Below are 144,179 nucleotides of genomic sequence, written 5' to 3'. Positions count from 1 at the left end.
AACTAGGAGCTGTTGGGTCATACCAATATATCTTCTTGTATGCATGGTAGCCAAGCTCTTCAAACATTTTCTTTAAATCAAAATAATTCACTAGATCAAGATCCAACGGAGAAAATCTCTTTACATTCCCATTGATGTAAAGAAGTTCACCCTTGTTATCTTTGACAAAACTCCTCCCATGTTGAAAGACAGGGATAACCCAATCAGTCATTTGCAATTCATAAACATGGAATAAAATGTCAAAACCAGAATACAAACTTATACAGAGCAATTACATATTAAACACCAACTGTTCAAACTTTGATTTTCTATTTGTGATAACTAGATTAATCCATGCATAAAGTGTATTTACCACAAAATATTGAATCTTTTTAATGTTAAGCTCATATATGCATGCATTACATCATTTATCAGTAACTAATTTCTACTACCAGAAACAGATACACAAGGTAAACACATTCGAACAATTGCAACGATGATCAACTATACCATCCGCATCATACTAGATAAGAGATATACGAACCTCGACCAGTGAAGACCGATAGATCGGCAAAAATTTTTTCTACAATAACTCCGTCTCGTACAAAGTCTTGAGTCAACAATGTCAGCGGAGGTCGTGGAAGACTAACGGTTCACGTGGTGGGGGCTTTCTTCGTTAAACCTAGGGGAAGATAGGGTGTTGGTTGTAATTTCGTTTTGTGGGAGGAAGACAAAAATGGACCTTTACAGCCACTCAGCTAACGAAACGACAACACACCCTCGTGCCCTACTCCCAAAACGCGACATTTAGCATCATTCAGAATGGGGACCAATTTGTCTTTATTGAGCATGTGGCGCTTAACACCTGACTCATCACCTGAACGTGACACGTTGGACTCCACCGTTAGAGTTTCACGGAGTAAACTAACAGAAGGACTAAGGTGATGGACGTTTACTAAAGTTGGCGACTAATTATGTAATTAAATTTTATTGGGGACTAAAACGTCCACTCTAAAATTTTTTGGGAACCAATTTGGATAAATACTATATAAGAAAAATAATAGTAATTAATCAACTCATTTTGTATTGTCAAAGTTTATAATTTCAGCGGTACGAGTTTAATGAGTTTTTATAATATGTTGATTTTAAAATATCAGTCCATTTTTTTTTTCAGCAAGTCTTATAAGTTTTTTTTTTTCCAAAGAAAGAAGATACGCTTTATTCCTTTAAAAAAAAGAATATAAATGTCCAAATGTGACTAAAAGAGAATAGAAAGAGAGAGAGACAATGGACTCTCCAAAGCTCAGACAAAAGAGCATTATCCCAATAGTTGCAATAAAGAGAAAGACAAAGAAAAATTTCTAGCTAGATTTGGGGTTCATTGGTAGCTACTGAAGACATAATCATCCTTCTTGCTAAGGCATCCACTTCTTGGGGAGTCTTGGAAACCTATTCGAAGACGTGTTCATTGCAAGATCTCCATATGCTCTAGCAATAAACCCCCAATAATAGTAGACTTCTCTCTTCATTTGGATTAAGAAATAAATGTTATTTCTTCGCCGCCTAGCACTTAAAGAACAGGTCCTCATCTTCGCCAACAGCCATACCGCAGTAAGGGCTCCTATTCCACACTTCTCTAGCTTTTTCACAAGTAAATAGAAAATGTATAATTGTTTTTGTGGCTGCGTGACACCGCCGGCAGGTAGCTGGTCTCGAGGGCATTCTTCGGTGAAGCAGCTCTATAGTCGGAAGTCTTTCATGTTGAGCATGCCAGAGGAAAAGAAGAACTTTTGGTGGAGCTTTAATCTTCCAGAAATCTCGCCAAATTCCTTGTCTTTGCTGGAGGTGTGGATGAAGCTCAGACGGTTCATGGTTGAAGGAAAAGGCTATTCGGTACCCATAAGAGACTTCGTATCTGCCTTATTTGTGGAACAATCAGGTAAGTTTATCCCTCTGCTCACCAATTTTTGTTGCTAAAATTTGCTGAGTGATGGCTGGTGGAAATATTGAGGCAATGAGCTGTTGATTCCATTTATTATTTTCATTCATCAGGTGACTGACTCATGAGACTGGTTGGTTCATAGCAAAGGAGTTTAGACTGATTGGAGGAGTAAATTGTTGTAAAGACGGAACCCATGGATCAAAGAAAATGTTCACCTCGGAGCCAGGACGTATTTGCCAAATTAAGCCTTTCTCAGTGACTTTTCGCCCCTTCAGAATGCTCCTTCAACACCAGGAAGGTAAGTTCCCTGCCTCTGTTCTCAAAATATCTGTATAGCAAAAGTACTTGCCTTTGAGAATTCTAGCTAATTGCGAATTAGGTTGTGTTGCTATTCTCTAGCATTGTTTGCCTAGAAGTGCCAGATTTTGTGCCTTCAAATTCTTAAATCCCAGGCCCCCTTCCACTTTTGGCCTAGTTATCATATCTCAGCTGACCTAGCTAATTTTTCGTTCCTCTCCCTTTTGACCCCACCAAAATCGAGCTAAAATACGGTGAATTTGCTGTAGTAAGGAGTCAGGAAGTTTGAAGCATGACAGGGTGTAGATAGGGATAGCTTCTTCCACCGCCTTAATAAGGACATGTCGCCCTCCAACTGAGAGTAGTTTACATTTCCAACCTTTAACTCTTTTTTGAACTCTATCTTTAATAGCACCAAATGTAGTATTTTTTGATCTCTGAACCGTAGAAGGAATACCCAAATACTTATCTTGGGCCCCAATATGTTGGATATTTAAATTCTCAGCAATTTTGATATCTTGAGGAGTGTTTTTGCTGAAGAAAATAGCCGACTTATTTAGCTTGACTGTTTGTCCACTAAACCTTTCATAATCACCCAATAGGTCTAGGATACGATCACAACAGTTAGGAGAAGCTTTACAAAAGAGGATAGAGTCGTCAGCAAAGAGGAGGTGGTTTACAGTCGGGCACCTTCTAGTAATTTGAATCCCTTGTAAACTCCTGTTTTGCTGTGCTTTGTGTAGCAAGAAGGAGAGACCTTCCGCACAAAAAAAAAAAGATATGGGGAGAGAGAATCACCTTGCCGGATACCACTACTTGGTTTGAAATAGCCAAATGGTTAACCTTCCACAACAATAGAGTAAGAAACCGTCGTAACAACCTCTTGAATCCACCTAATCCATCTTGCATCAAGCCCTAATCTTTCCATCATAAACCAAAGAAAAGGCCATTCCACGCAATCATACACTTTACTCATATCAAGCTTAATGGCCATCTCAGCTACATCCTCGGATCTCTTCGTTTTTTGGTATTGCATAACCTCATGTGCAAAAAGAACATTCTCCGAAATCAATCAACCTTTCAAGAAGGCACTCTGGTTCGGACTAACTAAGAGATTCATAATGTTTTGCAGTCTATGGACAATGATTTTCGAAATAATCTTGTAGACTACTGTAGAGAGGCTAATGGGTCTCACCTGGGACATGTCTTTGGCTTCGAGAACCTTAGGAATAAGACATATCTGGGTATGATTAAAACTCCTGAGTAATCTGCCTCCTGTGAAAAAACTCTTCAACAGCCAAAAAAACATCTCCACCCACAATGCTCCAGAATGCGTGAAAAAATTTAGATGTAAACCCGTCATCCCACGGGGCGCTCTGTTGATGCACACTAAATGCTACTCGTTTAACCTCCTCCATAAAAATAGGCATAAGAAGTTTTTTATTCATACTTGGGGTAACCTTCAGTTCTAACTCTTCAAAGTCTTGGCTCGGATCAAGAGTGGGAGAGGCTGAGAAAATACTTTTGAAATATTCCTCAGCTACTCTCGCAATACCCTCGTTTGAGTTTGCCACCACCCCATTTTCACCAACCAAACTCCAAATCTTGTTGCTACGGCATCTGACTCAAGCAAATTAATGGAAGAACTTAGTGTTACGGTCCCTAATTTTTAACCACTTTATTCTTGACTTGTCTTTCCAGTAACTTTCCTCATTTAGGTAGGCCGCCTCTAGCTGCTTTTCAATCTCCAGAACCTGCTCACCCCCTTGAACTCCAGAGGCTCTCAATTCTTCCAATCGGTCTTTGAGTTCTCGGATTTGTTGCAGGGAATTAGACCGAGAGGTTTGCTGCCATTGCACAAGCGAATGTCTGCACCTCTTTAGTTTTTGAGCAAGAATGAACATAGGGGATCTCACAATTTTAGTTTTCTATGACTCCTCAACTATTGCTCTTACCTCAGCATTCCAACACCATCGCTCCTGGAATTTAAACCTGCATTTTGTTTTCTCCGTAGGGGATTAGAATCCAGCAGTAAAGGGGCGTGATCTGAGCCGTCTTCTTGGAGTTTGGTACTGTAGCTGTAGGATAAAAAGCATGCCAATTCAATGTTGCTAACACCCTGTCAAGCGGGTCTTGAATAAGCTCCTGACTTCTCCTTCTATTTGACCAAGTGAACAGTCTACCCACCATTCCCAGGTCCAATAAACTATTGTCATCTATAAAGCTATTGAATGTTGCCATAGAAGGGTCCGAAGTCAAACATCCTCCTTCCTTTTTCTGGGTATTCTTTATAGCATTATAGTCACTAAGAATGATGGTTTTACTTTGAAACTGTTGCAATATAGGTTTGATCTGTTCAAATTGCTGAAGTCGGATCTGTTCTATACTGCTAAAATGAACACCAATTAGTCCCCATTTCTCCTGCCTAGTAACATCATTGATTTTTGTAGCAATAAAAAATTCACCCGAGTTCGTTACCACCACATTAGTGCCCTTTTTCCATGTCAATGCAAGGCCACCTGCTGTACCGTTAGGATTACATAAAAACCAATCACCAAAACCACATGCCCTTAACTTGTTCTCCACTTGACGAAGCTAATTTTTTGTTTCACAGATAAAACCAACTTCGAGGGAGTGGGATCTACAAATTCCTTTGAAATTATGGAATGTCAGGGGCCTCCCCAAACCCCAACAATTCCTTAGACATCATGACGGAAGGATCATATTTTCTCATAGCAGAAAATTAAGTAGTGTTTGTTTTGGAGTATTGAACCGAGACTAGAGAATTGAGACTCAATATTATGTTTGTTGTCCTCAAATTAAAACTAAAATTTCAATTTAAAAAGTGTGAACACAAAAAACTGAAATTTTAATAATATTTTTTATTCTAAAAATATTCTTATTTAATCTTTCAAATTCTAATTATACCCTCCCACAACCACTATCTCTCCTTTTTCAAATAGCATCGTTCCCTTCTCCTCCAACCATCGCCGTCCTCATGTTTTTCAGCCGCCACCATCCTCTCTTCAGTAATTAATACAATAGCAAGTAAAAATAGATTTAACACAACACAACCTTAATAATCAACATAACACAACAGAAAAGAACAATGAAGCATATGCAAAATATAAAAGAATAACGAGCTTTTATCATTAATGACGACAAATAACAAAGTTTGCGGATAGTAAAGACAACGGTAATTACAAAACAAAAGAGAGAGAGAGAGAATGGGTGACTGAGTTTAGAGAATTTTTTATTTTTTAATTAATAATATTAATTTAATAATTTTAAATATTTTAGCCTCTATTTTTATTTCAAACTAAATAAAATACTAAAATTTATTTTAATTTTCGTCTTTTAGTTTTTATTTTTTTTTTAAAACACTACTTTATGGACCTTTCTTTTGATAGAGGTCACATTTTCCTTTGAAGAAACAAATAGGATCGAATTGGCTTTCACTCCACTATAAAAATAAAAATGAAAAAATAGAGTAAATGGTTAAATTAATACTTAAAATATTTTTTAATCAAATTTATTATTTAAAAATTTTAAATTTGTCATGTTAGTTTTTTTAGTGTCCAAATTTACTAATATGTGACGTTAAGTGATACCTCAATACATACTTAGAAGTCTTAATTGATTATTAACATGACTAGTTTATGAAATTAGATAAAATCAACTCTAAATTGAGAGATTTCAATGTTTCAAGTTTTTTCCACAATTAAATTTTAATTTGATTTAATTTCATAAATTTATTATATTAATAGTCAATTAAGACTTTTAGGTGTATGTTGGAATGTCACTTAATATATCATATTAATAAATTTTGACTCTATTAATAAACAAAATGATTAAAGGACTAATATGACTAATTTAAAATATTTAAAAAACAAATTTGATTAAAAAAATTTAAAGAACTAATTTAAAGAACGAATGATATTTTAAAGACTAATTTGATTATTTACTCAAAAAAATATATTAATAACTGAAAATTAAAACGACACGTGCGAAACTAGTTCTTCTCTTAAAACGCAAACAAAATCCATCGGTGACGGAAGAAACAAAAATGGGAAACGGAGACAAAATTCAGGGCAATGGTATTTTTGAAAAAAAATGGAAACGAAAAGCGATTAAGATTGTCCGTTAAGCGGAAACGGGAATCGAGAGGCGATTTTAGAGTATTCGCGATTCGAAACGAGGGAAGTGGATTGATCTGTATCTGAGAGTGACTTCATCTACAAATCATGTGTATGGTGCCACATACGAATTCATTTGCAGCTTCGAGTTGATCGTTGAGTTGTGATCTCCGAAAGAATGACAACACCATCGCCGTCGCCATCGCAATCGGGAGCTTCGAACGTGGATCTCTTCGATGCGTATTTCGGGCGCGCCGATTTGGACCGCGACGGCCGCATCAGTGGCGTCGAAGCCGTCTCGTTCTTCCAAGGCTCCGGTTTACCGAAGCCGGTCCTGGCTCAGGTAACACATCGAAACCCCAGCTTCATTTCTTAATATGTTAACCGCCATGATTCCCGCGCTTTTGAATTTCATCCTTAGTGAGTTCCGTTACGCCAATTGTGTAGATTTGGGCTTTTGCAAATCAAAGCCAAAGTGGGTTCCTCGATAGGGCAGAGTTTTACAACGCCCTTAAGCTTGTCACTGTGGCACAAAGCAAACGAGATCTTACTCCTGAAATAGTCAAAGCTGCATTATATGGTCCAGCTTCATCTAAAATACCTCCACCTCAAATCAACTTTACTGCCCCTGTTGCAGTTGCACCCCACCCACCTGCACCTGCACCTGCACCTGCACCTGCAACACAGAGTTCTCTACCGCATCAAAATGTTGGACCAAGGGGGCCAGTTCCAATTTTAGGTGGAAACCACCAAAATCTCCCTTCCCAGGGAAGTCAGTTAGTGAGGCCGCCTCCGCCGCAAAATGTCTCTGCTACTGCTTCTAATCTGGCACCTGGTACTGCCACTCAAGGTATCCGTGGAGTTCCGGCAGTAACATCCTCTTCAATGCCACCTAGAGGAAGTAGTCCAACATCTACTCAGGGGGTTTCTGGATCAAATGTTGCACTGGCAGCTGGACAATACCCTGCGTCTGGCACTAAGTCATCTGATCAAGCCGCTAAGGATTCTAAATTGGTGGTTACTTCGGGGAACGGTTTTGCTTCTGATGCGTTTTTTGGAGGGATGTGTTCTCTGCAAGCACATTTCAGCCCAGGAAAGATTCTCCTACACAAGGAAGTTCACCACTTTCACCAGCTACTGTTCCTGTTTCTGGAGGGAACCAACAGCCGGTTAGGACTAGCTCCACTGAGTCTTTGCAGACCCCACTCGCAGCTCAGCATGTTCGTGCACAGCTTCCGCAGGTCCGGCCACAGAATCAACATGCCTCGGTCCAAACACATAATATGGTGAATCCACCTGGACATCCAGTGAGGTTGCAGGATTCTGCTTCCCAGTCTCCTTGGCCAAGGATGACTCCCACTGATATTCAGAAATATACGAAAGTATTTGTGGCAGTAGACACTGATAGAGATGGGAAAATCACCGGGGAGCAAGCCCGAAATTTGTTCCTTAGCTGGAAATTACCACGAGGTATATCTTTCTTATACCTCTGTTCTTTCTTGGAAAGGAGAATTTAAGTGCTTTCTTTATCTTTTCTTCTCTATTCCATTTGCTGTCAGCTTAAGTGTGATTGATTTGCATTTGATAGCATTTGCCTTTAATTTTTGTTCTCGATTTGTTGCAAGCAATACCTTTTCTATTGTTCTAGTTTTAAAATCTATGTCAATGGCTTGCTAATTCCTGATTACGAGCTCTACAATGTGTTTATATTTTGCAGAGGTTTTAATGCAGGTTTGGGATTTATCCGATCAAGATAATGATAGCATGCTTTCCCTCAGGGAGTTTTGTGTTGCACTGTACCTAATGGAGCGGCATAGGGAAGGACGTGCTCTTCCAGGAGTACTGCCAAGCAACATTCTCCCTGATTTATCACCTCCTGGTCAACCTGCCCCTCAGCACAGTTCTGTAACTTGGGGAAATCCATCAGGTGAATGTCCAAGAATTACTATTTCTCCGTCTCTGTCTCCCTCTCTCTCTCTCTCACACACACACACATGGGTGTGCACAATTACATAATCATTTATATATTTGGGAAGTATTCACTAGTATTTTTCTCTATGCCATGTTTTGTATCTATGGAAGGTTTTCAACAACAGCAAGGGATGAGTGGCCCCGGTGCTCGACAAGTGAACCCAACTGCAGCCCGGCCACCAAGGTCGGCTCCTGTTCCGATGCCCGATGAAGCACCTCAGAAACAGCAGAAGCCCCGAGTTCCAGTGCTGGAGAAGCACCTCGTTAATCAGCTCAGTTCAGATGAGCAAAATAAAATTAATTTAAAGTTTCAAGAAGCATCAGAAGCTGATAAGAAGGTAACCACTCCATTTTTCTTTCTTGCATTGCCTAATATTGTTGTTTGATAAATTTCGCATTTGTTTGGACATATTAGAAAGTGCATGGTCCTGGACAGTGACATTGACAATTAGAACTACAGCTTATCGGCTGTATTTTTATATTTTGATGGTTCTACTTTTAAATTTTGGATTCCACTAATTTACTGCAGTTCTTTATTTTTCTTGATGGAAAAGTTTGCACAAGTTACATCTCTTTCATAGCTACCTGTATTTTGTGTATCTACTATCCAACTACCCTTCCTTATATATTAATTTAGTTTCATGAAAACTGAAAAGCAACTCTTTCTGTATTTTTCCATGGTCATATAAAACCAACTTATTGTGGGATGTGGTGAAATGACAATGTGAGTTATATTTTAATTTCAACATGATGTCATGAAGTATGCTTCTCCTCTTTATCTGTTATGCTAATGATGGTTGCAATATTAAAATTATTAGGTGTCAGTAGTATCTCTGAAGACAGAATGGAAAGTTTCTAAATAGTCTTTTGTGGCATGCATATCATTATGTCAGCCTCCGTGTACATGATTATACTCTATTGTGTTTCAAATTCAAGGCAGGTAATTATTATGTATTCCTTTGCTAACCACAGGTGGAAGCTCTTGAGAAAGAAATTGCAGAGTCCAGAGAGAAAATAGAATTCTGCCGTGCAAAAATGCAGGAACTTGTGAGTATTTTTCTTTCTTTTTTCCTTTATATCTTATTAAAACTCTAGTCTGTGCCTTTTAATATATACATAGTTTGTTGTGTCTTCTCTAGATTAAACGGTTCATTCCATTTGGGGCTGGGCTTTATACCATTAGCATATCGTTGAAGGCTTGAAGCTAGTAATTATAAAAATTAAACACTGAAGTGTAATTTGGTAGGAAATTCTTGTGACACCACAGTTTCTTGCTCACTTAAGGAAGAAGTGATGTTGCTAAGAAGCCAGAAACTTCACCATGCAAAGCTTTAAAAATACACAATATGCATCGGCTATATTATTATTTATTAATGGGATTCTAGAATGGTCCTCTAAGTGCTTGTTATGTTGCTTTTTGATATTTCTAATTAATAGATGGCAATCCCCCTTCTTTCAGCTTTTGGCTACTACTCCAGATACAATACTGACCAAAAAAAAAAAAAAGAAAATACTCCCTCCATCCTTTTTATCTGTAACTTTAGCCATATGCCTGGGGACAATCAATGTATAATTATGAAATATTCTTCCTAAAATATCCTTGTTCAATTTTCAGCATATTAATTGATTCTATTTATTTCTATCTACATGTCTTGATTGTAAGTGAGTTTGGAATGTTATGAATGGGGAAATTTACTTGCAAATGCTTCGTTGATATGTGGGAGATGACAGATATTATGGACCATTTGTGTCCTCAAAATGTCAGTTAAAAGTACTGAAGTGAATACTGAATACCTAGGAAATAGGCATGTTATATTGCTTGCACAGCTTGCACTTCTTTTTGTCTATATAAAAATTTCGGTTACTGAGAAGAGAATAATTTGTAGAAAACTTCCTTCTTCCAATTTCACATACTATTTGTGGTTTAATCTAGTGCCACCTTAATTTTCCTTTTTGCTTTTCATTTCTCTTTTTGAAAAGGTTTCTTGTTCTTTTTCTGTCTAAGGTTCTGTACAAGAGTAGATGTGACAATCGTCTTAATGAGGTCATAGAAAGAATATCAGCTGACAAGCGTGAGGTATCTTTCTTTAGAATTACCTGTGTTCTTTTTGTTTCCAAATCGTATTATCATTTTCTCAAATTTATCAATTCAGGTTGAGATTCTAGCAAAAAAGTATGAAGATAAGTATAAGCAAGTTGGAGATGTATCATCCAAGTTAACTACTGAGGAAGCCACATTTCGTGATATACAGGTGCAATGAGATACAGATTTCTCTTCAATTGATAGCATGTGTTAAAAGCTTGTTATTATTAGCCTATTTTATTAAATACTGTCAAACTATTTCTTTATTTGATTTGCAGGAGAAAAAATTTGAATTGTATCAAGCAATTGCCAAGATGGAACAAGATGGAAATGCTGATGGTTCATTACAGGTAGATTTTGATATTTACCAAGCATGAATATCAATCTTGAGAAATTATTTTCGTATCTCATTTAAGTCATAAAAAATTCAGGCCCATGCTGATCGTATCCAATCAGAGCTTGATGAACTGGTAAAATCTTTAAATGAGCGGTGTAAGAAGTATGGATTACGTGCAAAGGCAACAACACTAGTGGAACTACCCTTTGGTAATTTCTAATTTATGTATTATTATCCTTTTAGTAATTCTCTAGTATTTTGGATGTCTATAACTTTATTATTTCGAATTGCTGCTTTTATTTTGTTCTTTTGTTGTTGATATCAAGCTTAGAAGTAGTCTTTAGTTGTTGAATACTGTTTTTAAATCATGATGAATATCACATCAACCATTGCAACTAAAAGAGGTTGCTCAATTAGGTGGCATTTAACATATTTTTGCAGCTTTTCTTGTGTAACCTTCATCAATTTTCTTGTCATTGATATGCATGGACAGACTCTATAATCTCATAAACTCTCGCCTATTGTAAAAAAAAATATGTTTTCTCGTGTTTTTTATTATTATTATTAATCAATTTCCAATGAAATGTAATGATGCATTGACAATTGTGGTTCTTTGTCATAGTTGCTGATGTAGTTCTTGTCAAATGATGGATAAATGCTTTCATTCTATGAAAAGGAGGGCAAACTTGTAACCCACTAATATTCTGGGGACGTTATGCAATATAAGCTACACACCTTGTATATATTTCTCTTAAATCATCAAGAAGACACAAACTAAAAGCATAGTGACCCTTTTTGGTGTAAAGCATATGACCTTTTTTATATGGGGCTTCTTTAACAGATGCTGAGGGGGTTTGAAGCTTTGTTACACTGATTTTCTTGCTTGTTCGAATTGTTTTTAATGTTACACTGTGTGTGTGGAGTGCTATCCTGCTCTATGCATTTTTTTTCTTTTGACTATGTAGATTTCTTCTTTTATAAAAGGGCAATTAATTGTGGTTTTCTGTTTCTTGCAGTTGCATTTTTCTTCCACTATATCGAATAAGATTACAAAAACTGTTTCCATTCATGTAGAATGAAGTCACTTAGTGTTTGTTCTCTCGCTAAGTGTATAGTTTGCCTATTGATACATAGATAGTTATCATGTTATCCCCTTTTACTTGTTTTCTTTGTTATTTCTCCTTTCTTTGTGGTTGCCAGGAGTTCCATGTGTTCTCTTCAACTAGCTCTTTTATTTTGAAAAAGTAATTGCATTGCATTCATGTCATGTTAATCTTATATTCTCTGGTGTCACTCAATTTTTTCCTTTTAAGGTTGGCAACCTGGTATCCAGGAAGGAGCTGCTGACTGGGATGAAGATTGGGATAAGCTTGAAGATAAAGGTATATTTATTATATAAAATTTTGAGGTATCTTTACATAAGGTTATGGAAAGGTCATTGTTGATTATTATTCTTTCTGAGGGATAAATTTTGAGTTATATAGTTCAGGTGACTGCGAATAGATTATGGTTTAACTGCTATTACTTTATTTCTCCATTAGCAGAATTCGCTCTTGTCAAAGAACTCACACTTGATGTGCAGAACATCATTGCACCTCCAAAACAAAAATTGCCATCGTCTGTGAAACAGAAAGATTCAGAAATTGACAGTCCCAAAGTTACAGGTTCACCTAAGAGTGATAATGAGTCAGAAAAACCCCAGATCACAGATGAACAAGAAGTTGACAATGAATCCGTTCATAAGAAAAGTGAAGATAGGTCTGCAAAATCCGCTCCTAGTACACCGTTTGCTACGAGCTTTATTGGAAGCCCCCAGAGGGCCTTTTCTGACTCTGACATTGGAAAGACTGCTGCTGGTGAAGATCGCTCGCTCCGTGACCAAGATAGCATACAAGAAACCCAGAGGTATGGTTTCACATCTCATTTTTCTGTATGCTGGTCAGTTTCTGATTTTGCTGTAAAATTAGTGGATGTATCATTAATTTTGATGATCATGAAGGTTCTGTGCCTTTGGAAGGTCTTGGTATTTTGGCATTTAGTCGATTACTACCATCATCATCATCATTACAGCAAAAATGATATTTATTATTGTTAAAAACTCCCGGGACTCTGATTAACAACTTTGTAATGAATCTTATTCAATTGGCATAAAATCTTCATGGTTCAGCCTTGCAGGTTTTCAGGCTCTGCCGCACCAGTACTAATTCCTAATTGTAATATAGGTCTTACATGCCAAAGTATAGAAAACTAAGAAGTATAGGGTGAAATGGTTAGAGTGTACATTATCTTTAAGCCAATAGATGTAGGCTTGGTTTGGTAAAGCTTTTCGAAGAAGTGCTTGTGCTTTTTAAAAGTTCAAGCTCCTCATTTTGTGTTTGGTAAATAAAAAAGATCATGTGCTTGTGCTTGCAGCTTTTAAAAGATTGGGGTACTTTTGAAAGCACCTAAAATAGAGCTTTTCAAAGTTGGTTTATGCTTTTCAAAATTTAAAAGTCTAATATAACCTCATATGTTAACTAATTTTCAAATTTAATACTTGTATTTATGTCTATTATAGTATTTTTAAATTTTAAAAGCTATTTTACCAAATGCAATTGTTGTTGCTTGTGATTATTAAAAGCAATTTTTAATTTGATTTACCAAACATAAATGCTACAACTTTTAAAAAGTCATCTTTTAAAAGTTAGCTTTTATAAGTTACTTTTGAAAAGTAAAAGTTTTACCAAACTAAGCCGTAGTGGAAATCTTGCTTGGCTTGATGTGAATTTATTATGGTTTTGTGCATGATATGGACTTCAGATCCACCATATTATTTCTAAATGGATACTGATATGCCTCATTTCATATGTTTTGTTTCACCGGATATGATGTTATGATCTTGTGAAACAATTGCTTATATAATCTTGCATGCAGTGATCATGGTGGAGACAAGCCTCTCTTTTCCAGCGAGAAAATATTTGACGAACCAAATTGGGGAACCTTCGACACTAATGATGATATTGACTCAGTTTGGGGGTTCAATGCCAGTAGCACCACGAAGCAGGTATGCAGATTCTCGCCGCTTATATATTGTCATAGCAAAATTCTTTCCTTTCCTTTCTAAATTCCCATTAGCCGTGCAATGCGCCGGTTTCGGTCTAGTTTTATAATTACTATTTACATGTTATTCAAAGTTTCCTTAAATTTTAACATTTCCATTTGCTGGCACGTTTGAACAAATTCTAGCAGTCTGCTGATCACGTTAGGATGTTTGTTTCTACAGGGGAGAGATGTTGAGGGAGTCGGAGACGACTATTTCTTTGGTTCTGGCGATCTCGGCTTTGGCACAATTAAAACAGGTTCAGAACAGGGTGGTGATCCTTTCCCAAAGAGTGGCGCATTCAGTTTTGATGATTCTGTTCCAAACTCACCACTTTTCAGCTCCGGCAGCTCTCCACAAAGGCCCAAAGAGTGGTTGGAAAGTGGTTTTGACAGCGTGTCGAGATTCGATTCTTTCCGAGCACAGGATAGCAGCACTTTACCTGCACAATTTGATTCAGGCCGCAGCAGTATGGATTTTGATCATGTTCGAGGCTTTTCAGCATTTGATGACTCGGATGCCTTTGGTTCTGGCTCTGGCTTTGGCTCTGAGCCATTTAGGACTTCATCTGAAAAGCAAAATCCCAGAAGTTCTTTTTAGTTTTGTAGTTATTTTTCTATGTGCTTTGTTGCCTCTGTTGGAGTGGGTTTTTTGTCACCCTGTTGGGGAACCTCACATTTCTAATCATCATAATTTTGGCTTCTTGGTTGACTATTTTTCGAATAGGGTATGGGTATCAATGTATCATTGTGATTCTTTTGTTTTCGGCTTTTCTGGGTAGTAAATATTGTGTACTTTTATACTTAGATTTTGCACTCACGCATTTGAAGTAAATAAATCAATTTTTTATGTAGAATATTTTAATAGCTGAATAGATTTTTTTTAACCCTTTGCTTTGTGGTAATTTTATTGGGAAATAGTTAAAAAGTATAATTTTATGAGTAAAGTACCAATTCGATCTTTGTCCATTTCCCAAAATAATAAGACGACTCTTAACCAAAAACACATTCTATTACGGTCCCTGACCTTTTACTCTGTCTGCCAACCCGGTCCTTATGTCATTTTTCCGGTGAAAACTCAACGAAAATTGCTGACGTATCAGGTTAAAAAATGGACAGGGACCTAATTGTCTCTAAATTTAAATTGGTTAGGGGTTTATTTGTCCTTATTATTCTTTAAACAATATTTTTAATTATATTTTTATTCATTATATTAATATTTTTTTAATAAAGAAGTACAAACTAATTAATAAATTATTCAAATTTAAAAATATCATTTATTATGAAACCAAATAAATAATTTTTAAATATAATTTTTAAATATATAAATAATAAATATTAAAATTCAGTTAATACATTAATAATAATAACCCTATGATATACTATTAGTATTATAACTAATGAACACATTATTTGATATATAGTAAACTTTTTTTTACTAGTAACAAATTTAATTTTTTATCTATTTAAACTAAATTAATAATTCTATTATGTTTTATTTCATTTAGTATTAGTAGCCTACTCATAGTGTATTTTAGTGTAAAGATATCAAATAGAATTATTAATTTAGTTTAAAGGGATAAAAAATTAAATTTGTTATTAGTCAAAAAAATTTATTATATATTAAATAATGTGTTCATTAATTTTCACTTTATTGTAAAAATTAGCTAGATCATAATACTAATAGTATATCATAGGGTTATTATTATTAATGTATTAACTGAATTTTAATGTTTGTTATTTATATATTTAAAAATTATTTATTTGGTTTCATAATAAATGATATTTTTAAATTTGAATAATTTATTAATTAGTTTGTACTTATTTATTAAAAAAATATTAATATAATGAATAAAAAAATAATTAAAAAATATTGTTTAAAGAATAATACGGACAAATAAACTCCTAACTAATTTAAATTTAGAGACAACTAGGTCCCTGTCCATTTTTTAACCTGACACGTCAGCAATTTCCGTCGAGTTTTCGCCGGAAAATTGACAGAAGAACCGAGTTGGCAGACGAAGTACAAGATCAAGGACCGTAATAGAACGTGTTTTTGGTTAAGGATCGTCTTGTCATTTTAAAAAATGGACAGAGACCGAATTAGTACTTTACTCTAATTTTATGAACAAAGATTTGTATCATAATGAATCCTAAAATTAATTAGGATATCAAAATTTTGTATTATAAATGTATATTACAGTAAAATTACATTTTTATTATGTCCAGTGACTGTATGATATCATATAAAAAACAGAGACATGTTAAGCTCGTAGATTATTTTTATTTAAATGAAATAAATTTGTTATATTCGCTTATGTGTTAATTGCAGAATATTTATTAGAGAAAATGACAAACAGGTTTTTTTGATATTTTAATTCAAAGATAAATAAGTTTTTAACTAATTGAAAATATAAAAATATCTTACTTTTTAAAATTCGAAACATCTAAATCTCTTTGAGGGATTTATTTGTCTTCATATATTTTAGACTGATGATGAATCTAGATGTCTCATGTCTTAAAAAATGATAGACGTTTTTGTATTTTTAATTAATCAAAAAAATTTATGTCTTTAAATTAAAAAATCAGGACTTATTTATTTTTTTTCTCTAATTAATTAATATACACTATTGTATTTTATTGTATTTTGTTGGCCATGGAACTGAAAGCTAATCAGATCTGTTTTCAGTTTTCACCAATAATTAATAGAGCAAATACTAGCAGATATTTACAATTGACACATGCGAATATAACAATATTTTGTTTAAAAAGATATACAAAATATAAGGGAAAATTATATTTTTTTACTCTCTAAAGTTTATTAAAAGTTTTTTAAAATATTTATAAATTTTATTTTATTTTAATTTTGTTCTAAAAATTTTTAATTTACATTAAATATATCCTTGACAGCTAAATTTTTAAAAAATTTAGAACTAATCTAACAATAATGCATGATAACTATGTCTCATTTATTTGTATTAAAAGTTATTTTTGTGAAATTATTGTTGAGTTGATTCTAAATCTTTTAAAAAATTAACACACACTTAGTCGTTAGAGGTATATTTGATGTAAAACAAAAACTTTTAGAATAAAATTAAAACAAAATAGAAGTTAAGGATATTTTAAAAACTTTTAGCAAAATTCAATATATATATATATATATATATATATATTTATTCAATGTATTCTCTACCTCAACAGGTTAAACTAATTTATTGCATACCTGAACTTTATTTGCCACCTCAACAGTCGTGCAATTACATTCGTTCTTTTGGATGACCGCGATTAATGTGAAACGTAGTTATTTTTAGTGATATTGCATAATTGAATGTACGTATAAAACTACTTTACACTGACAATATATCAAAATTAAATTCTAATATTGTAAGGTCTAAATAATCACAAGATTGAATAAAAACTTTATTGTTTATTAAAAAATTGATAATTGAATAATTTAATTAAGTGAAACAAAAATATTTAGGTTTTGGTGGTAATTGAAATTATAGTGATCATTTGACATTAAAACAAACTTCCTTTTATTTTTAAAACTTCATTTCATTTATATAAATTGAAAAATATGCTCAACCGAAATTTTTTATCAAGCATTAGAAAAGAAAAGTAAAAGACAAGAATTAACGAAGCAATAAAAGTACTCTTATAGTAAGATTTCTTTTTATGAAAGATGAAAAAGATAAAAGACAATTTTACTTGTTGAAAATGGGTAGGATAATTACAATTTAATATAAAATCTTTGATTAAATTTAAAAATTTATCATTATGATAAATATCATAATATTAAAAGATAAACATTTTATAATTTAATCTAAAATCTTACTAATCATAAAGGAGGCCACTCAGATAAAGACGCCTAAAACGTCTTTTTTTAAAGATGTTTTCATGTTGTGTTTTAATTGGTTTCTGTATAATTTATTCGGTATTCCTCATCACATATTATTAAATTCCTCAAAAGATTTTCTTTCTAAAAATAATAAAAAACATTTAATTTGGACTAAACTAAAAAAGGTAATAAATTAACTATTAGATTTTTTTTAAAAGATTATTTACATAAAAAAATATATCACATTCATCAAATATATATATATATAACAAGCTCTTAAAATTTTTATAAATAAAAAAATAATTAATTTATATTCGTACAATATATAAAATAATTACTATATTATTATTATTATATTATATATTAAGATTCACTAATTTAAATTTTTTTTTATTTTTAATATAAGCATTAGAAATAAATAAAATTTTTATAACTAAATGTAGTGTAACAAAATATATATAATATTAATTAGTTCTTAAAAAATTCTAAAAAAAATAGTTGCTTTCATTTTAGTAAAATAACTATTTATTAAAGTAGACAAATTAATTATTTTCTCCTCATATACAGTTTTTTAAGATATAAAAATAATTAATTAGGACATTGGTTAAGATAATTAAAGTCACTATTTTATTAAATTTTTAATTTAAAGAAAAATCCTAGTTAATTTTGGTATAGAAATTTTGAATTTGAAAACATTGATAAAAATTATGTTAAATTTTGATTTATTTGATTCACATTTAAATTAATCACTACATAAGTTAAAGTTCTGTTTTGAAGTTATATTCGAGTTTTAATCTGATTTTTAAAGTTTTAATTTACTTAGTTTGATTTTTTAACTTAAGTATCCGTGACTCATATTAGGGTTTTAAGTGTTTAGTTGAAAAAAAATAAGGTAAAAAGAATTTCAGTTGTCACATCAAACAGTCGCTAGAATGTATAATGTAACAGTCGTTAGTCCATCTCAGCATGTCGTTAACGATTTTGTGAGACAGTGACAAAAATAAGATTAGAAAATGTGAGTCATAACTATTAAGTTGGGAGACTAAATTGAGTAAATCGAAATTTTTGAAATTAGATTGAAACAGTTGTTAGAACCGAACCAGTGATCGAACCGGTCAAACTATTGGTTTACTGGTTTATTGGTTCAATCGATAAATCACTTGTTGAACCGATAAAATTGGTCTCACGTAAATATAAAATATAAAATAGTTAAAAACTTAAAATTAAAATTTGAAATACATATCTTCACTAACATTTTATGAAGAATCAAATCTCAACTTCTAAAAATAACTAATATAAAAAAAATTATAAAATTTTAATACTATAATAGTATCTTATTTTGACACAATAAAAAAATAATTAATTCACAAAGCCTATCATCTAACTATAATATCAGTAGATTTTAACACTAACATCAAAACAAATAACCTTAATCACAATACTAGCAATAAAATAGATCAAGTAAATTAATAAATTTTTAGTGAAATTTATATTTATATTAATAATAGTATATAATTAAAATATAATTAATTTTAAAAATAGAAAAAATAAAAATTAAATTAAATTAGATATTTATGTATACTATATAATTAGTATTTGTCAAATATAATACTTAAAAGTGCAATGGCTAAATGGCAAGTAGAGGTTGCTTTTGAGGATATGATCTGATCTATAAGATGATCAGATTGGATCGAATCGGATCCACACTCTAATCAGATAGAAGTAAATATGTTTACAAAAGTAAACAAAAAAAATTATTGACTTTTTTTTATAAAAATAATTTTTTTTAATATTTTTTATTTTATGGATATATTTGATATCTGATCCAAATATAAAAAGTGCGAATATCGAATTTGATCTAACAAGTTTAGTGCGGATTGGATCGAATTTTCAGTCATAACCCATATTCCCATTTGTAAACACCCCTAGCAATAATAACTAAAAAATTATAATGATTATATTAAGAGGAAGTGCCAAAACAAAAGTACTAAATAGAAGAACATTTAGTCAAATATTAAAAGAAAATTTTACTTTAAAACAGTTGGACTTTTTTTGCTCATATATATATATATATAATGTAATAATAATAATAATATGATAATTGTTTTATATATCACACAAATATAAACGTTTTTTTTTCTATGATCTTAAGAAAGGTTTTGTAAGTCCCTAACCTTGTTATCGATTTTTGTAGTGTTAGCCCTCATATTATCAATTTGATTCAGATATAATTCGGATGATAAATTATTTGGTGATGTGCTTCCTTTTTTACTGTGATATACTTGTTTATTATTATTATTATTATTTTTATTATTATTATTATTATTATTATTATTATTATTATTATTATTATTTACATTAAAAAATAACAGGCCAAATTATTGCCATAACATAATAGAAGTATGGAAGTTTATCATTCTTCTCTAATAGAGAAAACAAAATTCTTTTCAATAGTTTATTCAACGTTTAGTAGAATAAAAATAAATTTTATTAGAATAAATTTTAGTACGAGTTTAATATTTTTATTCATCATAAAATATTTATAGAATTATTCGTAGATAAATTTTGGAAAAAAGAAAAAAAATATGATTTTTAATTTTATTTTTAAATAAACATTATTTTTAATTTTAAAATGAATTTTATTTTTATTTTTTAATAATATTAATTTTTTACCATATATAATTATTCAATTATTTTTTAATCATATATAAATAAATTACTCTTAATAAGACTTTTTTGTGTTATTCAATTATCTTTTTTAAAAAATAATTAATTATTAAAATAATTAAACTTTTCACAACAAAAATAATAAAAAATTATGAACGAGAAAAATTAAGTATTCTGATAATTTTTTGTATTTATTCATATTTTAATTATAAACATAAATATAATTTAATTATATTATTTGTGAAATGTGACTATAAATGTAGATAAAATTTAGTTATATTACTTATATATAGTTTCATTGTATTGTATTGCTTATAAAGTTAGATTATAATTATGACAATAGAATTGTTCTTGTATTTTTATATGTGTGACTAATTGGTGGTATTAAAACATTACTCTTAATTATAAATAAGGTTTATAATTTAAAAAATCAAAGACTCAATTAAAAAAATACGAAAAAATGATGTTAAAATATTCTAACTCTTTAAAATAAAAATATTCGAAATTCAATTAAAAATTATTTAAAATTTAAACTCAATAAAAATTTATATTCAATATGTTTTGTATTAAATATATTTAATAACCTATTATATTATATTGGTTGAAATTAATTTTTATAATGTTAATTTTTTAATAACATTTTATTAGAAAAAAATCACATTTTCGAAAATTTTTAAAAACTAATTAATATTATATATATTTTGTTACATTACATCTTGTTATAAAAAATTTATTTATTTCTAATGTTTATATTAAAAATAAAAACAAAATTTAAATTAGTAAATTTTAATCTATAATATAATAATAATATAATAATTATTTTATATATTATACGAATAAAAATTAATTATTTTTTTATTTATAAAAATTTTAAGAGCTTGTTTATATATATATATATATATATATATATATATATATATATATATATATATATATGAATGTGATATATTTTTTTATGTAAATAATCTTTTAAAAAAAATCTAATAGTTAATCTATTACCTTTTTTGTTTTAGTCTAAATTAAATATTTTTTATTATTTTTGGAAAGAAAATCTTTTGAAAAATTTAATAATATGTGATGAAAAATACCGAATAAATTATACAAAAACCAATTAAAACACAATATGAAAATATTTAAAAAAAAAAAACGTTTTAAACATCTTTATCAGAGTGGCCTCTAATCATAAAATTAAATAACAAAATAACTAAACATATTCTATACTATCAGATTGTCGAGGTACTACACGCCAAGAAGTTTATTACGACTCGTTCAGTATCATATAACACAACTAATTTAACAACATTTAATAGGGGATTTATTTTCCCCCGCTGAGTATTTATTAATCTATGAAACCGCACAGTGGCAAGTGTTTAAAATTTAAATCATTGCTAAAACATTATTTAATTAGTATTTTGATAATTAAATTATAGTTTAACTTAATCAAATAAATAATCCAAATAAAATATTATTATATTCTTTGTTGGTACCATGATATTATAATATTATATATAAAAATACTAGTCAAATAAAATTAATGAATTACTCTACGAAGAATTTTAATTTGAATTTTAATCTGATTCTACCTCCACCCCTAGTGTTGTGTTCTGAAATTTTAAAAGTTTATATTTTCTGAAGTCGGGCAACAACTTAGAATTGTGTACAGGCTAGATATACTTTCAGATTAATCTCAAATTCTCAATAGAGATTGGTGGTACCCATGAATTAAATAAAAGCAACCGTGAACAAAGAGAACAAAAAACAAGCCTATGAATTTTCAAGGCAAACCGGTTTGTCGTTGCCTATTATTAGAAAATGGTTGAGGCATACATATACCATTTCAAAAATTAGGTTCATATAGCGCTATGCGAAGATGTGCATTAAATATTCTACCAAAACAACAAATAAAACTTCAACCAAGGTACCGCGGCATTCAGAATAGCTTCATGCAACAACATTTATGCATTTAAGGAATGGTGCGTTGATATAGGGGCAAGCCTCCCAAGGATTCACGCTCCGCTTTCTCCCTCTTCACCTGAAAGAAAAGCAGTGCCAGCTTCAGCAGTCACAAATCTTAGCAGAAATTCCTTGTGTGTTCAAAAACTTATTATAGTACATTCATCAAATTACAAGAAAACATGAATCTAGAAATCGAATGATTTTATAATGTTACATAATAAACTTCAGATTGTACCCCAAGAAAAATGTGGCCAGCACAAAATCAAATCAAATGACCATCCCTAAGCCCCAAAAAGCAGAAGTCTGTTATTCGCTTATTCTCTTTCCTCTTCTAGTCATGGGTATAGAAAAATGTGTTAGGGTGTAGACCAGAATTATATTAGGTGAAAAGAAAAGAGTAGCGCTAGTGTTACTTCTGCCCAAATCTATTTGAGTCTGGATTCTGGAACACTAAAACACTCGAACCTTTAGAGCCAACTAAGTACAACTGGAAGAGCCAGAATTGGCAAAACATCAACAATTTATCTATTTCTTCAAGTAGGCACACACCAAAAAGACTAAAGAAGGGAAATATCAGTGGTTCTTTTCTCCATATTTCAATAGAAAATATATAAATCATCAATTAAGCTACAATATTCCAATAAATGATGCAGCTCTGCCCAACAATACTTCTAGCATCTAACAATCTATGCAAAGCATTTGACAATAAGATTTCCAAGGAAATTAGAAAAAAATTCCAGGAATATTATATGTAACAACCAGCATGAAACACCACATAGTCATATAGTAGTTAATCACTTATATTTTACATTATCAGTATAAAACTTACAAGGGCAAGCATCTCCTGAAGGTATCCCCTGAATGGTGTTTGCATTGCCTGTCAAAAAGGTAAAATTTGTGTTAAAAATTAACCTCAATAATCCAACCAAAACACTCTTTTACCCATGCACATACCACAAAAGCATTAAAGACTCAACTTTATATTCAAATATGCTCTCACACAAGATACAAATATATCATAATTCAATTGATATTCCAAGAAACATTAGTAAAGGGCAGCCTGTTTACAAGCATTCCACGTTAATGCAAGATTGGGGAAGGGTCACCCCAAAGGGCTTAACATAGGCAACCTAAATTGTTAATTGCTAACTGCATTAGTGGCTGATTTTCTTGCCCATCAATAGGTGAACATCATACAAAGTCATTCCTTTCGAAGAATTGAAGTTTGTTAAGAGACAAACTGATTTGCGGTTCATAATGTCGTTTGCTTCCATACAAGACAACTGATCAGACATCATACAGAACTTGGATGGATGCTTCCCATTAGGATTTGAAGTGTTCTGTTAATATGGAGTATGTTACTGGTCCGTATAGCCTTCATGCAAGTTCTACTTACTGACCGTACTTCTCAACCTTGGTTTTAAACGGCAATCCACAACTGCAATTGCATCTGTATATTGTTACTGTGGTGCCCACACTGCCTCGGAATCGCAGCTGTAATTGCAACTATTTTGTACACATTTTCCACACTCCTCTACATAACGGCACAACCACAATTTAAAACCATGTTCCCAACCCTTCTAGTACAAAATAGTTTACGTACATTAACAAGAAATATAAACTCACAAGGTAACTGGCTAACTCAATTCTAACATCACAGTTAAGAAGATTCTGAAGGAAACGATTCATCCAAATCCATGTTCTTTTCAAGCGTTTTCCTTTTGTAGTTGTTAACTAAAACTCAGGCCCTGTAACACTTAGCATTTCGCTGAGGCAATCTAAAAGACAAATCAAAACCTAATACTGAATTACTGAAAGATTCCCATCCATCTCAACAACAAAAACAACAACAACAATAAATAAATAAATAAATAAAACACACGGGTAGCTAGAATTAGAATTAAAAGGATTGGTCAAAAAAAGAAGAAAAGAAAAAACCTGAAGATCTTCAGGGAGGTACTCGTGCTTCATGGAAAGGTCCATAGCGCGCTTAAGGCGCTGGTGGCGCGCGTCGACTACCTCCTTCGGAAGCCGATTCAGTGCCTCCTTCACATCCAGATCGTAATACGGATCGTACAGATCGTCGTACCGCAGACCTAAAAAACATAATTAATAACAATAATCAAATTCCATTTCCAAAACAGAGAATATTAATATTTTTCTTTTGTTACGAATCACTGAATCAGTGGAATAGGAAATGGTAGAAAGAGAACGGAGGTTAGGGTTTTGGGAGGAAGGAATAATAACCGAATCTGCGGAGGCGCTTGGAGATGGCTTTCATGTGCTGAGCGGCGAACCAGTTCTTCTTTGGATCAATGAAGGATTGAATGAACGAAGACGCCATTGCTGCTCTTCTTCTTCTTGGAGTTTCTGGAACAATCGCAGTGAGGAAGGGAACGGAACGCGATTTTATTATGCTTTTGCAGTTTTAGCTATTGTGTGCCACACAGTGCGTTTTGTAGTCTACGACGACCAATTTTCCTGGTTTTCATGCCACGTCATACAGAACGACATGTCGTTTACATCCCTTGCCTCGTTTGCTAGAATAATAATAATAAATAAATAAATAAACTATTTTTGGAAAATTTTATCGAAGAATAATAATTTTCTTTTTCGTATTGTGATACATTACTACATTAATAATATTAGAAAGAAATAAAAAAAGATAAATTTTGAAATTTAATTTCTGTGTATTTTTTTATGTAAAATTATTTATAAGAACAATTAATTATTAAAAAACTATCTAAATATATGAATTTAATTATATGATTATGTAAAATTTTCATGAATAAATTAAATTAAACTCTGATAAAAATGACATATATTACTAATATATCAAGACATAAATAGAATAGAGCAAACACTCTTATTTGCTGTTAAGACCACTAAAAATCTCTCTATTCTTTTAATTAAGTTAATGTTTAAATTAAATTTAAATTTAACTGATTAAAGAAACATCCTATATATTATTTTTTATTATTTTATGATCATATTTCATCATATATTGGTGTTTGAATCATATTTGTTTATGTATAAGTGAGGTAGAAACTATTGATCATTTATTTTTTGAGTAGGCTATAATTTTTTGTCTTTAATATTTATAAAAAAAATTTAAATTATTTTTTGTATCATATACTGAGCTGGGTATTTTTAAAGGTTTACCGTATTTTGCTCTCATAAAACTATAAAAGCATAACCTGATCATCACCTACTAAAAAAATTTGTTATTATTATTGTTGTTGCTTAACGGATTTTAAGTTAGACCAAACATTTTAAACTGAAAGTTTAGACTCAATATTATAATAGAAATGCTATACGTATATATATATTTTTTTAATTTAGGTTAATGAATGTTAGGTACCAGACAAATGACACAGCAAAATATAGAGATAAAAAATTAGAAATTTATATAAAATATGGAAACAATTGAATAACTTTTTTTGAAAATTACAACTTCTCTCTATCATAAGGAGACTACAATAACACTCTCTCTTGACAAAAGGATAACACACTTCTTTCTATATATATAGAAGAAAACTACTCAAAGAAATATTATGTTATTCTATCTAGATGACTTGATTGAAATGAATTAAAGAAAAACTCAATTTATAGGTGAGTCTCTTCAATATGAACCATCCGTTAATTAGAGCTATATAATTCTTCTCTTTTTCAACCATTAAAATTCTAAGGTTATAAACTAAGATTGTTTATTACCTTTCATTTTATTTAGTTATTATTTATTTATATATTTTCTAAAATTAGCTTTACTATTTTTTCACAATCTCCCACTTAAAACTAATTTTGATAAATTTTTAAAATTCATGTTACTCATGTATTCCATAGGCCGTATGAGGATTTACACCATTCAAACTTTTCTGTGTTGATTGGTTTTGTCATGACATCTGCTAGGTTATCTTTCGTGTGAATCTTCTGCATATCAACACTTCCTTCTTCTACTAATTCTCGAATAAAGTGATATTGTACTCCAATGTGTTTTGTTCTTGAATGAAAGGTAGGATTTCTTGCAATGTGCAAGGCACTCTAACTGTCACAATACACAGAAATCTTCTGTTGTTTGTGCCCAAGTTCTTCTATCAATATTTGGATCCAAATAGCTTCCTTGCATGCTTGTGTAACTGCCATATATTCAGCTTCTGTAGTAGATAAAGCTACAACAGTTTGTAATTTAGATAGCCAGCTCACAGCTCCTCCTGCAAGTATGAACACATATCCTGTAGTAGATTTTCGTTTATCAAGATCACCTGTAAAATCTGAGTCGACATATCCATTGACAATGAATTCCGATCCTCCAAAACATAATGCAACATTCGAGGTCCCTTTGATGTATCCAAGATCCTCTTAACAACATTTCAATGCTCTTTACCCGGATCTGCCATAAATCGACTTACCACCGCAACTGCTTGAGCAATATCTGACCTTGTACAGATCATGGCATACATAAGGCTTCCCACCGCTGATGCATACGGTACTCGAGACATTTCCATCCTCTTTGCTTCACTACTAGGGCACATACTTGAGGATAATTTGAAATTCATAGGAAGTGGGGTTGAAATTGGCTTACATTCTTGCATATTGAAGCGTTGCAAGATTTCCTTCAAATAATTCTTTTGCGATAGCCAAATCTTCCTATCTTTTTTGTCTCGGTGAATTTGCATCCCCAAAATCTTGTTTGCTGGTCCCAAGTCTTTCATATCAAACTTCCTAGCTAACTGTGCCTTCAATTCTTGGATTTGATCTTTGTTGGGACCTACCACCAACATGTCATCCACATACAACAGCAGAATGATGAAATCATTATCACTAGACCTCTTGTAATAAGTACAATGATCTGAACTAAGTCTGTTGTATCCAAGGCTAATAATGAAAGAATCAAATCTCTTGTACCAATACCTTGGCGCCTGCTTTAGACCGTACAGAGATTTAGTTAACCTGCAAACCAAGTTTTCTTTTCCTTGTTCTTCAAAACCTTCTGGTTGGAGCATATATATCTCTTCTTCAAGTTCTTCATGAAGAAAAGCAGTCTTTACATCTAATTGCTCTAGATGTAAATCAAATGCAGCACACATAGCCAAAACTACTCTAATAGTAGTTAGTCTCACCATTGGAGAAAATATTTCATTGAAGTCAACACCTTCTTTCTGAGCATATCCCTTGACAACCAATCTTGCACGATATCATTCCACCTGATCATTACTATCGCGTTTGATCTTGTAAACCCATTTGTTACCAATGGCTTTCCGACCTGCTGGAAGTTCAACAAGTTTTCAGGTATGGTTTCTATGTAATGCCTCAATTTCTTCTTGCATTGCTGTCATCCACATAGAAGCGTCTAGATTGCGCATAGCCTCCATAAAAGTTGTTGGTTCTCCATCTTCTGTCAAAAGACAATATGCATCATGGTTTGTCAAAACATAATTTGAGTGCCATGATGGTATTCTTCTTTGTCGAGTGGATCGACGAACTTCTATATCATTGGCCTCTGCTTCTTGTTCTTCGTGCTGTGGTTCAGCTTCAGAAAGATCACCTTCTCTGCATTTTTCATCTATTTGAACAGTGGTTATCTCTTTAACAGTGCTGTCATTTTCTTGTTCCTTTTGCAATTCATCTTCTACAAATATCACATCTCTACTAACAACTACCTTGCGGGCAGTGGGATCCCACAGGCGATACCCCTTAACTCCGTCAGCATAACCCAAGAATATACATTTTCTAGACTTTGGGTCCAGCTTTGTTCTTTCCTGGGAATTGTACATTACGTACACAGGACAACCAAATATATGTAAAGAAGAATAATTAGGTGGCTTACCTTGCCACATCTCCGTTGGTGTCTTCAACCCAATTGCAGTTGATGGTGACCGATTTATCACATAACAGGCGATTTTAACAGCTTCTGCCCAAAAAGACTTAGCTAAACCTGCAGTTTGTAACATAACTCGTGCTCTTTCTAGGAGAGTCCTATTCATTCGCTCTGATACACCATTTTGCTGAGGCGTGTATGCAACTGTGAATTGTTGTTGAATACCTGCTTGCTTGCAAAATGTTAGAAAATTACCATCGACATATTCTCCTCCATTATCCGTCCTTAAACACTTGATCTTCTTTCCAGATTCAAGTTCTTTGAACTCTTTGAACATCGCAAACACGTCTGACTTCTTCTTGATCGGGTACACCCATAGCCTCCTAGAGTAATCATCAATAAATGATACAAGATATTTTGCTCCTCCTAGGGACATCTCCGGCGATTCCTACACATCAGAATGAATCAACTCCAATATGTGCTTGCTCCGAGCAGTTGATCTACCAAACGTCAATCTATGTTGTTTGCTTGTAACGCAGTGCTTACAAAACGGTAAGTTTACTGATTTGAGCCTGGGAATGAGATTACGTTCTACAAGAATCTTCAAGCCTCGTTTTGACATGTGGCCTAGTTTGCAATGCCATATCATCGTCATTTCTTCTTGGCTTGTTGAAGCAACTGATGCCTCTGCCTCTTGCAAAGTATCTCCCACAAGCATGTATAGATTTGCTGTAATCTTTTCTGCTTTTATTACCACAAGAGCTCCTTTAACAACTTTCAAGATCCCACCTTCAATATGAGTCTTGCATCCAAGTTCATCCAATTGCCCAATTGACAACAAATTATTCTTCAAGCCTTTCACGTGTCTTACCCTTTGAAGTGAACGAATAGAACCATCAAACATTTTTATTTTGACAGTACCCATTCCAACAATTTTTAAGGCATGATCGTTTCCCATAAACACCGATCCTTCCAAGACAGGTTCATATGTACAAAACCAATCACGATGAGGAGTCATGTGCCATGTTGCTCCTGAATCAACAATCCAAACATCAGTGAGCTGTTTGCTACCTTTAGAACCAATTGTTGCTTCGCCATACAGGATTTCTCCATCATCAGAGGTGCTCGCAACACATCCTTGAGAACTTGATCCTTCTGGAATCTTCTCTATACTCTTCTTATTCCAACCATCTTTCTTGAAGTGTCTCTTTCCACAATTATAGCATTTGACCTGCTTCTTACTTTGTGACTTTGGTCTACTTTGACTCCCACTGAAACCACGCTCCATTAATCTCTCTCTTGTCATCAACAAAGTCTCTGCTTGTTTTGAGCTTTCTAATCTATCTTCCTTATTCTTGCGCCTAGATTCTTCTTCAAGAACCGCAGCAGCCATGTCATCAAAAGAAAGATAATCAGTCAAAATATTATTAGTTAAGTTAATGATAAGCTGATCATATGAATCTGGTAGACTTTGAAGTAAGAGCTCTGCACGTTCGTTTTCCGCTATGGTATATTCCAACGATGAGAGTTGGGAAAATAGCATATTTAGATTGTTGATGTGATCCATTGCCAATGTGGATTCACTCATTCAAAGAGTATAAAGTCTTCTCTTCAAGAATATCTTGTTGTGAAGTGACTTGACTTCATATAATTTGGTGAGAGCATCCCAAATTTTCTTTGCTGTCTTTTTCTCTGTTACACTTGATAAAACTGAATCAGCTAGTGCCAAGTGTAAGTTTGCAACAGCATTGTTGTCCATCTCCTCCCATTTTTCATCTGTAATTCCAGTGGATCTACTTTCAATTGCTGTCACGCAATTGTCTTTTCTCATAATGGCTTTTATTTTCAATTTCCATATGAAAAAATTACTCCCACTAAATTTTGGAATTTCATACTTTGCTGTCATTTTTTTTAGACGGTAACTCGCAGCGGAAAAAAAATTAATCAGCAACCTTAGGCTCTTATACCACTGTTAGGTACCAGACAAATGACACAGCAAAATATAGAAATGAAAAATTAGAAATTTGTATAAAATATAGAAATAATTGAATAACTTTCTTTGAAAATTACAACTTCTCTCTATCACAAGGAGACTACAATAACACTCTCTCTTGACAAACGGAGAACACACTTCTCTCTATATATATAGAAGAAAACTACTCAAAGAAATATTATGTTATTCTATCTGGATGACTTGATTGAAATGAATTAAAGAAAAACTCAATTTATAGGTGAGTCTCTTCAATATGAACCATCCGTTAATTAGAGCTATATAATTCTTCTCTTTTTCAACCATTAAAATTCTAAGGTTATAAACTAAGATTGTTTATTATCTTTCATTTTATTTAGTTATTATTTATTTATATATTTTCTAAAATTAGCTTTACTATTTTTTCACAATGAATAAGTAAAAGTAATGATGAGAATGATTTTTATTGATATTAAACTGACTTAATTAGATTTAATTAATAAACAAATTTATACGTGTAGTATTACTCTATAAAGTGCAGGATGATATTAACTTATTAAGCAGATTGATGACAGATTTGTTAAAGAGCACGTCCAGTGAAAGGCATTTATCAAAACCAAAACTAGGTTGGGGGATGCTCCTGTAAAGTTGTATAAAATGTCTTTTTGTAAAGACGCTTACGTGTCGTCATATTATTAGATGTTTTAATAAATCGATTTTTTAAAATTTTTTAACTAATCAGAATAAAACCAATTTTTTATAATAATAATCAATATTCTAAAAATCAGCTGGACCGGCCGGTCTAACCGTTCAACCGATCTTTTTATTATATGCAAGCAAATCCACTGGACATCATTGTTCAAGCATTGCCTCAAACAGCGCACGGGCCTTTCCTGAATCACCAATCTCACCCCATCCACTTATCAAAATGCTGTAAGTTTTAGCAGTTAACACAAAACAATTCTTAACTTGATCAAAAAAATTTTGAGCTTGCTTGACATGTTTCCTCTTGCATAAAAAGTATAGCAGCTTATCAAAATCATGAATTGTTGGCTTTATTCCAAATTCATCCATTCTCATGAAAGATCGTATTGCTCCGTCTGACAAATTTGCCTGGCTATATGCTCGGAAAATGAGCCAGAACATCTCGCTTCTGATTTCACAAAGAGAATACTCTCTCATTTCTATGAGAAAATCCCAAAGTATGGCAAATTGTTTACAGCTTCCTAAGATATCCACCAAAATATGGAAGCTCTCAACACTATGTTGGAAACACAGAATTGATTTAGCCCAAAAAAAGAATCTGTGACATGGGAAGCCAAGATTCTTACACCTCTTCAATACCTGTTCAACCAAATCTGTAGATATTTGTGCTGAATATGGATTGAGAAACATTTCTAGATCATGGCGAGGATCTCGGTGATCACTTAGTACACGAGATATTTCATTCACAAGGTCTGGTAATAATGGCCCAGAGACTTGTTTGGTTGGGGAAGAGTGGGCGTGATAGCAGCGGGGCTTGTGATCAATAAGAGGCCGTAAGAAAGAAGGTAGGAGTATCGCATTGTAACTCCAAGTGTCCGGTTTTACTCTGCTCGAGTTTCAGTGAGAAAGGAGAGAGGAAGGAGACGCTAGGGTTAGATTTTTTTTAATTCTCGGGTCAGCTTGATAAATTTTAGTGAGAGATTAGGCTTGAATTTGAGTTTGGGCAGGAATAAGGGGTTAGGGTTAGATTTTTTTTAATAGGACTTAATTGTATTTTTAAATTATTAGGGATTAAAATGTCCACAAAATAAAAAGTCAAGGATATATTTATTTTTTTATAAAAAAATTTAAATATAATTCGGTTTAGATGGTGTAAATCAATCGGAACAAACCGGATCTAATAATTATAATATGGACAATTGGGTTTATTATTCTTGCTATAATAAATCGATTTTATTCTCGTTTATTAAAAAATAGCTTATTAACCGGTTTAATAAAAATGTCCAATCATATTATAACACGTGTATACGTCTTTAAAAAAAGACATTTTTTGTGTCTTTATTAAAGTGGTCTCCATATAACTAATATTGTCTTAGTGGCGTGGCTTTGTTGAGTAATCAAAATGTATAGAGGTGCGAACTACTCCATCGTAATTTGTAAATTCGTAATTAGGATCAACCTCGCTCCTTCAATTCATGACATCTTTTGATCTTAATTATATAATGAGGTACAATTAATTTTATGTGAAATTGATAGTTGAGAGCCGTTAGATAATAATTTAATCAAATTTATTAAATTATTTAACGACTTTCAACTATTAACTTCATATAAAATTAAGGGTTAAGTACTGAAATCGTCCCTAAGGTCTGGAGTAAAAATCAAAATCGTCCCCGACCTTTTTTTATTATTAAAATCATTCTCAACGTTACAAAACGTTATAAAATCGTCCTTTTCCACTTCAATTTTATTTTTTTATCATATTACCCTTCATTATTAATAAAAATAAATAAAAATAATATTAAAAAAATTAAAACAAACTCCCCCCTCTCCCTCACTCCTTCACTCCCTCACTCACCCTCCCGTAACCCCCTCAGCCCACTCCCTCACCCCCACCCCTCATCCCTCACCCCTCACCCCACTCCCGAGTCCCGTAACTCCCTCACCCCCTCAACCCACTCCCTCACCCTCTCACCCCGTCACCCTCCCGTAACCTCCTCACCCCACTCCCGTAACCCTCCATCCCCTTCCTGATGCCCCTCTCTTCAAAATCCCAACCCCAATTTCAACTTCAATTTTTCTTCTCGCCGCCGCCGCCGCCATACTTATTCGTTTCTAGGGTTTGCCGCCGCCACTGCCGTCGAGTGGTCATCGGGAGGGGGACCCCGCCGGCGCTGCTTCTTCTTCTGTGACTACCTCTGCTCTGCTTGAACTTCTGCTTCTGCTTGAACTTCTGCTTCTTCTTGAACTTTTGCTTCTGCTTGAGTTTATACTTTTTCTTCTGTAATTTTTAAATTTTTAAATTTCTATTATTTTACTATTTTTGGATCTGAAAACTGAAATTGTAGTTGATGATTATTGAATTATTATTTATTGAAATTGATGTGATTATTGAAATTGTTATGCTTCTTCTGCCTCTGATTTTTTTATTGATTTATTTTGTTTTGTGAATGTTGTTGTTAATTTATTTTGTTACGAGTAATGAATGGCTATGGTGGCAGTGGTGATGGTGGTGAGAAAAGGGAGAGGGGGGAGGTGGAAGGAGATTGGGGAAGAGTGAGAAGAAGAAGGGGAAGAGGGGTAGGTGTCCTCCGGCAGTAGTAATTGCCACGGCGAAGGTGAGAAGAAGAGGGTGATGGTGAAGAGTAGAAGGAAGGGGATTGGAGGAGGGGTGGGGGAAGAGACGGAAGAGATGCTGGGGAGTGGGTGGGGGTGGGGTTTTGCTTTTTTTTTTTTAAATATTATTTTTATTAATAATGAAGGGTAATATGGTAAAAAAAATAAAATTGAAGTGGAAAAGGACGATTTTATAACGTTTTGTAACGTTGAGGATGATTTTAATAACAAAAAAGGTCGGGGACGAACTTGATTTTCGCCCCAGACCTTAGGGATGATTTCAGTACTTAACCCTAAAATTAACTATATCTAAGTTTTTACCTAATTATATTCTTTTTTTTCCAAAGATAATAGGTTATATTTCATTAATTATTAAAAAAATGAAATACAAAGATGTCCAAAAGCAGGACAGCATAATAAAAGGTGGGGATTTCCCAAAAACACTACACTGAAGGTATTCATCCGACGGTGCGTGGTCGAAAAACGAAGAAAAATCTTAAAGAAGAAAGAATAATAAATCCAATTGCATGCAACTAAGAGCTTGCCTCATGGAGATGACGACCTAAACTGGGAGTTCTTTGGATTTCACGGAGCAACTTGATAGAGCTTGCTAGAATGGCAGACGGCATAGAAGTAGAACCTTCAAAAATCAACTGGTTGCGAACTTTCCAGCAGTTCCAGCAAATGATGGCAAGCAATTGAGGATTACGGTCAGCATTCTTCAACGGGTTAAGTATCTCTGTTGATGCAGTCCACCATGTCCAAAAGTCGTTAGAACTCTGAGGGGGAAGACAGTCACGAAGATAACTCTGAGACCATACGTCTTTAATTCTAGAGCAATCGATTAAACAATGAGTGATTGTTTCCGTTGCTTCATAACAGCAGGGGCATATTGGTGATATAGATGGGATGCGGTGATGAATCTGAGCAAGCACCGGAAGTCGGCCATGGAGAGCTTTCCAGATAAATAGCTTAATTTTGTGAGGCAAGTTCAACTTCCATAGATCAATCCACGGCTTTTTCTGCTGCATATAATTAGGGCAAAGCTCCAGAGGCGGATGGTAAAATAAATAGCCAATTCTGTAACCTGAAGCTGTATCATATTGCTTGGATTTGTTCAAATCCCATTGCAATTTGTCCCTACCCTGCTGAATTTTAACTAACAAAATCCTGTTTGCAACGTCTTGGGGAAATAATTCTTGAATGAGATTCTGATTCCAATTCCTATCTCCAGTAATTAGATCTTTAACTCTTGGAACCAACTCAGAAATAGCCTGTCTATTTGGCATGTCAGAAATCATTAAAGGATACGGAGGAGGCAGCCAAGGATCCTCAAAGGTTCGGATATTCTCACCAGTACCCACAGCCCAATTAAGACCTTTTTCAACAATCTTTCGGCCTTCTAGTATGCTCCTCCATCCCCAAGAAGGTAAGACTCCAATTTCTGCCGTTATAACATTACCATTGCTAAAGTATTTACCTCTTAGTATTTTGGATAATAAGGAAGTAGGCTGTGTTACAAGTAGCCAAAACTGTTTGCCTAAAAGTGCCAGATTTTGGATTCTGAGATCTTTAAATCCAAGGCCTCCTTCTTTTCGTGGGCGAGTCATAGTGTCCCAGCTAATCCAAGCCATCCGCCTTTCAGAACCTTTTTGTCCCCACCAGAACTGAGAAAGTAGAGAGTGAATTTCCGAAATTAAACCATCAGGCAACTTGAAGCAAGACAATGTATAAATAGGAATAGCTTCTCCCACTGCCTTAAGCAATATGTGTCTACCACCTGACGAAAGAAGATTGCGCTTCCACCCTTGGATTCTTTTCCGAATCTTTTCTTTGATCATACTAAAAGAAGCCTTTTTCGATTTAGAGACTGTAGAAGGCAAACCAAGGTATTTATCCTGAGCCCCAATATGATTAATATTCATAGAGTTAGCCAGTAGTGTACGAGTAGTAGAGGGAGTGTTGTGGCTAAAGAATGCAGCAGATTTATTAAGATTTACCCTCTGGCCACTGATGCTTTCATAAGAATTCAATAAATGCAGGATATTTGAACATGCTTCAGGGTTAGCCTTATAGAATAAGATGGAATCATCAGCAAATAGGAGGTGGTTGACCTTGGGACATCGCCTATGTATCTGAAGACCCTGAATTAGTCTGTTTTGTTCTGCCTTGTGTAGCAAGAAGGAGAGACCTTCTGCACAGAAAAGAAAAAGATAGGGGGATAGAGGATCTCCTTGTCGAATACCTCTATTTGGTTTGAAGAAACCATAAGGTTGTCCTTCCACAATAACAAAATAAGAAACAGTTGTCACTAATTCTCGAATCCACATGATCCACCGGGAGCCAAAACCAAACTTCTCTAATATAAACCAAAGAAAGTGTCATTCTACCCTATCATATGCCTTACTCATATCTAATTTTAGCGCCATTTCATTTTCGAGACCCCTTTTTTTGTTCTTCAAGTAATGCATACACTCGTGAGCAATTAGGATATTATCAGAGATTAATCTGCCTTTAATAAAAGCACTCTGCGTAGGGCTAATTAGTCTATTCATCATACCCTGAAGCCTATGTACAAATACTTTGGAGATAATCTTGTAAAAGACTGAAGATAGACTTATTGGTCTTACCTGAGTCATATCTTTAGCATCAGAAATCTTGGGAATAAGACAGATTTGAGTGTGGTTAAAACCCTTCAAGATTCTGCCCCCAGAAAAGAAGCTCTTAACTGCTCGAAACACATCACCACTAAGTATGTTCCAGAAGCTTTGAAAAAATTTTGCTGTCATACCATCATCTCCTGGAGCACTTTGAGGATGAATGCTAAATGTTGCGCGTTTCACTTCCTCCATAGTCACTGGTCTTTGAAGCCTACGGTTCATGTGAGTTGTAACCTTATGTTCAAAATCAGTAAACAGAGGTTCAGGGTTCTCATGACAAGTGGAGGAAAAGATGTCCTTGAAATAAGATTCAGCCACAGAAGCAATACCAGCATTTGAAGTAGCCACTTCACCATCACTGCCAGTTAGTTGCCAAATTCTATTCCTTCGGGTTCGATTTCTAAATTTCTGATGGAAGAAAGCTGTATTCTGATCACCAGATTTGAGCCATTTGACTCTAGACTTATCTTTCCAATAAGATTCCTCATTTTGCAATGCTTTTTCAAGTTTGTCCTCTATTTTTGAAATGATATCGCCTCCATGAATTCCTGCTAAACGAAGTTCCTCTAATTCCGACTGTAGTAAATCAATCTCCACCTTCGAATTAGATCTGTGTTCTTGCTGCCATCTGACAATCTTATGCCGACAACGCTTTATTTTTTGAGCTAGGATATACATGGCTGAACCATCAATCTGTTCATGCCAAACTTCTCTAACAATCTGCCTTATTTCATCATTGGAACACCATCTTTCTTGGAATTTGAATCGGCGTTTAGATATCTCAGTTCTCGGATTAGAGTCTAAGAGAAGAGGGGCGTGATCCGAGCCTGATTCTGACAGTCTAAGAACCGTTGCATTGGGATAGAGTTGCTGCCAATCAACTCCTACTAGGAATCGGTCCAGTCTTTCCTGTATCAACTCATCACCCCTCCGTCTATTTGACCAAGTGAATGGTCTTCTGACCATACCAATATCAATTAGGGAATTATCATCAATAAAACTATTAAAGGTTTCAATAGAAGAAGGAGATTTAGCACCCCCACCTTCTTTCTCCAATTGGTTAGAAATGGCATTAAAATCCCCCCATTAACACAACCTTACCATCGAACTGTTGGGTGACTGAAGTTAATTCAGCAAATTGAGCCATTCTATGTTGATCATTTGAACTGAGATAAACACCTAGAACACCATAGGGATCATTAGAACCAGCTGTCAGAACTGATGTCGCAATGAAAAATCTACCATGCTGTAAAATCTGAACAGTGCAACCATCCCTCCATGCCATTGCCAAACCCCCTGATAATCCATCCGGATCCACAATAAACCATTCCTTGAAGCCACAAGATCTTAGTTTTCCTTCAACTTGTCGAGATTGATTTTTTGTTTCACAGATAAAACCAACTTCGGGGGAGTAGGATTTGCAAATCCCTTTAAGATTGTGGATTGTCAGGGGTCTCCCCAAACCCCGACAATTCCACGAGAGCAGTTTCATATTTCTCTGGGTGCCACTTGAAGGCTGGCACCCTCCACCGTCATAGCAATTATATGAGGGTTCTAAGTCTCTGATTTGTTGCATCAGAATTGGTATTCAATGATTTCAAAGAGAAATAAGATATATGGAATGAGTGAATAAGAAAACAGAATGAATTAAAAGAGGAATGAATTGGGAGAGAAAACTAAAATTAGGGAGCTAAGTGGAAAAGAAATTAAGAAAAGAAAGTAGAAGAAGATGGAAAAAGGTTTGACGAAGAAAAGACAAAGAAAGGTGTAACCATGGAGGCGGCGCAGTGAAACCCTAGCAGAGCGTCGGGCGCTAGATGAGGAGTACCACTCTAACTCAGTTTTGTTTGCAGGAAAAGATAATTATATTTTAATGCATTCATATATCTTGATTTTTGTGTACATTGCATTAATAAAGAGCAACCTTAAGGATCATCAACCATGTATAAGTAAAATTGAAATATGGAAAGTACGTACTAATGCAAGGATTGATTAATAACATAGGGTTCAATTTGAAATTACTAAAATCCGTGGCCTAAATAAGATAACAAAAAGTCGAAACAATTAGACAAATAAGTGAATAACCTCGAACAAGCTTGATTCTACCCTCCCTCTGTTGGTGGTTGCAAGAATGTTGTCATTTCTCTCATTCTCACGAATCATGTTAAGGTATGCTCTTCAAATCCCAAATCCCTCTCCTTATTGTGTTCCCTATTCAGCTTTCCGTCTTTGCTTCCCTTCAACTTCATCCCTACACTCTCCCTCTCAGTCCCAATCACTTGATGAAGCTGTTGATTCCTTCACTCGCATGCTCTCTATGCGTCGCCCTCCATCCATCATCCAATTCACCAAGATTTTGGGATCTCTTGCCAAGACCAACCATTTCCCCACCGCCATTTCCCTTTTTCAGCAATTGCAAGCAAGAGGAATCGCTCCCGACTTATTTACTTTGAGCATCCTAATTAATTGTTGTTGCGGCATGGGTCGTATGACGCTTGCTTTCTCTGTATTGGCCAAGATTTTCAGAATGGATTATCAACCTAATACGGTAACATTGACAACAATCCTGAAAGGTCTCTGTCTCTGTGGTAGTGTTGAAAAAGCAGTGCGCTTTCATGACAGACTGCTGGCTCATGGATTTCACTTTAATCAAGTCACTTATGGGACCTTGATCAATGGCCTCTGTAAGACCGGACACACATCAACTGCTATTCAAGTGTTGAGAAACATCCCACGGCATGGGATTGTTCCTAATGTCGTCATGTACAGCGCAATTATTGATAGCTTGTGCAGGGATACACTTGTAAGTGAGTCTTTTCATTTATTCTCTGAAATGCTTGCTAAGGGAATTTATCCTAATGTTATCACATACAATTCTCTCGTTTTTGGATTGTGTCTTATGGGTCAATTTAAGGAAGCCATTGATTTGCTAGGTGATATGGTGCTTAAAAACATTACTCCTAATGTTTATACCTATAGTATTTTGATCGATGGGCTATGCAAGGAAGGAAAGATCAAAGATGCTAAGAATGTGTTGGCTGTGATGATAAAACATGGTGTGAAACCAAATGTGGTTACTTATAACAGCTTAATGGATGGGCATTGTTTGGTTAATGAAGTAAATAAGGCAAAATTTGTATTCAACACAATGGTCCAAAGTAGAGTGTCACTTGATGTTCAAAGTTACAGTATCATGATTAATGGCTTGTGCAAAAGTAAAATGGTTGACGAAGCCTTGAATCTCTTTGAAGAAATGTGTCGTAAGTACTTGGTTCCAAATACGGTAACTTACACCACTCTTATTGATGGCTTGAGCAAATCAAAGAGAATCTCTTGTGCTTTGGAGCTTCTTGTTGAGATGCATGATAGAGGTCAACCTGCTAATGTAATCACTTACAATTCCTTGTTGGATGGGATGTTTAAAAACCAGCAACTTGACAAGGCACTTATGTTATTCAATCAAATGAAAGAGAGTGGCATTGATCCAGATATATATACATACAACATACTTATAGATGGCCTGTACAAAAGTGGAAGAATTAAAAAGGCAAAAGAGATATTTCAAGATCTTTCCATTAAAGGCTATCGTCCAAATGTGCAGACATACACCATTGTGATCAATGGGCTTTGCAAAGAGGGTCTGCTTCTCGAAGCATTGGCACTCATGGCAAAAATGGAAGACAATGGTTGCTTACCCAATGCTGTGACTTATGAAACAATCATTCGTGCTCTATTTGAAAATGGTGAAAATGATAAAGCGGAGAAACTTCTTCGTGAGATGATATCTAGAGGCCTATTGCAAGCATAAAAGTAGATGAGATTCTTCTTGTTAGACATCACAAAATGTTGTTCGTATCTCTTTCTTTTTAACTTGTGTTTTGTTACCATCTTCTCGATCGACTTTCCATTCGATACTAATGCTTTTAGATCTTCACATGATTGTGATTCTTTATTCTGCTTTACCCACACCTAAGTGTTTTCTTTGCCGTAGCTTATTTTATGGCATTTTCGGTGACTAGATGGCTGTTATATGTGGCCTGAAGGATCTATCATTATTTCCATTTTTGTTTTTGTAATTATATATGTGCATTGGTGTTAATTTATTCCTAAGCTGAAACGGTTGTGATTTTCATCATTCAAAGGGAATCCTTGTTAGTTGTGAAGCTTCCCTGCACTCTTATTGTCTTTCGATCTTTTCATTTCCCCCATATTTAAAGTAAACCCCCCCATATTTATTCTCTTTTGGGAAATGATTGCTAGAGGCTTATTGAATGGTTTATAGAAGGTAAGATACATCAACTCAAATTAATAATTTTTCTATTATTGTTGAAATTATTACAAAACTTAGTAAATTTTGTGGCAATTGGATTGGAGGATTTGGGAATTATCATGAACTCAATAGCAGCGGTTTTGGTTATCTCATTATTATGAATGAATTTTGAACTTTTGTTATTGGATGACTTTTGAGTCTCTGTTTGTTGCCATGGCTATAATGCATCCTATTTTGGTAGATATTCTTTGTTGTAACTGATTTGTTAGTGCTTAAGATTTCTTGATAGTAACCTAGAGCTCATGATTGGTGTGATGAGCAACTGTGCTTTATTTGACTGAATTTCCTAGGAAAAGATATGTAGTGCCAAGAGCCTAAGATTAATGGCATAGGTATATGATTTTCACTGCTATCTTCAAAACAAATTCATCTGCTAAATGCATGACCCCACTTTTTTGTTAACCGTTTTTGACGTTTTGATCTTTTTTACAATCTGAGCTGAAGAAATCTGTATATTAAAGTATGTTATCACACAATGTGAATTTGGGTAATATGGTTTAAAGATGAAGTATCTTAAAACCTTTGGTCATTTTCATAGTTAGTGTTACTCAGTTGTAATTCTTAGAAACTTAACCAACCAAAAATATGTACATATGAAATAGCTCTTCACAGAGATTTTCTGTTAATGCGTAGTTGAACTGTTTCATTACTTGTTGAAATCCTATATAGGGATTATTGTATTGACATTGTTTAAACATGTTGAAAAAGCTTTTATTATTAAAACATGGTTTGGAGTTTTGTTGTTTGTTATCAGCTACACCTGTCTTAAAAGATCTGGTGATTCTAACCCCAAGTACAATTGTTTTTACACCTATTCCTTTGGTTTTTCTAAATCTTCTTTGCATTGTGATGGCTGAGGTTAGAATAAAGAATTAAAAGTGAAACAATGTTGTACAATTTGAGGTTGCATTTTTTTAGAATATCTTTGAATGTTAGTACAATTTCTTTTGGGATCAAAAGTTGAACTATGATATAGCCTCGTTGCTGATTAACTTATTTTATCAAACTGATTTTGAACCTGTATTGGTGGTTGAGTATTTTGGATTCTTGACATGGTTTTCATCTTTGTTCCACGAGTAATACCGATCTACCTTATTGATTCCTAGGTACACTGAAGCATGTTAAGTTGCAGCATGGGGCAGACAAAAATTGAACTTCTCCAGTATGAATTTTCTTTATACTTGGATTTCAATTTGTCTCCTTCTTAATAAATTGAGACACTCAAATTAATATTTTCTTAGCTTATTTGGTTTCTAGTTGAACCCATACTCATTGGATTTTAAGCTTCAAAATCAGTTTTAGATGGAAGTGACTAATAGTTGCTTTCACAAAAAATCACTTTTCAGACAGCATTAGTAAACATAAATTAATTCAATCTCAAACAAGATAGAATATGTTTGATGTTGCTATACACATTGAGGAATTAATCTTAGCATTATTAAATTAGGTTGTTCATATACTATTATTTTGTGGTGCATAAATCAATTTTTAGACTTGCTTTGATTAAAATTTCCTTTTTCACAAATAAGTACAGGAAATATTCATTTGATCTTGTGAAGGGTATAATCATGGTTTATTTTAATGCTGGTGTCGAAACCATTGCAGAAGCAAATCAGTGGTTCTCAAGTGCCACAAACCAGAGACAATGTAAGCATGAGAAGGCTCAATCATGGAATATGTATCAATAACTAAGGTAAGACCAATACATTGTTGATGTTGAAAAGTTATGAACAGCAATGTATGGGAAACCATATCAAAAGGATAAAATCTAGTCAATTTAATCTGATAAATGCATAATTGCATAAGAAATTTAATGTTTGATTATTATTTTTTTTCTTACTTTTACTCTTAAACAAAACTCTGTTAAGAAAAATTGCTGAAAACAATGTCATTTCTATAATTCTATGGAAGGTTACATTACAAGATATATATAAGGGCTGATTCAAATAGCTTTTCACTTTAGACATTGTTTTTGGATTCAAGCTTTAACCAGAATGCATCAAAATTGCACACACAGACTATCATTGTTCTTTCAAGAACCTCTCAATTGAACTATTCTACTAAGTACTATCATTGACTTGTTTTGGGAGGAACAGCTCTTTGCAACTGAATGCTACAAGAGGTAGCATTTCAGGGCCAAATCCAAGTTGTTGAGGGGGATTCTTATTTGTACAAATGGCACTTCAAACTTAGAACGAGCACGAAGGAATTAACGATACTTCTTTATCTTTTGAGTTGTTCTGCCGGATCGATTGCTCAAGACCTTTGGTTTCTATCCGGACTTGATGAAAAAAATGGGATCACTTCTTATGAACTCGTTGAGAATGATTCTGATCTAGTTCATGGCCTATTAGAAGTAGAAGGCGCTCTAGTGGGATCCTCACAGACAAAAAAAAAATGTTGCAGTTAGTTTGATAATGATCGAGTGACATTGTTTTTTCGGTCTGAACCAAGGAATTTCTTAATATGATTTAAAAAAGATCTTGTTTTATGTTGATAAGAGATTTCTCTATAAAAAATATGAATTGGAGTTTGCAAAAGGAGAAGGAGTCTTCGACCCGCAAGAGATGGAGGAGGATTTATTCAATCACATAGTTTGGGCTCATGGAATATGGCGCTTTCTTCTTTTCATGCTCTGCTATTTCATTGTCTAAGGAGGCTTTAGCAATTTTGGTGACGAAAATGAATAGAATGCCTAAGAAGAATAATTGTTATTATTAAATCTCCAAAAGAAGGAGAACGGATTTTCTAAATATTTTCGTTTTTACACTTGATAAGATCATGTTATCTTGAGCTTTTTTTTCTTTATATATATATATCTTGTTGAGGATGCAAATTATCTTTTGACTCCAATGTATAACTCAGTTAAAATTATTCAATTCATTTTGAGCATTACTATTGAATTAGTAATTTAGAATAAGAAAACAAAATTTGATAGATTTTTTTTAACGTCTCTTATTTCTTAAAAAATATTACTATTTGTTATGTTAATTAAAGTAATTAAAATAAATAAATACAAAGGTCGAACAATTGTGCAAGGAAGAAATTGTTGAAATAAATAAATAAGAGATATATGATATAAACTCTTGTCTAATTCTTGTATTCTTGTCGAATGATGAATTATTAATTGTCAATTATATATTTTCTTACCATTTTCTATTGGCAATTTCAGAAAAGAGTTCAAAAAATAAAAAAAAGAAAGAAAGAAAGAAGAAACTTGTTAGGGGTTCACAATTTTCTTTTCTATTTCATGATAATGGAAACAATTCTTAATAATCAACGTGTATTTTTTTTTTTGTTTTGTTAATTATAAAATAATTTAAATGCTTAATTAATTAATAACAGCCATATTCTATATGGTGTTAGGAGTGCTTGGTAACGAATTGTTAGTCGACATACATAGAATACTCAAGAGAAGAAGAATTGAGTATTAACCATTTCAACAATTTTTTTTTATTTTGCAATACTTTAAAAACTTTTAATAGTATAGAACAGTGGCGGAGCCACGTTTGTGGGAAGGGGGGCAATGGCCCCTCCAAAACCTTTAATTTTTTAGTTTAGTTTCCTTTTAATTTTCAATTTTTCTCTCTTCTTAACTTATAGTTTTCATGTTCGCCCCTCCCAAAAAATTTTTTAGCTCCGCCCCTGGTATAGAATTGAATTGAATTCTATCAATAATTGAATTTCAGCTAAAATTAAATTGAATTGAATTCCAATATTTAGAATATTTATGTGAAAATTGGAACTGTGAAAGGTTGAGAGACAGAAAGCGAGAAGAAAGAGAAGCAGAAAAAGTGGTGAAATGATTCAGATTTCTTGTTGAAAGAGAATGAAAAATTACAAAGGTAAAATTTGGTATAGCTGCACTATATATACAACAGCATGTGGACTAACCAACTCTAGTTAAGCTAAAACCAACTAACTAACTAAGGTAAGTTAACAGTTAGTAATCTCTAACTAACTAGCTTTACTATAATTAGCATATGGTATAATAACGATATATATCAACTAACATCCCCTCAAACTAGGAGTGTAAACATCTAACAATCCTAGTTTGCGATAACATGAATAGAAAGGTCCTGGAGCAAGTATTTTGGTGAGCAAATCTGTTGTTTGGTTAGTAGATGTGACAGGAAGCAGCTTCAAGATCCCCTCATTGGCCATGTCTCGCACAATGTGGCAGTCAGCCTCTATGTGCTTCGTCCTCTCATGCAGAACTGGATTAGCAGCCATGTGAAGTGCGGATTGGCTATTGCTATAGAGGGTGAATGGCTGCGCATGATCAATGCCAAGAGTTCTTAATAACTGAAGAAGCCACAGACCCTCACACGTCGCATTTGCCAATGCTCGATATTCCGCCTCTGAAGACGATCGAGACACAGTTTGCTGCTTGCTGCTCTTCCAAGAGATTAAGGTGGTCCCTAGGAAGAAACAGTAGCCAGAAACAGATCTCCTTGTGTCTGGACAAGTTGCCCAGTCAGCGTTCGCAAACCCAGTGAGGCTGAAATCAGTGCTGAGAGGGAAGAACAGACTTGCAACAGGGGGCTTCTTGAGGTAGCGAAGTATCCGCAGAGCAGCTTTATAGTGTTTAGTCATTGGGGACTCTAGGTACTAGTTGAGTTTACCCACGGCAAATGCAATATCTGGCCTTGTTGTTAGTCAAATACTGTAGTTTATCAATGAGGCGATGATAGAGCTTTGAATCATTTATAGGGTCTCCAGAGGCCTTTGATAGATGAGTGGAATAATTTATCGGTGTGTATACGGGTTTGGCTTCGATCAACCCAAATTCCTCTATCAAATCTGTAGTATATTTCTTTTACAACAAAGCAAGCCCCTTAGTGTTGTATGCAACTTCCATGCCAAGGAAATATTTGAGTTTTCCCAGGTCCTTGATGCTGAAGTGGGTATCCAATAGCTGTTTGATCCGGGTAATTTCTTGAATGTCGTCGCCTGCCAAAACCAAGTCATCAACATAGGCTATAATGGCTATGAAATTAGATGGAGTTCGCCGAGTGAAGAGTGAATAGTCTGACTTGGATTGTACGTATCTAGCTTCAGATAAGACTGAGACAAGCTTGGTATTCCACTGGCGACTAGCTATTTTTAGTACATAAAGTGACTTGTTAAGCTTGCAAACTGATCCAGCAAGGGCTTCAAGACCATCAAGGACCTTCATGTATACCTCTTCCGGCAAATCCCCATGAAGAAACGCCGTATTGACATCTAACTGGTGTAGATACCACAGCTTGGGGACTGCGATAGAAAGTAAAACACATAGTGTTGCCATGCAAACCACCGGACTGAAGGTGTCAAAATAATCGAATCCCTCTTTTTGATTAAAACCTTTAGCCACCAGCCTGGCCTTATGCCTTTCAACAGTCCCATCAGCATTGAATTTCACCTTAAAAACCCATTTAGATCCAATTACATTCTTTCCAGGAGGCAGTTTGGTAAGCACCCATGTCTTGTTATTTTCAAGAGCAAGAAGTTTAGCATTTATTGCATTCTTCCAACAAAGATGTTGAATTGCTTCATTGTATGATTTTGGTTCTGAAATGGTGGACACAGCTAAAGAAAAAGCTCTGTAATTCGGTGAGAGTTACTGGTAAGTGATATATTTGGAAAGAGGGTACCTGGTGATTGAATGTGTCCTGATGATGGTAACAATGCACATTGATAGTCATCCAAATAGACTGGTGGTTTTCTAATTCTGTTCGGTCTTTGGACAGCAGTGGGGTGAATAATTTGTGGAGGTGATGAGTGATGTGAATGCAATGGTGGTAATGGTGTATGCTGGGATGAATGCGATTCCTGGTTTTCAATTGGTGGATGAAGGGGTGTCAATATATGATTTTTTGACTCGACAGATTGTGATTGTTGTCCTGGGCTAGTGCGAAATTGTGTGTGCTAAAAAATTTGATTCGAATGGTTTTTATGCTCGTCATATATGGGAGAAAACAAGTTTGTGTTATCTATATGCTGACTATGTGCATGCACATGACTTTGAGGTGTAGAATCTGAATTCTTTTCAAAAGAAAACACTTTCTCGTAGAATTGAACATTTCTAGATAGAAACAGTTCTCTTGAATTAATGTCATACAAGATAGAACCTTTAGTGTGTAACTTATAGCCTAAGAACACACACTTCCTTGCCCGTTTGTCTATGTGCGGTGAGGGTGGTAGCATAAGCCAAGCAACCAAAAACTTTCAAACTCGGTAAATCTGGTTTTTCAAAAAAAATAGTTCATAAGGTGCTATGTCCTTTAAAGCGATGCTTGGTAACCTATTTATGAGAAAGGCGGCATGGCTAACAGCATAAGTCCAAAAGGATTTCGGAATTGAAGAGTGAAATAAAAGTACTCTAACCATGTCCAATAGGTGTTGGTGCTTCCTCTCTACCACACCATTTTGTTGTGGTGTTTCGACATAAGATGTTTGATGAATGATGCCTTTTTCTTCAAAAAATGAAATCAAATTAAATTCGGGTCCATTATCAGACCTGAAGCACTTGACAATTTTTTCAAACTGTGTCTCTATGTGTGTCACAAAATTCTTAACTAGGATTGGTACTTCAGACTTTAATTTGAAAAAATAAACCCAGGTGAACCTGGTTTTGTCATCAACGATTGTTACCTAATTATATTCTATTAGTTTCGAACATTTCTTTCATATCTAATTCTATCATACTTAAGCCATTCATGCTATATTCAAAATTTCGTATCTTATACCTTCGATCCAAAAATTAAATAATATACATTTTTTGGTAATAATAAAAAATTTTTAAAACTAATAATTTTTAATATTTTTATCATTATTTAATCGATATAAATATTAAATTATTTTTAATAAATAATTTTATTAATTAATGTGTACAAATTTTAAAAAATATATATACAAATGTATTGATTTATGTTTGTAAAACTAATGTAAATTATATATTTATTATATGCAAAACCTGTAAATATAAATACAAATTACTAACCACTAAATTATGATATTTATTAGTCATGTAGTAGTAACATAATGTCTGGATACATTAAAAATTTCAGACTAAAATAATTATCTACTCCAGATTTTTTTGGTTTAATAAAACATCGCCTTCTTGTTCTTTGTCCCTTTTAATTTTCTCATATCACATGAACTCTTATTCTTTTCCCTCTGATCTGGGATTTGTGATGGCCAAGTAATGAACAAAACCGAGCGTCAAACTCGAGAATATTCTAATATACTTTTTAATTTCCTATAATATACTGAAACCTAATTCAATACTCAACTCATCTCTATGTGCATTTCTTTATAGTTCCCATGGTTGAATCCTTTGTATTTTATTTGAAGAAACTTGAGCATTCCAATCCCCTTTGATAGGATTCCACTCACATCATGATCAATTCTAATTATAAGAAAGCCAATAGAGTAGTGAGACTTCAGCATTATTGTTGATGAGGAGGTTCTTCAGAATGAGAATGGGATTCTCTATCTAATCTTGTTAGAGTTCTATGTTTCAACTCTCCTCTGTGAGTAGTCATCTCATCCAATATCTCTGCACCCAAACCTAACTTATCATCCTCATCATCCGTGTTACCCTGCTCGTTATCCTGTACAAAACAAATGTTTTCATCTTCCAACTTAAATACTTAAATGCTTCTGATGCTATATAAAAGTTGAAAGAAGCATAGTATATAAATGAAGCGTACCATCATGAGTGGTATCATTTGAGAAACAGTAGGATCACCAGCAACTTCCTCGTACTCAGAAGCATCAAGTTCATGAAGATGTTGGGCTTTGAAGAACTTAGGAAGGAGATGCTCTCTAATGAGTATGAGAAGGAAGAAAGGCAAAGGGAACAGTATTCCTCCCGTTGGTATCCACGTCATCCCGTAACAAATCAAGAAATACACCAATTGCAACCCTGTGAATAATGCTGTCACCTTGAATGGTACCAGCTCCACAAAACTTGCATGTGGACCTTCCAAAATTCTGCACAAAATCAATTATCACTAAATTTACTATACTTCTTAAAAAATACAATATTAAAATTATTTTAAAAAATTCTTAAATTATAATACTTACTTGTAGCGGCGACTTTTTGGGATAAAGAGTAGCAAGAACCTTTCCCAGAATTGATTGCCAGGGAGACTATCAATGGCCATGAAAGCAAAATATCCCCACAAAACTGATGTAGGTATTTTTCTTATGATGGGGATCATCAAAACTGATAACCCAACCATAAGAGACTGCAACAAGTTGCTAAGCCTTTGCTCATTAACACGCACAGGTAGATGTTCCTCTATTTGTTTCATATCAAAACTTTCTACATTTTTTTCACCTTCCTTCTCATCCTCAGATTTCATCACTGCCTTTTTCAATTTCTCCATTTCTTTAAACTACACCAAGTCAAAAGTGTTCATTAATAACTAGAGAATTTTAGTGACTGATGAAAGTGAATTTGTGGTAAAACTTACAGTAGGATCTGCATCCATTTCTATAATCACAGATTGCATCCTGCCGAATAATTCTGCGTGGCTCCCTTGTTTCTTAAGCACTTCTTTCGCTTTCTTCTCCATCTTCTTTCGGATAATCTACAAATTCATGGAATTATTGTTATTATTATGAGTTGATGACTTAATTTGGAGTTGCCAAAGATGAACACTTTAACTATTATTTATTACCTGCCTATTAAGAACTGCAAGACTCTTTGTATGCATTGGTGATTGAGGAAGGACTCCATTTGATGGAGGAAGCCCAAGAACACCACAAAGTAGAGTCTAAATTAAACATAAAACAAAATAATCTATCATCCAGTCACATTCTATTTACACACTCAATAAATAAGGGAACTACTTTTTGCTAATGTGCATTATTATTATTATGTGGAGTTAATAGCTGAGAGAGCCTTTAAATAATTTGTTAAGTTTGACTAAATTATCATCTAACGGCTCTGAGCTATCAACTTCACAAGAAGTTAACTGCGCTTGAGTTTTGACCGTTATGTAATTTGATTTACAACGAGAATGCATGAAAATTAAAATAAAATAGAAGAGAGCATATATATATACCATGAGTCCAAGCAAGAAAAGATCATAGTGGTAAGCAGAAGGTTTTTGAAGGTTAAATTCCTTTTGCTGAGCCATCTTGGAAGCAACACTATGATCAAAAAAGTATAAAGCAGCAACCATGAGAGCAGGTATAACCGCCGCCACAATATAAAAGATGGGTACCTTGCCCATGTCCTTCACTACTGTCCAGTGGTAGAGAGATTCAGATTGCCAGGGCAGTGGACAAAACAACCTGCGAGGAACTTGAGATGGAACTTTGCTTGGTTTTGTGTACGATAATGCAGTCCAAAACACCACCATCAATGGAACCCATAATCTGCTATTAAAGCTCTTAGCCACCCTGTCCCATATCGCCAATGTCTTGCTTTTCTACTTTGCTTCGCACTCAGAAGTAACCCAAAAGAGAATATCACAGCCAGTAAGCCATTTATGTATCTCCATTGGAATTTTGAATCCTCTGAGTTTCCATCTCCGCCCTCAGCTGGAAGGAATTCGTACAACACACCCTGTGCTACACAAAAACAGTTCTCTACTTCAATAATCTTTTTCCTTTTATTATTTATTTGGAATGTTTCTAATTGTTTTTTAGTTATTTAGATTATTTTTTTATCAATAACTGTTGTAATTATTTTTTTTAGTAAAAATACATAAAGAGTACATAGTATATAAGATGTAATAACTTAACAAATATTTTTAAAAGGAATTTTTCATTCTCTTCGACAATGAAAAAAATTTATTTTTCTTTCTTTTTTAATCCTTTCTGGTTCATCAAACCATCAACATCACAATTTGAACAGTTTAAGGCATAAGATTTTCTTCGATTTATACCTTTACAGCTTGTTGAACGAAAAGGACAGTGATTAGCATTCCGAATAATTCCTCGCAAATTCTTGTGAACCTTGAGATAACTGTGCATGCATTGAAAATTGCAAGCACAATTAGAAATAATGCTGTCCACACACAAACCCAAGCAGCCCAAGGCAAAAAGAGTTTGGCACCGAAATCTGGTTTTGATGCGCAAAACTGAAACATAATATGATACATTATAATGGTGGGTTCAGCAACACCAACAATCAACAATGGCTGACCACCAAATATTGAGTGGATAATTCCACAAAGCCCCGTAGATATTAATGATTCCACTATCCCCAAGCTCCCATCTGCATTATATAATCAAATATTCCATGCTTATTATTTACAAAAAAACCAAAGTAATCAATTAACCATATGTTTCGTTTATATTTTTACTTGCATATTTTTACAAAAAACCAAAGTAAAGAATCTTACTTGTTTCCTTATTAAGTTGTTCCCCAAAAGCAATTACGGGGATAGCAGAAGCAAAAAATATGTAGAAAGTTGGAGCAAATATCCTGAAATTAATTAATCACACAACAATATTTCAAAGGTTATGTTAGGTAACCAGTAATTTTCTTGAATAACATGAATAACCACCAATCAAATAAAAACACACTACACTTTTAAATTACTCACCTAAATCTTAATATTAGAATAACCATCCGCACACCTAGTGAAATGAATATCCGATATTCCATTGTTCACATTGTTTAGTATTTTCATTATTTATATATACTTTTCCTATTTGAAAACTTTCTAGCCAATTCATGCAATGTGTTTCCCAAGTCCAAAAATAAAATTGATTTACCTAAAGCCAGATTTAAATCCCTTTGTCCAATCTTCTTTATAGCATGCAAGTCTTCCTTTGACATCATCACTTATCCCTTCAAGTGGTTTCATGGCTGAAGCTCCAAAATTGATATATCAATTAACAAATTTAAGAAAATTGACATATTATAAAAAGAAAAAAAACATATTCAAAATATATTTGGTGATGAAATTTATGTTGGGAGTTGGAACATTGAAGCCTGTATTAATTAGCATACACTAAAAAGATGGAGAAAACAAAAAAGATACATATACATACACAGAAAATTAACTATCAATTCAATTATTATATATTTATATTATGTATAAATATATGTATTATTTAAATAAATTAATGTATATTTTTTATTTTAACATATATTTTATATGAGCAATTAATTTAGTAGTTAATCTTTTTGTACGTGAGGACAAAAATATAAGTAATTGGTAACATACCTTAGTTTAATATAATACATATTTAAGTGTAAAATTATAAAAATATAAAAAATAAGGATATTCATGAATTAATTTTTTATTTCTTCCTAAACACTACTAAAATATTATGGCATTTTCTCAAAACAATATGGGATAAACAAATGAAATTCATGCAACTTAAATATGTGGCTTAGTCCATTAGAAAAGAATTTGTTCATGAAATAATGAAAAATTATAAATGAACAACACATTTTCTAATAATGTAACTATCAACAAATGTTTTTTTCACTCATTTCGAAAAACACTATTAAAAATAATTTATATAATTCTTTTCATAGTGCTTTCCTATCAAAATCATTATTTAGTGAAGTTATAAGTCTACCAAGTACAATATTGGAAAAAAAATCCTCTCAAATGATAAATAAAAGTTTAATTATCACTATAAAATATATATAAATTTCACTATAAAATGAAGGTAAGTTACAAACCATGCACAACGTTAGCAATTAAGTTCATGCATGCAAGGGATAAAAAGGATACACATTTTAATCTATGGAGTAAGATCCAAATTAATTTTCAACAAAATTTTAGTTGAATATTTAGCTATCAACAAATTTTAATTAGCAAATTGGTTCCTAATATTTTGTATTGCTAGACAAATTCGTCTTTATGTCAAATTCTCCGATGAAAAAAATAAATTTAGTTAAATCAATTTCTATTGTTATTTAAGAAAACACGTAAAATTTATTAAAAATTATAAACGTTAATATAAGTGATTTGAGTAGGCAATTTTTCGTTAGCCTTTAATTAAGTAAAAAAATCTAATAATGTAAAAACTTATTTGTTTAATAAACTAAAAATGTTCATGACTAACTTAAAAACTAAAATGTATTGAAAATCAAGTGTCAAACTAAAAAAATTTTAAATACTATAATTGGAGTATTATTCCTCAATGTAGTTAACAGTAAATTTTGTCCTCAGAATTAGAGAGAAGCAAATGGGTGCTCGTAATGATGAACCAATGTTTTGCATTTACAAGATCAGAGGAACACATACACACTAATGCATTTGAAGAAGACAAATCCAAAAAACAATTATCATTTGAATAAACAATGTAGATTACTATATTATATATTAATTTCTCCACATAATTACGCAACAAAAATGATGAGATTAATTGAAAAGGAAGGAAAGAAAGATGTACGTACGTGAATTATGAAGGCCCAAATGATGGAGCCTTAATTAATTAATTAATTAAGAATGATAATAACGCGATACTTCAAAGGGATGTATGGTGCAACACATGAGGATCAGAAGGGTAACAATGTTAGAGAATCCAGATTACAACAAAGTGGTCGTTTGGCTCTGTAGATTTCTCTCTCTTTCTCTAATGTGTGTGTGTGTGTGTGTTGTGGAAGGGAACAAAGAGAGAACAAGAACACTGAAAATGAGGCAATGAAAGAGGGTGAGAGGAAAAGGAGTAAGGTGAGTCACATCACATGCAAAAATTAGACAATTTCACAAAAACAAATTAAATAAATGAAATTATTTTGGTCTTAAATCTACTAGGTCCACTTGACCTCCCAAAGTATTTTAAAGACTTTTCTTTTTAATATTATGTGTAAATATATATTTTTAATTTATTTTTAATATATATTTTATATTTTAATAGCTCCGCCTATGTTACACTTGTGGTACATAGCCGGTCTCAAGCCCAGATAAAGGAGGAGTGTTGTGTTAGGTCTTCGACAACCAACATAAAAATATAGTCGAATCCCCATGACATAAATCAAAGACATTATTATTACGCTAAAGCTAGGTCGTTGCCCGAAAACAACGCGTTGTATGGCTCGAGTACGGTGTCAAATGAGCAAGAGCTGCTGCAACGGTGCCCGGATATAGTGTTAAATGAGCAAGGGTTCTTGCGTTTTTGTAAACAGACGAGGGTAAATAAGCTAGTTCACAAAGGAAAAGGAAAAGGTAAAGGTCGAAGCGATAGAAGGTTGAGATTCGGGACATGGAACATAGGCACTCTAACAGGAAAGTCCATAGAGGTGGTGGACACCATGACAAGGAGGAAGATTAACATTATGTGCCTATAAGAAACAAAGTGGGTTGGTGCGAAGGCTAGGGAGTTGGATACTTCTGGTTTCAAACTTTGGTATACAGGAAATGTGAAGAATAGGAATGGGGTTGGAATAATTGTGGATAAGCAGTGGAAAAAGGACGTAGTGGATGTCAAGAGGGTGGGAGATCGGATCATCTCTATCAAACTTGTGGTGGAGGGAGGTGCTTTCCATGTGATTAGCGCCTATGCACCGCAAGTGGGTTCGGACGAACAGCACAAGATAAGGTTTTGGGAGGATTTAGAGAGTTTGGTTCAAGACATACCTTTGGGAGATAAGATTTTCTTAGGAGGAGATTTAAATGGCCATGTTGGGAGAGAAGTGACTGGATATGGGAGTATTCATGGAGGTCATGGTTTCGCGGTGATCAATGTCGAGGGTAAAACTATTTTGGACTTTTTCTCAACTTTTGATCTTCTCATCGCAAATACATGTTTTAAAAAGAGAGACGAACATCTTATAACCTATAAGAGTGGCATGACAAGCTCTCAAATCGACTTCTTCTTGTTGAGGAGAGTCGATCGGAAATTTTGCATTAATTGTAAAATTATCCCGGAAGAGAGTTTGATAACACAACATAGGGTGCTCGTCATGGACTTTCGCATGGAGCAAAAGTTGAGGAAAAGACATCATACGAAGAACCCAAGGACGAGGTGGTGGCGGATGAAAGGTGAGGAACAAAAAAGCTTCCTAAGACGGGTAGGAGAAGAGGCAAAGTGGGATAGGAATGGAAGCGCGGAAGAGATGTAGAGGGAGATGGTAGAAGTTATTAGAAGAACAGCAAAAGAAAGCTTTGGTGAATCTAAAGGAATAGGGCCAAGAGACAAGGAGTCCTGGTGGTGGAATGCGAGTGTACAAGAAAAGATAAAGATAAAAAAGGAGTGATTTAAAGAGTGGTTTTTATGCCGCAACGCAAATAACTGGAAAATATAAGGCGGCTAAGAAAGAGACAAAAGTGGCTGTAAGCGAAACAAGAACAAGAGCATATGAGGGTCTCTACCAGTCTTTGGGCACGAAAGAATGAGAAAAATGTATATATAGAATCGCAAAGAGCCGTGAAAGAAGAACGAGAGATTTGGATCAGGTTAAGTGCATAAAGGATAAGGATGGAGAAGTGTTGGCTCAAGAGGAGAAGATTAATGAAAGGTGGAAGAGCTACTTCTACGAGTTATTCAATGAGGGACAGAAGACTCTTCCGAGCCTTGGTCGGTTATGCATAAGGGAAGAAGATCAAAAATTTGACTACTATCGAAGGATTCAATACTTCGAGGTAAAAGAGGCTCTAAAGTAGATGAAAAATGGCAGGGTAGTAGGACCTGATAATATCCCGATTGAGGTTTGGAAGGGCCTTGGAGAAAAAGGCATCAACTGGTTAACCAAGCTTTTTAATGAGATTTTAAGGTCAAAGAAGATGCCTGATGAGTGAAGAAAGAGCACCTTGGTACCTATATACAAGAATAAGGGGGATATACAAAGTTGTGAAAACTATAGAGGGATCAAGCTTATGAGTCATACCATGAAGTTATGGGAAAGGGTGATAGAACGGAGGTTGAGAAAAGAGACACAAGTAACAGAGAACCAATTTGGATTTATGCTAGGCAGGTCTACCACTGAAGCGATATACCTATTAAGAAGGATGATGGAGAGGTATCGTAGTAATAAAAGAAATCTACATATGGTATTTATTGATTTGGAAAAAGCGTATGATAGAATACCAAGGGAGGTCTTATGGAAGGTTTTAGAAAAGAGGAGAGTAAGGATCGCATATATTCGTGCAATTAAATACATGTATGATGGGGCCACAACTAGTGTGAAGACTCAAGGTGGTGTGACAGAGTAATTTCCTATTGGTATAGGATTACACCATGGATCATCCTTAAGTCCATACCTTTTTACATTAGTCTTGGAAGTACTCGCAGAGCACATCCAAGAGCCTGTGCCATGGTGCATGCTTTTTGCCGATGATATCGTCCTTATGGGAGAGTCAAGGGAAGACCTAAATAAGAAGTTGGAGTTATGGAGAGAAGCTCTAGAAGTGTATGGTCTACTCATAAGCCGTAGCAAGACAGAATATATAGAATGTAAGTTCAGTCGGAGATGGAAAAACCCTAATATAGAGGTGAAGATTGGAGAAAACATCCTACGAAAAGTTAAAAGTTTTAAGTATTTTGGGTGCATCATACAGGATAATAGAGAGATTGAACAGGATGTAAATCATAAGATCCAAGCAGGTTGGTCAAAATGGCGGAGTGCATCTAGTTTTATATGCGACAAAAAAGTGTCTTTAAAACTTAAAGGTAAATTCTATCGCACCGCTATAAGACCGGCTATGCTTTATGGTACGGAGTGTTGGGCGGCTAAAGGAGAGCACGAACATAAGCTGAGTGTGACAGAGATGAAGATGTTAAGATGGATGAGTGATCATACGCGATTGAATAAAATAAGAAACGAAGATATAAGGGAGAGAGTTGGAGTAGCACCCATTATGGAAAAGATGGTTGAATCGCGTCTCAGGTGGTTTGGATATGTGAGAAGAAGACCGATAGAACATCCAGTTAGGAGGATAGATGAGATGGAAGATGGACAAGAGGTGAAAGGCAGAGGAAGACCTAAGAAGACCATCCATGAGGTGGTCAAACGAAATCTACATGTAAACGGTCTATCTGTAGACATGATACATGACAGCGCACAATGACGTCGTTTGATTCATGTAGCTGACCCATTTAGTGGGACAAGACTTTATTGTTGTTGTATATATTTTATATTTTAATATATATTTTATATTAATATCTGATTTTGACACTTAACATAGTTTTTTTTTAACCAAAAAGAGATGCTCGTATGGTGTGTCTAAAATCAGATTTAATATTTTTTACCTTTCTCATAAATCATGAAATTGGAATAGTTAGATTAATTGTATAGGCTTATTCAATCATATTTGTTTATTTGAATGATCATATACTGATTATCATAAAACATGATTAGATTTAAATTTAATTTTTTTTACATTGTCACATCAAAACTAAATTATTCTTTTTATGATTAATACTTAAAATGATCCTCAAAAAATCATATAAGTAAATTTTGTTCCTCAAATATTCAACAACTCAATTTAGTTTATTAAAAAAAAAACTAACGTAAGTGAAATTAATTCTTTTATTATGCCATGCATGGCTTTTTTGATAGAAGATAAATTTTATTTAAAAAAAAAATCATGTGACATTTACAAATAACAAAAAAAAATCTTAATTTTACTCAAAATATATTTAGTTTTTAGATTTTATATAAAAAATGTTGTAACATTGTGAGTTATCTGTTTTTGACTCTTAAAAAAGTGAATTTTTTTTAGATAATTTTTCATTATAATAAATCATCTTTGATGTATTTTTTTTATATCTGTATCACAAGACCTAAATCTTCTATGAAGAGAGAGAACCAAACCATCATACAAGAAGAATCAAATATTACAAAAAAAAATTTCACACCAATAGAATTATTGAAAGAAAATAACAAAGCCAATAAATTACAAAACAAGAAGAGAAATAGATGACAAGAGAAAGTAGAGAAAAAGAAAAAAATGATGAAAGAAGAAAGAATCCAACCAACATAGAGAAATGAAAAACAAAAAGAAGAGAGAGATGAAAAACAAGAAAAGAAAAGGAAGAACAAAGAGAAAATACATAGAAAAATAATGGAGAGAGGAGAGAGAGGTCCACCGCTACAATGCACGACTGATGGCGGCAATGTCCCTCCAAGACGGAGCCTCAAACGAGAGAAAAAGTGTTAAGACATTTTCTTTGACTATGCTAGATAGCCAGAGATGGTACTCCTTGAGTCATTTCCTGCTACCCATTTTTCTTAGGAAGTGTGTGAACCATTACTTTATTATTCAGATTTTATTTTTATGAAAATTAAATATATCTAAAAAAAATATAGGAATTGAAATAATAGTATTTTAATTTTCTAGAATCAAATTTGTTTAAAAATAACTTTTTAAACTTTGAACCAAATATGAGAATATGATATTTCATTTTAAAATTTTTACGAATTATTTATAATTCTCCCAAGTCCCAACCACGCAAGAAGTGGATCCTCTCTAATAAAGAAAAAACTGGATGGTGTCAATTGTGATCTCTCACCCTTCAATGCTCTCTCTCATATTTAATTCTGGCCCCACTTATAAAGTTAATGGTGAGAGATCACACTGCATTTCCTCAAGTGTTAAAAAAACTGGAGAGGATCCATTTCTAACCACACACACCCTTAAGACCATCTCCATCTTTAGTAGATAACTCATTTTAATTCCTATTTATGACCCATCTGTCATAAAAAGTAACTTCACATCAACTTTTACGTCATAAACAATAAATAGGAACTCAAAACATCTCTCGCTTCTCCGTTAAAAAGAACTAACTTTAGTCCATATTATGGTTTCACTTAATTAATTAATTAAAGTAAATAAAATTAATATAGTTACTATTTTTTTACAATAATATTATTTAAATTTATAAATTATTAATTAAATAATTAATATAAATTATTAATTAAATAAAGATATAAGTATTTAATATAATTAATTATTATCATTATTTTAATAAACTAAATATGATTAAGTTATTTAATTTTTTCAATAGAGAATTAAATGATTTAATTAATTGATATAAATTATTAATTAAGTATAGACATAATTATTTAATTATTTAATTATTTAATTAATTACGATTTTATATAAAAGGGTCATGAGAGCGAGAGAGCGTGGGGAGTGGGGAAACACCGGGCAGGGTCGGCTTATGCATGCTCAACATCTAGTTCGGGATTCAAGGGTTTGGAATCGAGAAAAGTTTTTTCAATTGGAATAGGACTCTTTCACCATCTTCGTGGACAGACTACCGGGAGACATATCGAAGCGGGAGTTGTTTGGTTGTTCTCTTGGACAGGGAGGATCAATGACATTTACTTATCTAGGAAGACAATGGGTGGCTTGGTGTACTTGTTTGCGTTTATCCTGTATACTACGAAAGGTGGAGCGTTGAAGGCTATTTCGGATATGAACCGAATGCGCTTACGGGAAAATGAGATTTTTGTTAGTGAGGCTAGGTTCTGGAGGGGTGACTCCAAGGGGAATAATGGCCGGGACAGTGCTGGTACGATGATAGGTGCTGACAAGAGGGTGGTTGTTTGTGGGAACTCTGTTGATAAGGAGGAAAATTCTGGGGCAGACAGGGTGGTCGAGTGTGAGTCAAATGCCAATCTGGACAAGGTTCAGTTGGACGCAATTAAGAGTGATCCTCAACAATGGTGTTGGCCGAAGGTTACAGAGGACACGGGGGTACGGGTCATCCAAGCTTCACTGGTAGAAAGTAATATGGACTGGTTGCGGCGGAGCATTGTTGGTAGTACTCGGAAAGCTATTGATTACAGCCGGTTGAACGCCATAGCTCGACAGGAGTGGCCCCATGTAGTGCAGGTTTGTGAGTTGGGGGCTCACAAAGCCTTGCTAATATTCGATAGTAACCACCGGGCGGATGAGGCTCTAACGTTTACTATGAATGGCCTTCTGAAATTTTTCTATCGTGTTTGTCGTTGGAGTGAGACTGACCGGTGTGATAGGAGAAGAGTCTGGATCAAGTGCAGTGGGATACCGATTCATGCATGGTCCGAAGATACGTTCTGATTAATTGGTAAACAGTGGGGAGAGGTGGTGAGTTATGATCCAGCAACAATTTCGGGAGTGTCTTTCAGCGTGGGACGTGTGTTGATTGATACGGCCAGGTATGAGGTAATTCATGAACGAATTAGTATCTCTGTTGGAATTGATATGTTTGATGCGTTTGTCACAGAGGTGGGGAGTGGAGCCTATGCTTCCCTGGATCATGAGACGAATATTGGTAGGGGAGGTAACCGGGGCCTCGTTATTGGAGGAGGTTGTGCTACTGGAGGTCGTGGATGTACTGTTGAGGATGCTCGGGGTCATGAGCAAAGGGTGAGCTGGGATGCAGCGGCGGAGTTGATGGCGGGGACAGCAAGGGAGGAAGAGCCGGTGAAGGGTCGAGATGTAATTTCCTCAGAGATTTTGAATGAGTGGAGTAACAAACTTTTAAATTTTGAACCAAAGAGGGATACAATCAAGGCAGTTATTTCCAGCGTGACGAAGGCTAGATGTGCGGAGTCTTCACCGAACGATGAGGGCGCTGACTCAGAGAGGACTTTGTCCTGGGATCTGGCAACGGGGAGGGAGGTGGCTGAAGGGGACGTCACTAGTGGTAGGAGATGGGTGGGTCCAAGAGAAGTTCATGTGACTCCTTCGAGTGGGGTAGCCCAAAGCTGTTCAACGAATTCTAAGGATATTCAATTAGGCTTGCAGTTTTGTAGCCCACTTGATGGGTGTGTGAGGAGGCGGGAGTTGGGCCGGGCTGATTGTCAAGTGGCGCAGGTAGTGGGTCGGGTCCAGCCTGAGGTCTCTGTGCATGAGGGCACGCGGTCAATAGGTGGTGCCTACCAACAAGATGCCAATGACTCTGCAAGAGCCATGGAAGGGCATGCAGCGTGCAAGGAGGTGAGACGGGAGGAAAGGGCTGGTCCAGGGGACGCATTAGGGTGCTCGCGGATGGCACCTGCGGTGGTGCACGAGGAAGGGGATGAGACGCGATTTGCCTGTGGTGGGAGGGGGAAGCTGCTTCGGGTGTTGGCAGGCAGCGTGGCTGCTGCTGAGCGACCGGAGCCCCTGGTGGCAGTTGAGGAGATTGGCACAGATGGAGAGGCGGGGCGGATTATTGTGGCTAGGGATTTGGGTGAACAGGGGAAGGTTTGACATGGAATGGGGGCTCGGTCTGGGCTTGATGGGTACGGCGAGGATGATGAGATTCTAGTAACCAATTGGAAGTGTGATAATGACCGAGTAGTAGGAGAACATGGTATTGCTGAGGAATTGGGTGTAGCTATAGAAGCACAATACGCTGGGGGGTTATAGTGCCAAGAGAGCTTGGCAAAAGGTAATACAGCGGCTGACCCAGTTACCGGTGTAGCGGCCGGTCTGTCGGTGACATTGGCGATGGAGGGATCGGGGGAGGGGGTATTGCTGGCAGGTTTAGAGCCTTACCCACATGTTGAAGAAAGCGACGGTGCTTCGGAAACGTCTAGCACCAAAAGGGCAGAAGAAATACAAGAAAACAGAAATGCTTGGACCCTGGCGGTGGAATCTGGAGCGGTGCCTTATGATCAGGAAGAGGATATAATGGCGATACTCCAAGCATAGAATGAGAAGATCGCTTTGAGGAAGAAGCTGGCTAAACAGAAAGAAAAGGCTAGAAGAAGTCGTCCAAAAAATAGGAAACAGGTGTGTACTAGTGTTTTAAAATGACTTTTGCATCCTGGAATGTTCGGGGGTTGGCAGGGACTGGAAAATTGAGTATAGTCAAAAATTTTAGAAAGAAGTTCAATGTGCATGTGCTAGGCTTAATAGAGACAAAGAAAGAGGTGATGACTAAATTTGAGGTTGTGCAGTTGTGGGGTAATGATGGAGTGGGTTGGGAGTTTGTGGAGGCAGAAGGTGCTTCTGGCGGCCTGTTATTGATGTGGGATAACACGGTTTTTAACTTAAGTAGTTGCTATAAAGGCGCTAGGTGGCTATGTGTGGATGGAGTGCTGTTAAAGAATAATTTTCGGTGTGCGTTCTGTTTGGTGTATAGTGAACATGATAGGGAGGAAAAGCTTGTAGTGTGGGAAGAGCTAAGCTTCTTGTCCGGTTTATGCCAGATACCGTTCTGTTTTATGGGGAATTTTAACGAGATTGTTCAAATGGAAGAACGACTGGGGGCCACGTCTCTGCCAAGGTCTGCAGCAGAGTTTAAATCTTGGGTTCATGATATGGAGTTGATGGATCTAGTTTCATCTGATAGGTGGTTCACATGGTTCCAGGGCCAATCATGTAGTCGTATTGACAAGGTCTTGGTTAGTTTGGAATGGTTGGAAGAATTTCCTGAAACAAGGTTACGAGGAGGTCCAAGAGGGTTGTCAGACCATTGTCCAATGATTATGAACGTAACTAGGTTGGGAGGGGAGCCGAGACCGTTTTGGAGCCTGGATTCATAGTTTACTCACGATGGGTTTTTGAGGATGGTAAAGGAGGAATGGAGGAGCCTCGGGAAGATTCAGTTCATGGATAAATTGAAGGCTATGACGGTCCCGCTGGGGAGATGGCATAAAGAGCAGTTTGGAGATCTGGACATAAGGATTGACAAGTTTGAGGAGGAGATCAGGAAGGTAGATGATATGGTGAGTCATGGAGTATATGATGGAACAATGGAGGCGAGAAGGAAGGCGCTTGTGAGCTCTTGTAAGAAATGGTATATCAGAAAGGAAATCCATTGGAAGCAGATGTCACGGTCTAGGCATGCTAAGGAGATGGATAAAAACACTAGGTACTTCCACAATCTCGCATCGGCTCGTAGGAGGAACAATCGGATTGAAGCTTTACGGATCCATGGGAGAGTAGTAAGGAATCAAGCACGGATCAAGGTAGCTATAAGAGATTTCTTTAAAGAGTTGTATCACCAGGAACCTTCACCTAATATTGGGATCCGGGATGGGCTGGTTAGGCGAATAACTGGGGAGGAGGCAGCAGAGCTGGAGTTGATGCCAAGTGCAGAAGAAATAAAGGCTGCAGTGTGGGATTGTGAGTCTTCAAAAGCTCCTCGAAGTGATGAGTTTAACATGAATTTCATTAGGAAGTGTTGGGTAGAGATTGGAAGGGAGTTCACGGAAGCAGTGTTGGGGTTCTTCCAATCAGCTATGATACCTAGGGGCTCGAACATCACTTGGGTGGCGCTGGCACCGAAGTTTGTCGGAGCTACATAGATAAAAGATCTTCGGCCAATTAGTATGGTGGGGTGCATTTATAAGGTCATATCTAAGGTGATGGTTCGAAGGATGCAACATGTGATGCCAGGTTTAGTAGGCGAGACTCAAAGTGTTTTTGTGCAGGGCAGGAAAATCCACGACGGGGCTTTGATAGCGTGTGAAATTGTGCATTGGCTAAAGTCCAGAAGACGAAGCTCTGCAACTATTAAACTGGATTTTCAGAAGGCGTATGATCGGGTCAAATGGAGCTTCGTCGACATCGTTCTGCAGAAGATGGGTTTTGGATATCGTTGGCGGAGGTGGATCAAGGAGTGTGTATGTTCTGCATCCATGTCAGTTCTTATCAATGGAGCTCCCACTAAGCCCTTCAAAATGGAAAGGGGGCTACGACAAGGAGACCCTTTATCGCCCTTTCTGTTTGTTAGTTGTTGATGTTCTTCATCAAATGATCGGAGAGGCGGTGAGGAATGGCCGCATACTTACGCTCTTGGTTGGACGGGATAACATTGAGTTGTCACACTTACAGTTTGCAGACGATACTATTCTTTTTTGCCCTCCAGAGGAAGAGACCATAAAGAATTACAAGCGTCTACTGCGGTGCTTTGAGCTGATGTCGGGGTTGAGTATTAATTTTGAGAAGTCAAGTTTCATTCCGGTTATCTGTGAACAGCTATGGACGCGGAAGTTGTGTTGCTTGCTGGATTGTAAGGAGGCAGCCCTCCCTGTTCGGTACCTGGGCATCTCATTGGGAGCGAATCTGAGGCTTGTGAAAATGTGGCAACCAGTGATTGATAAGGTGGAAGACAAGCTGAGCCTGTGGAAAGCAAAGACACTCAATAAGGCAGGTAAGCTGGTGCTCATAAAATCTGTCCTTAATAGCTTGCCTATATACTATCTGAGCTTGTACAAGATGCCAAAGGCAGTAGCAGAGAAGTTGATTTCCTTACAACGTCGATTCTTGTGGAGTAAAGAGGATGGGAGGATGGGGATGCCACTAGTGAGGTGGGAGGTAGTGATGGCGCCTAAAAAGGTGGGGGGTTTGGGAGTAGGAGATGCAGTGCTTCGGAATACCGCTCTTCTGTTTAAGTGGTGGTGGTGGTTTTCGAAAGAAGAGTGCCCCCTTTGGAAGAAAGTGGTTTGTTCTTGTAATAGCATGAATCCTTCTGAGATGCTGCATGGGCAACCTGTTCCCAAAAGAGGGGGTCCTTGGAAAGATATCTGTCAGCTTCAAATAAGAGATCCACAAGTTAGAAAGACGATGATCAGAGGCCTATCAATGGAGGTTGGGAATGGCAGAACAACCCGATTCTGGGAGGACGTCTGGCTCCCTGATGGGGTCTTGAAAGATCTTTTTCCAAGACTTTTCTCGGTCTCGAATCTTAAAGGATCTGTTATAGGGGACTGCGGATTTTGGGATGGGTTGGCGTGGATATGGAGCTTCCAGTGGAGGAAACAGCTGTTTCAATGGGAGCTGGAACTTTTGAACCACCTCCACGAGATACTACACTCGGTTAAGCTAACAACAGAGAGAGAGTATAAGGTGGTTTGGAAATTTGACAGAACTGGTATTTTTTCAACTAATTCCTTTGTGAAGGGGTTGCAGGAAGCAGTTCTCCCGGAGGAAATACCTAGCTATAGCTTCACTAGTGTTATTTGGAGGGGCTTCATCCCGCAAAAGGTTGAACTGTTCTCTTGGTTTGTCTTGATTGGGAGGGTGAATACTAAAGAAAGGCTTTCCGGGCTAGGGGTTATTGGCCAGCTCGATAATATGTGTCCTTTATGTTGCAAGGCTGTTGACTCAGCTGTCCATCTGTTTCTTGGCTGTGAGCTCACTTGGCAGGTGTGGTGTGCATGGCTATTCGCCCTTGGAAGGTCCTGGGCCATACCAGGAACACTGAAGCAACATTTTGAGAGCTGGACGCATGCTTCACATAGAAAGGTTGAGAGAAAGAGGTGGTTGATTGGATTCTTTGCTGTAATCTGGGCAATTTGGCTAGAAAGGAACGATCGTGTCTTCAATAATCATGGCTTAGGAGTGGTGGAAATCATCAACAGGTCCTTTTCGCTATCCGACGAGTGGCTTGGTGGTACTCCCTTTGGTTGTTGATGGCAATGCCGAAGCTGACGAGGGGTTGATGGCTTTGTATTTAAGTTGTCTTATGTTTCTTATCTCTGTTTGCTCCACCTTGTTGTGTTGAGCACTTTTTAATTCAAAAAAAAATTATTTTTATAATAACTTGCCACATGACAAGTTATTATTGGAAGGAGAAAGTTCTTGTTCAGAGGCACTCATTCCTCTTGGATAGTTTACAGGGACTCTCATTTTTTCTCCTCTAATAATTGGTCTATGCATTTGTCAAAAAGAAGGCTTTAATTTTGTCCGTTGAAGGTGCTCTAAGAAAATACTTCCGTTCTAGCTTCATGTTCATCATGAATTTTCGTTTAATTATTCTAGCGAAAAAGATGAATATCTGCGGGTATTTATAAATATTATTTTTATAAAAAGAGTAAACTACCAAAAATGCATTTGAAAAATTTTGTTGCCGACAAAAATACATCCAAAATTTATTATCGATAAAAATACTATCAAAGTTTAAAAACACAACAAAAATGTCCAAAAAGAATATTTTTTTTATAAGTGACAAACGACTTTTGTATTTGATAAATCGTTTATACATTCAATTCAAAATTTTATAGGAATATTTAGATAATTGTTTGCAAAATACACAAAAAAAAATGAGATAAAAATTTGATCTCTATATTTTATTTTATTTTTTAAAGCATTATTAGTTGTTGACAAAAAATACAAGATATATACTTAAAGAAAAATTACCAAATTTTAAAGATAAAAATATCTCATTTTTTAATTATGCATGCAAAAAATCACATCAAAATTCAAATTTTAAAGTATTTTTTGAGAATACATATTTAATATTAGACATTTTTATCATATTTTTAAATCATTTAAAGACATTTTTGTTGATAATAAAATTTAAGTATATTTTTATCAACGACAAAATTATTTGAATGTATTTTTGGTAATTTATCTTTAAAAAATTTAAAAAATTGAATACAAAATCATAATCCAATACAATTCAATAAAATTTAACATAATATAAAACAATCCAATCATAATGTAACATAATCTAATATGTATAATTAAAATAAATAAAATAAAAATAGTTTGCAATATATAAAATAGCATGAATCACCTTAATAAATAAGGATATTTTAATAAATTTAAGTTAGCGAAAATTTAACAAGCCCCTATAAAGTAGTTACCTCTATTCTTATTTTTGTCTTTATTTATTTGTGAGGTGAGGATAAAATTTTTAGATATGAATAATTTTAATATGAAATACGATAATATTTAATCATTTTAATATTTTACATTGCTATAATGATAGTATAAAATGTTATTGATATTTTATAAAAAAAAAATATTTTTTAATTATAAAAAGACAAAATATTATTGACGTTTTGTAAAATAATATTATTTTAATTATATAAAAAAAAACGTCATTGACAGGCTAATTTTTTTTTGTATGAAAAAAATATTGGTGTTTTTGTTGAAAATGGGAGTATTTGGTGTAATTACAGATGAGTGGATTTTTTTGGTGGGAAGCCAACACGTGGGGGGCGTGTTGCAACACGTGGGGGGCGTGGTGGACACGTGGCAGCATTCTGGCCAACACGTGGGGAGCGTGTTGGACACGTGGCAGCTCCTTAGCCAACACGTGGGGGGCGTGTTGCAACACGTGGAGAGCGTATTGAATGATTTCAATACTACTGTAATACACTTCAAATATCAATATTCAACCAAAACACCATCTCTCTTTCCATATTAAAAATAATTTCTCTTTCCATATTAAAAATAAAGGGCCTGCTACACATACAAGTAAAAAGGCCGTACAAATTTTACAAGTTATCAGCCCAAACTTCATTAACACGCGCATTAACTCATTTTGAATGGAGCATAACTACACGCGCCCCACTCAAACGGTTCCTCTTCGTCTTCGTCTTCTTCTTCTTCTTCCTCTTCCTCTTCCTCTTCCTCTTCGTTTTTTTTTTCCGATTTTCATGGTTTCTGAAATTCTTCTCCCTCTTGTTGCACGTTCTTCTACCTCTTACTCTTCTTCTTCTCCTTTTCTTTCGTTTCTGCACGTTCTTCTTCCTCGTTTTCCTCTTCTTCTTCTTCTTCTTCATTTACGTCTTTTCTCTCTGTTTTCTCTTTTTTTCGATTTTTCATGGTAAAATCGTTTTTGAAGAAGAAGAAGCAGCAGAAGATGAGGAGGAGAAAGAGAAAGAGTTCTGAATTTTCTTAAATTCTTTGGGTGTATTTTCTTAAATCCTTTGGGTGTATTTCTATAATCGTTTGGGTGAATTCTTGTAACCGTTTGAGTGTATTTTCTGTAATCCTTTGGGTGTATTTCTGTAATCATTTGGGTATATTTGAGTGATATCTGACTAATATCTATGAGTGTATCTGACTCATATCTATGGGTGTATCTTACTGATATCTATGGGTGTATTTTTCATTTCAGAAAAAATGACAAGTATTACAGAAATACACCCAAACGATTACATAAAATACACCCAAGAGATTACAGAAATATACCCAAACGGTTACAGGAATTCACCCAAACGATTATAGAAATACACCCAAAAGATTACAGAAAATACACCCAAAGGATTTAAGAAATACACCCAAAATCATGCATAATTCAGAACTCTTTCTCTTTCTCCTCCTCATCTTCTGATACTTCTTCTTCTTCAAAAACGATTTCAGAGCTTGATGTCAAAAAACAATAGAAATCGAGAATAACGAAAGAAGAAGAAGAAGAAGAAGAAGAAGAAGAAGAAGAAGAAGAAGAAGAAGAAGAAGAAGAAAAAGAAAGAAGAAGAACGTGCAGAAGAAGAAGAAGAAGAAGAAAAAGAAAAGAAGGTGCAATGAAGAAGAAGAAGAAGAAGAAAAGAAGAAGAAGAGGAAGAGGAAGAGGAAGAAGAAGAGGAAGAGGAAGAAGAACGTGCAGCAAGAAGAAGAAGAAGAAGGTGCAATGAAAACGTGCCGTAACAGTATGTGGAGGAACTAACGTCAACGACGAAGAACAAACCAGTGAGAAAGGGGGAGAAAAGAACGATCGAAAAAGAAGGAGAAGAAGAAGGGATGTAGCGCGTGTAAGGAATGTAGCACTTACAGCGAATTTTGGGGATTAAAGTTTAATTGACTTGTAATACTTACAAGCCCTAATCACTTATACGCAGAGTTTTTCTCTAAAAATAATTTCTGTCATTGACACTTTATAAACACCTACAATAATATATATCAGATGGTTTAGATCATCTTTAAGAATTTCATCCTTTATAATCCAATATATACAAATAAAAGTTCATGAGACGAATCTCTATTTTCGTGTGAATTTTGCAAATCTATTGGTCATTTTTACAAATATTTATTTCTCGCCGCCTTTTCACTATCCCTAACTATCTTTTTAATGTATCACTCAATTTTTAAGCCCAAATTAAAACATTAACCCATTGGTAATAGGTTTTGGGATTTTAAAAAGGACTAAAATATTATTTTAGTTTTTAATATTTAAGTTAAGTCGTAATTTTATTTTTAATATTTGAAAGTTGAAACATCTTATTTTTATCTAAAATATTTTATTGTCATATTTTAATTTTTTGATCAAAATTAACTTTTTCTTAAAATATTTTTTTTATTATATTTCTTTTAAATAGAAATAAAAATCATAATTACAATAATCATAGTAGTAATTGTAATAACTTAAGAGTGAAAGTGACATAAAAATAAAAAAAAAGAAAAAGATAGTAGAAAAAAATAATTTCAAAAAAATTTAATTAGAAGAATAAAATAAAATGAAATAAAATATCTAAAATAAAATAATACATTTCAATCGTTAAAGATGAAATTAGGATAAATGTGAAATTCTTTAAAAAAATAGAAGGGGCAGTTCGGTCTTGTTAACTTTCAGTTTCGATCATTCTCAACCCTTTCTCTCTCTCTCTCTCTGGCTCTTGTTTCCGACTCGTGAGAACTTAGAAAGCTTGGAAAGGTCGATCCCTCTATAAGGCCGTGTTTGGTGGTTGCTAGGAGAAGGACGATGTCAGGGAAAGGCGCAAAGGGTTTGATAACTGCCAAAACCCCCGCACCAAACAAGGACAAAGATAAGAAGAAGCCTGTTTCTCGTTCCTCCAGAGCTGGTCTTCAGGTTCCTTTCTTTTATTATTATAATATACTTTTCGCCATTTCAGATTTACTTTTCTCTCGTTTCTATTTAATTTTTTTTTCTGTTAAACGTTCGCAAGTTCTGAAATTATTTATATCTTTTGTCTCTTTATTACTATTGATTCATATTTTGTTTGTTCCTAAGTTATGGCTATAACTTGCTATAGCTGTAGTCTATAGTACATTAGATTTATTAGCTTCTGAATTATAATTTTCTAGGTGCTGTTTTAGTAACATTTCTCAAATTTTTTTTTTCTTTTTCTTTTTGTTAATGTGATTAAGGATGTTCTTGGTTAATTTGGTTGTGCTTTGGAAGGTGGAAAATTGAAGCATGAAATGAAACTAATTTATGAAAGGATGAAAATGTTGTTTTTAACAAATGATCCTCTCAACTTACATATATGAATTATGCGAATTAGTTGCTGTACATTTTGTGTGTTCTTGAAATTTTAGTTATTTTACATCAATTCTATGAAATGATGAAGGGTCTTTGTTTGCCTTGTAGATGTATTTCTTTCAATATGATCCTTTTGTATGTAAGATTCTGCTTTTTTGGTCATTGATTCTATGAATTATGCGAAAAGGCATCCTATCTAACTTTGACACTTACTATGTAGTATAATAATCTAGTTAAAAGATAGAGCAGGTCACGGTAGGTTCACGATAGAAGACGACGAAAACTATCAATAAAACCATTTATTCACACGAAGAATTGATTGGTGAAACCCAGCTGAAGCTACAACTGTGATTGAGGAAGGAATTCTAGAGTCTTCCCTTCTTGCCCTTAGGTAACAACTTCCACAACTGAACTCCCTCAAGACCCTATTTGTAATTAATTGGCCCTAAGTAACTCAACCAAATCCATTCAGCTTCTTCCATTACATGCTATATACAATTTTCACATGCTAATTCTAATTGTTCTGTCACTGCCATATACTGTTGTCACCTTGGGACCTGGCTCACTGCTCACAAGCCTTATTCCATAATTAGGGGCATGCCATGCTATCATAGTCAAATGCAAAACGAGGACCTTACATAGTGTTTGGAAGTCGCCTATGGTCACAAATATATAGACAGTACAGAAACCTATTCTGTAGCTGAGACTATAACATAGAAATTTTCTATGTTTGGTCCTTCCAGCAATGAGGACAGTACAGCAAGACAAGTAAATAACAACAATAACAAAACCTGTGTTATATAGTCGGTTCCAAGTCCGGATAGGAGGAGGCTTATGTTAGGCCTTCAACAGCCATCGAAATTTCATGAAATGGACCAAACATTGGAGACAAGACAATGAGACAAAAACAACTTCTGATAATATTTTTATAAATATTTTGTATTTTCATCTTTATCCTCACAATTTTATATTCAAATCTTAAAATGACATTTTTACACTGTCTCGTCTCCAAATGTTAGAATTACTATCAAACACACATATGTATCTATTGCCTCTATTATGTCTAAGGGACAACTTCCAAACACAACCTTAAGGTGCTATTAGTTTCCATTTCCACACCTCAGTTGTTATAGTGAGACATTAAGAAACTGTAAAACATTTACTTTGTATGTATAAATTAAACATTTATGTAAAATACTAAATGGGAAAGAAAGGGGAAAAAAAAACATTAAAACCTGTGGTGAAGCATGGAAATAAGATTTATGATCTTGAGAGTCCACAACTTCACATGGTCCTTTAAAGAGTAAAGACTTTGCCTAAGCTGTGATTATTGAAATAGTTGTATGATGTTCGTGTGCAATTCTATTCATAACCAATGCTTTTTCGGTTAATTAATGTATTCTTGTGTGGCATGTACAAATTGTACATATACACATGTTGGGCTTGCAAATATTTGTGGATTATTGGTACAAAATCATATGATAAACTCCTATTTTTGTTCAGTAATTTCGTATTTATTTCTGTAAATGTGTTGGGGTGTTTCATATTATGTATCTCTTTTATCCAGTTCCCTGTTGGACGTATTCACCGACTCCTGAAGTCAAGGGTCACAGCTAATGGAAGAGTTGGTGCCACAGCTGCAGTGTATTCTGCTGCTATCCTTGAATATTTGACTGCAGAGGTGCTAGAGTTGGCTGGCAATGCAAGCAAGGATCTGAAGGTAAAGCGTATAACACCGCGACATCTACAGCTTGCTATTCGAGGGGACGAAGAACTCGACACACTCATCAAGGGAACAATAGCTGGTGGTGGTGTTATTCCTCATATTCACAAGTCTCTTATCAACAAGTCTTCAAAGGAGTGAGTGGTACATATCATTCGGAATTTCGGATCAACATGGGAGAAATGAGTTTCTTTTTTTTAATCTGTAAATTTGATGATATCTTGATTTTGTGGATAAGTTGCTTCTTGCATTAGTTTGATCCACCCTTGGAGGCAAGCTGAAAATTTCTGGTTTCCTTATTTATTATTGTATTAACTGACCTCTTTGACTAATGTGCCCGGTACTTCAAGATCAAAATATTGCTCGTCTCTTGAATTTGTTCTAGGTTATTTTTTGCATTGGCCAAATTGTAATCTGGTGCCAAATTCCTGTTATTTCTCATAAATTCAGTCTGTTCAATTTAAATTTAATTTGCTCGTTTCTGCAATTTACAAGGTCAGTTGCTGAGATGTATAAGCAAATTTAGCGGGATTTCTTTGTTCAAGAGAGGCGGTGCTAAGTGAAATGATCAGAATAAGTGAACAATCATTTGATTTGATTCTATTTAAGACCATAAAATCTGTTTTGCTATATAGAGAACATGAAATAACACAATCTGAAAGGAGTAATGAGATCAGGAGAACAAGCCCCGCAATCCTTCCATTTGATCACATTGTAGTAATCATGCAATTTAGTCCATACGATGTGATTATGTGGCACATTCATTTCACCAACAAAAATAAATCTTACAAAATATTAGCTCCTTCCATTTCAACTTATTGCCTAACAACTCAATATTATCAAAATCATGCAACTCATTTAAGATGTACAACATTAACTTGATCATCGATATACTTAATACATAAATTTTACCCCAAGAAATAAATAAGGCTGCCATTCGTCTCTGCCTTTGTGTAAGAACAATTGGCCGAGAGTGGAAAATTTTGCCCGACTTAGAACCACTTCTGATGTCAGAATAGCAAAAAGCTCCCGGGTGGGCGAATCAAAGTGCCATTAAACATCATTGCGGACTTGGGTACCATCTTTTAAGATTGCCAATTCTGAAGCCAAGGCAATGTGATCACTACCCCATTTCTATGTACAGAATGAAAAGTAGAAAAAATATTAGAAGTCAAGGTATACATTCCAAGCCACAATATGCAAGATCAGGGCAATCAATTAAGTATCTTATTATCGATAAGGGGAGTCCATCTCAACTATAATCATTTTTGGTCATATGTAAATGTAATGTGCTGAAACAGGGCCTTGATAAACAGGTATTAGTGCACCACCCACCCAGACAGGCTAAAACTACTGATACTGAAAGGGCGTGGCTAGTCATAAACTGAACATAATTCATATTGAATCTTAATTCAAGAAGACTTGTAATAAAGGCCATAAATAAACCTATCAACCTGCAAATTTTCACAAAAAACCACAGTTTTGTTACCTTTGTTGGAAATCCAGGAGTCCATTCCATGGCATGTTTAGGTATTGGAGCGAGAACTCTGGTTGTCTGCAAACCTTCGGACCGCCTACACAACAGATCAGGAGAGATGTATATTTCTATCAGCTGCTTTTGCCCAGAGTAACGCATGCAAAAAATGCAAAATCAATTTTGTTGACAGCTACTTTATACTGAAATTTTCATGTCATAACTCAGCAATGAAAGTATTGATATGCAAGAATATCGCAATAAGACTTTTCAATTGCTATGAATTCGGAATATAATAAGCAAAACAGTGGTTGTAAAACTATAGCACAATCAGCACCTACCAAATGTAGTCAACAGTGCCCAAAAAGCATCTATTATAACTGGTCACCAGGGGCTCTCCATGGGGGTCTCTGGTCCCTGAAGAATCCTGTAGGCATGACAAAAGTGCAAATACAATAAGTTAATATGAAACAGGAGCAAGTTTAGAAGAAATATGGAAATGCAACACGTGGGGAGCTTCTATTATATGAAAGGTAAGCTTCTATTATATGAAATGCATGAGTCAGCTGATCATATAAAAAAGAATGGACAGAAAATAAAATAAGATATAATTGTGTAAGAATCCTTGTCTGGAATTTACCATAGCTTCAGTATATGTGCTCCTGAGTGGTAAAGGATGCTCTAGGAATGTGCACTCTGAATTTCCTGTTGCTGTCTCTATGTCCATTGGGGTCCAAAATGAGGGGTTGTAAGTGGTTCTCTCAGCATTAACATATTCAGAAGCTGAGCTTGAAGACAAGTCACCATCCACTTCATTGCTTTCTGCAAGCAGCAAGTTGGAAGCAGATTCTGATTCCTCAAACTCATATGATTTTTCAATATTTGATTTCATTGATGGACCAAGATCAAGACTCACACCTTCTTCAGTGTTATAAAAGGATGATATGAATGCCGTGTCATCTTCCATATTTTCATTGCCTATGGTTTTATCTACCTCATCAAAGAACAATTTCTCTAGTTTTTCTTCTAGTGGAAAGTCAATGTTGGCGGATTGATGTGATTTATCTACTACTACAGAGGTTGATGAGCTGTTCAATTTGTCATTGGTGAGAAGCTCATCAGATGGTCTTTCTCCGCACCCAGTATCAGGTTCTTCAAAAGAATCAGAAACTGGATTCTGGCTGGATAGTGGAGTTGAACAAATTTCTTCATTGAGAATATTTGTCGACTCAAGATCTATATTGACCCTGGAAGAATGATCATCTTCCTGGAGAGACGTCGAGGAGCATTCAGACTCCAATTTTCCATTTCCTTCAGGAAAATGTAAGCTGGAAATTTTGCTTGATGATTCTTGCTTTGAAGTAGTGACGGCATCTGATACATGTTCACTTGATGCTCCTTGATTTAAACTTGGGACAGTATCCAATACATGTTCTGTGCATCCCAAACCAATTGTATTAGAATGAATTGCATAAAGAGCTAAGGTCAAAGTACAGATGTCAATTATCTCATCATTAATGATTTAAGCGGATCATACCTTCACTATAAGTAGGATTTGACTCTTCAATGTTTTCAATTTCACCAAAAGTCTTGCAATGATCAACAGCAGTATCCTGTACATCCCTTCTTGCATATGCATCACTCTCCTTATCATGCTGCACATTTGTCAGAGACTTATCAGGCATATGCGAAATAGTGTCAGAAAATTGATTCTCTGAACTGTTACTCTTGGAATCTGGATTCTGCATGTCTGACAAAGAATTATTTTGTTCAATATTAACTTCCTTGTCACCCCCATTAGATGCGGTCTGAACTGAACCATTAGCAGATCTGTCACAGCATTGTTTTGTAAGATTTAGCATATATTTCTCGTGAAATGCAAGATCAACTTGTTTCATCACAAACACAAAAAAACATAAAAGCCTACCTTGAATTAGGACCATAAAATCTTGATGCACAAATTACAGCAGAAGCTTGTCCTGATACCTTATTCCTATCTATTCCAGACAAATCTAACTGCAAAAATATCAAGATCTCATTTTTGTTGTTTTGGCCGTGTCAGTAATCAACACAGGATACAGTAAAGAACTAAAGCATATACCTTCTGTTCTGAGATATAGTTGTACAAAGGACTCTGAGACAAGATAAAGAATATTAATGTCATAAAACCTGTAACACCATACAAAATGACAATGACAATGAATGAGAAGAGATAAGAGAAAAAATCACCTTAGGGGTGCAATTAAAATCGCCACAGATAACAACAGGAGCATTATTCCAGAGTTCAGAAACAGCTTTAGCCCTATCAATTAGCACTCTGACCTGTTGAAGCATATATAGATGAGAAATCATATACAAGAGGAATTTAGAATCATATTTTCAACAAAGCAGCAGCTAGCAGAGTCAGCTATGAAGAACTGATATCACAAGTTCAAATAGAGACTGAATCAGAGATAAATGAGATTGGATATACTTTTCAGTGTTCACAGCAGTTCTGCTCACACGACACACATATTCATTGTTTCATTAAATTGCATGTTTAAGGGACCTTAGCTTGCATTGACTGAAGGATAGTTTGATAATGAATAATTGCAAGAGATGCTTACACTAATGGGTCTATAGGTGGTACAAATGAATATAGCTTGAGGCATTATAAAAAAAACACACTAAGATTTAAGACATGACAGTCTTAATCTATATGCTGGATGTCCAGACTCCACTTAGAGGAACAAGGATTAGTTGTTGCTGTAGTAATCCATCCAAAACAGAACACTATCACGTAAAAGGAGGGCTTCATCAAGACGGGAAAATAGAGTATTTTAAGGTATAAAATGGAAAATTAAAGTTAATTGGCTGAAAGTTCAATCCTGAAACTAGCATGGTAAACATTTAGAACTTCAAGGTTTCAGACAATTAAATACAACAGTAGCAACAACTTCTTATCCCATTAGGTAGGATTGGCTACATAGAATAAATGACACTATTGGATATAATAGAAATTAATAAATGAATAAGAGCCTATGCAACAAACAGTAGTTACCTGGCCAAGCTTAATTTCTCCTCTATTAGGATTATAAAGCACATGAATGTTACAAACCACAACTTTACTTGAACCTTTCGTGCTGTAGAATATTACAAATATGTTATAAACATAAAAAAGAAAAATAAACCTAAAAAAAATGAATAATAGCTAAAAATATCAAAAGAAGGAAATCCACAAGGTTATGAATGCCTCTAGTCAAGTGAATAAACTTTGTATTTATCTTGATATATGATTAAGGCTCAAGTCAAATAACCTTCAGTCAACAAATTAAACTACTGTGGTATACTGGTATACCGTATACAAAGGAATCTACAGTGCCATAATTATCATACTTGAATATCTAATACCAACATATTGAACTCCGCTGAGACTTAACATAACTAGGCTGATGATATTGCCACTTCTATTTTCGATAATGCCACTCCACACATGATTTTTCGAATAGCATTTTTGCATGAATTTGTAAAGAGTGACATTATCAAATTAGGAGAGCAATATCCATTTTCCCTTAACTATTGATTAGTATATATCCAACGAAAAATAGGAGGCTGAAGGCTCTTTCTTCCAGTATAAATAGAACTCGAGATACTTCCACTTACTCAAAAACCAAAAAATATAATAGGAGAAAAGTTCAAAGTCATGTAGCCAAAAAAGGGGGAAATCACCTTGACGGGACAGATCCATTTTGAGTTTTGAACTGTTCAAAGGAGTAGAATACAAATAAGAATTACAAGAAAATTAATAAAGGAGTGAACATTTAAGATAAATAAGGATTCTCAATTTGTTTTAACAGAAATTGAACTAGGCAAAGCAATTACAACTAGAATGCGAATACAATATACCTCTAGTACACATATCTGTGCAACATTATCTCTAAGTCCCAGCTTATTAAACTCAATGCATTCTTCATATAACAAATTGAACCTATAATCAGGATAAATGTGATTATTAATTACTACATGAAGAAAATTACAAATAAAATTGATGGATCCTCTTTCCCACTGCCCAACCCACATACATCAAGGGGCATTAAATAAGTGCAAAATGGACATTGGAATCAGAAGGAACAAGATCAAAACTCCCTAGAAAATAGAACAGAAAATACTCAAAGCATACAATTAATTAAGGTGTACCAGAGATAATGGCTTATATAATAGAAAAATGTGTATAGTTTGATACTGCAAGACCCCAGATTATGCATCATAGTACCCCACACTCTTTCAATTTAGGAGTGCATTTTGGCTATACCATTTGAAATTTGGAGCTAATAAAGTTGTATACTATGAGCCAAATAAGGTTACATAAGTATACCCAATAAAAGAACTGCAAAAGATAATTATGAGTGACAAAAAATTAACCTAACAAAAAATGAAGCATACACAACTTTGGGAAGCAAAAAACAAAATAAGAAGAGCATTATTGCAAAGCAGAGCTGTACAGAACCTTGATGTTCGCCAAAAGATTGCACATCCATCAACTGGATTGCCTGTACGCATCTATAAGGAGACTGAAATGCTGTTAGACTTCTTTATACACAGAATTTTGAAAAAATGGTGTAAAAATCAAAATAAGGATAATTACATGATGATGTTGAAGTTAGTCTACCACAGGTTACTTGGTTACAACTTGTTGATTTTAAAACTATGTTGGACATATTTTAGAATCTTGGTCAATCTATCAGTTAAATGATATGAAGCAATGGAACATGGATGCTTATCAAGTGAAGCATACTTCTTTTGGTCTTAACTATCTAAGAACAGAACTTGTACTCTACATGATCATAGAACCCCATAGGACAAATTTGAGAGTGACCTATTTATAAACAAAATATCACATTATCTATAAAAGTAAAAAATAAAAAAAGAAACCTCAACTAAACCATACAAGCAAATCCTGAAACAAATCAATGCTTATAAGAAATGGTACAAGCTGTATTGAACAGAAAAGTTTAACAATATGAATGCTCAAGACAAATAGCTTCTAACCGACCTTCCAGCAGCCACTGTAGCCCTTGAGCTTCAATTCCTCGGCCAACTCATTAAATCTGTCAACCTCCTGGAAGTGATAAATATGAAATCAGAAGTTAATACTGTTTCTAAATCTATATCAAGTGCAGGCTTGCAGGACAGAAGGAACAAAAGATCCAAAGACACAAATTCAGTAGTAAGTGAAATTTCAAATCTTGTTTGAATTAGATGTTGAATATATGATGGAATGTTAATCTCAATATCTGCCATCAACAATTATATGAAAACATGTGACTTCCAGGTAAAACATATGTGGTTCATAGAATTGTTACAGAAGAAGAATCAAATCTTACAGAAGAATATGATCACAAAAATGTTATTCAGTAAGCAGTAAGCATTGCGGTGTAATAAACAAGTTACAACAGAATGATAACCTGTAAACACATGATATCAGCTGACCACAAACCAAGCTCAAAAATTAGATTCTTCTTTCTCCACTGCCAGTCCAATATGTGTCGTGGTATGTGGAAGTAAAGTTTACTCCGGTGGTCCAAAGCAAGGTAGTCAGCCAATATATTATAGGACACAATTATAAACCGTTCTGTCGAGCATATGGGAGGATTAGAGAAAAGAAAAACATATGTTATATTAGCCTGATGATATTACAGGAAAAATAAATTGTTATATTATAGGAGCAACGAAGTGCAGGAAAGTAATACATAAATTCTCCTCTCATCAAATAACGGTCAAAGCATTGCAAATTTTCATTTTTTAAAAACTTTTTGTTTTATTGTGGCATGCTTTTAGCTCCGCCCTAAATCATAACAAAAGATAAAAGTAGTGAACCTTCCAATGCTCGTTCCTTTGTGTTTGATTCAAAACAAAACTTGTTGGTTCAGATAACATTTGCATCTCAAAATCACAAGCTAAAAAGTGCCATGCTTTGAAATTGTTGAAGGTTTGATTTCTGAAGAAACAAACTTTTTAACATGCTTGCTTATGCTTCTTTCGCAATAACTTCTTACAAATGAGAAAAAAAAAAGTTTTCTGCAGATTGACGCAGCTTCTCTTTTTAATCTCAATGTAAGTAATTGCCTTCTCATTTCTCAAGATTCATATTCAGGTTCTGCAAGCATGAACCACTTCTTCCTAAACCCTAAAATTGAACTTGCAAATAAAGTCACAAAATCACTTCTTGCATAATATTATGAAGTTACCACAATGAGGAGGAGGCGACGGCGCTGTTGCAAGTTCCCACTCTCGATAGTCCGGGGGCCGTGGGCGGAGATTCTGCAGCGGACGAAACGCTGGCCTGCGGTGATCATACTGCGGAGGCGGTGGCCGAAACTGCGGCGCAGGGTGGCGAAATTGACAGTTTTGAAGCTGAGGCGGCGAAGGAGCCCTATTATAAGACTGATACTGAAGCTGAGGCGGCGGAGGAACCCTATTATAAGACTGATTCTGAAGCTGCGGCGGCGGAGGAACCCTATGATAAGACTGATTCTGATACTGCTGCTGCTGCTGCGATGGTGTTTGGTTCGAGAATCTTCCTCTCTCTCCTCGCCGGATTCCCAAATTGGTGTCGCGTACTGACCGGAAGTGATCGTCGCCAGTAACGTTCTGTCCTCTCCCACTGGAGTAGGAGCGCCCGGAGAATCCTCTCCCACGTCCTCGGTACTGCACACAGAGAGAGAGAGAGTTAGAATTAAAGAGCGCATTGATGTTTTGTTTACTATGTAATTACGAGAGAGAGAGATTGCACATGGTGGCACGAAGACATAATTAAGGTGGTAGTGAGGGCAGCTGTTGAGGTGGCGTCGGCGGCGGCAACGGCGGCGGCGAGCAGATGGTTCGGCGAAGGAGTGCGTCTCATTGTAGGAGAGAGGAAAAAAAAAAAACAGGAGAGTAGAGAAGGGTGCAAGCAGTGTTTGCTAGCTGGAGCCTCGAAACATGCTCAATGGATGACACGTGGCTCAGCCAATATTTTTTTTAGTTTAATTACTATATAGATATAGATATAGATAAATCTCTCTAGATTTACCAAATTTGCAATTAAGTCCTTATATTTTTTTTAATTGAATTTTTATATTGTAATTTTTTTTTTCAATTTAATTTCTATCGTGACAAAAACGTTTGAAATAATATAATATTGGTCCCGCTACGTTCCAACAGCATATCTGTCAACTTCTGCCAACTCTTATTTATAATTGTGTTTTATGGAAGTGTTTTCGTGGATGTGTCTAATAAAAATGTCTTTTTTATGGCTGTGTTTAATAGAAGTATCTTTATAAATATATTTTCTAAATATGTCTTTTTATATATGTAAAAATGTCTTTTTATATATGTAAAAATGTCTTTTTATATATGTAAAATATAGAAGTGTCTTTTTAAAAAAATGTCTTTATGATGAAATACCTAATTTAGGACACTTCTATATTTTCAAAACACTAAAAGAACCTTGACATTTTTTCGCGGGTTTTGGAAAAGTTGGAAACTACTTCTCGAGGCTATTCAGTTGTGTGTCTTGAATTCTGTTCGAGTTGACATGTTCTTTCATATCCTAACTTGAAGTTCTTATTTGCTAGACCTTTTGAAGAGTAATTTGATGTCTTCACTCTATTCCTCTATCCATATGTATTCTTGTTTGACCTTAAGTGCATATGCTGGTTTAAGATCTTTGTTGCATCTATCTTCCTCTGTTTGAGTTCTTCTTGATTCAAGTATTCTTTGATATAGCCTTGAACCTGTCTTAATGTGCTGTGACTTTTAACTCCGGATTCTGAGTCCATTCTTTGAGAAATTGTTGATTCAGTTTTTCTCTTACTTGACAGTGATCACAGCCAATTTTGAGATTTTATAAATTGCTGTTGATTAGATATATGCTTTTCTATATATGAGACTTTGAAATTATTTATACAGTTTAACAACTATTTCTTTCTAATACTTTGCCTGTACTTTTACTGGTTTACGCAATTGTACTTATTTTAAAAGTAAATTTTGACCTTCTAGTAATTTTACTATAGTTCCAATGGACATCTTTATTTGATTGTGTATTTGGATATTTTCTGAAATACTGGAAAGAAAGAATTTTTCGCTTTCATTCCGGTTGAGTTTCGTTTGATAAGCTTTACTTAACTTATTTTGAATTGAGTTTGGTTTAGCATACTACATAGTTTATGCCATTGTTGTTCTTTTGAAAATGTTGGATTCATAGCTTCTTCTTATGAACGGACTGGTTCCTTCTTAAGCTTTTCACCTCTATGAATGTCATACGTGATTCTGTTTTTAACCAATCTTTTACATCTTGTGAACATTACCATTGATCTTGGTTTGTCCCCTCTTGTGAATCTCATCCTTATGTGGGTCAGTTTGATTCGTTTCAGGATAGTACATTGTTTATTCTCCCATTATCTCTACAAGAGTTTTTAGTTAAAGATTTATCATTGAAGAATTACAAATGATTGAGTTGTCTTTTCTGTGACTTTTGTATTCTTTTGGATCAATTTAAAACTTGTTTGATATTTCATGCTTAGTGGATCTTGTTTGAACTACTCTAATTTAAGATCCTTTCTTGCAAGGCTTGACTCCTTTTTAGTACATCTTAAACTTCTTGAATGTTCTTCTGAGATGGAGATTTCAAGAACACTTTTGGAGTATTGTTTTGGACTTTTTAAAGAAGTTTTGAATTCTCTTGTAAGAAGTTTTAAACGGAATTTATTTTCTGTTTCTTGATTTAGATTGAAACCATTGTTCAATATTGATGAAGTTAATTTAAAAATCGGCATGCGCTATTTTAAATGAGGTTTTGGAAAGTTTCCTTGTTTAGTGGAAACCGGTTTGTTTGTAACGCACCACTTATTTCCTTACCAGATTGTAAGCAAATTTTTATCTCGGAGTTTCTTTTCTAAAAAAAAAAAAAGTTTAACTTCCTCTTTCGTACTTGCTATAAATGTTATACAGGCTTGTTTGAATATGAAATTTTGAGAATTTCGAACAAGCATCTGATTATTTCCGAGTTTTTATGAACTGCTTTTGGTTAAGTTGTGCATTTAATTATCTTTCTAAAATATTTGAGGAAATATTTTAGCTCTTAGCCAAAGTTGTGTGCATTTGTTTTTGGAACTCTACAAAATCTACTTCAACATGGAATTGTATTGAAGTAAAGCCACATTTATGCTTTTGTTACTCTCTTGAAGGACATTTGTTGCTTAACTTTTCTTTTAGACTGCGAGGTGATTTTCCTGCAAGTTTTCGATTCTTTTAAGAACAATGTATTCAGAAGTATTTTTAATCATGCCCTTGAGTTTTGTGAGCTTTGCCTTGGGTTTGAGATATTCTCTTTTGTAAACCTCATACTTCATCGACTCAGTTTGAGTTTGTTTCAAGCTGATGCGCTGGTTATCTTCTTGTTGATCCTATTGAACTTCTTTGATCTAAGGGTTATCTTTGAAGTTGTCAATTGAATTATGTCTAGCAAACTTTATTGCTTGAACATCCATGTTTATCTGGGATTGGATATATTCTTTCAAATCTATGACTATTGTCTTTGACATCCGTCTCTCCTTTCTAAGATCTCATATTCTTCTGAGTAGACTCGAGAATTGTTTTGGTATCACGTGCGACTTGTAGGCGTAGTAACGCGATACGTTAGTTCTTTAAGATGTGATGTGTATACGGAAGTTGAAGCGGTAGGTGTGCAACGTATGAGTTGTGGGCATTTTGTTCCTTGCGAACGGGTTTGTGGTTGTAAGGCTTGTGATTGAGTATGGGATTGTAAAGTGCTTGATGGAGTTGGAAAGTTGAAACTTTGAGGTCGATATGAGATTAGTGTGCGGATATTGAGCACATCGTTTTAACTCCATCCTGTTTTATAGCTTTTGATGCCTTGCCCTACTATCACATGATTGACCCATGTTATCTTTTGCATTGAGCCTATCTGGTAATGTTTGCTTTGCGACCATGCTCCTACCTTTGCCTCCTTATGCTTATGACAATCAAAGTATTTGAAAATTGTATATATGATTATATTTTGAGATATTTTTGCTTATTCCTTAAATGTGTTCAAGGGTGAACTGTTATGGAATTTCTTTCATTTTGTATCAATTTTCGAGGGCGAAAATTTTTATAAGGTGGGTAGGATGTAAGACCCAGAACCTTTGAAAAGTCTTATTATGATCAAGTCTCAATCCTATGGTTATTTATAGCCTTAATTTCAGAAACTGTTTTATTAAAGATAATTAAGGCAAGTTTTGATTTATCGAATTTGAGACGAGTTATGATTATTATCCAATTTTATAATTATTGGATTATTTTCTATATTTAAAGTATAAGGTTGATAGTTATGAAATAATAAGGATTTTATATGATTTGGATTAGTTGAATAATACTTTAAATATTATTACTGCTATTTTGGAAAATGAAGAAATTAAGTAGATTATTTCTAATTTTTAGATTTGGGCATTTTATTGAAAATAATTTGTGAAATTGATGAGCAAATAGTATTTTCAATGTACAAATTGTGTTGGATTTAATTTGGGTTTCAATTACTATATTATTCCCAATTTTATGTGAAATTACCAATTTGCCCCTAACCCTAACTTTCACACACACCTCACCAAAAGCAACACTTAGCCACTGAAACCCTAATTCAGCTGCCCTCTCCCCTAAGACACAGCAGCAGCTGTGCAGTCCCTCTAACCCAAACACCACACACAGTATCTGAAGCAAAGAAGAAAGGGGGAGATGGAGCAGAACTGCGAACAGGGGAGCGACGAGCCGCGCTACTGTCGCCGGTCACCTCGACGCCGTGCCCAGATCGCGTCCAGCGCTCGTCACTGCCATTCGTCCTCAGCCTCATCACGTTCTTGTTCGGCCGCCGCTGCTTCCATGTCCTCCAACGGCGCTGCTATTGTTGCAGATTGAGTCGCCGCGAAGAGGAGGAAAGGGCGTTGCTTCACACCTCGCCGCCGTCGCCAGTCGCGCGAGAGAGAGACGCGCCGTGAGGGGGTAGCCACCGCGCTCAGCCGCCATCACTTCCTGCCACCATCGGAGCTCGCGTCACTGTCACCCATGGCCGTCACTTCTGCTGTGCTCCATTCGGGTTCTGGGTTGAGCCACGCCGAAACCAGAACTGCGAACGTGAGGGATGCGACGCAGGAGCCCGATGCGAGAAAGAGGGAGCGCGCGTGGGCGCGCAGGGGAAGGGCGACGCTGCTGAGCTGCCGCCGCCACTGCCGTCGGAAGCTACCGTTAGAACCGCTACTGATTTGGTGAGCCTTGCCCTATTTCTGATTCCTTGTTCTGCCAGTTTATTTCTACCTTGGAGCATGTCACTGAAATTGTTTGTATGGGATGAGGTGATTATTGTAAATTCCTTGCCGCTGCCGCCGCTGGAATCACGGACCAAGGTGGTGGAGAAGGCCTTTTTCCCGCTGCTGCTATAATCGTTCTTACTGTTGCTGTTGTTTCGTTTGGTAATTCAGTGAGTATCTCACGTTTCGGAAACCCTGCTTTAGCGTCCGGTTGTGTTTGGTTAAAGACCTTGAGGCTTGGTAATGTAGGTTCGAGTTCTGATGATTGCGTGTCGCATAAGTGTTGCGGAGGCTGCTGTGCCATTCCTTTTATTTCAGTAAGTGTTTTTATCTCGGAATCCTCGCCATTTGTTTTCAGATTATGAGTTTTAAGATTTTCGCGATAATGATGTGTTAGGAAGTAGTAACTGAGCTTATATGTGGCATTGAGGCTGTTTCTACTTTTGAGAAAAAACACGCGAAGCCGGGACTTTGATTGTCGACTTCGGGTTGAGGCGGGAAGGACTCTGTGACGCGTTTGGGTTATGGAATTGCGTTTTGAGGTAGGGGCGCTTTCCAAAAACTATGCTTTATGTATTGGAATTATTACATATGGGTACTGATGTGAGATATTGTGTATTTGGTGATTGTATCTGCCTTATGTATTATTTGATTGACTCGAATGATTATGGATGTTGGTTTGGCCGAATTGTTGTGTGGCTTGTGAAATGTAATGTTTGAAATTGATTCTTTAAAGATTTGAAATGAGTTTAATCCGTTGAGGATTGGTTTGAATTGAGTCAATTATTTTGATGATGTGGAAGATAGAATACTCTTGAAATTCAGCCTGTGTTGCTTTAATTGATTTGGTTTTGATAAATGATTTATTGCTGAACCGATTCTTTAAAGCTTTGGAAATGAGTTAAATCGGTTGATATTGAGTTGATTTTTGAAATGGCTTCCTTGAGATATGCCACTGAGGCGACTGTTGGATTTAGCTTGCTTTTGAATTGATTTATGGTTTTGAGCTGTTGAAAAGGAATGAGAAACGGTTTAGTTGGGACCCGAAACGGGTGGCAAAAGTCCAAGTTTTAGGGGAGGTGCTGCCGAAATTTCTATAGAATCCGAGTCCTTATTTGAAATGTTAATTGGGGAATTTTGAGTTTAATGCCTTTCCTATCTATTTTGAGGATTGTGAAATTATGGCTTCTTTTATTACCTTTACTTAGAACAATTAAGAAAGCAATGAAGTTATGCTTTGAAAGAATTATTGAAAAGAGAATCATGATTTATCCTTATTTTCCAAGAAGAACAGTATGTCTTTGGGTACAAGTCATTTGAAAGAGAATTTTGCTTTGAGGCTGTTTTAAAAGGTAAAACGGGTTTATGTTTTTCTCTATTAAACACAAAGATTGTCCCTTGGGAGAGTTTTCGTGATTTTAAAAGGAATTGGATTTCGATTGATGAGCCTCATTATTTTGACGTTTTAAATAAGATTCAAAGTATCTTTTGAACTCTAGTTTAACACAACAAAAATGATTCTCTTATCAGTTTGAAACGCTTCAGATTTAATTATGGAATTGAAGCCGGTTTTGTTTAAGTAAAGGAAATGGTTTTGAAAGAAGTAAAGGTTACGTGACTCGGTTTGGCTTAGATCCTATTTTCTTACTCAAATCAGAAAGCCAATGTTTTAATGATTTTAAATGATTTTGGCGAAATGAGATATGTTATTCTCCCCTAAAGACTTGGGACTCTGCCGAGAAACTTTGTTATAAAATCCCATTGTTGAATGGATGATTTTGAGTGTTTCCAAAAAGAATCTTTAACTTGCCATGGTTATGGAAGTTTGGAAAGAGGATGCCGAGAGTGGCATTGTTTTCAAAGGGGAATTTACCTTGAGTAAAAGTGGCTTATGAGCCTAAAATGATTTGAGAAATGAGATCTTTAAAGCCAAGGCTGAAAAGAGTGGAAACTCGATTTCAAAGTGAAATGAATTGAGGAAATGATTTATGGCTTAAATGCCGACTTTATGAATTTAATGATGTTGAATGGTGGAAGTGCTGTTTTGTTGTGAGCCGGAATGGCTGTGTATGTTTATACATATTGATTGGTTCTGGATTGAACCGTGAGCCGGAATGGCTGTGTATGATATGAATATTGGCTGGTTCTAGAATGAACCGTGAGCCGGATGGCTGAGATGGATGTTGATCCATGGATGAGATTGATTGCATGTTTATGCTGAATCATTGATAAATGTGAATGTTGCACTTCCACTATCTGAGATACGAGTTTCCCTGGGTAGTAGCAGTGGCTAGCCACCACGTGCTCCAGGTTGAGACTTGATACTCTATTGACCCTATGTCGTAAGTGTGGCCGGGCACTGTGAAAGCCCCGGATGAGCTCGCCCCCATAAATATTCACCAGTGATGGTGATGGATAAATATTCACCAGTGAGGGTGATGGATATGGATCATGATTATGATCAAGTTTATGATGAGTATAACTCGAGTTGGGGATGCACGACAGAGGGACAGTCCAATGGTTAGCTACCAGGACTTGTCGGGTTGGCTCTATAACCGACAGATGATATCATCAGCCACTAGGGACAGGCATGCATCATATGCATTTGTGTGACATTGGTTGGGTGTGCATATTATACTTGGTTTGCCTATGTGATTAATTGCTAACTGTTCTACTTGTAATAACTGTTTGTTTGTGCTTGAACTTCCTTCCTGTGTTTGCATCTGGGACTCTGTTGGATTGTGGTGATTGGTTGTTGGTTGGATTGTTTGGGCCTAGGGTCGTGGTTGAATTGAGATGGACCGATGGTTGGTTTCGGTATTGTGGTTATGGTTTGGAAATGCGTGAAAGGCTAATTTGGTTCAGCATAGATAAACCTTCTGAAATGCTTTTGAATATTGTTTAAATGAACAGTTTCTTCTTTCAGAAAAAGGATTTCAGATTTCTCTTTTATTGTAAACGGTTGTTTTTGAAAAGAGGCATAAGATGGTTATTAATCACTGGTACGGTTTATCTTCACGTATCCTATTACAGTAATTCCCAAAAACCCTCTACTGAGAACCCTTTCGAGGATGATGTTCTCACCCCCCTACATTTTTCCCCTTTCAGGATATGGGCGCAGAAGTTACGAAGAGCTTATTTAATTGTTGTTGTGATGCTCTATATTGTTTTAGTTATGGTTTATTGTACCCTCGCCTTTATCTTGATATAATCTGTAAGAGGGATAGGAATTGTATTGGATTATGTTTGTAATATTATTTATATATATGTATATATATATGGATGTACTCTTTATGAGTTTTTGTAAGTTGTATGGTATTTATGGATGTACGTTATCGAACGAAAGTATCTTTGGGAGCGGTATTGCGGTTTAAAGTTTTAAACAGGCTCATATTTTAGTATTAAATAGTATAAAAGTCGTCGTAATGTCCGAGCTATCAGAGTGGCGCAGCCGAAAGCGTTAACTTTGGTAGTTAGGGTGTTACAGCTTTTTGAAAGATATTAGGCGTGCAGAATATTATAGCAACACTGATGAAGAAGCACTATAGAAGGTACGATGGCATGAATTCTTTGCTTCATGCCTTCATCTAACAAATTGTTATACAATTATGTACAAAAAATATTTCTCTCCCTTTTTCTTTGGCTTACACTATGATTGTTAGTTTATTAGTTGAACTTATTTCATATGAGAATACTAATTCATTTTTCGATCACTCATTCCAAATATATATTACTATTATTTCAGTAATCTTGAGTCGTCTATTACTATTGATCTGATCTCTTAAAAAATTTGTTCCAGCTATATAATTTGGTCCGTCTTATTTTTCTTTTTTGGTTTTAAAGTTGAGAAGTATTACAGGATTATATCTTGATCCTTATCAATTATTTTTTTCTTTTAGAATTCAAGAATTGTTCATTATTCTGATCCACAATTGATATTCTTTTTTACTAACTCTGTAGTCACATGTATCATAATAAATGACATTACTTCTTTTTATACAAAGTTATTATATAAAACTGCAATATTTCTGAAAAAATAGAAAAGAAGAGAAATACCAAAAAAATATAGGGATACAAGTAATTTCATATTTTACTAATGTATTTTTGACGTTTAACGTTAATAGGGACTAAATTGAAAAAAAATTTACGGTATAAGAATCCAATTAAAAAGAAAAAAATTATAGAAACCTAATTAAAAATTCGATAAAACAATAGAAACCTGCAGAATAATTTTTTTTTGTTAAACTGCTAATTTATCTATTAAGTGTCGGCTAGATTGATAGATTTATTTTATTGGCGTCTTGTTTTTTTTTAATAATTGTCGAGGAACATTTATAATTTTTTCCTTTTATAATTTTTGATATATATTAACTAAATTTATTATGTAAAAGTTAAAAAATATTAGTAATTTTTTAATTTGTTTATTGTTGCTTAAAAAATTGTTAAAATATTATATTATTAGGATTATATTAAATTTTAGGTGTACTCAATTTAAATTAACTATCATAATTGATATAAACTCATTATTATTAAAAAATGTATATTTTATTTTATAATAAATAATAAAAAATTTGACACAATATTTTATCTAAAATATATAAAAAAATAAAGATATTTATGTCAATTATCCAGATAGATATAACACTAAAAATTCAAAGTTTAATATTTTAGAATAACTAGTAACAAATAAATAATACCAATAACAACAATCAACAATGTTATTCTTATATATATATATATATATATATATATATATATATATATATTTTATTCAATTTTTATATAAAAAAAATCGCTAATATTTTTCAGTTTTTACACAATAAATTTAGCTAATATATATATAAAAAAAAATTTTAAACGACTCCTGACAATTATTCAAAAACCAACGAGATTCCCAAAAGTTTTTGTCAATCTTAATAAATTTAGCTAATATATATAAAAAAATAAAAAAATAAAAATCTTAAACGACTCCTGACAATTATCCAAAAACCAACGAGATTCCCAAAAGTTTTTGTCAATCTTAAATGACACTTAACAGACAGAGCAATTGATTAACATGTCATGTAAATATGTTCCATTAACTAAGGAGAGAAATTCTTAATAAAAGTATTAACCAGTCTCACAAAATTAAAGATAAAAAATGATTTTTTTTTTTTTGCTGAAAGCCTCGTAATCCTTAAAAAAAATTATTAGAAATCAAGTTGGGTATTCACTTTTAAAAAAAAAATTGACATCATTGTCTTAAATCTTCATCTTAATCTTTATAATTTTCAATTTTGGTTTCAACACTTCAATTTGATTAGTAAATAATACTCTATTAATATAAGTTAAAAATATGATGTGTCAGATTTTTTTTTTAAACAAAAGTAGCTCAACACATTAAGGTAGAGCAAGTAGGAATAAAGAGCACAACAAAACACTAGACACTAAACACAAATAAAAAAGTAAAATCCGTTGTCATTTCCGACATTACTATCAACAACCAAATGGATCAACACCACACCAATCTCTGTAGCTCAAAAACGACCTACTCTTAATGTCTTCAACACCTGTCTCTGGACTCTGAAATACTTTGCTATTCCGTTCCAATCAGATATTCCAAATAACTGCAAAGAAGTCTATCAGCCACTTCTTTTGCTCAAACTTACAACCTGGTACTCCAATCCAACTCTCAAAAGACTCTTTGATAGACTCCGGTATGGTCCAAACTCTATCAGTACATGTCAACCAAGCACACCACACCTAACAAGTAAACTTACAGCAAAAAAACAGATGATGCACAAATTCGATATTCTTTTTACACAAAACACATATATTATCATTATGATGAATAATCCCAAGTCTACCCAGACTCTCTTTCTTGTTGACCCTTTCTACTAAGACGAACCATGCAAAAAGTTCAACTCTTGGAGGAACCAAACCACTCCATATGGTACTAGTGAAGCTGTAACTTGTGATGTCCTCCGGGAGAGTCTCTTTCTGTAACACCTGCACAAAAATGAGTTAGTGGAAAAAATGCATTTTTTGTCAAATTTTCATACAACTGTATCCTCTCTAACAACCGATAATTTTACAATCTGTAGCCGGTCATGAAGTTGGTCAAGCAACTCTAACTCCCATTGGAATAGTTCTCTCTTCCATTCGAAGTTCCATACCCACTCTAACTCATCTCAAAATCCACAGTCCCCTATTACAGATCTTTGTTGGTTTGAAACAGAGAAAAGTCTTGGAAAACTATCTTTTAAAGAGGCACTTTGTAACCAATCATCCTCCCAAAAACAAATATGTCTACCATTTTCCACCTCCATAGACAAACCACTAATCATCATATCTCTCACTTGTTGCTCCTGAATATTAATCTGGCAAATATCTTTCCATTGACCCCCTCTTGACGGTAAAAGTTGTTTTGACAACATTAAAGTTGGGTTCAAATGATTACAAGAACATACAACATTCTTCCACAACGGGCAGTCCTCCTTTGAGAAGCGTCACCACCACTTGAACAAAAGGGACGCATTTGAGTAATGCATCCCCTGTCCCCAAATCACGTAGCTTCTTCGGAGCTTGAACCACTTCCCATTTCACAAGTGGTATACCATTATTCCCATCTTCTTTATTCCACAAAAACCTTCTCTATAACCCAATTATCTTTTCTACAATCGCTTTTGGCATCTTATACAAGCTTAAGTAGTAAACCGGCAGGCTATTAAGAACAGATTTGATGATAACTAACTTACCAGCTTTGTTGAGAGATTCAACTTTCCATAAACTCATCTTATCTTCCACCTTGTCTATGATAGGTTTGCAGGTCTTCACCAACCGAGGATTAGCGCCTAGTGAAATCTCCAAGTACCTGACAGGTAACGCAGCTTCGATACATCCCAACAAATCACACATATTCTTCACCCATTTCTTTTCATAGTTGACTGAAATCAAGCTTGACTTGTCGAAGTTAATATTCAAGTCAGACATTAACTCAAAACAACGCAGAAGTCTCTTATAATTCACAAGTCACAACTGTCTCTGTTTCCTGATGTAACATCCCAACTTTTTGAATCAAATCATTATTTAATAACTAATTAATTAATTAAAATGGTAATGATTTAAGATTTGAATTTAAAATTTAAACATATGAAAGCACTAGTGGTAGTAAATCTCTAACCGACAATAAAACAACCTTTTAAAATATAGTCATAATTAATTCTACATTTATTAAATTTGAATGATATTTAGTTATATAAAAAGATAAGAATACTATCTCTATTCCTTAAGTTCAGTATAAAATCAAATTCAAATTAAATTAGATAGATAAATCGGTTACGAGTTCAGAGTAGAAAATCGCGCTCTTATCAGCCAGCCTGATATACTAATAGTATTTCGGGAATATCTCAAGCTGTGGTTATCCGATTTACTTCGTTTAAGATTCTTTTTAAAGATCATTTAATTCTATATAAATTTGTCTCTAATAGCTAATTCCAAATTCCAAACGTAGAAAAAGTTATAGGACTCACAAAGTGACGATCCAGATTGAAGATTTCACCTAAATGCCTCCTAACATAATCTGCACATGCTTGAGAGCTATTTGATCCTTCCTTTCTCATTCTATTCCCTTTTTCTATACAAAACATTCTAGTATACACAAAGTCTAGCCATGAAACAAGTCTCTCTTCACTAACAAAGCACATCTATTTACATCGGAATACCTAGCGGAACTTCACTCGAGGTAGGGGTTTTTGTGCTAATTTTTATATGTCATGTTTTAAATGTTTTCGAACATAGATGTTAGCTTTATTTGCATGTCATGGTAGAATGTCTCTTTTCTTCATACGCATTATGTATTATAATAACAATCTTATGTGCATTAAAGAACTGAGGGAATGATCATTCGGTAAGGGAAGGTGACCCCCAAAGACAAGATAATCGAGATGATCATTCGGTAAGGGAAGGTGATCGAATCGAGATGATCCTTCGGTAAGGGAAGGTGATCGGCAAACTTTTGGGAACCTTCGGTAAGGGAAAGGGACTCCCATCAATTTTATATAATAAAGATACCTTTGTTGATATAACTCTTTTCTTGTGTATGTCTAAATAACCTTGATTGTAAATTGAACTGAGGGAATGATCCTTCGGTAAGGGAAGGTGACCCCCAAAGACAAGATATCGATATGATCCTTCGGTAAGGGAAGGTGATCGCCAAAACGTTTGGGATAAGAACCTTCGGTAAGGGAAGGGGACTCCCACCTTTTATACCGGTTTGAGCTCAATACCTTCCATAAAAGCTATGAGAAAAAGTAATGAAAAGTGCAATGAAAAGTGTGATTATGATTGTTCTTCTTTTATCCTTTTTAATTTATGATTATGTTTATTATTTCATTCAAAGATCCTTCTTTATCCAAAGTTCCTTTTTGTATGATGTATGATACTGTTTAAGGTCTTTATTTTATTCAGATCTATTTTGTTTGACTTACCTATGGCAATGTTACTATTCTTCTCTTGTTTATTATTTATTTTGCCTTGCTTTATGGCCTATGAGAATATCATACCAAGGTTTATGAGTTCACATTTATATGTTTTAACGCTATAGGCATTTTGTATGCATTACACATGTCATAACATAAGTAAACGAGAAGCATCTAAAAGTCACACCACTCTGACTAAATAAGAACTTTTAAAAATAATAATTGAACAATATTGCATCATCACTGTTTTTATTTTAAAAACTCGGAGTGGCTGGGGATGGATACGATGATACCATATAGATAAAAACTACTGAGAAACTTTTGTTTCTCACCCCTCTCTCCGTACCATCTTCAGGAACGATGCAGTACGAAGTAATACAGTTGAGGTGAAAAGACAGGTGCACTAGTAGGAGCAAGCTATCGAGGATGTAGATACAAAACATTAAACGTTTACTTTAAGAAGGAAGAATATGCAATTGTTTTAGCCATAGTTAAACAAAATAAGAGAATTAGGATTTCCTATGTGTTTTGTTTTATCCTTTTTGACTGATTGCAATTGTAACTATGATGTTTTCTTTTTTATTTGGTATGAGTAAAGCTTGTCATTGTTGTGCCTTCATAGTTTAGCACACTGATTTTTCATGTTAGTATTTTCAAATCCACTTATATTTTTCAACTAGTAACTATTCTAATAAAAACTAATTATTCAATATATTTTATTTATAAATTATTTTACATAAATATTTCACCTTTATTTTAAAAGAAAAATTTTGCAAGGTTTTGAATATTAGCTACTAAATATAATCCAAATAAAGCTTAACTCAGTTTAAAAGTATTAGGGTGTTACACCTGAGGGCAAAATAAGATCGTGTCATCTGCGAATTAGAGGTGTGACAACTCTATGTTATCCCGTCCCACCAGCAGTGGAGAAATATGTCCATTCCTTATCGCCTCACCCACCATCCTGTGCAAAACGTCAACTACAAGAACAAACAGAAAAGGAGAGAGAGGATCTCCTTGTCAGAGTCCTCTCTCTATCTTGAACGGCTTGGAGGGTGACCCATTAATCAACATCGACATAGATGCTGTGGTCACACATTCCTTCACTCATGTCCTCTGTCTAAGACCAAATTCCATCTTCTATAGCACAATATCCATAAAACTCCATCTCACTCTGTCATATGCCTTTTAAAAATCTAAAGAATATTATCAATTTAAATCATTATTGACGATTTATATTTTATATTATATATACAGTAATTTATTAGCCACAAACTTAAATTTTACAATTGATTAATCTTTGGCTGATAAACTAGAGAATATCATCAAAAAAATCAAAACAGAATCTAAATCGAACTTAAAAAGGAATATAAACGGCATAAGCATGGTTTGGTTTTCCCTCACAGAGAGCCTTTTGAGCCCAAATCAGCAACACTAGAAGTGACTTACTTCTTCAATTCTGTCCCCAATTGATTTACAATGCAAGTAAAATTCTAGTAGTGGCAATTTAATTAAGCACTTATTGAAAGCATAACTTTATGGCTAACATTATTTCATTCGGCATCATATTTTAGGACATATGTTAAAATTCTTAATTAAAAGTTTCTCATAAAAAATACAAAATATAAACTTATATATTATTAAAATAAGAAATTTAAAAATTTCTACTAATTATAATTTTAACCAATGGTGGGTGAAACTTATAAGGAATGGCTCAAGTGTTCAAAGTTCAAACAATATTCAAATTAAGGAGAGTTTACAATAAATTAAATAAAAACTTAATTACAATAAATTCAACTGCCTTACATCAGCACTAAATATAACTTATATTATTTTCAAGGATCATGAAATTATCATTGCCCCGTGTATTGTTCTTGAAATGCGTTACATTCTGGTACACATGAAACTTTCATTTCCCTTTAAAACCCATGAATTACATGTACATTTGCATTTCATTTCTTGTAAATAATGTTCTAAATAGTTCTCCCTAAAACTATATATATAAAACCTCACAAAATAGCCTACATCATTCTCATAATTTATTGCCAAATTATTATTATTGTTATGGCTACCAATAATAATAATATTGTTAGTTATATATGCAAAAGAACTGTGGTTAGCACAAAGCCAATTGAACCGGGAAAATACATGACCTTTTCGGTTCTTGATAGATGCATGGAGAAAAACCACATTAGGATGGTGTACTATTACCAAAGTTCATCAACATCATTAGGGGAGGGAGAATTTGGTAAAATGACAAAGAATTTAAAAGAAACATTGTCAGAGATGCTAAACTATTATCCAATGGTAACAGGAAGGCTAGTGAGGGATAGTGAAGAGAAGTGGAAGGTGAAATGCAATGATGCTGGGGTGAGAGTGGTGGAGGCAAAAGCCAAAGGGAGTGTGGAGGAATGGTTGAAGAATGTGGATAGTGAAAAGGAACACATGCTTGTGTATTGGGAGGACATGTATCATAAGCCTTATTATTGGTCAACTTTTTATGTCCAGGTTAGATTTTTTTTTTTTTTGGGGGCTCTTGATTCTTGAAAGTGTTATTGATCTAGTAAAATTATGCGGATGAATTCTAGTATGATTGTATGAATATGTTACAGTGGATATGGTAATTATGATTGTGTTATTAAAATTAAAGTTATATTTTTATACATATTTTGATAACATTTTTTTGAATTAATATTATTTAAAAATATTGTTTAATAATAAAAAAATATTATTTTAATTTTAATAATATTTTGAAATATTATAGTAATCATAGTCACTGTAATACAAATTTGTTTGAATGTCATTATGTTGTTAAAAAAAATTTTTTTAATAAATTTTTTAATGATTTTTTTATTTTTCTGTGTGTGAAAAAGTTTTAGTAGTAAAAATAATAAAAATAAAAAATATCTATTTTTAAAAGTTATAATTTATATATTTTTATTAAAAAAATATTATACTAAATAAATAAAAATATATTTTTTACGTGAAATATTTAAATATAAAATTATTTTTATTTTATTTTTAAATATTATTTAAAAAAATTGTATAAACCTAAATAAGTTTATAGTCATACAAGATTGATTCAGATTATATATCTAAAAATTGAAACAGTATAAAGTTTGTTTAAGATATAGGAAACAAGAAAGATAGAGATGTATAGGGATGTTTATGGATCGGATCCGCAAATTTGTGGTAAATATTCGCATTCGATTCGAAAATTGCAGATATGATCCGATCCGCAGATTGATCGGATCGGATATGATCCGATTCATACCTTTTGCGGATCGGATCGCGAATATCTGCTCTACATCCGCATATTCGATCCACCGTTTCGCAGATCTGCACAATAATAATTAAAAAATAAATAATATATATATGTTTGGTGTTATATTTACTTGTTGGTATGTTTTAGTTAGTAATTATTATTCATATATTGTATTATTTTATTTTTTTTATTTATGAAAAATTTGATTAAAAATATTTTAAGAATAAATAAATTTAAAAGTGTGAAAGAAATATTTTTATTGAATTTTTTACATAGAAATATAATTAAAAAGAGAAAGTTCAATTATACGGATATATCCGATATCCGATATCCGATCGGATTGGATTGGATTGGATCTGACACTAAAAATTGCTAATACCATATCCGATCCGAGGGAATTGTGCGAATCGTATCGAATTTTCGGTCATATCCGATCCGATCCGATCCGTGTACACCCCCAAGAAATGTGTTATGTTCAGTTATATGGTATGGGATATTAGGTAAATTCATAAGCTTTCTAATATCAAGCATGTTTGGGAAACATGAAAAAGTTTTTTTTTTCTTTTCAAAAACAAACAGAAAATAATTATATTTGGATAAAACTTTGAAAATATACTATAATCGAAACTAATAATTTTAAGTTTAAAAAAAAAAGCTTATAAGCAAAAACAATATGTTGAAGTTTATGATTATAATCAAAATCTTAATGTTTTTAAATTATAATGATTTCACCATTTTAACTCGAAGTATCTTACAAACAATAATTTTATATTATTTTTGTAATTATACTATATAAATATAGTTTCTTCTTTTTCTTACATTCTAAACTCAATAGGTTATCTTAAAACCACTTTTCAACTAATTAAAATATTGAAACATCCATAAATTGATTGTTTATTTTAAAAAGTGATTATACATATAAGAGATATCAAAATAAGTGTAATTTTTTAGTACACTTAGATAGCGTTTGGTGGAGAGACAGAGACGGAAAGACTGAGACTGAGAGATAGAGACTAAAAGAGTAAAGAGACAGAGATTGAAATAAATTTTAATATTCTATTTGGTGCAAAATAGGAGACAGAAATTGAAACAAGAATGAAACTCTAATTTAATTTGCACAAAGAGTAAAATTGGAATTAATTAATTAAAATGAGGGTATTTTAGGTATAAAATGTTATTAATGTTTCAGTTTCCATCTCTAAAAATTTTAGTCCTTTGTATTCTTACATTTTGGAGGTACTGAAATACTGAAATTTTGGACACAGAGACAGAAATTTTAATACCAGTCTCTGAACTAACAAATATGATACTGAGTCTCAGTCTCTCTCTTTCTCAGTACCCAAAAACAAACGCTACCTTAGGATGTTACTGATACCTTGTAATAAACTATTTTTTTTAATATTCATTTCCATTTATTTATTTATTTTGTCATAAATCTGACTCTCTTTTTGCATTTGTTTCTGTTTTTGAAGATAACTGAATTTGAAGAAGGAGGATTAGCAATTGGCCTAAGTTGTTTTCATCTTCTAGCAGATTACACTAGTGCAACCAACTTCTTGAAGGCTTGGTCTGATATTTCATTAGGCAACAAAATTACTGTTCTTCCATTATTCCACCCTTTACCTTCAACAAGAAAAAGAATTTCCAATCACCACCCATATTTTGAATTAATCAACCACTATAAATCCTCAATTGAGAGACCCATTCCAATAAAAGAAGAAAAGTACACTATTATATCACTGGGCTTCTCACACCAAATGGTTAATGCTTGCATTTCTAAGGCCCAATTTAATGGTCCATCAGGCCCAATAACAATGACTCCTTTTGAAGCGTTAGCAGGCCTGTTTTGGGCTTCAATTAGCAACATCAAGGGATTACAAAATGGGCTCATTGACATGTCTATATGTTTAGATGCAAGAAAAGTGTTGGGCCTGGACTATGGATTCTTTGGGAACACAATGATATATAATAAGGTCCATTCCAATGGTAATTTAGAAGGTAACATATTTGTACAAGCTACAAGGTATATAGGAGAAGTTGTAGCAAAAATGGACAATGAGGGAATAATGGACCTAATTGAGTGGCTTGAAAAAAATGAGATGAATTCACCAAAAATGATCAACGGTCCTGATTTGATTTGTGTTAGCTTGGAAAATGTAGACCCATATTTGAGTGTGTTTCAAGATTGGTTGAAACCACTTAGGGTTTCATGTTACATAGAGCCAGTTTTGGGTGAAGGACAGGTTTTGATCCTCCCAGGAACACCAGAGGAGGGTCCTTTAAGCAGGGTGGTTATGGTGACACTTAAGGAAGATGAGGCAATTAAGCTTTTTGAAGATGATCTCATCTCCCAATTCTCTCCAACTATCTTCATGAAATGTTAATTAAAGAATTATGTTTTACATCCATGCATATATACCACATGTAGTAAGATAAATTTCGAATAATTCTAGTCCTTAAAATTGTGATTATGAATTAAAATCTATGAAATATTTACATTTTGTGAAACATTTATCTAGTATACGTGTATTAAATAAGTGTTTTCTATATCTAACTGTGTCTTTATAAACAAAAAACTTTTTTAATATGTGTGAATATATACCTAAATATGATCACTTGTCGTCGTGTCTAATCTTATTCTTAATGCTTAAAATAAATTTAGAAAGAGCGTATATTAATAAATATTAATGTGAAAACTTATCTAAAATATTTTTTTAATTAAAAGAGTTTTAATTAAGTGGACATGTTAAAATTTTTATTATTAAAACTTTTAAATTTTTTACTTTAATAAATACACAATAAATATATTGGTAACTTAAATTTTATATTTTTTTATATAAAATATCTTATATAATAAGTTTAACATATGTCTTTCGGACTAAACTTTAATTTAAAAAACATATTAAAAAAGTATTCTATACTTTAATATCAATAAAAAAATTAAGATATTTTATAATATATCTAAAAAATATTTGTATTTTATATATATATTGGTGTTTCATGTGTTAATGAAAATTTGAAATTAATGAAAATTTAAAAATTAAAATTTCAAATTCATATATTGAGAAATAATACACTAATAATACTCATCTCCCTTCTATTAATTACTATATCTTTGGTAAGAAAGTAAGAAAAATATGAAATAAAGGAAGAATCTTAAAGTGGTTGGAGCTAGCCTTGGAGGTACTTTATTAAAAAGTGTTAGGTAATCATTACTTTTTCTTCATTTTTATTTTATAGTTGAATTAACACTAATTAATTATTTTTTTTTCTACTAAAAATCACTACAAGAAAATAGAGTTATTTTAACACTTTATTTTTTAACACCATAATTAAATGTCAAAATTAATATATATTTTTGACAAATATCGCAAATGTCAACTTTTCTATGCTTTCTTGATGAATAATTTGACCGTAGAGAATTACTCCTCAATTTTGATACTCATTTGTTTTTAATTTACTCCACTATTTTTCTTTTTCTTTGGGCTTTGTTAATTTTGACATCACACTGCTCTCAGTTTAGGATTATACTACTCATTCTTTATCTTCAAAATCTCAATTTATTCTTTAGTTTCAAGATCTCATTTCATTCTTTGTTAAAATTTTTTGTTGAAAATATTTTATAGTCAATAAGTGTCAAAATAAATAGTATTTTTGACAATTAATAAGTATCACAGAAAATATGTTCTCAAAATTTTCTAACAAATTATTTTTGACAGCCAATATTTATCAAAATAAGATTTAAATTTTTTTCACAATCATTTATATGTTAAAAATACTATTTTTGACAAAATTTTTATTAACATATTTTCATAGTTAAAATAGTGTCAAAATTTGTTTTTTTGACAAATTTTAATTTTCTTTTACACATTATAACCCTCAAAAATAATCTATATTGTTGTAGTGAATATTGACCTCCTAATATTTATTTTTATATATAATTTGTAATATGATAATAACGATTATAGTAGAAAATGTATTCTGAACATAATTCTTTGAATTTTACTTGTATTCTACTCTTAAAATTTTAAGATATGTAATTTGATATTTTGAAGTTGTTAAATAATAGTATAACAAAAAATTTAATATTTAAAAAAAAAAAATTATTAAGATATAAAATGTATCATATGACCCATAGTTTAGGGGAGTGAATTGCATATTTGCATGACGATTACATGCATCATTAGTTACGTTGGTGGCAGAACAATATAATGGCAATGCAGGAAAATGAAAAGAAAATTTGAATTTAATTTTGATAGATCAATATATATAATTATGCAACCTATTTTATAAGATCACCATTACATACAATTTAAACATTTCAACTACATTATTACTATACTATCTAGACTAATCATCCGATTTAAATATATTAGAAAAAAGTATTAGTCATCAAAAGATATCGATAAACAGTTAATCATCCATCCTATATTTAATCATTCACCTACCCCATTGTTTCAGTTGCAAATTCATCGAAAGCATGGTTGTTGCATCATATAAAATTGTTTCATAAAAAAAAAACAACTAGTTAAGACGAAATTGATTAAAGATTGAATTTTAAAGGACAAGTATCATTTTTCTACTAATAGATGTGTGGTTCTTTGTCAAATGAACATTGATCACGTCTTTACCCAACATCAATCTAGTTGATTAATAATTTAAACGATATTATACCTTTTTATATTAAGAATAAATACAGAAAACTAACTTAAGTTAACATTAATTTTTTTATTATAAAATTAATTTTTTAATTCTATTTTTTTGAAAGATTTAGAACTTTAAATTTAAAATTTATTATTTAAAATTTAAAAATTTAAAAAATAAATCATTTAAAAAAATTAGTTGATATTAACTAAAAAAATTAATTTTCTAATTAAATTCTACAACAATCTCAAAAAGAAACCCTGAATATTATTACTATATATACTTAACTATTAGTATAATTAACATTATTTGTTTATAAATTATTTGTCAAAGTGATCATATGCAGGTTAAAACACTACAACAAAATAATATTTTTGTAACAATTTTTTTTATAAATAATATATTTAGTTGTACTCGTTATCCTTATATGAAATCTCATAATACTAATTAACAAGTTTAATTTTAAGTTTTAATTAGCTGTCTTTTGGAATATGTTAACCACAAAGGCAACAAATACCTTGTAAAAGAAGGTAAAATGATTATCTCTAAACATGTTTTCTTTGATGAAACAAGTTTCTTTACAAAGATCTTTTCCCATTTGAAGTGTCTGCTCCTACTAAGAAAAAATTTGCACACATTTATTTAACTTTCTCTATTTTACCTTCAATCTTAAGCAATCTTGGAATCCCAAAATTATTGTTATATATAACAAGCTCTTGCATCTTAGAATCATACCTCAACAAGAAGCGTTAAAAGAATCAACGTAAGAATGTTTTTTCTTTAGATTGTTTTCAACAACTCAGACCCACAAAAAGGGAGAGACGACAAAACAACTCTCCATAAATATTATTAGTCCTTTCCTCTTTTTTTTTTTTTTTTTTTTTTTACCAAAGATAGGAGACTCGAACCCACAACCTCTTAATTGAGTATGAGGAGACTATACCATTTGAACTATTACTCATTGGCGTCCTTTCCTTTCAAAGACGTACAACTAAATAACTTTTCAAAAAATGAGATGAATTAATGAACCCAAATTTTAAATAACTTTTAGTTTATTCATAAGACAGAGCAAAGCTATACGAAAATAACAAAATGTTTTCAAAACCTTTAAACAAACTGGCCTATGCATGTTTTTCTTGAGGTTTGTGCTATGTTTTAAAAATGGTCGAATCATTCATTATTTGTTGTCTTTCCCATCTTTCATGGTGCTTTATAGATGCCGCTTAAGTTGTAACACGTATGTATGCTTTCTTTAATTAGAGATATATTTTTAAGGGAGCCACTCACCTTTAAAAGTTACAACCTCTTTTTTAAAGATATTTTTTAATAATTAAAATTTAATATATATATATAAATATAACTAATTAAATAGTGTTATTTTTGTTAAAATTAGATCAAACAAATTAATTTGACAAAAAAATTAATGAACTAAATTTTAAACCAATCTAAATTAATATTTTAAATAAAAAATGACTACAATATCCTTATTATAAAAAATAACAAAATACTCTTATATATATATATATAAAATATTAATTTAAATTAATTTAAAATTTAGTTCTCAATTTTTTGGCCAAATCGATTTGTTCAATCTAATTATAACAGAAATAATACGGTTTATTCGATTACATATATTAAATTTTAATTATTAAAAAATATCTTTTAAAAAAAAATATTATAGACGTTTTTATTTGAGTAATTCTTTATTTTTAATTCCATAAGAATAACTTTAATTTTCGGATTGCTTAAGATATATGCAGATTCAACTTTACAGCCATTGGTGGCATCATATATAGATTCCTTGTTATATATTTTTGAGACTAGTAATTTTTAGTATTTTTTATTATTATTTGACTAATATAAATACTAAAGTGTGTGTCTTTAATAAATATATTTTATTAATTTATATATACAAATTTTAAAAATATAAATGCTATTAATTTATGTGTACAAAATTTTAATAAATATAAATATTAATTATATATTTTTTTATAAAAAAATATTTATATATATAAGTATAAATTATTATTAACTAAATACTGATTAAAAATAATAATATTTGTTAGTTATATAATATTTTTCATAAATTTATTCCAGTCAAGTAGGAACACTGAATAAACATAATTAAAGAATTAGTTCTTCAAGATCGAACTGATAAATTTTTGGTGGTGGTATACATTTTTTTTAATATCTTATATTTATATCGTTAATAACATATTTTACATAGAAAAGTGAATGTCTATTTTATTAGAGAAATAAATATTTATAACTTATAACATTAACAATAAATAAGTATTATATATTAAAAAATAAATATTCAGAGGAATAAATATGTAAGATTGTTACTTAAAATAAAAAAAAAATGAAATACGTTATAAGTTATACATATTTTTTTTTTTTTACATAAAACATGTAGTACCTATACTTTTACCATACTTTTCCTTATTAGTAAGATGAATAAAAAATAATTGAAGGAAACATATATGTAAAAAGTAAAAACTAAAAAGCATTGGTGTGAATAATGGTAGTCACTTTATAGTTTCTTTACTTTTTATTTTAAATATTTGGAATAAATCTCAAAATTATTTCTAATATTTAAAATTATTTTATTTAAATTTTTAAATTTTAAAATTGTCTTAATGCTGTTCTGTTAGTATTTTATTAACAAAATTAACGATAGAATAATATTAAAATAATTTTAAAAAATTAAAAATATAAATAGAACGATTTAAATGTTAAAAAAAATTTTAAAACGTATTCTTAATTAAAAATGAAAATGAAGTCATCAGTGAGCAGTTCAACAACAGTACGTGAGGTAACACAAGTACAAAGCCCCAAATATAAATAAAGCATGCACAATTGCACACACATTACGCATTGCTTTCATAATACCGTAATTTGTGGGTTTCTTCCAATTTTTTTTTTCTCTCTTTTATTTAATTTGTAGGTAACCTTCTTCTCTTGGCTTTTGTTGTGCTGTCATTATGAATGTGTGATAATGGATTAAGGTTACGTTTTGTATGGATGTGGCTCGATGCGTTGGCACTATCATCAAGCACACAAATAACAAAATAATAACAATAATACTTTCGAAATTGGACTACACACACAACTTCAATAACCAAATCAATTGAAACATTTGTGATTTGAGAGTCATTATTAGATCAGTTTGGTTTAATTTAAGTCATTGGTTGCGAACGAAATAGTTAAAAGTTGAAAATACAAGTCAAAACATGGGTCATCAAAAAATATATTTTTTATTTTATGATTTTATGAAAATAAAAAGATAAAAATAGAAAATAAAATTTAATTTTTTTATAAAATTAAATAAAAAATATTAAAATAAATGCAACAAATAATTATTTCAAATCAAGCAAATATTTTTTAGAAATATAAACATATACTACTTCGTGTATGTATATATATAGAAAAAATATAGGTAGACAATGAAAAATACTAAACAATATGAACAATGGATATATCGGATATTCAATTCACTAGGTGTGCGGATGATAATCCTAATATTAAGATTTAGGTGGGTAATTTGAGGTGTAATGTGATTTTACCTTATTGGACCAATTTTAGAACCTATTATTCACATTGTTTACAAAAATCATTATCTACCTAACAAAATCCATATATATATATATACCCCACAATGGCATCGACTATTTGTCCCAAAACCTAGTTCACTCCTGTATTTTTGTTATGATCCTACTTTTGCTATTCAAATAATTAATATCATATTTCTAGTATGAAATAATCCGTTGTTAGCTGTAAATATTATTTATTTATTCATTATAGATAGCATTTCATTATTAGCGACAGATGTTATTGAACAAACCGTCGCTATTTTTTTGCCATAATTAGTGATGGATTTTAATGCTCGACGTTAATTGTTTGCGATACCACTTTCAAATACCGGATTTTATCCATCATTAACACCAATATGTGTCGCTAAACTAAAAAAAATCTGTCACTAAAATCTATTGATAATCTAAAATATTCTAGTAATGTTAAATATCATTTTCATCACATTGATACAAATTAATTTTCCTATGGACCCGAGTCTGCTAGGGAGTCAATTGAGTATTTGTATAATGTGTACAATGAGTTATTTATTTAACTCAATATGAGTTAAAAAATGAACATCCAGAGTAAAATACTACTAATTTCTCAAACACAATACACCCATACTATCCAGAATAACCATCCAAGTATCAGGGATAATAAACATCTGATATCCTACTGAATCAAACATCTCTAAACCCCCCATTGTACACATTGTAAAGATACTCCGTTGACTCTCTATACTTCCTCCTTTTGGATATACTTGGAGATCAGATTATATATATATGACATTGATAATAATAATAAGATTGAAAAAAAAAATCCAAAAAGGCCATTTCATTGTGATGGTAGAAACCTCATGACCAGTGATCGGTGTGGCAATAATAATGACATAATGTTGCGGTAATTAATGCATATATATATATATATATAGTGCAAGGAAGGTATTGGCATCCATGTGAAACGTGATGGACGAATAATATATACGAGGTGCACTCGTCCTTCTTCTTAATGCTTTTTGGAATATTTTATTTTAATCACATCATTTTCCTTTTCGGTTTAGGTATACCAACCCCCAAAACCTCTTCCTAATAATTCAATTTAGCCTCTTACCTCCTCCTTGTCTTCAATGTTGGACCACCCTACTGCTCCCTATAATCTCAATCATCTAAAATATTCAAACACTAAAGGGAACAATGCATGGTGCAAACACTTCAATGATAAGTTCTACAAATGAGATGATTTAAACCCAAAAGAATAAATTTGTTGAATACTTATTATTATTAGCATGTATCTTAATACTATATATAAAACTATCAATCATTCGAATTTAATGTTTTAAATAACTTTTTAGATCATGGAAAAAAAAGTATATGTAAGTATTTGTGATGAACTATTTTTTTTCAAAAGTTTAATTAAGTTTATATAGGAAGACACATATGAATGATTATATGTTTAACACATCTTCTTAAACAAAAGTTTTTGTTTTTTTTTTTTTTTTTTGTGTTTGCTTGAATTTTTGTATAAATTTTTTTAATTATTTGTTATATACTATTTTTTTTTGGAATAATAAGGATCAAATTTTAGACATTTCAGTTATAAAAGTTTTGATATCACATTATGATGAATCATTTCTTTCAAAAATTTAAATTTATAAAAAGAGACACATAAATAGATATATCTCTCTATCAGAATCGATTATAATGATGGTATGATTATAATTAGATAATAGTAAAAAGTTTATATTATCAATATATTTAATAAATCAATGTATGTGTTTACTATATGTTAATTAGTCCTGTAGTTGTGTTTTATACTTTAGTAGTATTGTAATAGTTAACAAAAAATAATATATAAATAGACTTAATTACTTTTGTTTCTCATCACCTACCCAAATCAAATTATTTTATTTTGATTTTCCAAGGGTTCTTGAGCTCGTCCTACTTGTTTCAATTTGCATTCATTAGGGTTCTTGAACGATTCATATTTAATTATTTTGTTAATTTTATATAGATTAATTGATATATCTAGGAAGATACATGGTACATATATGTAATCATCATTAATTATAAAACATAACAAGAAAATGTAATTGACTTCCTAGAAAATAATAGAAACATGCCCTTAATTAGTACCTTAAGCAATATAAAATATGGTAGATGATTAACAAATTAAATTGGACTATAAATTATTATGGATTCCTTTAGAAATATCCATGACTCAATGAGTAAAATTGAAAGAATGGTTTGTCGTTATATTTAGACTAGTATCAATATATATTATTTCTGTTTCCCACTAGCATACGTTTAATAGCAATGGACCATTCAAATTTCCAAAGCATGTCTAATCTAGTTAAGTGGTCCATTATTGTCACTCCTAAAAAAATAATTTTTAACAGTTATTTATTTTATTTTTAGCGATAATAAAAATAATAATTAATATATTTATTAATAATTAAATATTAGCTATTTTATATTTTATTACAAAATTTTTTTCAATAATTATACAATTATTGATAAAACTTTTTTAATATAGCTACAAAAAATATATAATAACTATTATAACATAAAATAATAACAACAAATATACTATTGACGCAAAAATATGAGTTATACCAAATAAATAAGACATTTTTATTCTTAAAATTTGATGATTTTATACCAAATAAATATTTTTTAGTATTTTTTTGAATGACCAAAATGCTTTAAAAAAATAAAATTTTAGAAATAAATTTTTACTCTATTTTTTGTATCTAAATTTTAAATAATTATCTAAAATTATTTATATCTTTAATTTCACTGAAAAAGTGGAATAATTTATTATTTATTTACTTCAGATGTATAAGTTTTTATTATTCTTTTTATGCAATTTTGATATCATTATTGTTATTAATTACTTGTTTTTATTATTGTAATTTACAAATTTGATTCTCTTCGCTTGTCAAGCAAAATTGTCATGATCGGTAAAGACTAAAGCTGACAATTATGTGACGAGTAATGCTAGGGAACCAAAAGGGTATTAGCAAAAAATCAGCCAAATATCTCTCGGTGAATCCAAAATATCTACGAGTTAATATATATGGATGTTTCTTTTGTTAAGTATCAGAATGTTTCTTTTTCATACTAAACGGATGTTTTTTTTTATATATTTTTCGAATTTTTTTGTATTACAAATATAAATGTCTCTATTTCTTTAAGAAATTCATAATTTTTTAAAAATTTTATAGATATTTAATTATTTTTGCTAAAATATAACTGAATATTTCTTTTGTTAAGTATTAGGATGTTTTTTTTTCATATTAAATGAATGTTTTTTTTTATATTTCTGTAATTGTTCAAGAACTTCTTTTAACTAAGATCAATTGTGTAGTCTTCAATTTCTTTAATCATCAAAATTGCACCTAATATTCCAAAACGGGATGAGGATGCAATAGGAACAAGAGCTATGTATGCTCCACGCATTTCCGATGAGTTACGCCAGAAAGTGATGTCTATGCTTTATGTTGGGATATCTCTTGATAACATAATACAGCACCATGTAGATGTGATGCAGAAGCAAGGTGGACCCCAAAACCGTGATGATTTTCTCACTCGAAATGATGTGCGCAACATGGAACGGAGTATCCGTAATTCTTCACATGAACTGCAGGAAAACGATGAATGCAGTGTAAAGATATGAGTCCAGCGCCATCAGAAGCATGTTTTCTATTACCAAGATAACTCAGGTTCACAATTGGAATTCGATGAGTCAGATGTCGGTGATGAAAGAGAAGTGGATCGCAGCGGAGAAGCATAGAGGACTCGACGGAGAGAGAGAGGTGTGTGTGATTGTTGGAGGTGAGTAGGTTAATGTGAGAGAGAAGAGGAAGGTTTTTATAGGTTTTAATTAGGTTTATTTAATCAATTTTAAATTTTAAATTTTGAATTTAAAAAATTTAAAATTAATTAATTATTAATATAAATTAATGTGGTTTTGTTTAGTTTTTGGCTAGTAACCTTTTGGTTCCAAATACTTTTCCTTATGTGACTAAAGAATGGTCTAAAACAGAATATTATATGACAAATACTTTTATTGATATTTTCATATTATTGTGGGTTAAAAAACAAGTGTTAAAAAAAATATTAGTTTTGAGTTTTGACAACTAACTAACCCTTAAAAATACTTTGGCTTGTCATCAAGATCATACTATTTAAATATTCTTGATTGAACAAGAGCTTATAGTTTAGTTAAATCTATGAAATCTTATGTTCTCTAAAAAGACTAATAAGCTTTTGTTAGGAATATATATATATATACGGTGGATACTACAATGAAGATGATAAAACTATCTTTTCATGAAGATGCTTTGATTAAAAGTGTGGTTTATTTATTTAGCCACACTTTAAACAAAAACAACACTTTTATAAATATCAAAATCTAACCATACAATTTATCATCCAAGAGTCAAAAAGAAATATATTCATATAAAGACAATTATAAAATCTTTATTGTAGTATCCACCTATATATAGCCGAGACAATAGTGGTTAGTATGTAGTACGAAAAAAGAGTTTTCATGGAAGTGTAACAAAAAAGTTTGGAGCCGTACCATTTGCATCAAGTTGCTTATATCTAAGGCATGGTTACAAATAAAAAAGAGTTTGCCTATGTCCACAATTAATAAATCTATTACATATTTAATGATGTTATACGTACGTAGTACAAGTATTTTTAAGTCAAATCAAATTAGCACATACTTAACAAAAGAATATGTACATAATATCATCATTTTTTTTTGTACTTTTTTAGAAAGCACAAAAAATTATTGATATAATATATATTCCATGAATTTATTGATATAGCATAAAAAATTTTTGCTATAGAACAAAAATTTTTGTATATAGTCCATGAATTTTTGCATATTTTATTGGTTGTGTGATTCAATGTTCTAGATATGTGATTTTTTAAAGGTTTTTGTGATATGTCTATGCTGCCCACCAAAATGTCTGGGTTGTATGTATTTTATTGTTAGTTTGGTGTCATTGTTTATTCCTTTAAAAATTTCTATCAAAATTGTTGTGATGCGCTAAATTTTCAGTGATATGTACTAAATTTTTTTTCTTATACATATTTTATTGGTTGGGTATCAATATTTTAAGCATGTGGTATTTTAAAATTTTTTATGTTGTATACAAAATTTATGTGCTGTATGTATATCAAAATTTTTGTGCTTTAATTTTCTAAACATATATAGGAAAAGAAAAATACGATGACGGTGAAGATAATAATGAAGAGGAGAAAAAATGAGGAAAAAAAATAAATAAGAAAAAAAGACAATGATATTAAAGAAAAATAAGAGAAGAAAAAGATTGGACTTGGTTTGAAAATTGATTGGCTATCTAACTTTATTGTTATATATTATTAAAATTTAGTTTCTTCAATTAATAACTAAATTGATGTGGCATGTTCTTCAAGGTATTTTCTAATTTATTTTTATTTGATTCATTTAACTATGTTAATTAATTAATTATTTATTTAAATTGATTTGATTGGGATAAATATTATATTATTTAATATTTTATTTTACTATATTAATTATGTGATTTGACTGGAATAAATAAATTTGTTTTATTTTATTTTGCGTTAATTTTTTATCTTATGCATTTTAAATTTTTAATTAATAATTTTTAAAAGTGTTATAATTAATTATTTATTTGATTTTATTTACATAAATACAAATTATTTAATATTTTATTTGACTAAAATAAATAAATAAATTTTATTTTAATTTAAATTATTTTATTTTGTCTGATGTATTTTAGTTAATAATTTTTTAAAGTATTATAATTTTTACATACCATATTTCTAAGATATTATTTATTTATTTAACTTATTTTATTGAGCCAAACAAACTATAATTAATTTATTATATCAATTATTTAATTTAATTAATTTAAATATATTTTATTTGATTTGATTTATTGTCATGTTAATGTTTAAATCGTTGTTTATCAATTTCTTTTTTTATTTTTTTAATTTTTAATTTTTATTGATTATTTAATTTTTTATTTAATATCAAATCTAATATTTTTATTAATATTTTTTATGATTTATTATCTAATAGTTATATATATGTCTACAATTAATTATACGATCGTGAATAAATTTTAATAAGATTAAAAATTAGACGTTGACTGCTGATCGGGAAATGTTTAAAAATAAAATTTATGAAAAAATAGTTTTATCAATATTTTTCCTTAAAAAACATTTAATTAAAAAGCGCCATTATTAGATATAAAAAAGATCATGTTATATGTGACTAGGGTTTTTTGTCCATTAGATATAGAGTTAGGCAAAGGATAATAAGGGAAATTAATAACATTCCCCTTTTCTATATATAATAAAAGAGTGAAAAAAAAAAAAGAACAATAGTCCTTTGTCATGCAAACTCAGAGCAACATCATCAAAATTTGATCTCACTAACTTAAGTCACACAAAAAGAACAACAACAACTAGTTTCAATTTCCTATGAGATACCATCATCAATGGAGATTATCAACAACAACAATAACAATGGAATTTCAAGAGATGGAATCCTAAGGAGTAATAGCTCCAACACATGGAGGAACAATAGCATGGATGCTTTCTCTTCGTCCGAACGGCGCGAAGACGACGAAGAAGCTCTAAAATGGGCCGCAATTGAGAGGCTTCCGACGTATTTGCGCATTCGGAGAAGCATGATAAACAATTCGGAGGTTGACATCAAGCACATGGGATTAACGGAGAGGAAGATTCTTCTTGAGAGGCTTGTCAAGATTGCTGAAGAAGATAATGAGAAGTTCTTGTTGAAACTAAGAGAAAGGATGGAAAGGTGAGGGGTAAATTAGTCTTTTCACACCACATACAACACTTTTGATGCATAAGTCTTGTTGGATTCCGACCACTTGGTATAGTGTGTTATTTTCACCACTCACCATTATTTTTATGTTAACTCTATTATTTTGCCGGCTATGTTTGGTGAGTGTATTTTAAATTTTTAATAGAGATCAAAGAAATATATATGATGGAGAAACATTAAAAGCATGTGTCTCCTTAATTATTACTTGTCTTGTTATTTTTCTTTTTTTTTTTTATATTAGGTGACCAATATATATTATATTTACTTTAATTTGTATTTGAGCCAACTATATTAGTTTCTTAACATTGTTTTTGTGAAGCACAAAAATGTTTATTTTTGTTGAACTAAATGTAAAACAGAGTTGGACTTGATATTCCAACAATTGAAGTGAGGTTCGAGCACATAAATGTGGAAGCACAAGTTTATGTTGGAAGAAGAGCATTGCCTACACTATTCAACTTCTATGTGAATGTTTTAGAGGTAATTCAATATGGACCATATTCACTTAATTAATTCATCTCCAAAATACTATAGAAAAAAATAAAAAATAAACAAATGGTCACATTTTATTTATTTATTTATTTTTTTTTTGATAAGGGGTTCTTCAATTATCTCCACATCATTCCAAGTCCAAAGAAGCCTTTACACATCCTTCAAAATGTTAGTGGAATCATAAGGCCCAGAAGGTGAATTATTATTTTCTTTTGTTCTCTTTCTATTAATATAAAACTTTATTTATTATAATGATGAGGTTTGTTTTGTAGAATGACTCTGTTGTTGGGACCCCCAAGCTCAGGGAAGACCACATTGCTATTAGCCTTAGCTGGAAAACTTGGCAAAGATTTAAAAGTAAGGAAATCAATCAAATTTTGCTTTATAAATTGTAGGGCATATAGTTCCTTTTAAATTCTTGTTCCTATGTGGTTAATAAAAAAAGGGATAATAATTATGATGATGGAAAAAATCAGAAATCAGGGAGAGTAACATACAATGGGCATGGGGTAGAAGAGTTTGTGGCACAGAGAAGTTCAGCGTATATTGGGCAACATGATAATCACATTGGTGAAATGACTGTTAGAGAAACCCTTGCTTTCTCTGCTAGATGCCAAGGGGTTGGACACAACTATGGTATCTTACCTTTACTCAACTATTCAAACTTCTTTAGCTTTTTTATTTTCTTATTATTATATTATCAGTAATATTATACCATCACCAAATATTATTATTTTTTGTCAGTATTTAATAATTTATATTTATATTTACAAAAATTTTATATACAAAAAATATATAATTTACACTTAAATTTACGAAAATTAGATGTTCAAAAAAAAAGTAATAGTCTATTTAAATAATAATGACTTTTTTTTAGAAAATTATAAAATAATAAAATAAAGAGTTAGTTATTATTTAAAGGTTTTTTTTAATATAAAGTTTCACTCTATGACATTGAAAATATATTCCAAAAGAAGATTTTTACTTTAAAATAAATTTAATTTTTATATAATAATTTTATATAGACATCTCATCGTAAATTATTAATATAAAAAATAACTAACATTTAAATTTACTGTATAGAAAATCATCTAACATGTAATTTAATTGGATAAAAATATAAAATTTTTTAAACTAAATTTTAAATTCCAAAATTCTTTATACTGCTATTACATCAAAATTAAATTTGTATAAATGTTTTTAAAATACAAAAATATTCTAGGAATCAGCACACTCCCTTTTTTAAGCATCAATACGATGTTGGCTTGGTAGTAGAATAGAAGCACGTTAAATTCCTATATCTATTAATAAAATTTTCAAAAATGATATTTATATATTAAAATTAACTATTAAAATCAGCTATAAATATATTTATATATAAATATATCTATAATTTAATTTATTTCAATGTGTATTTATATTGTAATATATATTTTATACTAATCACTGATTTTGGTGTACAATGTAATATAATTCTAAAATTTTTGGGTTTTTCTGATTTATAGAGATGCTGAGTGAACTTTTGAGAAGGGAGAAGGAAGCCAAGATTAAACCAGACACTGATGTTGATGCTTATATGAAGGTGAGAAATAATAACACTCTATTATTGTGTGAAAGATGCATTATTATTTCATTACATGAGATTTGAACAAAGCTTTGCAGGCAGCAGCACTAGAAGGACAACAAACTAGTGTGGTCACTGACTACATTCTTAAGGTATAACACCATCATAATCCAACCACATTATTCAATAAATTAAGGGAATGTAATGATTCTATGTTTTTTATGATTCTAATGGTGCAGATCTTAGGGCTTGAAGTTTGTGCTGACATTATGGTAGGAGATGGAATGATAAGAGGAATTTCAGGAGGTCAGAAAAAGAGAGTCACTACAGGTAATCTTAATATAAAAAAAATTATAGAATAAATTTTTAAAGTGGTCTCTCAAACAGCTTTTACTGTTTTAGTCTCTCAAATTCTTAGACTGGTCATGAGATTTAATTTTCGGCACTATATTGATCCCTAAACCCTTTTTAGTACTGAATTGACGAACTAAATGCTGAATTGGCTTTAACTTGCCACGCTAGACACGTGGCTAAAGAACATTATTTCGTTCTGGTACTTAAACAAGGCGAAAAACAAGAGAGGAAGAAGAGTTTATATGATGTGCAAATCATTAAATCTCTCTTCATTCTCTAAAACGACCTCGTTTTTGTTTTATTTAAGAGCTAAAATGAAAAGAGGCTATTTAGCCATGTATCTAGGGTGGTAAGTCAGAGCTAGCTTAAGATTTTGTTCGTTGACTCAACGCTACCTAGAACTGGATCTCGAGGATCAATATAGTGAATTTTGAATATGAAAGATTAAAATAGTGAAAATTGTGAATCTCACGACTACTACTGCGATTTAGTCAAATTATATAATTTGAAACATTGATAATAATAAAATTTTTATTTTATGGATATTGAAGGCGAAATGCTTGTTGGACCTATAAAAGTGTTGTTCATGGATGAAATATCAACTGGATTGGATAGTTCGACAACTTTTCAGATAATGAATTCGATTCGGGAATCGATTCATATTCTGAACGGAACAGCACTTGTGTCTTTGTTACAGCCAGCACCAGAAACTTATGAATTGTTTGATGATATAATACTTCTAACGGATGGACAAATAGTGTATCAAGGGCCAAGACAAAATGTGCTTGAGTTCTTTGAATCAATGGGATTCAAGTGTCCTCAAAGAAAAGGAGTTGCTGATTTCTTACAAGAGGTGACATCAAGAAAAGATCAATGGCAATATTGGGCACTCAAGGATGAACCATACAACTTTGTAACTGTCAAGGATTTTGCTGAAGGCTTCCAATTATTCCACATTGGTCAAAAACTTGGAGATGAGTTGGCCAATCCTTTTGACAAGTCAAAGAGCCATCCAAGTGCATTGACCACAAAAAAGTATGGTGTAAACAAGAAAGAGCTTCTCAAGGCTTGTGCTAGCAGAGAATTCTTGCTTATGAAACGAAATTCCTTTGTCTACATCTTCAAAGCCATACAAGTAAGTTCAAACATTATTGATTCAAAACTTGCATTGACCCTTTTTGATTTTGATCCTTATGCAAGTATTGTTGTTTGTTTCCAGTTAGTTTATTTAGCAGTCATGACAACAACACTATTTCTAAGACCAAAGATGCACCGAGATTCTGTGTTGGATGGAGGAACTTACTTGGGTGCACTTTTCTTCACAATCACAGTGGCAATGTTCAATGGAATTGCAGAACTAAACATGACCATAATGAAACTCCCTGTGTTCTACAAGCAAAGGGACCTTCTCTTCTACCCTGCATGGGCCTATTCTATTCCTCCATGGATTCTCAAGATTCCAATTACACTTGTTGAAGTTTTCCTTTGGGAAGCAATTTGTTACTATTCTATTGGTTTTGATCCAAATTTTGGAAGGCAAGTAGTACCAACATTAGTTACAAAATATGCTCATTGTTTTGGAATCTGATTGAGATTGAAATATGTTATTGGCAGGGTTTTGAAGCAGTTCTTGGTAATCTTCTGCATCAATCAGATGGCGTCTTCGCTGTTTCGGTTGATGGCAGGACTTGGAAGGGATGTTATAGTTGCTAACACTGTTGGTTCATTTGCATTGCTCATAGTTTTGGTCTTGGGAGGATTTGTCATTTCAAGAGGTACAACAATCTTAATGAACCTATAAATTTGGCTAAACAAAAATAATATCTATTGTTTTGTGGCAGAGGATGTGCACAAATGGTTCTTATGGGGCTACTGGTCCTCACCACTGATGTATGCCCAGAATGCCATTGCTGTTAATGAGTTTCTTGGCCATAGTTGGAGAAAGGTAGCAATACCCTTTTGCTTCTGACATTGAAAAGACTCTTAGAATGTTAATATAATATAATATGCTTTTCTTTGTTTTGTTATTTTGAATGTTGTAGGTTCTTCCTGGTACCAATGAAACTCTGGGAGTATTGGTACTCAAATCTCGTGGACTATTCACAGAATCGTATTGGTTTTGGTTAGGAATAGGAGCTTTGATTGGTTATGTTTTCCTCTTCAATTTTCTCTTCACCTTGGCTTTGCAATACCTCAGTCGTAAGTACCATCCTTATTTCCTTTTTTTTCTTTCTGTGATCTATTTTCTTTGATATCTAAACAATCCATATTTGCATATCCCTGCCTCTGCAGCATTGAGAAAGAATCAAGCAGGATTGTCCCAAGAGAAATTGCTGGAAAGGAATGCTTCCACTCGCGAAGAGGCCGTTCAATTATCGACACGAAAAAGCACCACAGGTTAGTCATTTGAGGTCCAAGTTGTAGTTTCTCTTTAAATGCACTCACTTTGCATCTTATATCAGGCCGAGTCACCCTTGTGAGTCGGCCTGATATACGATGTAAAATGAGTCCTTCAAATATTTTTTTTCTTTTATGTAAGTTTGGTATTCAAAGTTCAAAGCATAACATAGTGACTATGATGACAAGACAGAAGCTAAGGTTATAGAAGAAGCAAGCATTTCATCCAGGTCACTTTCTGGAAGAGTTGGTGATTATAATAATAATAATAGTAATGGCAGAAGTGGAAGGAGGGGCATGGTTCTTCCCTTTCAACCTCTTTCCCTAACTTTTGATGAGATAAGATATTCTGTAGACATGCCACAGGTACCAAAACAGATTAGTTTATGACATTATATCTCATTTGGCCTAATGAAAATTAAAATCATTGCTATATTGATGGTTGTAGGAAATGAAAAATCAAGGGGTTTTCGAAGATCGTCTAGAACTTTTGAAGGGTGTTAGCGGCGCTTTTAGGCCGGGAGTACTAACAGCTTTGATGGGGGTAAGTGGAGCCGGCAAGACTACTCTGATGGATGTTTTGGCCGGAAGGAAAACCGGTGGATATATAGAAGGAAGCATCACAATCTCTGGTTATCCTAAGAATCAAGAAACGTTTGCTCGAATATCCGGATACTGCGAACAATTTGATATCCACTCACCTTATGTGACAGTCTATGAATCTTTGATGTATTCAGCATGGCTTCGTTTACCCCATGAAGTTGATCCTTCAACAAGAAAGGTAAAAATAACTCTCTTTTCTAAATCACAGGTATGGCTGCTTAGAATCTGAACTCAATTGCATGATATTTAGATGTTCATTGAGGAAGTTATGGAGCTTGTGGAGCTTAACTCATTGAGAGAAGCACTTGTTGGATTGCCGGGGGAGACAGGACTTTCGACCGAGCAAAGAAAACGGCTAACAATTGCAGTTGAGCTTGTAGCCAACCCATCAATAATATTCATGGATGAACCAACCTCTGGCCTTGATGCCAGAGCAGCTGCAATTGTAATGAGAACTGTGAGGAACACGGTCGACACAGGCCGGACCGTGGTTTGCACCATTCACCAGCCTAGTATTGACATATTTGATGCCTTTGATGAGGTAACAATTCTACCCAATTACAACTCAAATATAGTTCTAATTTTTGTATACTAAGTTCTTCAATGTTCATGTTTTCAGCTGTTACTCTTAAAATTGGGAGGGGAACAAATATATGCCGGCCCATTAGGCCGCCATTGCTCACAATTGATTCAATACTTTGAGGGTATTGAAGGAGTTCCTAAGATCAAAGATGGTTATAACCCTGCAACATGGATGTTGGAAGTTACATCAGCAGTAACAGAAGCAAATCTTAATGTCAACTTCACTGATGTGTACAGAAGCTCAGAACTACACCGGTTAGACTTATATCTTGAACCTTTATATCTTACAACATTAGTTTGTTTCATTAACTAATACTTTGAATTGTTCAGGAGAAATAAACAACTGATCCAAGAACTTAGTATACCTGTACAAGGTTCACAAGATCTATACTTTGATACTCAGTATTCACAGAACTTTCTAACACAATGCAAAGCATGCCTATGGAAACAACATTTATCATATTGGAGGAACACATCTTATACAGCAGTTAGACTGCTATTCACAGCAATTATAGCTCTAGTATTTGGGGTCATCTTTTGGGACATTGGCTTTAAAAGGTGTGTTAAAAGGAACACTAAACTAGCAACTTGATATTTCAGAATTGTACTTACACATGAAAATGACAGGAGAAAGGAGCAAGATCTTTTTAATGCAATGGGATCAATGTATGCTGCTGTTACCTTCATTGGGGTGCAAAATGGTGCCTCAGTGCAACCTATGATAGCAGTTGAGAGAACAGTCTTCTACAGAGAAAGAGCTGCTGGAATGTATTCAGCTTTGCCATATGCTCTTGCACAGGTATATACTAATGGAAAAATTTCAAGTGTATTGGGAACACCCGTGTTTCAATTGTTTTAATCATTGATTTCAATTAATATATATTATATATATTTTTTATAATTGGTACATCGATATTTTCAGTACACTTGAAACTCTTCCTATACTAATGCTACCCCATCCTTAGTTATTAAGGTTTTAAAAACCGATCCGGTCATTGAATCGGTCAAATTAGAGTTCAATGAAAATTCGAACCAAATTTTATCTTCAATTGAACTGGTCTAGTAGCTAGTTCTTGGTTAACCGAATAGAACTGGCGAATTGAGTCCGATTTTCAGAACCATGGTAAATATGTTATGATTTGGATGATGTATAATTTTTGTTTTCAGGTTATTATTGAACTTCCGCATATCTTGGTTGAGGCTCTTGTTTATGGGGTTATAGTGTATGCAATGATGGGGTTTGATTGGACAGCATCAAAGTTCTTGTGGTATCTATTCTTCATGTACTTCACATTCTTATATTACACCTTTTATGGGATGATGACAATGGCGATAAGTCCCAACCCTCATGTTGCTGGTATATTGTCCGGTGGATTCTATGCAATATGGAGCCTTTTCTCAGGCTTCATCATTCCCTTATCGGTAAGCTATCATAATAAGTTACATACACCTTTTAATTCAGAAAACTACGAATAAATTCTTGACTTTTAACTAAAAAATAAATAGATTTTTTTGATTAATTGAAAATGTAAAAATGTCTCTAGCTTTTAAAATACAAGACATTTAAGTCTTTTTAAAAAGTTTTATTTATTTTTATATATTTTAGATGAAAAAACTTAGATGTTTTATATTTTAAAAAATAATTAATATTTTTATATTTTTAATTAATTAGAGATTTATTTGTCTTTAAATTAAAAAATAAAAAATTTATTTATATTTTTTTAATTTGTTTATTATCACTGCAACAAAAATAACTTTTAGTAGTTATTTATTTTGTCTTTATATTTATCAGTAACTAGACTATTTTGTTGTCAGTCACCAAAAAAAGACTATTTTGTTGTTAAAAAATTTTAGTGATAATTATAATAATCTTAGATAAAAAAAATTAATAGTCATAAAAACTCTATAACTTGTTATTATAACCTATGATGATAATAATAATAATAAAAAATATATAATTGTTAAAAAAAATAGTATAATTAACAATTTATGATGACTTGAATAATATTCATGAAAAAATAATAAAATGACAGAGAATACCCATATGGTGGAAGTGGTGCTATTGGATATGCCCTGTTGCATGGACACTGAATGGATTGGTGACTTCACAATATGGAGACAACATGGACAAACTTGAAAATGGTCAAAGGATTAAGGATTTTGTGGAGAGTTACTTTGGATTTCACCATGACTTTCTTGGAGTTGTTGCAATTGTGGTGGCTGCTTTCTCACTCTTATTTGCACTCATTTTTGCATTTGGCATCAAAGTATTCAACTTCCAAAAAAGATGATCAAATCACACTGCCATTATCATTGTATATGTGCTCTTTAATTAATTGTTTCTAAAAACAATTTATAGAAAATCAAACACACTAGCATTATATAGCATTGTATATTGGTTGACAAAATTTATTGCTCCAAATCCATATCCTAGTCCTAGGTTTTCTTTTCTTTGCAATCATATGGGTTTTCAATTGTACTAAAACCCAAGGAGGAAAAAATAGTTACACTTATAATAGCAATGGAATTAGAAAATATATATATACATTACAAGATATATTTTTATTTTAGTCTTTTGCAATCAAATTGTACTAGCATGTATCAATTTACTCTTCTTGTTGGATAAAATTTTATCAAATTTAAGGTATTTTGATTTTGATATCGATCATGTGAAAGAGTAAATTCTTTATGTAATGAACTAATTATCTATTTTTTTTAATATTTAAAATTCACAACTACTTCAATAATAGTAATCATATGTATAAAAAAAGATGATTAGTCAATGCCAAATAGTACTTTATTATTTCATTAATCTTCTTTTGACGAGAAAATATTGTTGTTTTAACATTTATACCAATTTTCTCAAAAAATTATAATAAAACTTTACAATGAGAGATCACTAGTCTTTTTTTTTTTTTTGGTAACAGAGATCACTAGTCTTTATCCAATGCTTTCAGCTGATTAAGTTTTCTCCCTTTTTTTTCCTTTTTTTTTTTCCGAAATTTTGCTACTACCAGAGGCAAAGTCTCATGGGAAGGAAGGGGCTCATGGATCCCAACTTATTTTTTTCAAATAAATTATATATTTATATGTAAATTTTATTCTAGCTCTCCTAAATTTTTATTTTAATATCTTTTTATTATAAAATTAATTTTTAGTCCCTCCTAAAATTTAATCTAGCTCCACCTGTGATGACGACTACTCTTTTCTAGAAAATTTATAGAGATTCTTACCGTTTCCACAAATTAAATGTAAATTTATTTTCAACCAAAATAAAACGTAAAGTATTGAAAAAATATTATACTATAAAAACCAGTTGTACGCAATCCAAAATAAAATAAACATTAAAAGATGGAAAAACCTTGCCATAAAAATTAGAGAAATGATAATCGATGAACATTTTTTTGTATTTATTTTGCATTTGAATTAATATTAACCAAAATTTTCTTTTTCTACTAACCGTGCATTTAAAAGATTAAAAAAATTAAAAGATAATATTAGTTTCTTGGGTGGGGCCAGAAAACTCAAAAAAAAATATTATATATTGATATCAAATATAAATTAATTTAGATCTAAAACTAACATAAATTTTACCTTTTAAAATAAAAAAATAACAGAGATGATCATTTAATTTTAATGAAGATATTTTTGGAAAAACTCACTATGAACTAATCTGTAAGCAAATTAACCAATTTAAATTGATCGAATGACAGCTCACTCATTTGTTTAAACGAGTGTTGTGGATTCGAATCCCGCTTTATGCAAGAGTAATGTATTGGCTAACAAAAAAAAATTGTAAACAAATCAAAAAGAGAATACCCATATAGTGGAAGTGGTACTATTGGATTTGCCCCGTGGCATGGACCTTATATGGTGGTTTCCCAATATAATGGAGAATCTTGATAATAGTCATCTAAGTATTGAAGAATTTGTGAGGACTAGTTTGGATTCAAACATGATTTTCTTGGAGAGGTTGCAGCTGTCATGGTTGCTTTCTCACTCTTGTTTGCATTCATGCATATTTGCCTTTGGCATCAAAGCATTCAAATAGATTGATTATATAGGAGAGATCGTCATTGTGATATCTTTTTATGGTTTACTATTTTTATTAAGATTCTTTCGTCCTCCATTTCATTTGCAAATTTCGTTATTATTAAAAATATTTCTTAATTTTTCCCAAAAAAAGTTTAAAGAAAATTACAATAAATAATTACCATGGTAACACATTCCCTTCCATTCTTTCTTTTTCATTGCTCCGAAACATAAACTTAACCATAATAACGGCAGAAGGCATGCATGTTTGGTTAACACAACAATCTCCTAAATTTTTTATATATTTAATAAAAACTTTTTTATTTTATAATCTTAATATAATAAATAAATCTTAATTTAATTTTATAACTTTTACATTAAATATAATATAAAACTTAATTCAGTGCTCGTGTTGGTCACTGCTTCCCTTCCAATTCTCGGGCATAAAAATTTCTTCTCTATTTTATTTCCACGTGTTCCTGCTAATGTTCATACTTTAGTTCATTGTCCATCGATGAATTTCACAGTTCTAATGCCAAAAAAAAAAAAAAAACAAACAAACACACACACACACAAAAATAGCGAAGTACTAAGATTACTCCTACTGAATTTTGTTATGGATCAAATTATACAGAGAAGAAAAAGTCAAATCCTTTAGGCAAATTATATAAAAAAAAGTCTCGTTCATAACGAAATTGCATCTCTTGGGTAGAAAGTTAAGTATTCTAGACACAATTTTGGAAGAGAAAATTCGGTGTGTCATAAATATGAATAAATAATGGCATTTTAAAAACTCCCATCTCTGCATTTTCACTAAGTGATTTTTTTTTTGTTTGCATTATAATATTTTTTCAATAAAGAAAATTTGATTGAAAACCGTTCGTAAATTAAAAGAAAAAGAATAATAAATCTACATAATACCAACCTAAATCAAATATAGAAGCCAGATAAACAATATGAAGCTCTTGCAACCCACTAATCACTAAACCAATCCTTGAAAGAGCTTTTGCTTCTATCTCAACTCTCAAGCACACACTATGTATAGACTATAGTTATTCCGTCGACCTTACCACTAAACGATTTTATATTAAATTGGATTTTACATATAATAACCCAGCGTTTTGTAGTATAGGATTGCTCTAAAAATAATCACCCCACTAGACAATGTGTTTTCCCACATTATCGAACCAATTAAAAACCCCATCTATTGTAAAAATATGAATTTCCAACATCTAATGAAATACAATAAAACATACTTGTTATAATGGCAACTGCAATGACTCAATTAGATGAGGCGTATGGAAGAGGAAAATTTATGAGATGGCAGTCAATGGAAGCTGGTAAAGAATCTTTCAGAAAATATAATTAGCAAAATTTCACTTGAAATAGTTGATCGGCAAAGTATGCTACAATAACGGGACCAGCCAAATCACCAGCAGCACACCCTGGAGAGAAAAAAAAACGAATGAAAAATTAGAAAGAACAAAAGATATAATGAAACCTTAGGTAAGAAAAAAAAAGTATACTAAGCATTGGAAAGAAAAACATTATCAAACAATCAAGTAGGTTTTTGCATTTGTTCAACACTTACCAATCCACTGGCCAAGTGATGGACGAATAAGGATAGCACCGATGCCAGCTCCTATGGAAGCGAATATTAGAGATGACGAACACCTAACCGTAGCAACAAAAATTCTCTGCCCAAGAATTGCAACTTGCTCGGATTTGTCAACATTGTTACCCTCATCATCTGGGGACTTGAAAATCGATTTAAAAAACCGGTACATGTCAATGCCTACTTGGACAATCCATGATGCTGCAACTCCAAGCATGTGTCCTGTAAACAACGAACAGATAGTCGGCAAAAAATAAATGCAAGTCAAAAGTTAGGCAATCTCAACTTCTCAAGACTAAAAGATGATTAAGTAAGGGTGTTTTGACCTCGAAAAGTTGTTCTGCTAACACAATAGAAGTAAACATGATAAGGCATATTCCTCGCAGCCTTGCGAGAAGCTGATTTAGGGACATCTGTTCAGGAAATCAACACCAACTACTGTAAGATTTTTTGGAGATCATACAATGAACTTCATTGCAATGAGAAAGAAAAAGAAGACAAGAGATCACACAATATAAATCAGACACTACAACTAAAATTTAATTGATATATCTATCCAAGACATTTTTCTAGGAAAGAATAAAATAAAATATTCTTTTCGTGGAAAATAGTAATTACTTTTGGGTATGTATGTGCAAAGAGTATATACAAATGATTAGAGAGTGTGATTAGTAATTGAATGGTTGTTCAATAAATTTAAAGTAGGGGAGTATATACATGTCAAGTTGCAAGGAAGGTGTCCCTCCCTTTGTCATTCCAAACCTTCGCTTCAAATTATTCGTACACTTTTTTGCCATTCCATAACCAATAATGTGGCAGAACTTGAAATTAGTTCTAGTGTACATACCTTTAAGAATTTTCCATGCCATTCTTTCTGAAACATAATGAACAGCAATTCTTTCTAAAATCCTTCTAGTCGTCACAACGGTTGTCTGTAAAGGCATGCAAGACACAATTACCAACTAAATTTAAACGTTATGAGAACTGAGAAATGCAATGGAAATTTCCCACATAGCAGGGTGTAAAAGCCAAGGGAACCAAACCTATTTACTTGGGAATTACCCAATACATCGTATCTATCAACAGCAAAAAGATTAGTGTGGAGGAGTATCGAATGAAGATGAATTATTTAAATCTAATTTCATTAATAACAATAACAACAAACTAGCAGTGAATAAGTATGCATTTAATCTCCAACGCTAGATGTCTGAGGAGGCTAATTAGATTCGGGGAAAAGAGTCGAATAAACTAATATGAGCGAATTTGTGCAATCTTACATATATAATTGTAAATACTTCATAGAAAATGAAGTTTGCATAACATTTGATAGCATGGGCACACCTATAATAAATAGATGTAGATTATACTTGGAATAGATATATGCAATATGATAGAGATGGAGGTCTTCTGAAGCTTACAGCACTGACCACCATAACCATGTCAGGATTTTATTAAAATTATTCCTAGTTAATGTTATATTCTAAGTAACTTAGATTAACTGATCAGCAACAAATTTGGACTCAGATTAGAAATTAGCATCCTAGAGCATATTACATAGGTCAGCTATATGATAAACAAGGTCAATAGCATGGATGGAAAGCCAGAGATGGATTGCTATACTTACATTATGGGTTGCTTCTTATGTTTTTGTCAATTAGCACCATTCAAAAACAGAAATGTTATTTCGACAACTCAAAGTTGTATATACCAAAAAGTTTTCTTCTTAACTTTGCAAATAGATTGAAACATCAATGAAATTTAAACTGTCTGTAATTTCTGAATACTTTAACTTCTGTAAATAGTTTGAAACTTTAGTTTAAAGTGTCTGTAATTTCTTAATAGTTTGCAACATTTGAATAGAAAAAGTGAGAGAGAATTTGTGGACCGACACCTTTATTACACTCGATCAAAATTGTTGAACTTTGAATTGTCAAAATAGCAAAACCAATCATCGTCATGCTTATTAAAGTGCAGTCACATATTGACAAAAATTTCAGATGTTTGTGTGTTACTGAAACAATTTTAAACCAAGGGCTACTACCCTGCTTTAAGTGTGAACTACAAATACCCAGTGTTTGTTACTGTTGAATGTATAGAAGTTCGAAAATTTGCCAAGAATGAACCACCATCGTGGCTCCCTAAGCTAATAAATATCTAGTGCAATTTGTAAGATAAAACTAATCTTTGGGGGGCCACGATAGCATTTCTTTAGGGGGTGCATTTTGTCAAAAACAGAATTTGAAGGGTCAAAATGGTGGTATACTCATTTGCTAAATTCCATATGTCAAATCAAAAGCCTGGTTTAGTAATCAAACACATGCTGTCTGCGTTGAATACCATAGGGAATGGATCCTCTCAATTTTTTCCCCTCAATTGTTTGGTAAAGTGTGATCTCTCACCTTACATTCTTTAAGTGGGACCAAGAGAAAATATGTGAAAGAAGATATTGAATGGTTATAGAAAAAAATTGAGAGAAAAAAAATTGAGGATCCACTCCCTAACATGATCATCTACCTATGTATGATGACAAGGAGGCTTATAGAAATCAGAGATAGGATATCCTAACAGCGAAACATCATTGCCACTAATAATAAATGACAAACACACTCATCAATTTCATAAATTATGAATATTTCTAGTAAATAATTGGCTGAACAAAGAATAGACAAAGAAGGATAAATAAAATCACACCTCACGGATGATTTGCTTCACTGATTTCTTGAAGGGGACAACCAGATCAGTCGGCTGCTCTTCCCTCTCCTCAAGGAAATCGTCATCTTCCATTTCAGCACGAGGCTCCAAAAGAGGCAAATAGAACATTAAGAATGACCTTAGGGATGTCATCATCAAAGGCCTAAATTCAAAAGCAGAGAATAGAGGCTTAAGCTCCACATTGTAGTGTTTGGTAGTACTATATCTTAGAGAACCATCATTATTATAAATCCCTTTAGAAGCACTTTGTAGACCAGAAATATAATCTTCAGATACTGCTGCACCAGCATCGCAATAAGCAACTGGCGACCTGAAATTCAAGTGGAAAGACTCTTGAAATACATATGCTAGTTGCTCAAGGTTAACCACAGTAGAATAGACAACAGCATTATTGATTGTAACGAAGAGTAGACAAGACCATAGAAGGTCGATGAAATTCATTTACCCCTGTCCAGGTTTGTCTGCAATTCCATTCTAACAACTTTAATAGCCTACAATTTAAATCCCCTATGTCTATATATACTTTCAATAATAAATCAGCTTAAAGATTCAAAACGTGGAAACAGTTCAAAGTTATGACATTCTTTAAATCTAAGAATTTTTTACTACCTCGTAAATAAGTCTTTAAACAATTGCAACTTGTCCAAATTTGTAAAACATAAATAAATAAACAACATCTTGAAATCAGCTTGCTAAATCTCCAAAAACCCATTATGAAAAACAGCTTAATTTTCCAACATCCAAATGCCAAATCAAATATAAAAAAGTAATCATGTATTCTCTTATATTTTATACCCATATCCACAACAAAGTAAATTCATTATCCATCCATATAACAAGAATGACTGTATAGACAAATGGAGGCAGAAGAGCATACCCAAAAAAAGCCCTTGAGGCAAAGCCAGTGGTACCAGCAGCAAAGGAAGCTGCAGCACCAACAGCAGCAGAGGCAGAGAAAAAGGCAGAAGACTGAAAGGGTTGTGGAGAGTGCAAACCAGAGCCAAAGTTTTGGTTTTTCCTCCACAGGTCTAGAAGTATAGCTATTCCAGCCATTATTGGAGCTTCTGACGTAAATCAGCAAGTTGCAAATAAACTGCCTTATAATCTCATGCACAGAACACGATGCCAAATATTCCTCAAACTGTGGCCTTCTAAACCCTGATCCACATACAAAATGTGAATAATAGGCTAATAGTGATGCAATTAGCTATAGGAAAAATCTACCAACTTACTGAGAATTCACATCAGCATCACTATTACCAGAATACAAAACCAAAACAAAAACAAAATCAACATACCCTCAAAGTTTCTTAACAGGAAGTCATTAACAAAGAGAACTCAAATAGATATCAAGCGAAGACAAAAATGATAAGAAGTCTAATCATAAGCTTTATTATATCATCTTTCATATATTAATATCAAACAAAGTTGATGTAAAATATTTCAGTTGTAATTGGCGTACCACTGCACTATCATCAAATACACCATTGGAAAAACCACAACACTTGGTCATAAAAAGTGAACACAAATTGATTAGTATACCCCAAAACAAAGCCTCCACGAGTCTCAAAAATATACACCTTGCTGTGTTCTGTTTAGACCAACCAGACAAAATTTCCTCACTTTCAACTTAATATAAGGCTACATAAACAGCTCAACTAGTCATATTATAAAAGCAGATCAAAGATTAATACTAAAGCGAACAAAATAGCACATGTTGAAGTAATCATGAACTAATTTGAAATATTAACAGTGCTAGAACTCCAACACAATCTTCCGGTCAAATATCATCCCTAGGGAGAAAAGAACCTTAGGGAACAAGCTCGGTCAATGAAGAAACACTGTTGGATAGGGTAATGATTTTTGAGCTAAAGTCTTGAACAGAGCAAGAGGAAACAAAAATGTGATTAACGAAACACAAAAGCTGAAATTAGTAACTAAGAATTCTAGAGAAGGAATTTATGGGAGTTATAATCTTGCATCGTACTCAGAAGCAGAAAAATGAAGATTATAAGGAAAGGTAAAAACGAATCGCACCCAAACAGTGGACTTGGACGGCGGCGACAACGGCGGCTACCTCATGGGCGACGACAACATCTTCCTCTAATCCTTGCTTCCTGAGCTGGTGATCCGACCCAAAACAGCGGTAGGTGCAGAAGAGAGAACATTCGGGGTTTAGCGGTGGTGAGGTGGCGACGGCGACGTCGATGGCGAGTGCAGCGTGACGAGAGGAGGTTAGGGCTTCGAGATTTGGGTTGATTGGATCCGAGAGAAGAGAAGAGAGACCAATGGGGGGGTGTCGGTAGAAACATGCAGTTTAAGATTAATTTTTTATTTAAGAAAAATTGAACTATTTATAACTACAGTATCAATGGCAAGATTAGAGGAATCACATATTTTTAAGGATAATTTACCTAAATAAAATATCAAAAATACTATTTGTACATTAAAATCAGTCACTAATATATTTGTGTATAAATATATGTGTGATTTAATTTATTTTTAACGTGTATTTATATTTCAGCATGTATTTTATACTAGTGACTGATTTTGATAGCTGATTTTAGTATACACATAACATAGTTCATAAAATATTTAAGATTTATATTTATACAAATGCAATAATTTTAAACTAATTATATATGTATCTTATTTTAAATTTATACAAACTATAGAATTCATATTACATGTTATCATTTACACATTCTAATACTCAATCTAATTTAATTTTGGCAGAATAAGTGCAGACAATATTCTAGTGGTACAAGAGATGGTTTACATCATGCGTAGTAAAAATCAAGAAAAATGAATCATGGCTATAAAAATTGACCTGAAGAAAGCCTACGATAGGTAAAACCGAAATTTTTTGATGGATACTCTAAAAGACGTCAGTATCTCAGAAGGAATCATTAATATCATTGTCCATTGCATTTTTACCCCCACCATGAATCTCCTTTGAAATGGATCACTCTCTAAGACGTTCTCCCCAACCAGAGGGATTAGACAGGGAGATCCTCTCTCACCTTATCTTTTTATTCTGTGTGTTAAGCGTTTATCCCACCTTATTAATAAACTAGTTGCTAATAAAAGAAAGGGAGCCAATAACTATTTATAGAAATGGACCTAAAAATGATTTGGTTCTCTTTGTTAAAACTTCTAGCGAACAAGTGCGAACGATTAAGGAGACCTTACACACTTTTTACGAGAACTCGGGACAAAGAATCAGCTTCCACAAGTCTTGTGTCTATTTTTTTAATCATAATATTAGGCAGCAACTAAGTCAGGAGCTTCGAATGACCCTGATGGCTAATCTGAAAAAATACTTAGAAGTACCTTTGATCACAGAGAAGTGTAACCAGCGTCATTTTCAGTTCATTCTTGACCGCATGCAAACCAAATTATTTAGTTGGAATAAAAAATCTCTATCTTTTGTAGGGAGATGCACCCTTATCCAATCGATGTTATCAACCATTCCTAGTTACTACATGCAGACTATGAAGATCCCTATGGCAGTTTGTGCTAAAGTAGATAAATTCTGTAGGGACTTCCTATTGGGTAGCAGCGAAGATGATAGAAATGTCCATCTCTAGTTGCGAGAAAAATTGCAAACTAAAAGAGGAGGGTGAACCGGGGATTCGAAGGGTGCAGGAGACCAATCAACTATTTCTTATGAAACTTGCTTGGGGCTTAATCTACAAAAGGGATTCCCTATGGGTGCAGGTGATGAGAGCAAAGTATGCGGGAGGAAACTGAATCATACCCAAAGTCCATAAGAAGACCAACAGCTCAAACGCTTGGATTGGAATAACAAAGGTTTGGAAAAATTTTCAAGGGAACCTAATTTGCAGAATATGTGGCGGAGTATTTCTTTTTGGGAGGACTATTGGATCCCAGGAATTCACAAATTAAGAGACTTAGCTACCATTAACCTCGATGCAGAAACGCTTGGCGAAATGTTGTGCGATTATATTAGTTCTCAGAATGTTTGGAATTGGACAAAAATTAGTCAGATTTTGCCCGAAGATGTTCTAGAGCACATTAGAATTTTAAAATTCCCCAATCCTGACATTGGAGTAGACACTGTGGGGTGGCTTCCAGTAACAAATAGTAGGTTTACAATTAAATCAGCCTATGAGGCTCTTTTCAGTAACAAGGAGAATACTAACAGGTTATACAAATTGCTTTGAAAAAATAACTTACCTCAGCATTTGAAAACCTTCTGTTGGCTCCTTACCTATGAAGCTTTGCCTCCAACAGCAGAAGGAAGAGCAAAAACTTCACAGACAACAGCGATTGTCCAAGATGCTGTAGAGAGGAAGAGACTGTGCTCCACGCCTTACGCGATTGCCTTACATCCGTACGGCATGGATTAGCATAATAAACAGAGATACGCAGAAAAATTTTTTCTCTCAATCCTTTCAGAAATGGCTTAGTACTAATCTTTCCTTGATCTCTCGAAAGCAGTATGGGACTCTATGGCCCATCATCTTCGTCACAGTGTGCAACATAGCCTGAAAGTGTCGAAATGATTTCATTTTCAGGGACGAGACTCTACCAAACAATCAACTTCACCAAATAATAAAAAAAATTGCAGAAAATTATAACATTAATGTGAGCATAATAAAGCATAGTAGTAGCTTACTAAATCTTACCAGAGAGGAGCTTGTTGGATGGGAGGCGCCAAATTGGGGTTGGACTAAATTGAATGTAGATGGGTCAGTCATTTATCCTAGTAGCAAAGGCGCTTGCTGGGGTATTATTAGGGATTGGGCTGGACGCACGATTGCTGGTTTCACTATGAACATCGGAGCCTGTACCATAACCATGGCTGAACTATAGGGCTTCTATGTTGGGATTAAGCTAGCTTCTGAGCTAAGGATCACGAAATTAGTGGTGGAATCAGACTCTAGATGTGCTGTAACACTGGTTCAGAAGGTGTCTCTGGAGAGCCATGGTAGCTCTTCTCTCATCTGGTCGATTAAGGAGCTTTTGGCAAAGATGGATAACGTAGAAGTAAAACATATCTATAAGGAGGCCAATTTCTGCGCGGATGCTCTCGCCAAGAGGGTCAAGGAGAAGTTGCTGGAGTTAAGTTCTTCGAGCAGCCCCCTCTATACTTGTTTCATCACCTTCTTGCTGATGCAAGTGGTGTTAAGTTTGCAAGATTGGTAGTAGTCTAGTTTTTTCTTGGTTCTTTGGGCCTGCGCCCCGTTACTCATAAAAAAAAATAAATTATGGAACTTTTACCATAGTTTAGAGAGAGGAACATTTATACATAAACCGTGAAACTCCTATACGATTTATGAAGAGGCGGATTTATACATAAATCATAAAATCCCTACCACAGTTTATGAATAGGTAAGTTTGTACATAAAAATTGCATTCTTGAGTGTGTGAGTAATTGGAATTGAGAGGATTTGGGAGAGAATCCGGCGACAGCGATACTCTAACGGGGTGGGGTCATAGAAAACCAAGATTGTTTGTACCGATTAAACGACTTTGCTCACATGGCTGGAAGCATCAATGAAGAGGTTAATTCTTTATGGTAGTGTTTGGTGGAGAGACAGAGACGGAAAGACTGAGACTGAGAGACAGAGATTGAAATAAATTTCAGTATTCTGTTTGGTGCAAAGTGGGAGACAGAAATTGAAACAAGAATGAAACTGTAATTTAATTTATACAAAAGGTAAAATTGGAATTAATTAATTGAAATGAGGATATTTTAGGTATAAAATGTTTTTAAAATTTTAGTCTCCATCTCTAAAAATTTTAGTCCATGTGTCCTTACTTTTTGGAGGTACTGAAATACCAAAACTTTAGGGATAGAGACAGAAATTTTAGTACCAGTCTCTGAACCAACAAACATGATACTGAGTTCTAGTCTCTCAGTCTCTGTCTTGGTACCTCAAAACAAATGCTACCATAATGTTGTTCTCTTTATGTGTTAGTTGTTTGTTGTTCCGTTCATATCCTATGTCACTTTGATGCGTGGTTAGGGTATTTTTATAAATAATTTGAAGTTGTTGGTGAGTTAAATGTTAAAATATGATTGGTACCAGTTTAATTTTTTTGTTAACTTATGTGTTAGTTTTTTTTTTAATTATTTAATTTACAAAAAATTTAGGCGTTAGTAATTTATCTGTTAAAATTTGATTAGTATCGAATTAATTTTTTTGTTAATTTATGTGTTAGTCTTTTTTCTGTGAATTATTTAATTTATAAATAATTTAGGCGTTAGTGATTTATCTGTTAAAATTTGATTAGTACCGAATTAATTTTTTGTTAATCTATGTGTTAAACTTTTATCTGCGACTTGTTTAATGTATAAATAATTTATAAGGTAGTGATTTGTATGTTAAAATTTGATTAGTATCGAATTAATTTTTTTGTTAATTAATGTGTTAAACTTTTATCTGTCAATTATTTAATTTATAAATAATTAAGAGTTTAGAGATTTATTTGTTAAAATTTGATTAGAACCATTTTTTTTTTTGCATGATGCAGCCGACTAGGAGTATTTGTAGTGTTCAGAGGCAACAGAATATGCCTCTACATGAACATATCAGACCATATTTGGAAACCGCAGGTTTGTATCACTTTGCTAGACTGAACAATCATTGGTTCTAGGCGGATGAACCTCTGCTGACCGCATTCATTGAGAGGTGGCGCCTTGAGACGCACACCTTTCACATGTTGTTCGGAGAGTGCGCCATCACACTGTGAGGCGTAGCGTATCATTTGAGATTGCCCGTTAATGGGGAGGCTGTTAGTGGTGCCTCACTGACTTTGACTAATTCATTCCTGATGGAAGACAAACATGAAAATGGTTTCAGGAGTTATTCGGCGAACTGCCGCCACCGAATAAAGTCAAACAGATGATGGTCCACTTCACATGATTCCATGAGCAATTTCGGGTGCTCCCAGCCGATGTGAGTCAGGATACATAGAGTATATACACATGTGCTTACCTTATGATATTACTATTCACTTAGCTTTTCGATGACAAGAATGAGAACCGAGTTCACCTTCAGTGAGTACCGTTTAATTTATGGCTAGGCTTGATGAGTTGGGCAATTGCAACTGGGGCTCAGCTGGCCTGGTTGTATAGATGCATGTGTCGGGTGGCCAACAAAAATGTCATTAACTTGGCCGGACCACATCAGCTACTATAGTCCTGAATTTTCTGGTAGCTTTCCACGCTGAGGACGAGTGCTTTAGACACATTTGGATTTCTGTTGGCCTCCATGTATCATTTAAGGTTTTGTGTGTTATACATGTTTATTTTAATGTACTATCTTTTTTATGTAACGCTTACAACAAAGATTGTAAGTGGGCGACATATCTACCGACCTCCGATGCCAGGAAAAAAAGAGTGGTACCGATACGTCTTTCTTTGGATAGATTGCGTGATCGACACGTAAGTTGTTTAGATGTTGCTGTTATTGGGTTTGCAGTTCACATTATGCATCTTTTTATGGTGTTTTCAAAGCTTAGCTTGTCCTTTACAGTTTTGTGGGAGCCTTATTCTACTGCTGAGGTGGTAGCTGTGGTTCATCCAGAGATACAAGCAGAGGAGCACTGCAAGTTATGGTAGGCGGTCACGAGCTTGATATATTTTGCCGTGATAGAGTGGCATCGAGTTGATAGAGTGGTACCACAACTCGGCGGCATACAACATCTCCCTCAACTGGCTCTGAACATAGAATGGCTCTTTGCGAAGGATGGTAGGGGTGGAGATTGATGGTTCCTCACTTATTATCAGACATGGCATCTACATTAGAACAACAGGGTTGATTCCATCCTTCAGATCTATAGAGTTGCTGATCCAGGTCCATCGGCAGAGTACCTTGACTGGTAACATCGAGTGGCTGATTGAGTTCTGTCCCGGAGGCCGTGTTTGATGATCCTAGGCCAGTGGATATCTCGGAGAAAGCTCGTCACATAGGGTCATCTCAGGCATCTGCCAGGGTGCAAGTGCCGGACATGCCTGATAACAGGTGTGTTGAGCGGCGGCGACGTGTTGGTACACGTGCCTCCGATCAGGAATGGCGATCGCTAAACGACATAATGGATGAGGATGATGGCGGTGATCACAGGGGAGGCAATGGCAATCATCATGTTCATTGAGGTAGAGCTAGACGATATGGGGGGAGAGATGCTCGTGGACCGATTGGAGACAGCGGTAGTTTCGCTAGTGCAGACAAGACAGGCCATACTGATGGTGTGGGCGTTGGAGATGTTGGGATTAGGATCCGCAGCAAAAATTTCATCGTTGGTCCCAGCTCTCAAGTCTTTGAGGATGTCGGCACTCAGGTTTTCATACATTTTGCTACCACTACCATGGGTTTGGACATTGAGGATCATGTCAGCGAGTCATAGTTCTATATGGACATAGCAGCCATGCTAAGCGATGATGATGGTCACCATTACAGGCTACAGATGCCAGAGTTCCAGCCACAAATTGCCGAGTTCCAGACTCAGCATCCGGTGGTCCAACCACAGCTGTAGAAGGTTTAGCCACAACAGCTTGAGGTCCATCCACAGTTTGCAGTGGACCTCAATGAGTCTGCAGGTAGTCCGTATGACACATGGTTACCATGGAAGGGTCTCTCCCATCAGCATTTGGCGCCGCACAATCGTCTCCATCGGGAGCAAAGCATGTTTAGAGAGTCTTTTGGCGTTATGCCTGTCAGAGATAACAAGAATACCCTCTTGTGGTGTCACATGTTGTTGTAGGTTGGACAAGAAAAAAGACCACGACTCCATATTTTCTTCCTCCACGAGTGCGAACGCAACTGGCAAGATGTTCAAGTTTCCATCTTGCGCTATAGCCAGTAGCAAAGTACCTCCATATTTTCCATACAAATGAGTACCATCAATGCTTATTAGGGGCTTGCAATGTCGAAAGGCCTCACTGCGAGGAGGAAATGTCCAGAAAAGACGATGAAAGTACACTGTAGATTCATCAACCTAATCCCCAACTCTAACCGGAGAAGTCTTCAACACTGCAATAGTGCCGGTCATGATGGACTGGATCCCAAGCATCTAACGTGGCAACTCGCCGTAGAACTCTTCCCAATCTCCATATATCTATGCTTTTGTCTTCTACTTTGCCATCCAAACCTTCCCGTAAGTAGGCCTCATTCATAAGTTGCTTTTGTTGCTTCGTGCAATACCTTTATCATAACTGCAACATCCACTCTAACCAATGGAAAAATCCTCGCACAAATGATGTGGTAATCAAGCTGTCGGTGATTGCTCAAAATTGATGTAGCTAAGCAACTTTACAGACCATTATACCTTCTAACCTCCCAAGTACCCTTTTTGTGCACGAAGTGAGATGTGAATCAACTAAGTGCAACCTTTGCCGAATTCCTTGCATTTCTCATGGTACTTAAGATGATCTGACTCTAACACCCTGTACTCAACACCTCGACGGATGCTATAATCCTTCACACTTAACACAGCTTCTTCTTTATTTTGGAATGATTGCCCAATTTGAAACTCTGTAGGAACGGTTCCATGATGCAATCCTTGACCCCAAAGGTAGCATCTGCGTCCGGTTGTTGCCCATAGCCTCCAAGTTTAGGGTTGAAAATGTGAAGGATATTGCTGTGTGCTGGAGCTTGATGGGTCATGCTGTGTATGTGGATTACTCCTTGTATCCTCATCATTGTCCCCAACTATATCGACTGTCTCCTCGTCCGAATCATCCTCTCGCATTGCATTCTCAACTCGATCAAGTTCACTCAACCCTACACAATCAGGAATCATGTTAAGAGAACTAGCCATCTCAATTGCTAGCTACCGGAACAAATGGTTCTCCAATGCTCTAGAACCATATTCATCTGTATGGTTTAAATCAACCACAAAGGATGGAGATGCAACGAACAACCGAGCTAGTGCAACCACATGCATCAAACTGGAAGCACCCCCCAAGGCAGTCAACTGAGGATTCGGAGCTGATGCCCTAGAACTGTCGACACCATCCTCCAACTTCGCATACAGCTCGTGTGTTCTGATCTCCGGAAAACTTCTATGACAATGAAACAGAACCTGCAGATCTTCATCAGACCCTATCACAAACATATCATACTTCACACCGGTTGACACAACTACAATTATAAAATAACTTCTTCACCTACTTGATCCCAAATACCCAAGCTTCTGCAATATACTGGTTTTTATATCTGACAAAGTATTCGATGAACGGATAAACACACTCAAGGGTTCCTTGTCAGTAAATTTCACACCCTCTCTTTGACTTTTATGATTTTTCCTAGAGAAATGCATTAGCGCTAAGAAATTCTCCTCTCACTAGACATTATGAAAAATGACACTCTTCTTAATAATTAGCTTCAGTTAGTATATATAGAATCGTAGCTCTTCATAAACTGTAGTAGAAATTTCACAATTTATGTGTAAATATCCCTCTTCATAATCCATGGTAGAAATTCCACAATTTATATTAAATTTTTTATTTTGATAAACATAAATCATCATTAAAAAATATACAAAGAAGGCCACCACTCAACTTTAGTACCTCCACTCTAGTATCTTGTTATTACTTTCTCCCGTTTTTAGCTGCACTCTACTTTCCCTTATACCCACAAACAGATTAGAAATGCAACTATTTGATGGAACATTACACCGCCCTAAGCCTAATATATGTTACTTCTTCTCAAGCAATCAAAACAAAAGAACAAACAACCAACCCAATTGTGTATAAATAATGCTCTCAAAATTCATATATACAACCATGCACTAGAACACAATACCTTACATGACCCAACTCGAAGTTATTTAATTTGTACAGATTCAAATTATATCAATATTATGGATTAGACTATACATGTATTCAATCACCTTTTCACAATGCATGCATGGTTTACATTTTGTCTCCCCTAATACATAAGCATGATACCAAGGCGATAAAAAGGGTCATGTCAGCACTCAGCAGTGAGAGTTAATTAATAACTATATATTTTGTGACATGGTAACATTTTAATATGGGAGCTACTCAAATGAAGATGCAAAAAACATCTTTTTATGAATATGCTTTGTATAAAAGTGTGATTTATTGATTTGGCCACACTTCAAATAAAAACAACACTTTTATAACATATCAAAATCTAACCCTACACTCCATCATCTAAGAGTCAAAAAGAAAAATCATCACATGAAGACAATTATAATATCTTCTTGGGAGTACACACCTTTTAATATTTCGTCTGGTCAATAACTCTAGAATAGTAGAATGTGAGTCCAACACATCAGATCATAAAGGCACCCCTAGAGTTTTAGAATACACCAGTAATAGTAATATTAAAAACAAATAAAAATACTCAAAAAAAGCTTCCATGAACATACTATTATATTCAATGCAAGAAGATGGAGTGATGGACTGAAATTCTGGTGACATCATGTCCTGGGAGTCAAATGAATAACGTAAGATTCTAAATCAAGATTTTTCACTTTGATAAACGAAGTGGGAGACGTTTTGTTTTGTCAGAGGTACAAACAGTCAAATATACTAACATTTTCCATTGATATTAATCTTAGCAAAAAAATTTTATCTTTTGTTATTGCAACAGTGGCTAATCTTATCGTCATAAAATTTCGATATAATAGTTGTTTATTAAGGGTAAGTTCCTTTCAAGTTATAAGTTGGTAACACAATTTTGAATTAACGTAAGGAGATTCATATATAATAGAAGTTCGTTACACAATCAACGGTGACCAATTTTTCATTTTATTATTTTACAATTTTTTTTTCACGTTTAAGATTTTTTTAAATTATTCTTCACATACAAGGATTTTAACCATACAAGTCTTTACAAGTCATTTATATTCACGTGCTTCGTACGTATCGTCACTGCACGTTCTTCTTCTTTTGTTTTGAATCTAATCAAGTGGCTGAGGTGTGATTCAATTCAGAAGAAAAAAATGTAGCATTAGAGAAAATATTTTTTTGTATTTACAGCAAATTTGGGTGTAACACAAAGATATTTGGGTGTATTTTTATTCTGATAAGTTCTGTATAATTCAAAACTCTTTCTCTTCCTCTGCTTTTTTTCTTATTCATCTTTTCCTTTTTGTTTTGCCTTCTCAAATTTCTTCTTATTTTAATCTCTTAACAAGAATAAAACAAAAAAATCAAACAAAGAAGAAGAATAAACATATAATGCTACAAAATTACTTGAAAGATGATGAATTTATATTCATTTAACTAAAAGAAAGAAAGAAATAAGAAAAAAAGAAGAAAAGAAATGCAGTATTAAAGAAAATATTTTTCTGTATTTGCAGCAAATTTGGGTGTAACACACGAAGATATTTGGATGTATTTTAAGAATTTTGGGTGTATTTTTATTCTGATAAGTTCTGTATAATTCAAAACTCTTCCTCTTCCTCCTCTCCATCTTCTGCTGCTTCTTTTTTTTTTCATCATCATCACCATCTTCTTCTTCTTTTTCTTATTCATCTTTTCCTTTCTATTTTACCTTCTCAAGTTTCTTCTTGTTTTACTCTCTTAACAAGAATAAAAATAAAAAAATCAAACAAAGAAGAAGAACAAACACATAATGCTACAAAATTACTTGGAAGGGGTGAACTTATATTCATTTAACTAAAAGAAAGAAAGAAACAAGAAAAAAAAGAAGAAGAAAATGCAGTATTAGAGGAAACATTTTTCTATATTTGCAGCAAATTTGGGTGTAACATGAAGATATTTGGGTGTATTTTAAGAATTTTTTGGTGTATTTTTATTTTGATAAGTTCTGTATAATTCAAAACTCTTCATATTCCTCATCTTCATCTTCTAATGCTTCATCTTTTTTTTTTATCATCATCACCATCTTCTTTTTCTTTTTTTATTCATCTTTTTCTTTTTGTTTTGTCTTTTCAAGTTTCTTCTTGTTTTACTCTCTTAACAAGAATAAAAATAACAAAATCAAACAAAGAAGAAGAAGAAACACATAATGCTGCAAAATTACCTGGAAGAGGATGAACTTACATTTATTTAACTAAAAGAAAGAAAGAAATAAGGAAAAAAAGAAGAAGAAACAAAATGCAGCATTAGAGGAAATATTTTTCTGTTTTTGCAGCAAATTTGGGTGTGTAACACGAAGAAATTTGGATGTAACACGAAGATATTTGTGTGTATTTTTATTCTGATAAGTTCTGCATAATTCAAAACTCTTTCTCTTCCTTCTTCTCATCTTCTACTGCTTCTTCTTCCTCATCTTCTTATTTCGTTTTCTTATAATTCTTCTTGGGAGAAAAAATCAAACAAAGAAGAAAAAAATACATAATGTTGCAAAATCAATAGAAAGAGAAGGAGGAAAAAAATGCAGCAACAATAATAACAATAAAAAGAATCACGATGAGGATGAAAACGCGAAGAAGAAGAAGAAGAAGAAGAAGGAATGCAAAGAAAAATGTGGAGGAATGCAAAGAAGAAGAAGGAGAAGAAGAAGGAGAAGGAGCATGAGGAAGAATGTAGAATACAAACGTTAAAGAACAGTTTCTTATTTCGCGCAATTCAAAGTTGAGAAAGCGCGTGTTTACACGCTCTTTAAATTGAGAGTTGTTTTTGTTGAGATTGGGGTGACTTGTATAGACTTGTATGCCAAAAAGACTTGTATGTATAGCAAGTCTTTTTTTTTTTTCGTTTGTTAACAATTTAACTTCAACATTTCCTTTTTTTTCTCCATATGTACTGTAAAAGTTAAGTTTTGACCAAATATTTAAATGAGTTATTCTTTTTATATTTGTATCATGAATAATTCTACGATAAAAATATTTTTGTGTGAAGAGAATGAAAAAAAATATATAATTCATATAAAAAAATATTAAAAATAAAATAACAACTTCTATCAAATAAGTATCTAACTATTTATTAAAAAAATGTTCATTCTCTTTAAGACTGCACACGGATCGGATCGGATATAGCCTATAATTCTATCCGATTCGTACTGCACTCATCGGATCGGTATTATATCCGCATCGGATATCAGGTATATCCGTATAATTAAAAAAAACTGGTTTAAGGCTATGTTTGGCTGTTTTTACATAAAACTATTCAGAAAATTAATTTTTTCACCTGTTTAAGCCTATTTACTTCTAAAATATTATTAATAAAAATTCTCTTGAATAAAAAAAAACACAAAATCTAAGTTTAATTATTCTAAGCAAGTACAAAAAAAAATCGAAATATCAAAAAATTCATAAAACAACACACTTTATTCATATCACATCAAGGTTTACTTTCTTAAACTATGCTATTTATATGAGACGTGCGGATATGCGGATCGAATCCGCGGATATCACTGTCAAATCCGCAATCCGATCCTACCATAGTGCAGATTGGATCTGATCAGATCCGATGGCTCTGCGATCGGATAATATCCGCAAAATTCAAACTGGATGTGGATAATTACCCGGGATATGCAGATATTATTAGATCCATGTGCAGCTCTAATTCTCTTTACTATTTTTCTTCCTCTTTATCGGTCAAAGACTAATTTATTATAGATTTGATCTCTATTTAAGAATTTGTTACTGACCAATGGATTACTGCATGCACAAAGCGAAGTTCGAATCTTCAATACTTGTTTAAGTGGACGAGTGAGCTGACCACTCGACTAACCCTAATTAATTTGTTGATCTTAACATTTGAGCAAAATAAGATTTGATTTGGTGTGGTTTTACTTTTTCTTTTCAGGTAGTGTATTGTAAAAATAATTTTTTAAAAGCTATTTCAGTACAACAAAAATCATTTTTAGTGATAATAATATAATAGTTACTATATGTTTTATTTAACTTATTTTTTTGTAATAATTATATATTTATCCTTATTACTATATATTATAATAATAATTATATACTTTTTGTGGGTAATAAAAAATCTTTATCAGTAATTATAAAATTACTGTCAAAACCTTTTAGTAACAAAGCATAAGACGTCTAATGTTAAATTATCGATAAATATATTAGCAGTTATATTTATTGCTGCTAAAAACAAAATAAATGACTATTAAAAGTAATTTTTATAGTACTATTTTCTAAGAGGATTTTTATTAAATCAAAATAAAAATAATTTTTACTATAAATACAAGTAATAAAATTGTATTCGATAAAATCGATTTTAACATTAAATTAGTTTTAACAGACATAAATATAATAAACAATAAAAATAAATCTCATTATAACGAGAATCACTTTTAGTGGCACTACAAGAATTTGATAAATTAGCGACGAATTTTTGCGAGAAATATTTTTTGTCACTAATTTGTCACTAACTTGCAATGAATTAGTGACGCACTATCGACAAAATTAATGAGCGGTCACAAAATATCCGAACATGAGAAAAGCGACTGATTAGCGAGAGCTTCACGAGTAAGTTTGTTTCTCGCAAATTGACTTTTGTAGATAAAAAAAGAGTGAGAAAAATTTTCTCGCTAATTTGTCACAAATTAATTAGCGAGTGACAATGTTCTAGCAAATTAATCACCTAGGGGTTCAATTGAATAAAAGTAAAGTAGCGAGGGATATTATTGTCGCTATTTTGTTGCAAGTGTTTGATATACAATTAGCGAGAAATAATTCGCACGTTAGTTAGTCGCTAAATAAAGGGAAAATCACGTAACTAAACCAAGGGGAGAAAAAAATTACACAATTCAACCAAAACAAAAAATGTAACATGAATCTTCCAAAAGCAATATACTATGTAATTCGAATAAACCAAATTTGAATTAAATAAATCAATAGTAATTCGAATCAAATCAATTCGAATTACACAAAGCAATAGAAACCCCTAGTAATTCGAATCAACATGACTCAAATTATGCATGCATGAGCTCCTAAGGTAATTCGAATCAACCAAATTCGAATTACACACAAATAAGATGCATATTAGTTCAAATCAGCTTGTTTCGAACTAGCACGCCGAATTGAATCCCCTAGTAATTCGAATTAACATGGTACGAATCACCCCTTGTTTGGCTGCCCCTAGTAATTCGAAACAACCCAATTCAAATTACAATGGCTTGCCCTATAAATAAAGTTTGAGTCAAGCTCATTCGAACCACTATTCCAAACCCCCTGCCCCAACAAATCTTAGAGAAAACGACCCCAACTAAGTGTTCAACAGAATATTCAGCTGATGGGGGATGACCCGGATCGACTCTGTCGTTTGGATGGGGTTGCACATATAGCTGGTGTCAGCAATGAACAGGTTAGTTTGATTTTTTCCTTTTAAAGTAGGATTTAATGTGTTATTTTTTATATTTTGACCTTTTGTATGTTATAATGGTAGTCATTATATATTGTTGTTAAGTGGTTATATTAGTGGTTTATGGGTGAACACAAATAAGTAGAAAAAGTTACCCAGAGAAAGTTTTTTTCTTACTTGAGTAGTCCTCGTAGGATAAATTTTTTTTATCGTAATTAAGTACATTCTTTTTAAGAAAATGTTTTAAAAATATTTTCTCATTAGGCCCAGTTTGATGTGTATATGAAGTTGTTAACTATGCTAACGTGTAACATGATTTGGTAGAGTACAAGTTGTATGTTCTGCTCTACGATATGCATTAGTGAATGATGTTGTGTCAATATGTTCCGATGCCGAGACACAATCTGATACATTCTTTATGCAGCCCTACCGATGTACTCGAGCATGCAACGGTGGAAATGTCCAGAAAAGTCGATGAAAATAGGCTTGCGAGTCGTCCACCTGACCACCAACACGAATAGCACTCGTCCTCAACACTGCAACACTACCAGGCATCGTCAGCTGCACACCTAACACCCACCGCGACAGCTCGTTGTATGACTCATCCCAATCTCTGTAAATTTGTGCCATGGCCTTCTGCTTAGCCAACCAAACCCTCTTATAAGCCGGCCTAAACCTGAAATGTGCCTCTGTCGCATTCAGAAGTACCTTGATACAAATGGATGCATCAGCTCTAATCATTGGCATGATGAATGCCAAGATCACGTGATAATCAAGACTCCTGTGATCGCTCGAGATCGATGTGGCTAGACAAGTATGAGGACCGTTATACCATTTTACCTCCCAAATACCCCTGCGCTAACGGAGATTGATCCTAATCAACTATGTGCACCCGTTGCCAAATTCAGTACACTTCCCAAGGTACTTGCGATAATCGGACTCCACCACTTTGTATTGTACCCCGCATCAGATGCTATACGTCTTCACACTTAACACAGCCTCCTCTTTATCCTGAAACCGCTGACCAACTTGAAACTCTGATAGACCTCCGGTACCCTGGGTATCACTAGCATCAAATCTAATAGGTTTCCCAAGAACCCCCTCCTGTCTCATCGCATCCAAGTCCAGAGATGAAAAGTGCGGGGGGTACTGTTGAGCCCCTGAGCTGGAACCACCGCCAACCCCAGCTGGACCACCCGCTGCTATGTCATTACCACTGTCATCAGCAATGATGTTCGGCTCCATATCATCAGCGACATCATCATCCGGCAATGCATCATCCATACCATCCGGTGCCCCACACTATAATGACATCGGCGCCCTCTCAATGATACCGACGTCTCCACCACCACTGTGGTTGAGATCAACTACGAACGACGGGAAGGCCACATGCTTGTCCTGAGGTGCAATCACAGGCACGGATGACGATGCACTAACAGGTCTCGAACTAGAACAAGCTACCATTCCTGCAGTTTGGGTATTCCTGTTCGAACCACTTGAGTTAGAGACCACATCAACCAGTGTTGCCAACAGCTCAGGAGTCCTGACCTCGGAAAACTGCCAACGACAATGGAAGAGGACCTCCAAATCCTCGTCACTCCCTATGACAAATGAATCGTACTTCACGTCATCTCGCAGCACTGAGATCGGAATGCGATAAAATAACTTCTCAACCCGTTTCACACCTTGCAGTCCAAGTTTCCGTAATATGGAATTCAGGAAGTCAGCGAAACTCGTTGAAGGTTTCAAAAAAATACTGAGGGGATCCTTATCAGTAAACTTAATACCAGAACGTGTTTTTTTCTTAATCGACCCTCTATAATACACCAACACTAGAAAACTCTCCTCACTAGCCATTGTGTTTCACTCTAATGAGAGGAATTCACGTTCACACCATACTTATACACGTTTGGGGCTTCATAATTCGAATCAACCTGGTTCGAACTACAAGGTATGATTACTGCATAATTCGAATCAGTATGATTCGAACTACATATTAACGTAAGATGCATGTATAATTCGAATTGTATTGACTGGGACATTATGCATGCATAATTCGAATTTAGTAGGTTCAAATTACACTTTCCAACTAATTCGAATTGGATTAATTCGAATTACTATTGGTTTCTTAGTTCGAATTAGGTTAATTCGAATTACATTAAATTATGCTTTTGGGTGATCCATGTCACGAATTTAGCTTTGGTAGATTTCATGTAAATTCTTCTCCCATTTGGTTTACTTTGGCTTTTTGCCCGTAAATAAATTTTGTGTGAAAAGGTTACTTAATGAGGAACAATGTTTCTAGCTAATCCGTCACAAAGACTTGAAATGCATTTTGCGATGGACAATTTTCTAACTAATTTGTCACCAAAATTTTTATTTTTAGCAAAAAATTCGTTTCTCGCTAATTTATCGCATAATATTTATACCTTCCTCTTCTCCGTGCTTCTCTCTTTTATCCAGTGACTGTTTCTCTTCTCTGTCTCTCTTTTCCATTGAGTGACTGCATCTCTTCTCCCTTGCTGACTTTTTTTTATTTTATATTTTGTCTTGAATAAAAAATTTAAATAAAAATTAAAATACAATTCATTTTTAAACATTTTTTATTAAGTAAAGAATATCAAATTCATTGTTAAATAAATTTTAGTTTTTTATTAATTATAATAATTTATATTTAAAAAATAACCTATTAATCAAGTTAATCACCATTTTGTAAAATTATAAAAAAAAATAGTATATTTAAATTTATTTATTATCACTAATAATAACTTTTTTTTTGAAAAATCTCAATATTTTTTTTTTCGAAACACGAGTCCTGAAAAACACACGTTAGCATTTATTAATCATAACTTCATAACGCGAGACATTGTTATATATTTGATAGAGTACATAGAGAATGGAATGATCTTATTCTTTAATGGTTAAAATTAAACGAAAAAAAAAAAGAGTAAAACACATTCACAATTATACAAATAAAATGATAATTAATATACATGATAGGCATGATAGTCCTAAATGCAATAACGTTATATACATGTGTTATTTAATTTATATTTTTATATAAATTAAATTTATTATATTCAATTTAGACTATATCA

The 144,179-nt window shown here is 33.3% G+C and overlaps 10 protein-coding genes, 1 long non-coding RNA gene and 1 pseudogene across 15 annotated transcripts; 8 read left to right on the top strand and 4 right to left on the bottom strand.

Annotated features, from left to right (window-relative positions):
- Positions 1-6,224: 6,224 nt before the first annotated feature.
- LOC112755676 (uncharacterized) lies at positions 6,225-14,680 on the top strand. Of its 2 annotated transcripts, none has more exons than XM_025803921.3 (13): positions 6,225-6,697; positions 6,802-7,824; positions 8,072-8,281; positions 8,437-8,663; positions 9,298-9,372; positions 10,331-10,402; positions 10,479-10,577; positions 10,687-10,758; positions 10,840-10,954; positions 12,059-12,127; positions 12,290-12,650; positions 13,659-13,788; positions 14,008-14,680. In XM_025803921.3, the coding sequence occupies exons 2-13, from the start codon at positions 7,638-7,640 to the stop codon at positions 14,422-14,424; spliced, it is 2,034 nt and encodes a 677-aa protein (XP_025659706.3). In that variant the 5' UTR covers positions 6,225-6,697; positions 6,802-7,637; the 3' UTR covers positions 14,425-14,680. The 2 variants fall into 2 exon arrangements, with proteins under 2 accessions (XP_025659706.3, XP_072053734.1); XM_072197633.1 differs by having other exon boundaries at positions 12,287-12,650.
- Positions 14,681-22,099: 7,419 nt separating this feature from the next.
- On the bottom strand, positions 22,100-24,793 carry LOC112755675 (cytochrome b-c1 complex subunit 7-2, mitochondrial). Its single transcript, XM_025803920.2, has 4 exons — positions 24,532-24,793; positions 24,223-24,380; positions 23,114-23,161; positions 22,100-22,360 (listed from the first exon to the last, which is right to left on the bottom strand). The coding sequence occupies exons 1-4, from the start codon at positions 24,626-24,628 to the stop codon at positions 22,292-22,294; spliced, it is 372 nt and encodes a 123-aa protein (XP_025659705.1). The 5' UTR covers positions 24,629-24,793; the 3' UTR covers positions 22,100-22,291.
- A 13,231-nt stretch (positions 24,794-38,024) lies between these two features.
- LOC112755674 (uncharacterized) lies at positions 38,025-43,215 on the top strand. 3 transcript variants are annotated; one of them, XM_072197631.1, is made up of 5 exons: positions 38,025-38,218; positions 38,319-39,897; positions 41,486-41,541; positions 41,985-42,072; positions 42,476-43,215. In XM_072197631.1, exon 2 carries the CDS (start codon positions 38,358-38,360, stop codon positions 39,855-39,857), a length of 1,500 nt encoding a protein of 499 aa, XP_072053732.1. In that variant the 5' UTR covers positions 38,025-38,218; positions 38,319-38,357; the 3' UTR covers positions 39,858-39,897; positions 41,486-41,541; positions 41,985-42,072; positions 42,476-43,215. The 3 variants fall into 3 exon arrangements, with proteins under 3 accessions (XP_072053732.1, XP_025659703.1, XP_025659704.1); XM_025803919.3 differs by having other exon boundaries at positions 38,042-39,897; XM_025803918.3 differs by having other exon boundaries at positions 38,025-41,541.
- A 4,564-nt stretch (positions 43,216-47,779) lies between these two features.
- LOC112757788 (probable boron transporter 6) lies at positions 47,780-50,482 on the bottom strand (annotated as a pseudogene).
- A 10,535-nt stretch (positions 50,483-61,017) lies between these two features.
- On the top strand, positions 61,018-61,752 carry LOC140173764 (uncharacterized). Its single transcript, XM_072198340.1, has one exon. The coding sequence runs from the start codon at positions 61,018-61,020 to the stop codon at positions 61,750-61,752; it is 735 nt and encodes a 244-aa protein (XP_072054441.1).
- A 24-nt stretch (positions 61,753-61,776) lies between these two features.
- On the top strand, positions 61,777-62,517 carry LOC112757786 (uncharacterized). Its single transcript, XM_025806343.1, has one exon. It carries the CDS (start codon positions 61,777-61,779, stop codon positions 62,515-62,517), a length of 741 nt encoding a protein of 246 aa, XP_025662128.1.
- A 5,909-nt stretch (positions 62,518-68,426) lies between these two features.
- LOC112755673 (probable histone H2A variant 3) lies at positions 68,427-71,335 on the top strand. The gene is made up of 2 exons (XM_025803917.3): positions 68,427-68,753; positions 70,735-71,335. Exons 1-2 carry the CDS (start codon positions 68,646-68,648, stop codon positions 71,029-71,031), a joined length of 405 nt encoding a protein of 134 aa, XP_025659702.1. The 5' UTR covers positions 68,427-68,645; the 3' UTR covers positions 71,032-71,335.
- A 211-nt stretch (positions 71,336-71,546) lies between these two features.
- LOC112755672 (carbon catabolite repressor protein 4 homolog 6) lies at positions 71,547-79,356 on the bottom strand. 2 transcript variants are annotated; one of them, XM_029294000.2, is made up of 17 exons: positions 79,137-79,353; positions 78,592-79,051; positions 77,809-77,975; positions 77,397-77,462; positions 76,851-76,903; positions 76,250-76,331; positions 76,073-76,104; positions 75,405-75,486; positions 74,594-74,686; positions 74,466-74,498; positions 74,292-74,380; positions 73,902-74,194; positions 73,283-73,798; positions 73,005-73,186; positions 72,706-72,791; positions 72,380-72,464; positions 71,547-72,024 (listed from the first exon to the last, which is right to left on the bottom strand). In XM_029294000.2, the coding sequence occupies exons 1-17, from the start codon at positions 79,245-79,247 to the stop codon at positions 71,944-71,946; spliced, it is 2,511 nt and encodes an 836-aa protein (XP_029149833.1). In that variant the 5' UTR covers positions 79,248-79,353; the 3' UTR covers positions 71,547-71,943. The 2 variants fall into 2 exon arrangements, with proteins under 2 accessions (XP_029149833.1, XP_025659701.1); XM_025803916.3 differs by having other exon boundaries at positions 73,005-73,798; positions 79,137-79,356.
- Positions 79,357-83,038: 3,682 nt separating this feature from the next.
- On the top strand, positions 83,039-86,915 carry LOC112754170 (uncharacterized). Its single transcript, XR_003814564.2, has 4 exons — positions 83,039-83,855; positions 83,935-84,002; positions 84,083-84,227; positions 86,794-86,915. It is a non-coding gene; the product is annotated as an uncharacterized lncRNA (long non-coding RNA).
- Positions 86,916-94,340: 7,425 nt separating this feature from the next.
- LOC112754169 (rosmarinate synthase) lies at positions 94,341-97,793 on the top strand. Its single transcript, XM_025801745.2, has 2 exons — positions 94,341-94,652; positions 96,882-97,793. Exons 1-2 carry the CDS (start codon positions 94,341-94,343, stop codon positions 97,791-97,793), a joined length of 1,224 nt encoding a protein of 407 aa, XP_025657530.2.
- Positions 97,794-109,907: 12,114 nt separating this feature from the next.
- On the top strand, positions 109,908-119,077 carry LOC112755668 (pleiotropic drug resistance protein 1). Its single transcript, XM_025803907.3, has 22 exons — positions 109,908-110,472; positions 110,859-110,979; positions 111,097-111,185; positions 111,264-111,348; positions 111,468-111,627; positions 112,497-112,573; positions 112,654-112,707; positions 112,795-112,885; positions 113,461-114,044; positions 114,129-114,445; positions 114,524-114,684; positions 114,751-114,854; positions 114,952-115,108; positions 115,202-115,306; positions 115,500-115,672; positions 115,755-116,087; positions 116,160-116,450; positions 116,529-116,746; positions 116,822-117,049; positions 117,119-117,290; positions 117,659-117,913; positions 118,525-119,077. Exons 1-22 carry the CDS (start codon positions 110,147-110,149, stop codon positions 118,780-118,782), a joined length of 4,359 nt encoding a protein of 1,452 aa, XP_025659692.1. The 5' UTR covers positions 109,908-110,146; the 3' UTR covers positions 118,783-119,077.
- Positions 119,078-121,589: 2,512 nt separating this feature from the next.
- On the bottom strand, positions 121,590-127,180 carry LOC112755667 (uncharacterized). The gene is made up of 7 exons (XM_025803904.2): positions 126,888-127,180; positions 125,728-126,008; positions 124,830-125,160; positions 122,986-123,070; positions 122,465-122,551; positions 122,115-122,360; positions 121,590-121,968 (listed from the first exon to the last, which is right to left on the bottom strand). Exons 2-7 carry the CDS (start codon positions 125,901-125,903, stop codon positions 121,889-121,891), a joined length of 1,005 nt encoding a protein of 334 aa, XP_025659689.1. The 5' UTR covers positions 125,904-126,008; positions 126,888-127,180; the 3' UTR covers positions 121,590-121,888.
- Between the last annotated feature and the right edge of the window lie 16,999 nt (positions 127,181-144,179).

Source organism: Arachis hypogaea, chromosome 6 (genome assembly GCF_003086295.3).
Source record: "Arachis hypogaea cultivar Tifrunner chromosome 6, arahy.Tifrunner.gnm2.J5K5, whole genome shotgun sequence".
Lineage (NCBI taxonomy): Eukaryota > Viridiplantae > Streptophyta > Magnoliopsida > Fabales > Fabaceae > Arachis > Arachis hypogaea.
This window is presented reverse-complemented; position numbering and strand designations above follow the sequence as displayed.

Bases quoted from the DNA above. Each gene is read 5' to 3' on its own strand.
- LOC112755674 (XM_025803918.3), top strand. From the start codon at position 38,181: ATGTTGTCATTTCTCTCATTCTCACGAATCATGTTAAGGTATGCTCTT.
- LOC112754169 (XM_025801745.2), top strand. From the start codon at position 94,341: ATGGTGTACTATTACCAAAGTTCATCAACATCATTAGGGGAGGGAGAA. The intron at 94,653-96,881 runs GTTAGATTTTTT...CTGTTTTTGAAG, and splicing joins GGTCAACTTTTTATGTCCAG to ATAACTGAATTTGAAGAAGG.
- LOC112755673 (XM_025803917.3), top strand. From the start codon at position 68,646: ATGTCAGGGAAAGGCGCAAAGGGTTTGATAACTGCCAAAACCCCCGCA. The intron at 68,754-70,734 runs GTTCCTTTCTTT...TCTTTTATCCAG, and splicing joins CCTCCAGAGCTGGTCTTCAG to TTCCCTGTTGGACGTATTCA.
- LOC112757786 (XM_025806343.1), top strand. From the start codon at position 61,777: ATGGTAAAGGAGGAATGGAGGAGCCTCGGGAAGATTCAGTTCATGGAT.
- LOC112755668 (XM_025803907.3), top strand. From the start codon at position 110,147: ATGGAGATTATCAACAACAACAATAACAATGGAATTTCAAGAGATGGA. The intron at 114,855-114,951 runs GTAGCAATACCC...TGAATGTTGTAG, and splicing joins TTGGCCATAGTTGGAGAAAG to GTTCTTCCTGGTACCAATGA. The intron at 115,307-115,499 runs GTTAGTCATTTG...ATGACAAGACAG, and splicing joins GACACGAAAAAGCACCACAG to AAGCTAAGGTTATAGAAGAA.
- LOC112755675 (XM_025803920.2), bottom strand. From the start codon at position 24,628: ATGGCGTCTTCGTTCATTCAATCCTTCATTGATCCAAAGAAGAACTGG. The intron at 24,381-24,531 runs GTTATTATTCCT...TATGTTTTTTAG, and splicing joins CAAGCGCCTCCGCAGATTCG to GTCTGCGGTACGACGATCTG. The intron at 22,361-23,113 runs GTAAGTTTTATA...CTTTTCTTTCAG, and splicing joins TTCAGGAGATGCTTGCCCTT to GTGAAGAGGGAGAAAGCGGA.
- LOC112755667 (XM_025803904.2), bottom strand. From the start codon at position 125,903: ATGGCTGGAATAGCTATACTTCTAGACCTGTGGAGGAAAAACCAAAAC. The intron at 125,161-125,727 runs GTATGCTCTTCT...CTTGAATTTCAG, and splicing joins GCCTCAAGGGCTTTTTTTGG to GTCGCCAGTTGCTTATTGCG. The intron at 122,361-122,464 runs GTCAAAACACCC...CGTTGTTTACAG, and splicing joins TAGCAGAACAACTTTTCGAG to GACACATGCTTGGAGTTGCA.
- LOC140173764 (XM_072198340.1), top strand. From the start codon at position 61,018: ATGACTTTTGCATCCTGGAATGTTCGGGGGTTGGCAGGGACTGGAAAA.
- LOC112755672 (XM_025803916.3), bottom strand. From the start codon at position 79,247: ATGAGACGCACTCCTTCGCCGAACCATCTGCTCGCCGCCGCCGTTGCC. The intron at 72,792-73,004 runs GTAAATTCCAGA...TCATGCCTACAG, and splicing joins GCACATATACTGAAGCTATG to GATTCTTCAGGGACCAGAGA. The intron at 72,465-72,705 runs GTAGGTGCTGAT...TCTGTTGTGTAG, and splicing joins GGCACTGTTGACTACATTTG to GCGGTCCGAAGGTTTGCAGA.
- LOC112755676 (XM_072197633.1), top strand. From the start codon at position 7,638: ATGGTGAATCCACCTGGACATCCAGTGAGGTTGCAGGATTCTGCTTCC. The intron at 10,403-10,478 runs GTATCTTTCTTT...TTATCAATTCAG, and splicing joins TATCAGCTGACAAGCGTGAG to GTTGAGATTCTAGCAAAAAA. The intron at 12,128-12,286 runs GTATATTTATTA...TTTCTCCATTAG, and splicing joins GGATAAGCTTGAAGATAAAG to CAGAATTCGCTCTTGTCAAA.